Source organism: Ursus arctos, unplaced genomic scaffold (assembly GCF_023065955.2).
Source record: "Ursus arctos isolate Adak ecotype North America unplaced genomic scaffold, UrsArc2.0 scaffold_24, whole genome shotgun sequence".
NCBI lineage: Eukaryota > Metazoa > Chordata > Mammalia > Carnivora > Ursidae > Ursus > Ursus arctos.
In genome coordinates, this window is record NW_026622919.1 from 20683263 (window position 1) to 20814414 (window position 131152).

The 131152-nt window shown below is 45.8% G+C and overlaps 4 protein-coding genes, 2 long non-coding RNA genes and 1 pseudogene across 7 annotated transcripts; 5 read left to right on the forward strand and 2 right to left on the reverse strand.

Annotated features, from left to right (window-relative positions):
* Positions 1 to 1331: 1331 nt before the first annotated feature.
* KRT24 (keratin 24) lies at positions 1332 to 5878 on the forward strand. Its single transcript, XM_026512883.4, has 9 exons — positions 1332 to 1599; positions 1636 to 2006; positions 2815 to 2897; positions 3408 to 3564; positions 3827 to 3988; positions 4087 to 4212; positions 4534 to 4751; positions 5214 to 5344; positions 5528 to 5878. Exons 1-9 carry the CDS (start codon positions 1332 to 1334, stop codon positions 5629 to 5631), a joined length of 1620 nt encoding a protein of 539 aa, XP_026368668.2. The 3' UTR covers positions 5632 to 5878.
* Positions 5879 to 9991: 4113 nt separating this feature from the next.
* On the reverse strand, positions 9992 to 19038 carry LOC130544761 (uncharacterized). The gene is made up of 2 exons (XR_008961308.1): positions 18991 to 19038; positions 9992 to 13606 (listed from the first exon to the last, which is right to left on the reverse strand). It is a non-coding gene; the product is annotated as an uncharacterized LOC130544761 (long non-coding RNA).
* A 7415-nt stretch (positions 19039 to 26453) lies between these two features.
* LOC113265480 (uncharacterized) lies at positions 26454 to 45408 on the reverse strand. Its single transcript, XR_006411053.3, has 4 exons — positions 45268 to 45408; positions 38372 to 38470; positions 30505 to 30581; positions 26454 to 28720 (listed from the first exon to the last, which is right to left on the reverse strand). It is a non-coding gene; the product is annotated as an uncharacterized LOC113265480 (long non-coding RNA).
* Positions 31183 to 38162, forward strand: KRT222 (keratin 222). The gene is made up of 6 exons (XM_026512887.4): positions 31183 to 31300; positions 34411 to 34539; positions 35255 to 35475; positions 37088 to 37164; positions 37337 to 37472; positions 37899 to 38162. Exons 1-6 carry the CDS (start codon positions 31205 to 31207, stop codon positions 38125 to 38127), a joined length of 888 nt encoding a protein of 295 aa, XP_026368672.1. The 5' UTR covers positions 31183 to 31204; the 3' UTR covers positions 38128 to 38162.
* On the forward strand, positions 43289 to 64973 carry SMARCE1 (SWI/SNF related, matrix associated, actin dependent regulator of chromatin, subfamily e, member 1). The gene is made up of 11 exons (XM_026512882.4): positions 43289 to 45694; positions 47668 to 47719; positions 47890 to 47933; positions 50889 to 50993; positions 56019 to 56099; positions 57053 to 57184; positions 57442 to 57613; positions 61063 to 61235; positions 61767 to 61868; positions 62519 to 62729; positions 64699 to 64973. Exons 2-11 carry the CDS (start codon positions 47713 to 47715, stop codon positions 64905 to 64907), a joined length of 1236 nt encoding a protein of 411 aa, XP_026368667.1. The 5' UTR covers positions 43289 to 45694; positions 47668 to 47712; the 3' UTR covers positions 64908 to 64973.
* A 29063-nt stretch (positions 64974 to 94036) lies between these two features.
* On the forward strand, positions 94037 to 94666 carry LOC113265178 (nucleoside diphosphate kinase, mitochondrial-like; annotated as a pseudogene).
* Positions 94667 to 106213: 11547 nt separating this feature from the next.
* On the forward strand, positions 106214 to 119896 carry CCR7 (C-C motif chemokine receptor 7). 2 transcript variants are annotated; one of them, XM_057318212.1, is made up of 3 exons: positions 106214 to 106275; positions 112783 to 112832; positions 115695 to 119896. In XM_057318212.1, the coding sequence occupies exons 1-3, from the start codon at positions 106266 to 106268 to the stop codon at positions 116772 to 116774; spliced, it is 1140 nt and encodes a 379-aa protein (XP_057174195.1). In that variant the 5' UTR covers positions 106214 to 106265; the 3' UTR covers positions 116775 to 119896. The 2 variants fall into 2 exon arrangements, with proteins under 2 accessions (XP_057174195.1, XP_057174194.1); XM_057318211.1 differs by lacking the exon at positions 106214 to 106275 and having other exon boundaries at positions 112596 to 112832.
* Positions 119897 to 131152: the final 11256 nt, after the last annotated feature.

Here is a 131152-nt window from a genome sequence, read left to right on the forward strand (position 1 = left end):
TCCATTAAACAACTCCCCATTTCCCCTCCACCCAGCCACTGGCAACTACCATCCTGTTTTCTGTCTCTGAAACTGACTACGCCAGGTATTTCATGTAAGGGGAATCATACAGAAGTTGTCTTAACAAAAAAAGCAAAACAAAACAAAACTTTTAAACCAGAGAAACTACTAGCAGAGGCAAACGGAAATAATCTAAGATACAAAAGGGACAGAAAAACAGGAAGCAGAAAGTGAACTGGGGAGCATTCTAGATTTTGGTATCTATAAAATGATCCCAATCATAACATTAGTTATCGGAAGTGGATACATATCTTCTCTAAATATCTTTTCAACAAAAACAGAAAAAAACATGAGCAGAAAGTAGACTGGGGGAAGTCCACCATTTAGTATCTGTAAAATGACTCCAGGCATAACATTGGTTAGCAGAAGTGGATTCAGATCCCCTGCTCCAAATACTTAGAAAACAAAGATGAAATCAGCATCATCTTAGTTTCTTAAGATTTGACTCCAAAAAAGGAAGTTGAGTCTCAGGCTCAAATTCAATGAGAAAGAAGAGCATCTTTGTATCATCACACCGGTGACAATTAACCCCCATCTAAAAATGTTTCCAGTCTTTCCAGGACATTCTCTGCTCAAGTAAACATGTTGCTGAGATCTAACAGCACACGCAAGGAAGACTATTGTATTTAACTTTTTCTTCTCAACAGTGAAAATACCTAATCTGATCTCAGAATACAAGGGAAAATTCAACACAAACGTCCCCTTAGAAATATGCTGATTGAAATAATCATCGAGAAGGATAGTTAAGTAAATCTAAAACTAACGCTGGTGCTAAAGCTAATTTCAACTTTAAGCGGATAATATGAACAAAAGTTATGAGTTTGACGGGAAATTTCCATTCTCATCCTATTAAGTATTTTAATTGCATTGGCTAATCTGGGGATGTGTTCTTCAATTGGGAAATCATGAAGCAAAATGAATAGAATTACTCCTTCAGGAAAGAATTATAAGTCATCGAAACCTCTGAAAGATTACAACTATAATTCTGGGGGGAAAAAAGTTTTTGCTTTGCTCCACCTTATTTTTTTTCCTGACAGAGTAAATGCCCCAAGGTTCTGACCTAGCTTCAGAAAAAGAGCCAATAGAGTGGGTTCACCAAAAAGAAATTATCCAGTTCCAGATTAGCAAAACTATCATAGGGATTAAGAAGTGACACAGAAAAGGAACACCCTGCAAGTGTGTATATAAGGGCCAAAAGGCAGCTGGCAAATACGTTCCTCACCGTCACCTCTCCTCTTCACCCGGACAAGCTGAACTTCGGCAGGAGCACCATGTCTTGCTCATCTCGGGTCTCCTCTTCCAGGACTGGAGGCAGTGGCTTGGTTAGGGGGTCTGCTGGGGGGAGCAGCTTCAGCAGTGGAAGCAGATGCGGTCTGGGGGGTGGCTCTACCCGGGGCTTCCGAGGAGGAAGCGGCGGCTGTGGCCTGAGCGGGGGATCAAGCGGTGGCTTTGGGGGCAGCTTTGGAGGAGGTTTTGGTAGCTGCTCAGTAGGGGGTGGTTTGGGAGGAACTCTAGGCTCTGGGGCTGGCTTTGGAGGGGGTTCTGGCTTTGGAGGGGGTTCTGGCTTTGGAGGAGGTTCTGGCTTTGGTGGGGGGTCTGGCTTTGGTGGGGGGTCTGGCTTTGGTGGGGGGTCTGGCTTTGGTGGGGGTGCTAGTGGAGGCTTCTACAGCTATGGTAGTGGTATGGGGGGTGTACTGGGAGGTGGGATGGGAGGTGGTGCTGGTGATGGGGGGCTTTTCTCCGGAGGTGAAAAGCAAACCATGCAAAAGCTCAATGACCGTCTGGCCAGTTACCTAGACAAGGTCAGAGCCCTGGAGGAGGCCAACACTGACCTGGAGAACAAAATCAGGGAGTGGTATGAGAAATTTGGGCCTGGGAGTGGAGATGGTGGATCTGGAAAAGATTACAGCAAATACTATCCAATAATTGAAGATCTCCGGGGTCAGGTGAGACACTATCCATTACTGAGTTTCTATTATTTCTGTGTCTTTTGCTTTTATTCAGATCATATGCCATAATGAAGATTTCAAGTCAAGGAATTATTTAAAGACATATTTACTTGTTGTATATGTACAAAGGGACTTGGTGTGTTTTAACTACGACCGCACTGAATATGACATCCAACCACGCTAATTATCTGTTTGCATCTCAGATTGGAGTATTTCTACATAAGAGCAAAATTGATATAATGGGAGACAGCTAATTAACACATACATATAAGAATGGTGGCAATGAGTCAACACCAGCTTAATCTAATATTTTCATGATTAATTCTGGCAGGTTGACATAGATTGGTGTCTTGGCTAGATTTAAATCATCTTCACAACTGTTTTTCTTCCTAGAAAATTGGGTGCAAATATTGTAGGAGCTTGTGGCAGAATCTGACATGTTTAGCCACTGTTGTATGGAAAGTATTGTTTTAAAGACTTTTTAGAAGTAAAATGCATTTTTTGTACTATTTTCTGAAAGAACTTCTAGAATGACTGATTCTCCAAAGCAGCAGAAATAAGCAGAGGGTTGTACTCTATAAAACAATGTTCCATGCCTACTCCAGTAAATGTGCAAACTGTCACCTTTTTGCAGAAAGATGTAGTCCAGCTATACCCGATTATCAATAAAGATGTCATTACTAAGCAAGTTTTCAAAACAATTTGCCTTGAAAAGCCAACTCGAAGGACATCTAGCCTCAGAGGTGGGCATGCAGACACAGGTAAAAAGCATCCATGATTCATTCACCATTATTGCCTTTTCTAGATCATTACTGCCACTATGGAAAACGCTGGGATCGTTTTGCAGATCGACAATGCCAGATTGGCCGCTGATGACTTCAGACTGAAGTAAGAAAAGCAAAGACTTGCAAACAAATGTTGTGGGGGAAAATAAAATGCAATCTGTCTGTTTCATTTATTCTAAATTTAAAGAAAATACCTTTTAGGGGAGCAAGACCTAAATCTACAAACATTCCAAGGGTAAATTTTAAAATCCATCACTCCACTCTAAAAAAGAAACAAAAAAAGAGGGAAAGTAAGATGAAACTTTTGTTCTAAAAATCTTAGCTGTCAATAGAATTAATCTTTGGTTCATAATTTTCTTTCCAGGGGAAAAGTTCCTAAGAGAAAATTCAGTAGCCTTCGTTTATCAAATAGCTCAGAGGGGGGCACCTGGCTGGCTCAGTCAGAGAGGCAAGGGGCTCTTGATGTTGGCCGGTCAGGGTCGTGAGTTCAAGCCCCATGTTGGGTGTAGAGATTACATAAACAAACAGCTCAGAGGAAAAATCTTTTTCTTGAATATGTAAGAATGGATGGACTCTGAAGTGCTCTATCCTGTCCTACTGCTGTCCTTTCCAGGTATGAGAATGAGCTGTATCTTCGGCAAGCCGTGGAGGCTGACATCAATGGCCTGCGGAAAGTTCTGGATGACCTGACCATGACACGCTCTGACCTGGAGATGCAGATTGAGAGCCTCAGCGAGGAGCTGGCCTACCTGAAGAAGAACCACGAGGAGGTAGGAACACCTTCCACGTCATTAAATGACTTTGGCCTACCTATTTTCCCCCACATCCATTCTGTAAAAATAAAATAAGTTTCATCTAAATGGATTTCCAACTCCTATGATCAAGAGTAGTCATGAGCAAATTACATCTGAATTTAGTGGGAAGCGAGGGTAGCCTTCAGTGTCCTAGTTTCAATTTTTTGTTGGCTGGGCACATTTTAGGAAGACTTTGCTTTTCTGTTGTTATACTGTGGTCCTTTTCTCTTCACGCTAGGAAATGAAGAGTATGCAAGGAAGCTCCGGAGGGGACGTGACCGTGGAAATGAACGCTGCCCCAGGAACTGACCTGACCAAGTTACTGAATGACATGAGGGCACAGTATGAGGAGCTGGCTGAGCAAAATCGCCGCGAGGCCGAGGAGCAGTTCAACAAACAGGTAGATTATCCCTGCTGGATGCCTGAGCCGGCGTTCACACGCAAGCCACGACCTCTCATTTCTTCAGCCTGCAGTGACTGCATTTTCTTTTTCTCTAGAGTGCGTCACTGCAAGCACAAATTTCTACGGACGCTGGGGCAGCCAGTTCTGCCAAGAATGAGATAACAGAATTGAAACGTACCCTGCAAGCCCTGGAAATTGAGCTTCAGTCCCAAATGGCCATGGTAAGTGCAAAGAGGTTTGCAACATCTCTGACAGGGAGTCAAGCAATCCCATTTTCTTTCTTTGCCAAGATGTTCCACTTGGCACATAATAAAAGCAGCATTAGGAGAACTCGCCTGGGGTTGTAGAAAGCATAAAACATTGCAGTTAAAGATAATATACTCCCATAGAAGATTTAGCTTAAAGAAAAACAGTTATGCCAAGAAAAACTAAGGAACCAATGATAGAACAACACAGCTTGTAACTTGAAGGTGTCCTTCTCTTAGCACCTTATAAAAAAATGAATTTTTCATCATGAAGCTTTAATTTGCTTGTTCTCTTAGAAAAGCTCCCTGGAAGCAACCCTGGCTGACACAGAAGGTGGCTACGTGGCTCAGCTGTCAGAAATCCAGATGCAGATCAGCAGCCTGGAGGAACAGATCTGCCAGATCCGGGGCGAGACCGAGTGCCAGAACGCAGAGTATGAGCAACTGTTGGACATCAAGACCCGCCTAGAGATGGAGATCGAGACGTACCGCCGCCTGCTCGATGGAGAGGGAGGGTACGTGAAAGTCGTGAACCCACTCAGTGCGTTCCTTGGTGTACTTACGTTATGAAACCAAAAAGGGGTCTAGGGGCTGGGCTTGGTTTAAAAAGTCTGGGTTTTGGTTAAAGAGTCACAGTGGGGGCGCCTGTGTACTTTTGCTATGAAACCAAAAGGGGTCTAGGGGCTGGGCTTGGTTTAAAAAGTCTTGGACTTGGTTAAAAAGTCACAGCGGGGCACCTGGGTGGCTCAGTTGGTTAAGCGTCCAACTCTTGATTTCAGCTCAGGTCTTGATCTCAGGGGTGTGAATTCAAGCCCTGTGTTGGGCTCCACACCCAACTTAAAATAAGAAGAAGGGCCCTCCTCCGCCTCCTCCACAGACCAATCAAAAGACAATTATTCATCATGGAGAGCCCCCTGAGTGGAGGGTTTCTCCCATCTTGGCAAACAACAAAGGAAAACAATTATTTTTTCCTCTAGTGGTTCTGGTTTTGGAGGATCTGATTGTAGAAGCTCCGGATCCAGAAATTCAGGATCCAGAAACATGGGATCTAGGGATTTGTCCACATCTGGGGACTCAAGATCTGGAAGCTGTTCCGGCCAAGGAAGAGGTAAACGTTTCCCGCATGTTCGTGATCATTTTATAATGTAAAAGCAAAGGCATGCTTCTCTTGTCTAATCAAAAGCGTATACTACTGTTGACAGAATCTTAACCTGGAGAGAACTTACTTAAAGAATGCACTTGGATTTCTGTGATCGTTTCCAGACTGACGCTGTGATTCTGTGATTTTCAGATCCAAACAAGACCAGAGTGACTAAGACCATTGTGGAGGAGGTGGTGGGTGGCAGAGTCATCTCATCTCAAGTCAGCAACGTGTCTGAGGTGAGAGTTAAATAAGCAATTTCCAGATCAGCAAGAGTGTCTTTTGGAGAAAAACCGGAAGGACACAAATGAAGAAATCATGTCAATCTCACCATCTTTCTGGATAACTTCAGGAAAGAGTTTTCATCCAGAAATAGATGACCAAGCAATTTTTCTGCATCCTCTTTTTTTTCTGACTAGAATGCTCTTGAAAAAGTTGAAAAATGACAATCTTGCTCTAATCATTTTCATGCTTCAATAAACTTACTTTTGCAAGTTAACTAAATGCTTCCTGAAATTTTTAAAGAAATTCAATATTGTACCTAGAAATAAAGCTATCAGTCATGATCTCACTTCATTGTTATGTTACTAATATTAATTCGTTATTAACATAGTCCCCTCTTCATAAAAATCAAAACAGTAGCCATTTGGTATGTGGGCATTTCTAGCAACATCTCACTGGAACTCAGTGATAGCTGAAATTAGACCTTAGCATCCCAAAAAAAAGTCGTGGGAAAGAAGATGGGATATGTGATAGAGCACCAGATTTCTGAAAACCTTGAAAGCCCCAAAGAGAAAAGATCTCAGATACTTGTACCCTTACGAAATCTAGCCATAACTCTAGCCGAAAACTGTCACTTTGCCAAGGTGGTGTTTCCTTTTCCCACTCTCCATTGCTGAAGTTTTTACCCCTGAGTCATCCACTTGGCTCCATCTTGTCTTGCGTGGGATAATGAAGCCCGTTAAAGTAGGGTGGGAGGTGGCAGAGGGTCAGTCCCAGGAAGAACTAGACACAGGACAAAGCCAAGCCGGGTAAGGACTTTCCCATTCAAGGAATTTAATAGGACCAGATCACAAATTAGAAAATCAACCCCACAAGCCACTCCTCAAGAAAAGAACTTGAGACTTGGCACAAAAAGCCTAATTTAAAATCACAAAGGATAAACCTGAACATAATTTATGCCAATTGTAACTTCAAATAAAAAATCAATAAGACTTTGCATCAGAAACCAGGGAGGTACTGTATGGTGACTAACATAATATAATAAAAAAACATTTAAAAAAATCAATAAGAACTGTATACGAGTATCAAATTTTAATAATCAAAAACAACCCAGGAAATGTAGTTTTTCATTTGCTAGGCATATTGAATAAAACCTAAACACGAACCTGCGAGCACACTGAGACTTCGGCTGTAACAGATCCCCGCAGAACAGAGGTAATAGCTAAGCACAAAACCAGTACTCAAAAAGAGCAACGTTGTCTTAAGTCAAACATATGTTTCCTATCAAGCCATTACAGTAAATTAAACCTTGGATATTTTTCCTCTACTGAAAAGTTCGGAAATATGAACTAGCTGATCTAGGCTGGATTAATGGTGGGGGGACACAAATGGAAACCAGCTGTGTGCAGGTTCCAGCCCCCTGGGTCATCACGGCCACATCAGGGAAGCCTTGCTCTGTGAGTCTTCCCAGATGTAGTCTTCTAGTCCTGTACCACCTGGCACCTACATTGATGACTGGTATTATCCTCATGTCAAAGCAACAATATGCAGCTACTCTGAAAATCATCTTTAGGTGAAAACCCTCATTCTGGGTTTCCTTGGCATGTGTTAAGATGCTGCATTTGTACTAAATGATCATTTGTGGAAAAAGCCAGAACATACTGAGATGCAGTAGCATATGTTTCAAGCATTTCAATTTTACAGCTGAAATTACTGAACCATTTTGGATCCTGAAATTTACTTAGAGTACTGAATGAAATGTTAAGGATAAGGTGTTCGCACATTATGACCTGCTCTAAGATCACTTCAAAACCACATGCCATGAAACTGCATATGTTTTATTCTGGAACTTGAAAGTTCAGCAACCCATCAACTTTTAAATGAGAGTGGAAGAGCCAGTGCCTACTTGCATATGGATTTTCACCCGTTGACTTCTGATTTAGAGATTCGCGTGGCTGTTCTTGTCATTCTGACCTCAAGGGACAATGGGCAAGAATGGACATGGTACCCATCCTCACAAAGATTAGAAGCAAGAAACAAGGTTTGTAGTAGGCAGAGAAGAGGAACAGCCAAAGGATTTGAGACTCTATGGAAAATAGCCTAAACTTGCTTAATGACTTCATGGAATTAGATGCTGTTCAAAAGACCTATAAGAGAAGACAAAGTGATGAGTATAAATGAGCCAGAATGTAGCTCAAGTAATATTTTCAAGTTACCTCCTCCATTAACCAAATACTACTGCATGTAATTCACTTCAAAAAATTATCAGTGGCTCAAATGGGACACTTGAAAAATATTGGTCAAGTTCTTTTAAAAACAATTTACTCATTGGTAATATCAATGGCAATATGAAATAGTAAGGTGGAAAGGAGCAAACACTGTGATAACACTTCAACCAATTGTTTTTATATTAGCATTTAAATGGCATATAGACGACAAGCCCAGAATGCATCACTGATCTATCATGCATCAAGTACATGGATTCCTGGGGAGTTGGGGGGGGGGGGTTTATTTCATTAACCAAATCACAAGGAACATGAAACCATATAGGAGCTCATTAAAACTGCAATAGGACTGCATCACATGCCCCCAGCTTGCTTCTTACTGACACTGTAGAGGTGGGGAGTGTTTCACAACATCCCAACCTCTGTCAATTCATTCTAACACCCTAACCTTAGAAACATGCACTGCTTTTAGATTGACTCATTGCTTGCAGCCAGCTGTAAAATAAATTACTCCGAATGATTTTATATAAGTTTGCCTAAGACCAAGAAGTCAGGTTCTTAAGTCTCCATGATGGTTTTTATGCAAACAATGGCTTTGTGGCACCGTTACAAGAGAAGGTAACTGTGCTCTCCCCACTGAGTGTTCCATACCCAAAAGTTTCCATGAAGATCCAGTATTCATGCTTGTGATATCTATAATAACAACATTAAAAAAATCACAATTTTTTCAAACTTTTATATTTAAGATTTTATTTTTTTTTAAAGATTTTACTTATTTATTCGACAGAGATAGAGACAGTCAGCGAGAGAGGGAACACAAGCAGGGGGAGTGGGAGAGGAAGAAGCAGGCTCATAGCAGAGGAGCCTGATGTGGGGCTCGATCCCATAACACCAGGATCACGCCCTGAGCCGAAGGCAGACGCTTAACCATTGTGCCACCCAGGCGCCCCTAAGATTTTATTTTTAAGTAATCTCTACACCCAACATGGGACTCGAACTTACAACCCAAGATCAAGCGTCACATGCTCTACCAACTAAGCCAGCCAGGCACCCCTACAGAGTTTTATTTTATTTCATTTTATTTTGCTTTTTTTTTAACTTTATTATTTTAATTCAATTAATGAACATACATTGTAGCATTAGTTTCAGAGGTAGAGTTCAGTGATTCATCAGTTGTATATAACACCCAGGGCTCATTGCATCATGTGCTCTCCTTAATGCCCGTCCCCCAGTTACCCCATCCTCCCGCCCACCCTCCCCTCCAGCAACCCTCAGTTTGTTTCCTATGGTTAAGAGTCTCTTATGGCTTGTCTCCCTCTCTGATTTCATCTTGTTTTATTTTTCCCTCCCTTCTTCTATGCTCCTCTGTTTTGTTTCTTAAAATTCCACATATGAGTGAAATCATATGATAGCTGTCTTTCTCTGATTGACTTATTTTGCTTAGCCTAATACCCTCTAGTTCCATCCATGTTGTTGAAAATGGCAAGATTTCATTTTTTGATGGCTGAGTAATATTCCATTGTGTATATATACCACATCTTCTTTATCCATTCATCTGTCGATGGACTTCTGGGCTCTTTCCATAGTTTGGCTATTGTGGACGTTGCTGCTATAAACATTGGGGTGCAGGTGCCCCTTCAGATCACTATATGTGTATCTTTGGGGTAAATACCTAGTAGTCCAAATGCTGGGTTGTAGGGGAGCTCTATTTTCAACTTTTTGAGGAACCTCCATACTGTTTTCCCGAGTGGCTACACCAGCTTGCATTCCCACCAGCAGTGTAAGAGGGTTCCCCTTTCTCCACATCCTTGCCAATATTTGTTGTTTCCTGCCTTGTTAATTTTAGCCATTCTGACTGGTGTGAGGTGGCATCTCATTGTGGTTTTGATTTCTATTTCCCCGATGCCGAGTGATGTTGAATATTTTTTCATGTGTCTATTGGCCATTTGGATGTCTTCTCTGGAGAAATAACTGTTCATGACTTCTGCCCATTTCTTGACTGGATTTTTTTGTTCTTTGCATGTTGAGTTTGATAAGTTCTTTACAGATTTTGGATACTAGCCCTTTATCTGATAAGACATTGGCAAATATGTTCTCCCATTCTGTCGGCTGTCTTTTGGTTTTGTCGACTGTCTCCTTTGCTGTGCGAAGCTTTTTATCTTGATTCAGTCCCAATAGTTCATTTTTGCCTTTGTTTCCCTTGCCTTTGGAGACATGTCTAGCCAGAAGTCACTGTGGCTGAGGTCACAGAGGTTGTTGCCTGTGTTCTCCTCTAGGATTTTGATGGATTCCTATCTCACATTTAGGTCTTTCATCCATTTTGAGGTTTTTTTGTGTATGGCGTAAGAAAGTGGTCCAGTTTCATTCTTCTGCATGTGGCTGTCCACCCTACACTCGGTTAGGCACCCAACTCTTGGTTTCAGCGAGGGTCGTGTTCTCAGGATCATGAGATCGAGCCCCCCCCTCGGGCTCCATGCTCACTGTGGAGTCTGCTTGAGATTCTCTCTTCTTTTCCCTCTGTTCCTCCCCGCTTGTGTACTCCCTCTCTCTAAAACAAATAAATAAGTAAATCTTTAAAAATAATAATAAATAAGAAGTTGACTGGTGACTTTTATTCTAATCTCCCACCCAGAATAGAAATTCTTCCTGAAAGATTATTCTAAGCCTCCAGTCTCTGGTTGAAGATACCCAGAGCTTGCAAAGTCATGACTTGGGAAGGCAGATCATTCGATGTAAGAACAGGTGTAAAGTTAAAAGTGGCTTCCTTACATGGAGCCCGATCTGTTTCTCTGTTCAGCAATTTGATCCTGGTTCAGGCCTTTGGAGCTATTTTTAAATGGCCATGGGTCTTTTCTTTTCTAAACAAAATTCCCAATTTCTTGAGCCATGCCTCCTCTGACATTGTTTCCATATTCTTCATTAACTAGACCACACATGTTGGATATTACAGACATATTTGCAATTAATTAGTCCTCTTAAACGATGGCACCCAGAATTAAACACAAAGATCAAGAGCAGTGGGAAAATGGCCCCTGGGCTTCTGTAAATCTTTTGATATAGTCTAACTTCAGCGGCCACAGCATGTTCACAATTGTTGGGGTGGAACTTTCACAGAGACACTTTATCCTTCCACTGATGTTTTAGTCCCCCTTTCTTTTTAACTCCTGGAACTTCCTTTTATTATTCTATTTGCTTTACAAACTCTTACCCATTTGGGGTCATCATTTTACCTTGAAAGTTTTTTAAATATATTTTTGATTCTCTCATCCAACATATTCAATATGTTTGTATCACTTAGAAAAAAATGCAACAAAATCGAAAATGCAAGCTGTATCACACCTCAGCCCCCCACCCGCCCATCGCAGATATCAGCTTGACGTAAATGTCTCCTAAATAAGCCATTTGAATATTTTATTCTGTGTTCAATTGTTTCAATGTTAACAAAAGTTTTAAGAAATGTTTACTTGGTGTTTGAAGACATAGGAATAGACTCAGAGTCCCTTTAAGTAAAATGAAGCAAAAGCCATGCGGAGAAAGAACATCAAGTGACATGGAATTTATTTACCAAAAAATATCGTCCTTCTAGTGCAACTGCTTTAGTTAAAGATGATAGACAGATAGATGATAGATTTATTTCACTGCCTCTGACAATACACATAATGAAGAAGAACGTGTTTTATAATATGGACATCATGGGGGGAGGGGCTTCCCATTATAAAAAGGCACCTGGAGAGAGGAAGTAGGGTATGCTATGCTTATAATCTCCAAGGTTAGGTAATCTGCTGTGATTCAAAATCTGCATATGTTGAATTTACCCACAGAAGGAGCAAGGGGCAGCCACAGCTGAGGTTTACAAGAACCTGGAGAAACTTAAACCATTGCTATTTAATAGTAAATCGAAACATTATAGTGTATCAGTTCCTCCTTTTCTCTTTAACTTTCTTGGGGGTCCTGCGCTTTCATAAAATAAGAATATACAGTTAGATATTATTAATCATTTCAAAAACCCAAACCATGGGACGCCGGGGTGGCTCAGTCAGTTAAGCATCTGCCTCTGGCTCCGGTCATGATCCCAGAGTGCTGGGATCGAGCCCCACATCCCCACATCCACCTTCCTGCACAGCAGGGAGTCTGCTTCTCCCTCTCCCTCTGCCTCTTCTCCCAGTTTATGCTCTCTCTCACTCACTCTCTCTCTCAAATAAATAAATAAAATCTTTAAAAAAAAAAAAGCCCAAAGCAGGCTTTGAGAAAAATTTAACACTTAAAATTTTATTTTCTTACAATTGGCAAAAGCAAGAAAAAAATAACAGAAGAATATTAAAAGGAATCTGACCATTTTCTCTTCCTACATTTTATTCTTATTTAAGACAGGATACATAGAGTAAGAATCAACCACTTTCTGTTACTTTACCAGAAATCCCTAAAATTGATTTCAGATATCTTCATCTGAAAAGATGGTATATTTATCATATAATTCCAAAGGAAAATAAATTGTTTTAAGCACAGTCATCAAAATGCATGAGGACAGAAATGCAATAAGTGAAAATACAAGTTGAAGTAGGCTGGTAGCCTGCAAATGTTACCTGCTTCACTTCTCCAGTGTGAGATAATAAATACCTGAAGGCATGTTCTGTGTTTTAAAATAAATAAGACACTCTACGGAGTTTAACAATTAACGAAACGATAATTTAGTGTTACAGATGTCACTGAAAATCTTTCAGGTGATAGTATCAGAGAGGAAACACCCACTTTATCAACTAGAAAAGGAGGTACTAACTGATAACTCCCTAATACTCTCCTGGAGGTTGGTTTTTGCAGGACTGAAACCCTTCCAACCTGTCCCACTTCGCCCAAAAATCTAGCCTATGGCAATTAGATTCTGATCACAGGAAAGGAAGAATCCTAGTTGGCGGGGGATGGGGGGGCATCTCCTCAGGTGGAGCTTTTTGTACCAACTTTGGGGGTGCCAGGCAGGGAGGAGGTGAGAGCGGGCTGCCCTCTGATAATGAGAAGGATACGATGTGAAACCCAATGACCCTCTCGCAGTCAGCCCGGACAAGATGGCGCTCTGGAGCAGGCAAGCCATTCACTTGAACATGAAATCAAAGCACGGTATAAGAAATTTGGACCTGGGGCAATGGTCAAGAAGTAAAACAGGACTAAAGAAGTATCACCAGATAATTGAGGAACTTAGAAACAAGGTAAGACATTTTGCTGCTGCTGGACAAGAGAACGCTATGAAAAGTGACAAAATAGGAAAAGATGGAGACCATCTGACACCATTACCGTATTTTCCTCAATTTAACCAGATGAAGGAATTGAACAAGCAACAGAATATCCTTCTGAGCTATGTTCAATTTTTTTTTCTAATTTTCTTACTTGTCTATACTTCATGTTCTGGAAGGAATTATAGAAATGTTTTGAAAATACTTAAAATTAAACTAAGTAAATAGTCTGCAGTTGTTGTATCCTCAAAAGAAGAGATAAATGCGGGAAAGATATATTTAGACAACTGTTTAATGTGTTTGTCCTTAAAGAACCACATACATATAAAATTTCTGTGAAGACCCTGACACAGGCCTTGCTAAAATATCAGTGTACAGAAGTTCAGAATGTGAGGGCAACAAACGGTTTTTTTGTGTGTCCTGCTTTTCCATATATCACATGCAACCACGAACACCACCAGCTTCACGCTCCAGACTGACATCGTAAAATGAGCAGCTGAAGACTTCAGACAGAAGTCAGGTGTGGCTACCATCAACAGCACAATGGAAAACATCAGCTATGGAAAGAAACAATAGGGGACACCAGGCTTATTTTTATACTGAAATCAAAAGTGACAAGAAGAGTACTGTTCTTTTTAGAAATTAATGAAATCCTAAAGATAGAAAAATTTTTTAGCTGAATACACTAGAGAAGGCCATTATTTACAAAAACATTCCCATGGTTCCATGCTCAAAGAATCATTGCCTAGTTTAGAAGCAAGAACTTTTATGAATTAGGTATGTCTTAAGTAAGGTTCCTAAAAAGTACCATTATGTGTTTCTGAAAATTCCTTAATTCCCTTCTTTACATGTGTGTACAAGGCCCTCACAAGCAAGAGAGAAATAAAGTGTGGCGACTTTGTCCTAAGAAATAAAAATGCTAGAGGGCTTTCCTCAAAGCTTTTGGCATCTCATATGCTGTACCCCCCTTCCCCCCAAAATGTGAAATGTGAATAGCAAATTATATTTACAACAAATATTAAACTGAAACTTGGCATTTCTGGAAACAGTCCTTTAAAAGACTGTTCAGAATAGAGTATTAACACAAACTTAATAACCACTGAGAGCACCTGAAACTGTTCAGGTTTGGCTCTGAACGAGCCCTGTGCCAGAATGCGGCCACTGACAGCCACGGCCAGTGCAGAGTCCAGGATGACCTCACTGCTTCCAACACTGATCTGGAAATGCAGATTGAAACCTGGCAGAGGACTTCGCTGATCTCATGAAGAGCCATGAAGGTGTGTGTGTGTCCAGAGGCTGAAGTATAACTTGCCTCTTTCTTATTTCTTGTCTTCAATTCCAATCTAATGATGAGGTTAAGGAAAATTCTTTTTTTTTAAAGATTTTATTTATTTATTTATTTGTCAGAGAGAGAGAGAGAGGGAGCAAAAGCAGAGGGAACGGAAGGCAGATGGAGAAGCAGCCTCCCTGCCGTGCAAGGAGCTCAATGTGGGACTTGACCCCAGGGCCCCAGGATCATGACCTGAGCTGAAGGCAGACGCTTAACCAACTGAGCCACCCAGGCATCCGGAGGTGAAGGAACATTCTAATAAACGAAGTGAATTCTAATGCCATCATGGTTCAATCCCTTGACGGTTGTTTCCCATTCTGGAAACTGAAGTCCCACCAGAAATTGCAGGCTCTGACGGGCATGTGGAGACGGTCGTCATACCTGGAGCTACTCTAACCGGGCTCCTCAATGACCTGAGATCTCCCCGTGAAGCCCTCACTGAACAGAATCACCAGGATGTTAAAATTAGGTTCAAGGACAAGGTAAACTAAAAATCCAGTCAAGGTCAGAAAATTAGGACGACTTCCGTTCCCTGATAAATGGCCCTGTTTTATAATAGCATTTCAGAGCCGAATACTGCTTCAGCAGATCCCGCATCCAGTCCGGCTAAGGTTCAGACGAATGAGCTAAAGTGGATATTCAGGCCATGGAGCTAGAACCCGTCTGCAGGAGCCCTGGTAGGTAACAGTCTCCTCCTGGGTGTAGACGCCAAATCCAATTTGTCCTCAGGTAATTTCATGATTTCACCTCAACAAAAGGTCCCCAAAATATTCTATTCCCTATGAAATTTATTTTTAAAAGCTCTTAAAATGTTGAGATCTTTGGCTTCTTAAGTGCGAATTCACACCGGAGAGTGTTCATTTAATACATGAAAAATATCTAGAAGCAAAATTAACTGCACCCGTCAACCCCTATTTTGAAAATACTCCAGCTCCTGAATCAGCTAAGACACCGCAAATGTCGACATGAGCTCGCTGTTAGAGAAACACTGGGCTGGCGCTTTTCCAGAATGAGATCACTTGTTTCTGTCTCCAGGTAGGTGGTAAGGCAGGACTCCTGTCTGAAAGCTTAAGAGAATTAATCTAGGTGAAGTGGCTTCTCGAAGATCCAGCTAGGAGTTCCTTCAGTATCAAGGAGTTGTGTTTTAATTAAGAAGATTTTATACATTTTTATTAAGAAAATTTATACATTTAAACTTGAATAACAATGTTTTCCTTTTTAAATCAATGTTCAGGGGCGCTTGGGTGGCTCAGTGAGTGAAGCATCTGCCTTCGGCTCAGGTCATGTTCCCCGAGTCCTGGGATCAATCCTTGCATCGGGCTCCCTGCTCAGCAGAGAGTCTGTTTCTCCCTCTTCCCCTCTGCTTGCATGTGACTCTCTCTCTCTCAAATAAATAAACAAAACCTTTTTTAAATAAATGAATGAATACATAAATAAATTTTCACTTGTACTCCCAAAAGACAAGATTATTTGCAATAAGCGTTTTTCAAGTATCTGATGTTTCAGAAGCTGTGAGATAGGAAACAGGATAGCGGTGGCATTTCTGTCTTTTGGGCACACTTGAACTGTAGGGAAGCTTTTATTAAACTGATAATGCATTAGCCAGTTGCTCTATTTTGCATTAGCCTGGTAGACCGGAGCCCCAGTCCTAGGCTGTCTCTAAACTCAGAGTGTGACCTTAGATAAGTCACTCTTCCAAAAGTATCCATCTCTAGACCTCATTTTTCCTTTATCTATAAAACAGGGGAGTTGGTCATCCGTAAGGTACTTTCCAATTCTCAGATCTATGACTCTATGCAACTCAATTTTAAGAACAATAAAAAAAATATCAAGGTGGTGAAATGAATTATAGTTATAGTGAATTAAAATTAGGTCAGATTTACCCTAATTCAAGGGGTTTGCTGAAACTTTTGTAATACATAACAACCAATGTCAGGTTCTAAGGTAGGATGTATCAACCTTGACACTCTAGACATTTGAGGTTGGATAATTCTTGGGCAGGGGGTGGCTGTCCTGTACAACCTTATCAGTTGTAACGGCATCCATAGGTTTATCCACTAGACACCAGTAGCATCCCCCATCATCCTTTGTGACAACCAAAATGTCTCCAGATGTTGCCATATGCCCGAAAGAGGAGCAAAGACATCCTTTTGAGAACCGATGCTCTCCATATGCAAGCAGCATTTTCATTCTCCACGAAAGCAAGTGCTCACCACAGTTCGAAATGCTTGGCTTGGTACAAGACACAGGGTGAAGTACCCTCCTTCCCTCAAATCTGAAAACTTCACTCCCTTGGGGCCCCTGGGTGGCACAGTTGGTTAAGCGTCTGACTCTTGGTTTCCACTCAGGTCATGATCTCAAGGTCTTGAGAATGAGCCCCTTGTCAGGCTCTGAGCTCAGCGAGGAGTCTGCTGAGGTTTCTCTCTCCCTCTTCCTCTGCCCCTCCCTGCGTGCATGCCCCCCCAAAATAAATAAATAAATCTTAAAAAAAAATTCACCCCCTTAAAACATAGTGTCCAAGTGGAAAAGGTTATCTCTGTTTTACTTGAAAGAGAAAAGGCTAGACTAGAGGAGAGAAGATAGCTATGCATTGTGTCTTCTTTCTTGCAACCTGAAGAGGAACACTTTCTGATACTTATCTGCCTAAATAACTCTTGGTTTCACCTTTTCTCTGGGGAAAACTTCAAACTTCACAATATCCTCAGAAAACATCCACGGAAGTCAGGCCGACAGAATCTGAGGCCAGCTCCCAGACTCAGCTTTCACAGCCCCAAGTGTGCATAGTGACCCTGGAGATCCAGGTCCTCAAGTTCGCAGGGAGGGAGAGAGCCAGGGTGCAGGCTGCCAGCATCTACACCAGGATGCACCCGGAGAATGACATGGGGGCCTACCACCACCTGCTCCAGGGACAGGGCTGGTACGGGGGCAGCTGCGAGTTTGGTGAAGAAGTGGAGCAGGTGGGGCTGGCGGCAAGGATAGGTATCTAGTTGCTCCTGCTGACGTTCTTAACTAAATGCAACAGTATTATACCACAAGGGCCGAACAAACTTCCACAAGGCCCATCCTGGAAGTACCATTTTTAATACCCCCCTTTGCCAGCTCTATAAAGGCCGTGACCGAGGCCTTGATTTACAAACTCCCCCCCCCCCAAGTTCGTCCAACTGAGCTGACGTTTAGGGCACCACCACGGCTCTACTTCTCCTGCTCAGAAAACAAACACATTCTATCCAACATATTATATGCTTAACAGTCATTCGGGGCCATGTAATTCAAAAACAGAAGGAATAAAAATACAAGAAGTTAAAATTCAATGTCTTCAACTCAGAGTCTTTAAAAACAGTCCTGGGTATTACAATTTTTATGACTATCTCAAACAATCAATATAGACTATAAGATGTGCTGTTTTTCTTTTCAGTCATGAGTTTGAAACTGGATCAGAAAGAGGAAATAAAATTAAGGGTAAGTTCGATAAGAAAGATTTTCCATTATCCTATTTCATTTTCTTTGGAGGAACAGTATATTCCTGGTCCAAGAGAGTTGTGTCTTTATATGAATTTATCATTTATATTAAGCAATGAAAGACATATGAAACCAAGGCTCTGATTGCGGAATAGTTTCAACTGAGATATTTGTCAAAATAGTACTGTAACTTTTTCTTTGAAATATACGCCTATGGAAATAATAATAAATGTCCTAGAAGCTTTTACTACATCATACTTATATGCTTTCCTTCCAACATTGTTCAACTCAGAATGTGGGGAGATATTTTATTTTATTTTATTTTATTATTTTATTTTATTTTTGAGAGAGAGAGAGCCTGCAGGGGGTGAGAGCAGAGAGACAGGGAGAGAGAGACTCTTAAGCAGGCTCCATACCCAGCACAGAGCCTGACGTGGGGCTTGATCTTATGACCCTGAGATCATGACCTGAGCTGAAATCAAGTCAGATGCTTAACTGACTGAGCCACCCAGGTGCCCCTGGGGAGCCAGGTTAGTGCACATTTACTTGAAAGGTCAAAGGAAATAAAGAAGGAAAGAAGACAGACTAAATAAATAAAGATGCTTCATGGAAGACAAAATGTGATGAAACAAGGTTTAAGCTAATAGGTGAGTTTAAGACCATTTTTCAAACTGCAGATTCTGACCTGTTAGTAGATCTTTAAAAATATTAGGTCACAGTCAGCATTTTTAAATGGAATGAAATAGAAAACAGTAGAGTACATGTTAGCTATGAATGGTAAATATTATTCTACAAAAGTTTTGTTTTAATTATATATGAGTGTGTGTGTGTTGTGTACCGATGTTACAGCAAAAATGCATTTCTCTTACGGGTTGCAAAAATAAAGTCGGAAAGCTACCGGGTTGTTTTGGTTTTGTGGTTTTGAGGGGTTTTTTTTGCAACCTTTCTCTACCTCTATCAGTTCATCTTCCATACTGCTGCTGGAACCACCTCCTAAATTTGGACCACATCATTCAGGCACTGTTCCAAGCATTTCATATGTGCCAACTAATTCAATTCTCACTATGGCCCTGTGAGGTATCCCCATTTTACAGATGAGGGAACTAAGACACAGAGCAAGTTATTAAGTTGGCTAAGGCAGTCGTAGGTTACCTTTCCAAGTTTCTGGCATAGGTCCCTCTGTGGATGAATCGACAGTCTAGAAAGAGAAAGAATATATGTAAATATGTAAATATATAAATAATAAAGCACTAACCGTAATTCTGATGGGACTTTATCAAAATCACTCCAAATTAGTGAAGCTTTAAAAAGTAAAGACAGGGGGCGTCTGCTTTCGGCTCAGGGCGTGATCCCAGCGTTCTGGGATCGAGTCCCACATCAGGCTCCTCCGCTAGGAGCCTGCTTTTTCCTCTCCCACTCCCCCTGCTTGTGCTCCCTCTCTCGCTGGCTGTCTCTATCTCTGTCGATCTTTAAAAAAAAAATTAAAAAATAACAATAAAAATATTTAAAAAAAAGAAAGAAAAGCTCATGAAGCTCTAAAGCTACAATAATATAACAGTCCACACTCCTCAGTGAGCAAATATTAAAAAGACAATATCAAGTGTTGACAAGGATGTGAAACAACTGGAACATTCTGCAACTGGAACTCAACATCTACTATTGATGGGAGGATAAATCAGTGTGACCACTTTGGAAAACAGTTGCTATTATCTACTACAGTTGAAGAAGATACACTATGAACCAGAAATGCCTTTCATTCATTCATTCATTCATTCATTCATTCACCAAAATGAACCCTAAAAGACTACTACTTAGGATTTCTCAAAGACAGCTGAAAATGTTTCCCTATTTCTCAAACAAGGCTGATTTCAGTGACCATCCCTTCTAAGGCATGAGTCACTAGTTTTCTGGGTACTTGGAGAAGTTTCACAGGTAATGATTTTCGAGGATAACTGAGCTTGTTGTGCCTGCATGTCAACCTATCCCCAAATTTCATTTCAGGAGTCAGCAATGACAGAGGTATTGAGCCACTGGTGAGAGGAGATATTTGGGGGAAAAAAAAAAAGCAATTAAGAAGGAGTTGAAGCTTAATGGATTAGTATAATGAATTTTTCTGAAGGCAACGCTGTGAAAATATTCATAAAAGGTGTGGCAGAATGTGGAATCACTGAAGGGCAACTATTCTGGGCCTACCAACAGTTTTGATTTTCATATAGACTGGACTACATTTCAGAAAGTTCATTAATTTCCAAATGTAATTGTTGAAGATTTAAGCCAAAAGACATCTTAAAATATATTAAACTTAAATTTTTTTTTTTTTTTTTTTTTTTTTTTTTTTTTTACTGAATAGTCCAGTGGTGTAAAAAGCCAAAGAGAAACAAAAGTCAAATTGAGGGGCCAAAAAATTTAGAGGAAACAAAAAACGCTCACTAATTTCAGAACACTTTGTACCACCAAACAGCGTAATACTGCAGAGGACTACAGTCTTCAAGAAATCAGCAACTGTGTTCAGCACTAAATCAGAAACTGAATCATGCACACTTTTATCTTAATACCAGATTATTTTTAATAGATAGCTCCAAACTTATCGATTGCTAAGTATGTGAAGTTATAGTTAAAAGTAAATGGTAGGGGTGCCTGGGTGGCACAGCGGTTAAGCGTCTGCCTTCGGCTCAGGGCGTGATCCCGGCGTTCTGGGATCGAGCCCTGCATCGGGCTCCTTCGCTATGAGCCTGCTTCTCCCTCTCCCACTCCCCCTGCTGTGTTCCCTCTTTTGCTGCCTCTCTCTCTGTCAAATAAATAAATAAAATCTTAAAAAAAAAAAAAAAGTAAATGGTAATATAGCTAAACTATCAAAGGTATATATAGAATCATATAGTCGAAAAGAAGGGGTTTTGATTTATTCAATCTCTAAGATTAACACTAAGAATTTATCAAAGAGAATAGGAAATGTCTCCCTAATTCTCAAACAGTGCTAACTTCAATGAACATATCATTCAGAGCGTGGTGGCTAGTTCTGTGGCTGCTTGGGGAGGTTTCAAAGATAATGATTTTTGAAGGTCAAAACTACTGATCCCAGCATTTTCTCCAAATGCGTAAAATTGTTCACAGAAATAGAAGTACTATTTTCACATAAAATGATATGATCTATAGAGGTAATTATGTTGCATTAAACTGAATAATTGCTGGGTATGCTGGATTAGTGTCTTTAATCTGAACACAGCCCACACCCAAGAGGAAGAGATTCTCATTCTATCCTAAATATACAACAGTAATCCCTAAGAGAGCAACTCTTCTCCTGGTTATACAATGAGAAAGTCAAAACAAACCTGAACCTCCAATGAACATTTCCAGAACCCAAAACATATTTTTGAGAGAAGTTTAACAATCTTCAATTAATTTTTAAGACAAGATATAAAGTCAATAAAAGATTATCTACTCTGATATTCATTTGTTCAAAAGCATTAAATGAACATTAAGGCTAAAGGATTAATGGCAAAACCATTAAATTAGTGGGAGTTGGGGCAGGTTCCAAAGAAATATAAAACATGCACACTGTGCCCTTGAGAATTTCACAATTTAGTTAAGGAAAAAATAATTACCAAGCATTTTGAACCTCACTTAAAGGTTGTGGAGAAATAAAACTTGTATTAATCTATATATTTTAAATGTCATTCATTTCATAGTCAAGGTTAGATAACACCTCCTCCAAGCCAGTGGGGAAATAAATTTTTTAAAATTTTTTTGTAGGCTAAAATTTCTTTTGCAAAATGTCTCTTTGTAAAAAGCCTTGATGTACTTCTTCTGAGACTCCCGTTTTGGGGGGTTTTTTGGTTTTTATTTTTTATTTATTTTATCTTTTTTAATTTAAATCAGTTAATTAACATATAGTGTATTATTAGTTTCAGAGGTAGAGTTCAGTCATTGATCAGTCTTATATAACACCCACTGCTCATTATATCAGTGCCCTCCTTAATGTCCCATCACCCAGTTACCCCATCCCCCCCACCTCCCTCCCCTCCAGAAACCCTCCGTTTCCAATGATTGAGTCTCATGATTTGTCTCCCTCTCTAATTTCATCTTGTTTTATTTTTCCCTCCCTTCCCCTATGATCCTCTGTTTTGTTTCTTAAAATCCCACAGGAGTGAGATCAGATGATAATTGTCTTTCCCCGACTGACTTATTTCGCTTAGCCTGATACCCTCTAGTTCCACCCATGTCATTACAAATGGCAAGATTTCATTTTCTTTTGATGGCTGAGTAGTATTCCATTGTAGGTATATACCACATCTTCTTTATCCATTCATCTGTCGATGAACATCTGGGCTCTTTCCATAGTTTGGCTATTGTGGACATTGTTGCTATAAACATCGGTGAGACTCCGGTTTTTATTTATCAAGCTTACTTAGAAAGAGATCCAAGGTATCTACAAGTATGAATGGGTTACCATGCTCACCGTGTCCTCCAAAGCTGTCCAACCAATCTGAGCAACTGGAAGGTACTCAGATACTTACAGACTGACCGGGAAGGTAGAAGCAAGGGAAGAAGAGAAAGATGGGGAGACAGAAAGAGATACCTCTGAGGGCAACTGTCAGGGAGCAGGGTCTGGCCCAGAGAATGTTGAAGGGCTCTGCAATGGCAGCCGAAAACCAAGGAGACAATGTGCATTATGGAGCAATAAGGCAGAAAGAGACACGGGACTCAGACGTTCCTTCTGGAGCGGGCACGTTCAGCCACAGCCAGTGTGGGCAGTGCAAGAGCATTTAAACCTGCAAATAGAACTCAGTAATTCAGGTCATTATGTGAAGACCAAGAAGCAAAAATAATACCCAAAAATCTACAAACTTGGGTTCCAGATAAGAACTATGTCAGACCTTTGAAGGCGATCCACCCACGTCTCATGCTGCTCACACACTCTGTCCTGGGCAAGCTACTGGAGAGGACAAAGCCTTACAATGCATCCCATTGTGTGGCTATCCCACAGTTAGTTCATGCGTTCATGTGCTGATGGACACCTGGGTTAGTTCCACCGTTTGGGTAGTGTGATCCGTGCTGCTACCCATAACGACAGAAAGTAAACCGATGGTTACATAGGCTGGGGGACGAGGGAAACATGGAGTGATAGGTACAGGCCTTCCTTCGAGGGGACGTAAGGGCTTCGGAACTACACAGATACGCTGGTCACACAACATTGTGAATGTACTAAATGCCAAAGAACTATACATTTTTTTAATTTTATGTTATATACATTTCATCTCCACTGAATTTTTTTTTAATTTCAAGGCAAAGCCTCCACCACCACCTGCCTAAAATGTAGGTTAACTACAAATAGAGAGTCTTATGTATTTTTATATAGGTTGCCTGTAACACGTAGGCCATCCTTCAAAGTCAAGGTTGTAATGACCACATTACACACGTGTTCTCAAGATAAACGAAAGAGATCACAAAGACAGAAAAGAATCTCACTTCCAGCAGATAGAACTCATTACACACACGTTCTCACGCTAAACGAAATCGAGTCCTCAGGTAAAGGACTTGACAGCATCATTTGTCACATGAGCTCATCCTTACTTTCCCCGGCGATCGCGTCACCACCTGTGTTAGCAGGTAGGTTTAGATAAAGGAAAAACGAGCTCCTCTTGACTTTAGGCAGGAGCTGGTTTCGGAGCGAGGCCCCCCCAGAGTTAGGCTCCTAGCCTCCTACAGAAACTGGGAGACAGGACTGTGTACCACCCAAAGATACAGAAGGTTCCCAAGTCCTTGAGAAAGACATTCCAGGGCCATAAAGCTGGCCAAAGGCTAATTTAGCTTTTTAAAAGGTTTACTTACATTTCAAAGAGACAAAGAAAGAATGTACAATTACCAAGTTTTACTGAAGTAAACACCCTAAGAAGAGACAGTGGGAGTGTGTGTGTCTTCCCTTATTTTCATCAGGGAGAATTAAGCCTCTTATTTTTAATTTGTATTTGCCCTTACAAGCCTTCTCTGATCCCCTCAGCAAAAAGTAATTACTCTCTCCTCAGAGGCGCTTTTCTCTGGCGCCTCCCACTTTCCAACCTCGAATTGAAGCAATTTCAGCAGGATCCGTATCTGATGCCTTTCTTCTTCCCTCCCGGTGCCCAGCACGCCACACAGAGCCACCACTCAGGAAAGGCCCCAGACAAACGGAAGGAACTTTGTAGCAATGGAAATATTCCGATTCGATTGTACGATGTCCATATCCTGGCTGCAATATTGTCCTAGAGTTTTCTAAGACAGTATCACTGGGGAATCTATTCTTTCCAACTGAATCTACAATTACCTCAAAATAAAAAAGTTCAATAAAAAAAATTAAAAGGCCCTTGAATACATAAACACACGTGCATTATCAACCATCACACACTAGTCACAGAACACGATAAAAAGAAATACAGGGGCGCCTGGGTGGCGCAGTCGTTAAGCGTCTGCCTTCAGCTCAGGGTGTGATCCCAGCGTTCTGGGATCGAGCCCCACATCAGGCTCCTCCGCTAGGAGCCTGCTTCTTCCTCTCCCACTCCCCCTGCTTGTGTTCCCTCTCTCGCTGGCTGTCTCTATCTCTGTCAAATAAATAAATAAATAAAATCTTTAAAAAGAAAGAAAGAAAGAAATACAGACCAAACTACAGAGAAGAAAATTCACAGCTGCATTCAGGGGAAGAGTGAAGGAGAATTAGGGGATGCCGTCAGGATGCTAGAAACTGCTGGGTGCGGTGGAAAACCTGTGAGATGAGCCTAAGTAAAAAACTGTTAAAATTTAAAAAATGTTAAAGAGAGAGGAAAAGAAGACAACAGAGATAATACCCAAGAAAGGGTGGATCTAAGTGCAAGGGATTCAATGGTCTAGAATAAACCAAGATGAGGAGGAAATAACGAAAAGTAGGCTTATCCAGAACACTAGAAGACCACAGGGCCAATGTCAACAGTGAGAGAAAGGGAGTTTAGAAAAAAATCAGTATTTCAAAGACAGAAAGGGAAGCTAAGGGAACAGGTGTCCAATTGGTGAGAAAGTTGTACTCGGGGCCCAGCAAAGACCTGTGTCCCAGGGATCAGAAAAGAAAGGCAAACATTGTAGCTCAGGTGGGGCCAGCAGACAGGTGCACAGTTTCAGCCCAAGAACTATACCTTCGGGCCACCTGGGTGGCACCGTCGGTTGGGCGTCTGACTCTTGGTTTCAGCTCAGTTTGAGATCTCAGGGTCGTGAGATCGAGCCCCGCATCGGGCTCCACACCCCACGTGGAGTTTGCTTGAGGTTCTCTTTCCCTCTGCCCCTCCTGCTCGTGCTCTCTCTCTCTCTCTCTAAAATAAAAATAAGTAAAGCTTTAGGGGAAAAAAGAGAACTAAACCTTCAAAGGTTGGGATTTAATGAAGGCACCTCCAGAGGAAAAGCGGATGGGGAAAAGGAAATTGAATTTCCTGAATAGTTTTGCTTCGTGCGTAGAGTCTGTAAAGCTCACAGTGTAACAGGAGTTGTGTTTGCAATACATGGAAACTGCATGTAACCGGGACCTTAATTTGCCCTCACCCCCTGGTGGCGCTCATTTTTGAGCGTGAAACTCTGTGTGTTGGGCTGCAAGGGAACCAAGAAGGAAGAGGAAGCACTGTAGGAAGATACGAGAGGAAATAGGATTGAAGGGCAGAGTCCTTGATTGGAGAAATGGCCCTGCTTTTCACTCGTTCCGGTGGCAAAGAATGAATTCAGTAGCTGCCCAGCGCTGGCCTGCACGTGGCCTACTACACCCCGCTTGCACACTCCGTACGAAATGTATGTGCAAGACGTCTTGTACATACACACGCGTTGCCCATGCACCTTGAAGCGTGCTGAAAAAATGCTGACAGATATATTCCAACACAAATCTTTGTCTAATTATATTCTTAACTGACACATGAAACAAGATTAAGTCATATCATGTGGAGGCATGTTCCTATGAGTAGAAAAACCAACAATGTAACAAAAAGGGGACAAACCAGTGAAGGCCTGTCACAAAACATGATTTTTCACAAGTACCCCCCCCCCCCAAAAATACATCTTTATTTGCTGACTAATGATGCATCTATAATCTTATTAAAATGCATGGGGCGCCTGGGTAGCGCAGTCGTGAAGCGTCTGCCTTCGGCTCAGGGCGTGATCCTGGCGTTCTGGGATCGAGCCCCACATCGGGCTCCTCCGCTGTGAGCCTGCTTCTTCCTCTCCCACTCCCCCCGCTGTGTTCCCTCTCTCGCTGGCTGTCTCTCTGTCACATAAATAAATAAAATCTTTTAAAAAAAAATGCATGACTGATTAAAAAAACATGGGATCTTCAGCTGCTGAAGAAATTACACTTAATAAATAATACCCCAGCTCTGTGGGATTATTCCCCGAATTAAAAAATCAGTTGGACTGATATGTCTGCCCAAAGAAAAGAAATTCTTATTGACGACTGCCTGGAGAAGAAATCCATTTAATATAACCTCGTGTTGCTGTCCGCTCTATCTGGCATGCTTGTTAGAATACAACCCGATCGCATCGATGCATAGGACAAAACATTAAATGGACTAAGATTTGTGACTCTTGTATACAACCAAATTAGGTACTTACAGGAGGCCCAAGTGCAGTGCGTAAAAACAAATTCGCCCATTATTTTCTTTTCTGTATTTTTTTTCCTCCTTAAAGCAAAAATCCAATCTTAAGTAAAAACGGGTCAGAAGAGATGTGATTTCCCACCGAGGTGAATGCACATCTCATCATATCACCCAGTAAAAATCCACCAAGATGGTAGGTGGGTGCGTGGATTTACAAACACGAAAAACGTGAGGACTATAAAGTTCTTGAACTATTTACCTGTCTCCTACTGGTTCGTCACTAGCCCGGCTCCCACCTCCTCGGAGCCTGTAAGTGACTCTGCTCAGTGCCTCTGGGGAGAGTGAACAAAGCTCTTTCATCTTAGATTGAAAAGGACTCGGGCCGAGACGAAAGGTACAGAAGAAACATCATTCATTCTACACGCATTTTCTGTCTGCTGTCTCAGTGCCAGGCACAGAGCTAGACCCATTCATGACCAGACAGGCCTTGGAACTTACATTCTAGACTAGAACTCTCAAGAGGAGAAGAGCTTCTCTGGACCAAAGGGAGAGGGGAGAAAGGAGACTGGCGGCCCTGTGGGTCCCTGAGAGAGGAGCCCTGGGCCCTGCTGCTGAGTCTAAGCCCCTGCAAAGCAGCAAAACGGAGGTAAGTTGGGGACCTGACTGCTTAGGAGCATTGTGCCCTGCTTCTCGGACTGTGGCCCCAGGAATGGGGTGAGCGCCAGGTAGGTTTGGGTTGAGCAGTGGGTCTCGGCAGATGGAGTCACAATCTACCTATTTCCATGCCACCCGCACACTGAGGCAGCAGAATGGTCCCCAAGCCCTCAGGCACGGAGGGAAGTCTGCAAGAGCAGCTGAATGCAGTGAGGGCAACTACAAATTAGAAAGGAGAGGCTGAATTCTCCCTGTTGAAAATAAGGGAAGACACACACTGCCACTCTCCCAGAGCCTTTACTTCGGGGACCTTGTGACTGTAAATACTTTATCTGTCTCTTTGAAATGTAAGTAAATCTTTTTCAAAGCAAAATAAGCCCTTGACCTGTTTCTGGCCTGGAATGTCTTTTTCAAGGACCTGGGAACCGTATCTCTGGATGGTAAATATCCAAGAAACATCACAGCCCTCGGTTTTTGTGGGAAGGTAGGAGCCGCTCTCCAAACTACATCCTGTTACAAAGAAGTGTATTTTTCCTTTATATGAAGCCTCTTAGTGAACCCAGGTGGTCACCCCAATAACCAGGTAAAGTCACCAAATTACCAGATGAACTATGTGTGACAAACGGTGCTGTCAAGTGTGGTGTGTCTCCAGGTCCGATGCGGCGCCCAACTGTGAGGCGATGATTAATAGCCTGGGGGCTGGTCGTGCGGCCGTGACAGGGTTCACCTGACAGAACAAAGGAGGCAGAAGTTTGGTGAAACCCTGCAAGGGAGCAGCGGGTAGGGAGACAGTCTGCAGTGAGGCAGTGGGTCGGGGCTGCATTTCGGGGGAAGGTGAGGAGGTAGGGGGACTTATGGACATTTCCCCTTTTCTGGTAACTGTCGCTGGTTGTAGGTAGCCCATTGGTAAGTTAGGGCCTATGGATAGTTTGAGGTGGGTCGCCTGATGGGCCTGTGTTCAGCTCAGTGGTCTGTGGCTGGCCCTTTCTGATTTCCATTGCTCAAGCCTGTTGCCTAAAAGTGGCCTCTACATCAAGTCCTCCTACTTGAGGACTAGTGACTGTCTGTCTTGAGAACAGGGATGTGTGGGCTGTATCTGGTTGGCTGCGTAAACGGGTAAGGTGTCTTCCTGTTTTCGCAATCTCTTAGCGGATTACCTGTGCTGTGCCTCCCATTCTGGTCTAATGTTTATTCAATAATAAAAGTGTTTTCATTCTCTACTATCTTTGTGGAGAGGGTTTCTGGGTTGGGAGATTTCGTTTTTAATTGTTTCCCCATGACAACTTGAATGGGACAAATGGAAAGAACGACGATTGACTTAGTGAACACAGACTTGGACGGACGACATCAAGGACCATCCTGACCCCCTAATCCCAGCTACCGAAGTTCCCCGACGCTTAGATGCGACATTTGGGAGAAGAGACAGGAAACCCAATGGAGGAGATTTAATTACTCATCTTCTACAGAATGGGAGCTCAAAGTAAAGATTAATTTGTTATAGAAAAATAAACCATGCGTACATCTTATCTACCTGGCTCCGATTTGCACCAACCACAGCATGAACAGCGGGACTTGCCACTGTTGAATGTCTGGAGTCTTCATTCGGTAAGACACTCGTACTAACAGCCCACTTCCTTTCGGTGAAGCAGGATCTGGGAATGAGTAGAAGGAAACATCTGTAACACGTATAGCTGTAATTGTCAAACTTTGCCACGGATTAGACTCACCTGGGGAGTTTTAACAAAATGCTGATGCCTGGGAAAACCATCGTGAGCTATTAAGTCAGGCTTTCTGGCAGGGGGATGCCTCATCACTACTTCTTCAAGTTCCCCAAGCGAGTTCATTGTGCAGCAAGTTTGAGAACCAATGGTTTTAAAGCAGTACTTCTCGAGTTTCAGGGTGCACAACAATCAAGTAGAGATCCTGACAAAACACAGATTCCGATCGAGGAGGCGGGGGTGCAGCCTGAGAGCCTACATTTCTAACCAGCTCCCACTCTAAGCAGCAAGGCTTTAAAGATCTCTATTATGTGCCAGTGTTTTACTTCTGATTACCGAGAAGTTAGCAGTTGTGCTCTAACAGTGGCTTTCAAAGAGACTATCAAAAATAAAGAGGGTCAGGTATCTCATTAACATTTTAGATGGATTCCAACTTGAAATAAGTATATCTTGGCTATAGCAGGTTAAAGAAAATATATTAAAGAGCATTTCACTCGTTTCCCCTTATCTCTCTTGATTTGGCTACTAGAAAGTTTAAAATTCCATATGCAGTTTGCATTCGTGGCTCGCCTTATATTTCTATTGGAAAGTCCTGCTTTAGGGTACATAAGAAATATCTGGGGGTCCTGTTTAAAATGCAGATTGCCAGGACCAGCCCTCTGTGGAATCTAGTTCAGCTTTCTGTATGTTCCGCAGAGATTAGCGGGAACTACATAAAGTAATGACTGTAATTCTTTACTTTCTTGCTTCCCTTCCTATTACCAAGTGCCTGATTTTCTTCATATTTCTCAGTTGCAATTACCAAGAGAGAAGATCAGTTTGGTCTGGATAATCATAAGTGACCCTGTTTAGTGAGAGCTTTTGTATCAGGCTACCTCATAGGTGTCTGCCCTATGGATTGGCTATCTTTCGGTCAAGTGTCTAGCTCTAGACCAATCATTTGTGGCTGATGGGAAGGGTGGAGGAGGCATGGGTCAGGTTAAACAGAGGACAGGAATGACCAGAACGTCTCCTCTCAGCAGGGTCAATGGATGGCCAGCTTTGTTTACAGGGGACTGTAGAAATGTCCAGCACAGACCGGCCTGGCCAGCAGTGAGTTAATTCAGAAATTAAAAGAACACAGTGCACATTCAAAGGCCCTGTGAGCACTGGAGCCAAGGATTGATTATTTCCTGAATGACTCTTTGGATACAATTCCAGCCAAGCCACTCCACAAATAAAGATGACAATAGATCTATTCTCGAAAATATTTCAGTCACTTCTAACAGCCAGCTGGCCAGCGTAAACAAGGAATTTAGGTGAGGAGAGAGACAGAATGCAGAGACCGATGGGGCAATATATGGAATACAGTGAGGCAGCCACAGCTCCAGTCCCGAAGATGCCATGACATCGCCTTATGATCTTGGGCAAGATGCCTCAACCCCTCCCACCTCAGGCTTGTCAACTTTTCAGATTACAAAGTGACAGGGATCGTGAAGTTTAGACGGAATGATAGAGACAGAATGATAGATGTAAAGGTGCTTTTTAAAGTTAGAAGAGATGTGCAAATGTTATATTTACAGGCATGAGTTGTCATTAACTGTACGTTCACTAATAAAGGAGTAACCCCTACAATAAGTCTCCCCAGTGAATAAACGCGGGCCATCTGGTTCTATTTCTTCAACTTTGTTAAAATATCGGAAATGTTAACTCTCAGTTCTCAGTTTATTAGCACTTACCTCCAGGTATAGCTTCGCCTGGATATGACTTCAGGAATCCACTTCAAGACATCAAACTCTGCTGTGGGGCCAGGAGCCTGCCATGAACCACACAGTATGCATTTGAGAGCAATACAACCAGTCCCATGGCTAATGACAATTGTCAGCTTCATCTGACGGTAGCTTTTTCCAATACCTGTCAGAATATTCAAGATTTACGACATCTTCTAATGCCCTACCATAACATTCTGTTTAAATAATCCAAATGGCAAGAAAAATGATAAAAGAAAATTTTAGCTATCATGTTTTCAGCCCTGATTAATTGCCATGCAGTACCTTGGGGGTAAAAGCAAAATACAATTTTCTTCACCTTATTCCCCATTTCCTTTATACACAAGATAAGTGGACACCCCTACCCCCACCCCCAAGTGCTCAATTTTACAGAGAACCAATTCAGGAATGCTGAGGATGTTTTCCTTTTTCTGTTCCTTTATGGAGAGTCTGACATGTCTACTATACCAGCAACAGCGGCAGAAAAGGGTTTGCAGATTTGCATAATTGATTAGAAGCACGGGAATTTCGGTGGTTCTGAAAAAGGGAGCTCTGCGTCTTTAAGGCTCCACGGAGCTCCGTCTCTGCTCGACGCAGGCAGACCAGCTCTGCCGCAGCGACTCATCCTATCGATAAGGTTCACTTAGCCAAGGTGGAGGATGGGAAAAGAATGGAGCTGTCCCAGCTACTCAATGAGATCAGGGCAAACTATGAAAAGCTCCTCACGAGAAATCAGATAGAGACCGTGCTCTCAACAAGGATCCAGGTAATGATTTCATACAGACAGGCACCTTCCAGGATAAGGAGACAATCCCTGTCTATCCAATTCCTGTCCCGGCCTCTCTGAGGTACAGTATTTCCTTTTCAATGCAGCGTCTACTGGGGAAGGAATTTAGGTTTTACTGCGATGTGACTGGGACCACAGGGGGAAATGCTCTGATTATACTGTTATGTGGCCATTCGATTAATGTCGATTGATGATTTTTACATCAGTGGTGAGCTTCCTATCAGTAACAAAACATGGGGCCAACATGCAATAAAATGGGGCAGTCTAACCTCTTTTAGACATCCTTCAGGAAGGAATCATTTCAAATACCCTTCGAAGATATTACAGAGTTATTTATAGAGAACGTTTCAATAACGTCTTTAAAACGGCAGGCTTTATGGTAAGATCTATTAGCTTGCACACTTGGTAGAGATAAAACGAAGTAAGATATTTCTGAAAGGTTTCTGGCATCAGTTTTATACCAGATTGTTATAAATAGAAATTATCTAAGTATGTGACGGTGGCATTCAGAAACGGTGATATAAATTGGGACAATCAAAATTCCCCAAATTGATATTGACTCTCCACTTACAGATTTTTGCTTTTGTATGACAAGATGAGAAATGTTTATTTCCAATACAAGTCATGAAATATTTACGTATTAAAAAGAGAGAGAGCCAAGTTGAATAAAGGCTAAATCCTAATTTCATAGACTTACTTTGTTTTAAAGTGACAATCACATTTAGCAATTAATTAAGGTCTCAAACATTTACATAAATGTACAAACAAATATTTTAGAAACAACTTAAAAATTCAGGGTTGTATCTTTGGGTTTGGGGTTTTTTTTAACCTATCATATCTGAGTTCAAATTTTATTCCAGGCACCCAAATACAGCAAAGACTGAACTTAAGAACAATCACCAAAAGGGAAAAAAATATTTCTGGGAAACCATAGGACTTTATTTCATTAGCAATTCATTTTTGGTAACTATAAATTTCACCTGAATGTAATATTTTCAGTCTTCACAAAGAATGATCAGTATCTTAGATCAAGCAGAGTCACTGGGATATTTAAGTGTTGGAATAGTTCACTCACCTTTTGCAAACAGAAGGGAAAAAATTACTAGATGACAATTTCTGAAAATTATAAACCAAATAAATATTTTATTTTGCAATGGTACCAATACAAGTTATTTAGTTTGTAAGTCACAATGCCAAAATTAGCAAATTAAAGAGAAAGGGCAAGGCTATAATAAGTTTTGTTTAGGGTCTTTTTAATGTATATCTACTTTAGAGGATTTTTTTTTCCCCAAAGAATTCAGAAGGTCAGTTGGAATAAATTCAGGGAAGCCTGATTATTACAAAATAAAGAAACATAAGCTTTTTGTGATTTATTGGTGTAGAAAAAACTCCCCCCAAATTCAGGGGATTAGAACAACCACGCCATTCTCTTTCATGATTCTATGGGTTGACTGGGTTCAGTGGGGGTGATTCTTCCGCTGTGCGTGACTTTGGCTGAGACTGTAATCATCTGGAGGCACAGCTAGCCTGGACATCCAAGGTGGCTCACTCCTATGTCTGGCACCTTGACAGGGGATTTTTGGAAGGCCGGCTCAGCTGAGACAATTGGATCTGTTTCTCTCTCTCTGGGTTGCCTCAGGGTCTCTCTCCATCTGGCCTCTATGGGATCTCTCCAGCAGGGTATCCAGACTTCTTAACATGTTGGCCCAAGGCTCCCCAAAACACAGGAGTGCAAGTTGTCAGGGCTCCCTGAGGCTTAGGACTAGAGCTGGCACTTCTGCCACATTCTGCTGGCTTAAGCGAGGCACAAGGTCCGCCCAGATTCGGTACAGGACGGGGCCATGCCAGGACATGAATTTGAGGATGTGTGGGTCATTGGGTGCCGTCTTCGGCATCGAGCTACCACACAAGCCTAGCTCCCAGTTCCAAACACACAACCCAAAAGACCAGCAGATATGAGCATTTTTATGCCTTCCTATTTCCTAAATTCTTGACATTCTCTTTTATAGTTGCTCTGCTAAGGGTTGCTCCTTAACTTTGCCAACTTGACACTAGAACAAGTGGTACAACAAACCAAAAGAGACGTATGCATTTTGCTCTTGAATGCCTTGCCCTAAACTTTGTGAACTTTCATCTGCTGCAATGCTTTCTTTAAAACAAACAAAAAACCTATCATACCCTCAAATTAAAATTTGTTATTTCAAAATGCATTTTTACAAAAGCATTAATAACTTGCCATTTTTGCTACACCAATACTACAATCAATTCCATACATTGCTCCCGCTGCTCTTGGGGCCAAATGTAGAGAATTCTGTCAAAAGATAACTTCATTTGATTTGAACATCAGCATAGGAATATTTAAAGCCAAATATAACATATTCCACTTGTTATTTTAATATGACGACATTTAGAAAACATCCTTTAAAGATGTAATTTTGGCCACTTCCCTAGATACCCAAGATTCACATGCTTTCCCAAAAGATCATTTGCAAAAGGTAAATCAACAGTGGGTTCTCTTTCTACGGAAGTCTATTTTAGAGCCTCCAATGCCTCTGATAACCTAATTCTCTAAATTATTCATAATATAACTTTCCAGTAGTATTTAATCTCTGTCCATATGCCCGGTCCCAGAATTGATCAGTTTCAGATATATAACTGTTCATCTGCTTTTACAAAGCAGCCCACAAGAAAATATAGGGGGAAATAATAGCTGAGTTTCAATCCGTCTTCCTCGTAATGCCATAAATAATAGAAAGTAAAGAATCAGATGTCTCCAGCTTAGATCCTGCAAACTGTTACTTTTCATTTAAATCGGTGTATTTCTCTCTGCATTTCATAGACTGCCATAGTGGAAAGAGACATCTGAGGTTCATTTTATAACTGAGAACGCCGAACCTGAGCACGCAATTCACTTGCTTGCACACCTGACTAAGGAGTAACGAAGCACTGGGACACACTTTTGAAATTTAGCAGTTTAAAGAAAAAATGAGGGGACACCTATGCTGTGTTTCTAGGATGACTTTTAAAGGTCTCATTTTCAAGAGTGCTCTTTGTTTCTGTTCTTCTTGTTGCTGGTGGCTTTCTTAAAGCTAGAAGAAGATATGAGCCAAAAAATGGACAAAGACGAAGAGGCTTTAAAGGCAGCTCAAGCAGAACTCAAGGAAGCTCGACGCCAGTGGCACCACCTGCAAGTGGAAATTGAGTCTCTCCAGGCGGTGGTGAGAATGGGCTCAAAAGCAACTGGCCCACTGAGTCCCCAGACGTTTGTTGATTAAGAGAGAAAGGAATAATGCCCATTACCTTGCAGTGAGAAACGTAAAAAGCAAGGCCACTGAATTCTGTCCCTGGTCCTAGTTCAACTACCCCCCTCCCTCCATCATGGCCGTGGCTATTATCAATTCATTCAAGGTCTAGTTCATGCCTATAAAAAGGAAGTAATTCTTGCTTATCATCCTGGGGTTCTCTAATTGCTGCAATGGGGAAACATAGCCTTTGTCATTATCCAAAGTTATCACGGGGGGAGTCTTCTATCCCCGTGCCTGAGACTTCTTATAGTAAAAAATATTTAAACACCTTCCTAAAATGCCTTTTCTAAGCAGCCCACTCTGCTTTAACATTCGATATTCTCTATTTCCAATTTTTAAAAGCCAAATAAATCAGTGGTAATAAGTCAGTCACACTGCAGATTTTTTTTTTTTTTTGCCGTAAGAATAATCACAGGATTCCTTTGAAATAGTAAGCTCTCTAGCTATCTATATATAAGTTTTTTTCATTTGAGTCATACACGAAGTTGTAGGGAAACATCTTTTGCATAAGTGAGGTACCATTATTGCAAACTTTTAAAGAACACACTAGAATGGAGACGTTGCAAATCAGATTTCAGAAGCACATTTTGTTTCACTGATGTCACTGATGAAGATCTATATAAAACAGGAAAGGGGCCTTGAAAACTCCCTACACGCCAGTGAGCAACATTACCAGATGCAGTTGCAAGATCTAGAGGCCGTGATTGAAGGACTAGAGAAAGAGCTACAGGAAGTAAGGCGCGGCATCGAGAAGCAGCTCCAAGAGCATGAGATGCTTCTCAACACGAAAATGAGGCTGGAGCAAGAAATCGCCACTTACCGCCGCCTTCTAGAAAAGGAAGAAATCAGGTACCTAATTCCATATGCGGTAGTTAATGGCAAGTGACCAGAAATACAGAGCTTCTGTCTTTGTGGAGGGAGTCGGAGAAATTACATCTAGAAAGCCATTATTACCATGGCGTGCTCACCGGGTTCCTACAGCAAAATAGGATTAGTCGGCATTGCAAAGAATATGTGGAACAACTATTTCCAGCCTCCCCAAAGTATGAACAGAATGGCCAAAGTTGGGGGCAGTAGTTACAACAAAGAGTGCTTCAAGCCTAGAGCGAAATGTAAATGATTCTCAATCACTACAAAAGTGACCTTTCTTAACTGTTCACTTTCCTTGCCATTCATCTCTTTCAGAATTAGTCAGTGCCTTCTATGGACCACCCACAAAGAGAGCCTGGAAAATGCACATATTACCCTATCCCCCCACCCAGGGCCACTCCCACCACAGATCAAAAGCCAAAATTAATAATAATAGTAATAATAATAAAAATAATAATACTGTGATTCTATTACTACCACGGAAAGCAATTTAGTTCTGAATACATGATTTAAAAGACTTCCAGATGCCCTGGGAACAAGAGGTATCGAAATATCAAAAGAGGAATTCTTACTAATTCACAGTTTCATAATCTGCAATCACTTAAAAGGTCACATGGCTTTGAGCGCAGGACAACCTCCAATTTTCCATGTTCCCATAGAAAGAAACCTTTATTCTTGCTTGCTTCAGAATTCTGAGTCCTCTACAAAATTAGAAGAAACTACTTTAACTTTATAATAAGTCCTGACATTTACTAAAGCTTTGAAAAACATAAATTCAATGCAAAATCTACCATATACTAGCTGAGTGACACCAGGCAAGTTACCAAACCTCTCTGTGCCTCAGTTTTTTTCATCCATAAAATGGGAATAATATTACTTACCTCATAGGATTGCTGTGAGGATTAAACAAATTGTAAAGTCTTAAGACAGCGAGCGCTCTGTGAATATATATACACACACACATATAATGTATTATTAAATAAAATAACTGGTTGAGGATTTTATTTAATGCCTAATCATTCAAGATGTTGATGAAGTGGTCCTTACTATTCCTTTAATACAATTTTTAAAATGTTTATTATGCTATGTTTAAGATATACAAGAAAGTATCAAGAAAAATGTCCTGAACTTCCTGTACACACTTCCCTCAGCTTGAGAAGTGAAATATTTACAGGGTTGTTGAAATCTCCCCACCCCCACCCCCACCCCAGGCACCTAAACCATATCCCAACCCCCATCTTCCTCCCCTAGTCTAACTTGGCTCCTGAATTTGATGCTTATTAGCCTTAAACATTCTTTTATACTAGTATGTACATATGTATCCCTAAACGAAATATGAAATTGTTTTGCATATTATTTTAACCTTTGTAAAATTAGCTACAAAGTACCTTTCTTTTCCCGCTCAATGTTATACTTGGGAGATTCATCCATAAAGATACAGTGTACCCTTAGTTCATTTATTTTCATTGCTAAATAGTATTTCCATTGTATGAACATACTACATTTTATCCATCCTCTTACGGGTGAGCATTCGTTTCAATTATGTCCTAATACAGTATTGCTTCTATAATATAACTCTTTCCAATTTCAGATATTATGGTTGTATCCAAGGTGAGAAAAAAGAACAAAAACCTACGACAAGTAGAGTTGGTTTTGTTTTACCTTCAGGTGAGTTTCTGATATAAGTAAACGAACTTGAAAAATAAAGTGCCATTTATAGATTATAACTAAATACTGTAAAGTAGCAAAAACAAGCAATATTTGAATAAAGTTTGACATATAAATCAACTGTGACTAGTACAACATTGTAATTTAATGTTTCACGATAACATTTTCACAGCCATTATAAATGAAATATCTTTTTCAACGAAACTCCCACAAAAGTATGAGAACGAAAAAGTGGAAACAGTGACCAAACAGGCAATACTAAATGGAAATATCGTGAAGGAAAGCACTGAGGCTCGTGGCACTATTCAGTAAGTAAAATAACTTTGATTATTAATAATAAACACATGCAAAGAAATTAACTTCAATTGAGTAACCTCCGTAATCTTTGTGTGTTTCCAAACATAATTTTAATACGCGATGATTTTTTTAATCTGACATGAGTAAATATATATAAACAAAACCTCACATGTAGGCGTATTTGATCCTTAATTCGCCATTTTTCCAAAAATATAATCAAAACATGAGAATTCCATAGAATTCCTTGGAAATTATATGTGTGCGATTTTTAAGGTATATAAATTATAAATTGCACAATATAAAATGAGTTATAATTCAAAATGTGTCAGTTATGAATTATACAAATTTCTTGATTTCTTTTTCATATGGAATCCAGATTGCATATTTTTGATAGATCTATACTTCTTCATATGGAAAGGTTTATTGTATCATTTCAGGACAGAGAGAGTGGATGAAGTTATTAAAGAATGGGAAGGCTCCTTCTTTAAAGATAACCCTCGATTAAGGAAAAAATCGGTTTCTCTTCGATTTGATCTTCACTTAGCAGCCACAGATGAAGGGTGTTTACAGACTAAGCAGGATAATCTACCAGATATAGAAGTCAGGCTTATCATGAGAAGGTCATGCAGCATCCCCTCTATCAAACCTCCATCAGCAGCTAATTAATCCAAAGACAGTATTTGACTTGATTTGAAAATGACATTAGGGTGGACCAAGGTGGGCCAGGAGACCGCCTTGTGTCCCAAAATATAAGTTATTAAGTATGTATGTTATGATCAACGTGTGATTCTCTTCAGAGAACAATCAGTAAGAGACAAAATTTCTCTGGATCTAATTATGGATGTATTCTTTGAAGAGGGGGAGCTTCAAGATCAAATCAGAAACTCTGTATGGTTTCTATTTTACTTACTCCAAATAGTCTTCTTTTCCTCTTGAAATGTTATCAGAGGCTGTCAGTGTACATCTGGCTTGGTTAAGTCTTTGAAATGTCACTCAGTGGCTGAATAGTCTAAGGAAAGGGAACAATTTGTTTAAGGATGATTGTATTATATGATGAATCACACTGATTTATTTATCATTACTCCATGACTGGTTATATCTAAAAAGATTTTTCTACTTAAAAAAGAAAAGAACCGTGAACAAATTTTTAAAGAGGACTCACTAGTCACGTAACCAAAAAACAAAATTTTTTTTGAGACATTCATTTGCATACTTAGAAAAATAACAGAACTACTTTCCATGAGCAATTCCAAGCAAACTATAGAACACACCCCTGGCTAATTTGATGGTTAAATAAATTTAAATTAATCTTCAGCCAAAAGCTTTTTGTAATCATGATCTGATTTCCAGAAGAGTTACTTTATTCAAGGAACTTTAAGGTTGTGTCCTCCCCCACAAAAAATCAGAAGGCTAGTGGCACAAACAAAAGATGAAAATCTTGTTGCTGCTGTTACTAGAATAGAGTTCTCTAACCTCACCATCCCAACTTTTCTATCTGTAAAGTTAAATGTGACTAATTTGAATAATCAATGTGAGCATTAGGTAAGATACTACGTAAAGTATTATAAAATTTTCTTGCAATCATTTATGTGAATTAAGATAAAAGTATTGTTATCTAAGCGATGAGTATTTGCAGGATTTCTGTTTTTAAATTGTTCAAACTGTGATAAATATGGACAGAAAATCTATTTGTGAATAAGTCAAGTACTGTTGCAAAGTTTTTTAAACAACTTAATTTGTTTAATACAGGCATATTTATTTATTTTAAGACCTTAAATAACAAATACCTGTTTTAAAACATTAGAAATTTATAGGCTATCACTTTTTTTCTAAGCAGAAAAAAATGATGAGTACAACTCACCATACTTTTTCCCAGCTAAAGTATCATTGAAGGGCTACAGCTCAATTAGCATTTTTATTACCAGCCTTTGCAATCTCTCTCTCTCTCTCCTTTATTTCACACAGAACAAAATGTGTATTTTAACCAGGAGAAAATTATGTTAAATCATCTTTAACATAATACAGGGATATAAAATTTAAAGTTTTCTTTTTCAATTGCTTTAGATTCCTTTTAGCCTCTCTTATTGTATTTAGCAAAAGGGATGATTTTGTTTTGTCAAGGATACGGACAGCATGTTAAATGCTTATTACTGTGTAAGCATCTGACCTAAAATACATCCTGTACATAGTGTTTTCATTCAATATTAGTTAAATGCTATGCTACTAACTGTATTAATGCTTTGAAAAATGCAATCATATAAACGGTTGTACTAAAGTTACTGTACTAAGCAACAGTACTCATAATAAAACAATATATCTAGTGTAATCTACATGCAGTGTTCGGAACAGTACTGGGCATCATGAATGTAACTGCTTCTTATAGTAATTCTGCTATGCAGCTCTTGTGTGTATAACGTGTACATTTTAAAATACAGTACTTGAATTTATTTAAAAAAAACATTTTATTTGCTTTGGGGCATTTTAAATCGGGATATGAATTTACCAAAGTAAATGATACCACTACAATAAAAAAAAAAAACTGAAACATGAACTCCAAAGCTGCATTTTATTTGAGTTTGATACAATGTACAGACTTTAATTGTTCCAATACTGTTAGCTCGCTTGGGGAATAAAGAAAACTGTAACCACGGAGACATAATAGTTTTTACACATTTTTGGAAAAGAAAAGTTAAGAATGGTACAGTCTAATAAATGGTGTATTCTAATTAAGAGAATCAAAACAATCCCATAACCCTGGGGAAAGTATAATAACAGTAGCCATAATTTGCAAAGTGTTTACTCTGCTCCTGGCACTGTCCTCAGCAAACTCATACATGATCTCTAATCCTGACAGCAGTTCTACAAGATTCTATCCTCATTTCGTGGATGAGTAGAAATTAATATTCCTCAATCTCTCTGACTTTTATGTATGTCAAAATACAAATACGAAAGTAAAATACAACTATTTCTATGCCAGTTACTGACAATAACAGGATCCCAGCCAGGGTGCTGTCACTAATTCCCCATGTGAGCAAGAAGGAATCACTTGTGTCCCCTACGCCTCAATTTCACACTTGAAAACAAAGGGAAAGGTGGTGCTTGGTAATATTCCTACCCTACCTACATCACAGAGTTGTTTGAAATCATATACACGTGAAAATATTTGACAAAGCACTATTCAAATATACAGCACCATTTGGATGAAAATTGTCATTGGGAATTTGTGAGGACAATCGTAGCTGACGATGATTAAGTAATAGTTCAAAACACAACAGGTAAAGAAACTTTTCAAATTCTTCAACTGCAGCCAGACAAATTATCCTTTCCCAGTGAGTTGCCTAATTTGAATTGTTCTACCACGATAGTTTTGAAAGTACAAAAACATTCTCTAAAAAAAATGCCTAAATTAATTTGAAAGTTTCAAGTGGAAACGTATTACGGGACATGGGCCAAAATTAAAATTTAGTCAAATAACACGTATGTACACATTAGTCAAATGATCAACACATAAAATCCAAGTGTATGCACAGAGAGTTTGCTTCTGTGACTATAAATTCTGGCCAGCATGGGCCCGCAGGTGGCTAATATTGATGGACATACTACAGGTATAGATTTTGTTTTATTTTAATGTTTTTTTATTATATTATGTTAGTCACCATACAGGACATCCCCGGTTTCCGATGTAAAGTTCGATGGTTCGTTAGTTGCGTATAACACCCAGTGCACCATGCAATACGTGCCCTCCTTACTACCCATCACCGGTCTATCCCATTCCCCCACTCCCCTCCCCTCTGAGGCCCTCAGTTAGTTTCTCATCAGGTATAGATTTTAAAGTAAGGTATAGGTGCGATCAGTACAAGCCTTTTCCAGTTTCCCTCACACACTTAGACCCTAGGCCAAGGTTGGCAACTTGTTCTGTAAAAGCCCCCATAGCAAATATTTTAGGCTTTCCAGGCCATGGGATCCCTGTAAGAACTATACGACTCTGCCCTTGTAGCTGAAAGCAACTATAAATAATATGGAAACAAATAGGCATGGTTGTGTCCTAACAAACCATAAAAACAGGAGGCAGCTTAGAACTGGCCTACAACAATCACTTGCTCACACGTGCTCTAGACCCTCAAATAAGGTCTGTGGATGCTAGACCATACCCCCAGATTCTCCATGACCTCCCTCATCGTGTTTTCATCCTTTCTCACACCATGTGTCAAAGCTCATGTCCCAAATCCTCAAGGTATTTTGTAGGCAACGCGGAAGTTTGTCAAAACAAACCATACTTTGTCAAATTCTACAAAGCACTGTGGATTACTCTGTCCTGAAAATCTACTGGGCTTCAATATTTCACAACTATTTCTAGTGACAGAAACTGAATACCTATCACTTCTACTTTCACAGAAACAGCTGAGAAAATTAACCTATTTCACCATTTTTTGCCTATAACCAGACTTTTATAAGCTATCGGCCCAAGGAGAATGCTGTCATCCCTTTCCCTATTTTAAGGGGAAAAAATTCCATTTAAGGGGCACCTGGGTGGTGTAGTCAGTTAAGCATCCAACTTTTGATTTCAGCTCAGGTCCTGATCTCAGGGTCCTGGGATGGAGGCCAGCCTCGGGCTCTGCACTTAGCACAGAGTCTACTTGAGAGTCTCTCTCCTTCTTCTGCCCCTCCTGCTCATTTTCTCTCTTTCTAAAATAAATAAATAGGGGCACCTGGGTGGCGCAGTTGTTAAGTGTCTGCCTTCGGCTCAGGGCGTGATCCCAGCGTTCTGGGATCGAGCCCCACATCAGGCTCCTCTGCTAGGAGCCTGCTTCTTCCTCTCCCACTCCCCCTGCTTGTGTTCCCTCTCTCACTGGCTGTCTCTGTCAAATAAATAAATAAAATCTTTAAAAATAAATAAATAAAATAAATAAATAAATCTTTAAAAAAAAGAGAGAGAAAAAAAGAAAAAAATCCATTTAAAATAGCTTCATTAAAAATACTGCAGACAAACTACATGGTTCAGTTTAAAATGGTTTAAAATCTTTCTGGAGTCAAGGATCTCTCTGAAAATCTGTTGAACTACTAACTGTCTATCTGGCTGGGGGCGGGGCAGGGAAAGCACAAAAAATTGCATAGAATTTTAAAGGGTTTATAGACCTCCTTAGGGCCTAGTCATGGACTACCCAGGTATCCAAAGACTACAGGGTTTTCCTCATTCTCTCCCATTTCCTCCCTTTTCCTTCTTCCTTCCCATCCATGGTTCTCTTTCTACCCCTCATTCTGTCTCCCTCCCCAGCTTCTTCCCACAGTACTGTGGAAAGAAATCAAAGAAACCTGGGCTTAAATCCAACTTAATCACTTACTAGTTTTGGCTTCCCTGTTTGGAGGGAGGAAGAACCTCAAAAAAGTATAGGTAAGTGTCAGAGAGAAAAGCAGGCCAAGTTCCTGGGTCTTGCTGCCAGAAAGAAAACTAAACTACTGGGCCTAAAACTAGGCTTCTGTGAAGGCTCCTAACAACCTTTATAGTTACAATAGTTTAAATAGTCATAATTAATGATACATCTCATCTTTTCCAGGAACAATCACCATTCCAAAAGTCTGTCCTGTCATTCCCATAAGTACCCCAGTACATACAAGATCATACCTGAGTTTGCTTTGGCGGTGGGGGGGCGGGGGGGACGCAGCTCAGTATAAGTAAAGTCTATCTTGCTGAATATTTTTCTCTTCAGTCTTAATTTCTTCAAGACTAGGGAACAGATTTTTTTCTATTATATTTTGTCTGTATTCTTCCTTTCTTAATTTTACAAATCTCTGGGAGTGGAAAAAGAGCCACACAGAGAAAATGAGATAACCATTTATTCATTCCGCAAATACTGAGCACCTGGATGTACCATATACTGTTCCAGATGTGGAAAGTCCCCACCCTCAAGAAGCCTTCATTCTGATGGGAAGAAAAAGACAACAAATAAATCCATAACAAATACAGTATGTTAGGTGGTGATATGAGCTATAGAAAAAAACAGAGCACAGACCATGGAGAGAGCTGGGAAGTGAGCTGCAATTCTAAACAGGTCTGAGAAGACCCACTGAGAAGACATTTAAGTAAAGACCAGGACATGGTAAAGTCTATCAATGTCACTGCTACACCCAGATCCCCTCCTCCACCCCTTTCTCACTACAATGTAACATCCAGCACCTGCAGAGGACTATCTGGAGATGACAAAATGGAGCACCTGCCCCAGCACTGCACTTGCCCAATCCCCCACCGTCACCCCAAGTGCAGGTTAGAAACCAGGCTGGAGGTGCTGGACAAGACCGGAGAAAGAAGGTACTGGGATCCTTGCTGAGGCTTCCATGTATCTTACATCAATCTTTTATATGTCTCAAATGCTTTTATACTAAAAAGTCAATTTCAAGTTCAGTTGACCCTTGAACAACATGGGTTTGAACTATGCAGGTCCACTCACATGTGGATTTTTCCCCCCAATAAATACACTGGAAAATCTTTTGGAGATTTGCAACGATTTGAAAAAACTTGCACAGGAACTACATAGCTTAGAAATGCCAAACAATTTTAAGACAAAGTTAGGTATTACTGTACGAACACCGTATATAATACATGTAAGGTACAAAATATGTGTTAACCGACCTCTTATGTTATCAGTTAGGTTTCCAATCAAAAGTAGACTATTAGTAGGTAAGTTTGGGGGGCATCAAAAGTTATAGCTGGATTTTCAACTAGGGGAGGTCCCTAACCCACCCCCATACTCCCCCTTGTTCAAAGTCAACTGAACATTAACTCAAGTACCACTCAGACTACCTATTATCCTTTGATGACCTCTCTTTCAGTCTTCCCCTTCAATTTCACTAACCTCTATGAGTATGAAAATATTGGAAGCAGAATTAGACAAAATGTCACTTATGCCTGGCTTTGCAGACTTCTGGAGATGCCCTGGTCCCTGCTGGCATACCCGAAGCACCTAAGAGCAGCCCAAGAATTCAACCAGTCACCAAATGTCAACAGTATTTTCAAGAAATTACAGATCCTTCTCCCTTCACCGCGGCCCAAAGCATCGACCAGGTGTTTATATGGCCAAGGAAGGGGGTAGTAACTGGTAAATCAACGTACTCACACGATTCCGTGCAAAGAACCCTGGACTAGACCAGAAAGCTGCCTCAGTACACATTTACTGAGCATCTAACAATGAATCAAGCCCTAAGCAGGAACTGGCGATAGAAAGATGATCCATGCAGATAACGGAACCTTTGCTGTTAAGGCCCACGTAATGGGCAGGAGACCACAAACGCAGTCTGATACAATGGATCGGGTATGGAGTACAATAAGGTTACCAAAGAACCGCGGGAGTTCAGAGGAAGGACTCTGGGGGGAAAGTTCCAGGAGGGCACCACAGTGACAATCTGAGCAGGATCCGGAAGGACAGATGAGCTCAAGCTGAAAGTGGGGATGAGCCAAGGCAGCGCTGGGCAGAGACCGGTGGCACCCCCCGCGCTGCCAGGGCGCACAACCTTGGCCGAGGGGATTTACATCTCTGGGCCCCGGCTCAGAAACCCGGCCATTATACCACACGCGCGCTTGGAAAAACTGAAAAGGTCCGTGTTGCTTTTGGTCAAGGTGTAATGCCTGGCCCTTAAGGCAGGAAGCCCCGCGCGTGGGAACGGCAACTCCGCGAACCCAGTCGTCCGCGCCTCCATCCTCGGCTTGCTGAAGTACACACTCTCGCTCCGAGAGAAAGAGCAAGGAAGAACCCGGAAAAAACCACCACTGCCACCACCAGCACCCGCGGGCGCGGCGGGAGCCCGGCCCACCGTGATTCCGGGCCTCTCTACCCGGAGAGACCCCACCGTCTTCCGGCCGCGCGTGTGGAAGCCGAGGCCGGCGCCTCCCGCCACGCCACCTGCAGCGGCTCCGGCCCCGCGCGGCGGCCGACCGGGCCTCTCCCGCTGCCGGCCCCTCCGCCCACTTCGCCGTGACGAATCGGCGCCCGGCCTGGAGAGTGCCCACATTCGGGGGTTTTGAAGAACGTCTGGGGCCTGAAAAAAATCCCTGACCGGACGAAGCATCACCGCGTCCTCACCTGAAGGTTTATTTTTTAAAAAGAGTGGGGAGAGGCCTGGAAAGCAATTAAGAAGAGTGTGGAAAGTGCGAGTGCGGACGCTCCGGACGCGAGGGGCGGGGCGTGCGCGGGACAAAGGGAAACGAGGCCGGAGCTGCGGGCGCTTTTTCTGCCCGCGGGTGAGTGTTTCCGACTGGGCCCGAGCGGGTCGGGAGGGTGGCGAGTGGCGGTGTCCCGGCTTGGCTGGACCTCGAGTTCCCGGGGGCTGCTGGGGTTCAGGCTGGGCCGCGGGCCCAGAGCTGGGGGCCGGTTGCGGCCTCCTTGAGGCCTAGCGGAGCGGGGTTCGAGAGGGAGTCCCATCTGGGGCGCCTCCCCGGCGGCAAGATTTGCCCCTTCCTCTAACCCCGTGAAATTGGTCAAGGCACCTATGCATTGCCCTCTTGAGTAGAGTTGTTAGTGAAGTGCATTCTCCACGACAACCTAAAGGAAACGACCTCAGGGGAAGCCCTTGGGGCAAGCCAAGCCCGTGGTCGGTCCATCCCCCCTAGGATGGTGGTTTCCCCTTGTTTCGGCAGCGACCGAGGACTCACGGTGTGGCTTCGAGTGGAGAGCGAAAGCTCTGTAACAGTTTGGCCTGGGTTTGAAACCCAGCTTTGGCACTTCCTGGCTGCGTGGCTTTAGACAAGTTACTTAAACTCGCCGAGGCTCCCGTTTTTCATGCGTATAGTAAGGATGTCAATACCTATCTCGTAGGGTAGTTGTGACCATGAACCAAGATACGTGATAAGCCTGCCCCGTATAAAGTGTTCAACGAATACCTACTATTTTATGCCAGGCATACGTTTGTCGGCCAGTGGCAGACAAATGTGCAAGCCCACTCTTAGAATTTATCGTAGCAGACGGGAGCAGTAATTTTAAAGTATTAACAATAAAGTGTGATGTACCAGGGAGCTTTGGCAGTTATTATCAGGGCTCCCCACAGCGAGGCCCACTTGTTGACAGCCCCCCCCCCCCCACCCCTCATGTGAGCCCGAAGGAGATCTGCACCGGAGTCCATGGTTTCTGCCCGTTCCTTATGGAAGGAGGGAGAAACCCAGTTTGGGCCATTGAAAAAAATTTTTCCACACAGTCCTCTGATTCCTTATGCTCCAGGGAATTCCCTTAAAATGCAGAATAGAAGCAAAAGCGTCATGCTTGTTTCACATGTTTGATGAAAGTACTCCAGTAGTCATAGAAGTTACTTGCTCTTTTTCTAAAATGTTTGTCTCTTTGTCGACATTGTGTGTGATGTATATTGGTGTAAGAAACAAGCTCAGGCCTTTATGTTCTTGTTCTGAGCTGGTAATACTAGGACAAAATGTAAGAATTGAGCTAGGTGCCGGGACTGCAATAATGAACGAGATGGCCTCTGTTCTTCAGTTTAGCCATGTTAACAGGTATAATACGATATAATGAACAAATACTATAGATTATGTGAACTGGATAGGAGTACAGAGGAGGAAGCAGTTAGTCCTCCCCAAGTAATTTATCACAAAATCTCCGTTGAGGAGCTATATTTTGAAATGGGCTGCGAAGGGTTATTAAGTTTTTCAGGTAGACGGTCAAAAGTTATTCCCAGGAGATATAAAACTGTTTACCACTATAAGAGAATGTAAAGCTCATTATCAACCAGTTATGTTGCACTGCCTCCAGAAATAAAATGCTGCCTTGTTTTAATAGAAGTTGTTATTCTAAGAGAAAGGTAGAGCTGCTGTTGATCAGTGAGCTGTTAGTATCTGGTAGGCCTTGTTGGGATGGGCCCTGATAATACATCACATTCTATTGTCATTATATTTTTATCGGTTTGATTAAATGTTTATATGGCATTAGCAAAATGTTTTCCATGCAGGAGGTGGCAAGAAAAAACTTTGAAAGTACACGTCTAATATTACTTTTAATATCCCCAGTAATTTGTTTTAGTTGTTTAATTCTGATGAACCAAATGACCTATAAGGATTAGTAAAATATGCAAAGGATTTGATTAGTTGAAGATAGTGTAATTTTACTAAGAAATACCAATTAAACTACCCTATTCTTTAGGAAAACATCTCTTATGCTTGCTGAGTTTTGATTCTCTTTTTTTTTCTTTTTTTTTTTCTTTTTTTTATTTTAGTGTCTCAGATTCATTCTTAAGGAACTGAGAACTTAATCTTCCAAAATGTCAAGTAAGTTTCATTTTTTATATTTATCTATTAATAAGAGACTAATGCCCTAGCAAATGGGAATTCCAAAATACTCTCATTTTTTTTTCTTCAAAACAGGACCATTGGTAGTTTTGTTGCATAGTATTATATCTCAGTTGTTTACAAGAAGTTATTTATTTTCTTTCAAACAGAAAGACCATCTTATGCCCCACCTCCCACCCCAGCTCCTGCAACAGTAAGTTTTAATTTTCTTGTTAATGTAATAGCCAAGTCTGGCCTTGATACAAAAACCCAGATGTCTTCCAGTGACAGTCACTCAATCATCACAGCAACAGGATGAAAAATTCAGCCAAAAAACAGCACTTCCTACTAAATAAAATAACTCTTTGCATCTTACCTTGAACCAACCCCAACATTTAAAGAAACATATTGCTGAAATTCCAACCTCCTATGCTCAGTTCTTTTTTTTAAATGGGAAATAAATGATACGTATAACACCTCTTTCTAGTTAATCTCTATCAAGAGTCTTAAAAGTTGATATTGAGTGAATGCTCATTCTGGCATTCGTTATTATTTTTAAACCTAACCTTCAACTGGTTACACTTTTCTCTCCTTGTTTATATATAATTTTCATATTAAACAATAAAGCTTCCAGTTCTATAATAACACTCATTGTAAATTTTTATTTTTCAAGCTGTTTAAGTAAGGATTTCATTATCTGTGGGTCAGATCCTGCCTATTGAATATGTTTCCAAGTTTCTAAATAATACTTGTGAACGAGGTTTTTCACCCAGCAAGTTCTGGCCCAGCTTGGACAGCATGTAAAATAATCGTCCAGTCCACAAAACAGATATAACAGGAACTGTTCAGGTCTTGCTGAAACAGATTCCTTGTTGTTGTTTTTTTGTCTTAAAAAAAAAAAAAAAACAAAAAAAAAACCACTGTTAACATTGACCATAGCCTACAAAAGCAGTTCTTTAACAGCTGTTAGCCCTCCTTCCTGACCCCTTATCCCCGAAATCGCAGGCTAGCCTACTAATTAGGTCCTTGTGTAATTTTTTCCTCCACTAGATGACTGCTCTTACTTACTAACCCTCAGATGTATGCTTTAGTTATGTTGGTCAACAATTTGTTTCTCCTTAGTAAGATACTTCTTAAAAGAGATACTGTATCTCATATTCTCATTTCAATTTATGTAACATAGTTTCTAAAGTTACTTCCAGTAACTTAAAAGTCCTGTGTTTGGTTTGTTTTCTTTCTTAAATCAAAGAACATTTCTTATGACCATCTCCTTGGCACTCTGCTAGTGGCTATACAGGTGGAGTTGGACAATTGAGATTCCTGACCTCAAAGAGCTAACCATGTACTTCCGTTTGGGATATGGTATAATTGTAATGTTTTAGTTTTGATTTTTTTTTAAATTCCCTTAATTTTCTTACATTATTGCCTCATAATGTTGAACAGTGATTCTCATTCTTTATGCAACCTTTGAAGATGTCATTTTGACGTACATACTGCCTCTGACAGTGTATAATGTCTGGAAGACAAACTTGATTTTTTTGGATAATAAAAGTAGCTCAAAAACCAAGTGTCCCCTTATGACTTCTCAAATGTAGAGAGGGCTTTTTTTGTGGCCTTTCTTTAGTCCTATTTCTGTACCATTGTAATTTCACATTGACACATAAAATACAGAAGACAAGGGATTAGGACATCCAACAGAATGGATATTAAATGAATTATCCTCCTTCCTTTTTTTTTTTTTTTTTCCCATTACTTCTACCATCACCACCACCACCACCACCCCCACCACCAGCACCACCCAAATGTACCACTCCAAGTAATATACACTTCTCTTGTGCCTTTGGTACTTCATCTGTTTTGCCTACTTAAATATGCCTTATGTGCGTCTTTTTTAACTATACAGACTAGAATTGATCAGTTGTTCTCTTCTCCTAAAGAGTTTCAAATGTAATATCTGCTTGAATATCTTTCTTTTGGACACTAAGGATATGTGCAACGGCATGTTTTAGAAAATTGTGTTTATAACAGCCACAGCTTAGTTGGGATGTGTTAAGTGTATTTTACATTGTGTAGTTGAGGACTAATATTGTTAATTGCATGTTAAAATTAAATTAGTTGTCTTGATTGCGTTTCATTAGGTAAGATACCCTACTTTTGGTTTCTCTGTGCTACATCCTTTTTATGCATTATACCTTGATTCTCATGAACATTGGATGTCATTGTATTAACCATGAGGGCACTGCTATGTAAGAGCCCGTTGGTGATTACATCAACACATAATTCACGAAACCCAAAAATTCCATTGCTGCAGTGAGCAGTTGTGTTTTGAAAGGGTCAGAGCTATCAAGAAACTAGAGGAAAAAAGAAAGTTCAAGTCTGTCAACTAGAAAAGCAGTTCACATTAAAACTAAATGCAGAAAGTGTTCATGATTGACCTGTGGACGATGGATCAAAGAAGAGATGGAAGAGAAAGCCTTAAAAAAAGAGTGACTGGGTTTAAAAGATCAGATAGCACCCCCGAATGAAATCCATGCATTTCTTACAAGTCTTTGTTTTGAAATCATGTATGTGACACCCATTGAATCCCACATATGTTCTTTTCTACTGACAACTCTGGCTTCCTGATTGGAGTATCTTTTCATTTCTCACATTAAATAGAATGATTTAAAATTGTCTCTGAAAACAATCCATTTCTTGTTTTTATTTGTTTTTAGTAGATAAATACATTGGCGGCATCTACATAACTGTCAAGTAAATCACGTTTTGTTTTGCATGTAAAGTGTTTCAGACTGCTAGTTTATCACATTTCAGGCCTTCCTATCTCAGACATCTATTACTAAGTTGTTACATCATATTATTGACCGTCAAGGAATACGGAGTGTCTGAGACACTTCAGTGTATTGCTTATTCCGAAAAAACAAGCACACACCTTCACACTGACAGCAAACACAACTGGCCCCTGCAAAGAGAAAGAAAGGGAAGAAAGAAAAAAAAAAAAAAACACTTGCAGACTGGTTTCTCAATGAAAGAAAAAACAATTGCAACACATCATTGCTTGTTTAAATTCCGGTTGCTTTTGCATGCCATATGCAGATCATTTTTCATTTCTGTGTTTTCCTCGTTTGAGCTCATTTCTCATTCGTGTTTTTGTCTCATTTGTTTCCATCAGCAAATGCCCAGCACACCAGGGTTTGTGGGATACAATCCATACAGTCATCTCGCCTACAACAACTACAGGCTGGGAGGGAACCCGGGCACCAACAGCCGGGTCACGGTAGGAGAATCAACTATTACAGCATCCGGCAGACAACTGGATTTGACCAGAAATGCCTCCAGAGTTAGGTCCTTTTGAATCATCAGCACAGCCATTTAAAAAAAAAATTTTTTTTTTAACCTGGCTTTTTTACTATTTTAAACATTCGTTGTACAATCTTACACTGGAAAGAAAAATATATAGTGAAATCTGGATATGTATGTAGAAGAAAAGAAGAATCCATTCTGTTTGGTGGTTGGTAGAGCTAAAGCCCTGCGCACTTACTGCTTACACTATATGTAGATAAACCTAGAATTTCTTATGGTTAAAATGCCCTTTTTGAGATAAAGAGTATCTTTCATGTAAGGTAATTGGCATCAGGCTCAAGAACTCAGTCTCTTAATAAAAGCCCGGTGTATGGACCTAGGCTTTTTTCGGCTGGCCTACCAGCTTGAGCTGCTACACATAATTATTTGTCTTTTGGATTTAATAGTTGACTTTCTGAGATTCATTTCTCTCCAGTTAAAAAGAAAAAAAAGATTTAATGTAACTTCAGAGAATTGCAGAATGCAAGTTGAATGAAATTAATTTGACATGCCAAACTAGCTACCTACAACTAAAAGTGCTTGTATAATCTATAGGGCAGGGGGTGTGATTTCTGAAACTGAGGCTGTTTCGTTTAAATGATCAACCTAAGATACCCAAAGTTGGGTGATATAGTTCAGATTTTTATTTTAGAATCATCTTAAACTATATTCAAGGAAGCTTAAGTAGCAAAGAAATAAATGTAAAAATGATTTACCAAAAATAAATAAAAATAAATCCAAAAGCCAAATATCTACATACATTGGAATATGGCATTGGTGAGAATTCATACAACCCAGAATGGCTGTAAGCTTTTTAATACTTGGTTTTTGTTTGCTATATTCATAAATAATTCATAAATGATTAATGTGACTTCAAAAGAGCCCTCTCACCCTGTAGTCAAGCTAGAGCAAAAAGCTTGTAACTATCAAACTATATGTCTATCTTGGTAAGCATATTGCTTAGCTTGATAGGTTTTGTTTGTCTAAATTTTTCATTGTTCCTGCATAATTTGTACTTCATAAGCATATCAAGTTTTATGTGCCATGCATATTTCATGGTATCTGAAAAGAATTTTGACAAAGTGTGTGTATGTATGCATTTCACAATGCATACAATTTTTATGTACATCGGTACGTGTTTTTCCCTGGCCTAAATGTGTTTCACAAGCATAATGGGTGGCAAGGTTATCCAGTGATTAAAGAACATTTTCATTTAAACAAGGAGCAGAATCAATTTTGGATCATTCATGTTAACGCAGAAAATTATTCATGAGGCGTGAACAAGAGAATGGTTACCTTTTAATAGCTCTATACAGTCAGCTCTTGATTATCTACGTTAATGGAATAGAAATGGTGATAACTGTATTAGTAGAATCATTTGTATTTCAGTTTGTATAAGCATTTTGTTCCTAACTTGGATGTATCTGTGGGAATTCTCTGTTAATAAAGAGAGATTATTCAGTAGGAAAAGGAAAGGTCACCCACTGTCTCAGGGCTCAATATCTGTTTCTCCTCATTCCCTCTCAGGGATGTTCAAACCTAGCATTTGGAGCGGGCACTAGCTTTGGGGTAGATTAGTACAGGAGGGTTGTTGGGCGTGAAAAATTTGGTGTTTTGGTTCTTTGTGGTGGTTTTCTTGGCATTATGGTCCTCTCAGTACCAGACAGAAGTGTAATCAAACTGCTGTGTAGACTTACCCTGAAGGGTCCTAGAAACTGAAGGCTTTTAGCCTCTGTTAATCCCAGCCCCTTCACGTTTTAGATCACGGAATTGCTGTCTGAGAAAATTACTTATGCCTAAAGTTTTACACAACTTTTTTTTTATATATCTAACTTAAGCTTTGTTAGGACTTAATGGATATGATTTTGACCATTATAAAAGTGTTTTATTTTAAGATGACCCCCATGATGTGTTACCTTTTGTTTTTTTCGTTTTGGCTCCTATTTGGTATTATTGTTTGCAAATAGCCTTAATTAAGTGATTTGAAGGAATGAGTCTGTGAAACCCTCTCGAGTAGCTTCCAGATGGCTCTACAGAACATCTGGTTTCCCTCCTGACTGTAGTACACTTGGATAGTTTTGAGACTCTGTACAGCGTGTTGAAACATTTTGGAGCACCTGCAACAGCTGTGAGGTGGAATTCATTCCTAGTCAGTCCTTTCTGACGGTGCTTAACATTCTCTTAAGTCCATGTGTGAAAACAGTTGGAGACAAAGTGTTAAAAATGGCTTATGTCTGTGCTGTAATGGGAATTCCATTCTAGAAGAAAACTCTACCAGAGAAAGCGGAAAATCAGAAGAAACAACAACAAAATCTCTTGAGTGGCCAAAATAAATTTCACAAAATCATGACCTTTATTCATAGGCGATTCCCAGGAATTACTCTTATATAAGCACAGTTTTAACTTAGCTAAGCATAGTTACTTACGTTGCCCCTACTCATGGCCAGTTAGAAGCAGAAAACTGTAAAGAGGGACAGTTGCTGCTAGAGGTAGCTTTCCTGATAGAAACAAGGAAAGAAACTGCTAAGAAAGGCACCAGTCCCTCCAAAGACATAAACCCTGGGCCAGTTAGTAAAGGCGCCAGCAGCTCTCACTCCTCAAGCCAGAGGAGTACAGGAAAGCAGTTTCTAATGTCTAATGGACTCTTATCAAAACAAGGTTAAAGTGTCTTCAAGTGCAAACTGCTTTTTTTTTTTTTTTTTTTTTTTTTTTGGTAAGGAGTAATGTTTAAGATGTAGAAAGATGTCTGCTGAGATAGTAAAAAATTAGGGGTGTTTAGTGATGTAAATCTTCAGTGTCCTGAAAACCAGCTAGAATTAAACTTTGTGGTTATTCTTTTGGGTTTTTGTTTTGTTTGTATTTGTAAATTGACTAGTCAATGAAAGATAGCCTCATTTCATTCAAATAATGAAAATACAGCCTCAATATGTAGACAATTTGGATACCTGCCTTTGGAAGAAAGGAGGAGGAATAAGCAAATCCATTAATGTTTTCAAATGTGGTTCTTTAAAAAGTAGAGCATATATTACTATGATTTGTTTTTAACGTGTTTTAATGCATTATATTTAAACATAGACATTTTAGAGTTCTTTATCTCTCAAGAAAATTTGTTAGTGGTGATCTACCAACTTCAATTATTGGCACAATTCCAACTTTATTTGTAACCCACTTCATGGGACTCTGAAAGGTTCGTGTTGAATATAAGTTGGAAATGCTTTCTAGTAACTTTACTTATGAAAATCAGACCTTTGTGTATCTTGCTCTGAACCCATGATGGAAGGTCAGCCTCGTAGGAGTTCCCTCACCCCTCCTTGAAAGAGCGGCAGACCTTGAGACAGATCTTCTCTTATTGGCTGTTCATACCATTGCTGTTGACATTATCTGTCCCTTGTGGCTTACTTCACTCCATTGCCCAATGCCTGCTCAAAACAAAACAAAACAAAACAGGGTCTGTCTGCATGGGCACCAGCATGAGGTATGGTATGGGTGAATATATGGGAGGAGTGGAAAGAAGAGAGAAAATACTGCTTCAGAGGTGGTATGCTCCCTAACAATTTCATGTATGAAGAAGCAGAGTTACTGAAAGTATATAGGGATGGAGGAAGACCCTTGTCATAGGAGGAAGCATTGTTTGAAAGCAGTGGAATGGGGCAGACACACTAATCTCTGAGCCCTTGGATGAGGTTATAATTGGTGTCTCAACCCAGAAGGGAGGAGTTTGTCCAGGGTTTTATCACAGCAGCAGCTGAAGGGCAGGGAAACAAAATGTCTCTTAGTCTCCTTAAAAGGATTTGCTGGTCCCTGTCTTTTGATAATTAGAGTGAAGCCAGCACCTCTTCCCCCCCAAGAATCAATATCGTTGTCTCCTAGAAATTGGGGGAAAATAAATGTGATTCAGCCATGATTAATTTGTTCTGGGTCCTTGATGAAATGTAGTCATATATGTTAAGATGAAACTAAGCTCAGAAATGGGCGCCCATGGATTGGAGTTATCTGAGGTGCCCACAGACGCTGTCTGGTATCTCTTACCTAGATCTTAGCCCATCGAAAGAACCAGTCTCATCTTTTTCTTTGCCTTTTTTTTTCCCCTCTATCCCACCTTTTTCTTTACCTTTTAAAAAATACTTTGAGTCTTCCCTCCTTTTGTTTTCATTTTTCTTTCTCCCCACAAAACCAAAAAATTTTAATCAATATAAGGCCTCAGAAATAACCTAACTGGACCCTGTGTCTGCCATTTCTCTGTTCTTGGTAAACTTGTTCACTCCTACATTATTATTAGGACTAAGGACAGGAGATGGCATGACTTTATACTTTTTGATCCCCTTTATCCAAAGCCACTAGATATGGACCTAGAACCTTAAGCAAAATAATATCTCTAGTCCTGATAGAGGAAATAAGATTTTCTGTTTTCTGTTTTGAACCTAGAAGGTAGTTTTTGGAGGGGTCTTGTTTATGTAGGGGTGCCGTGCGTTCCTGAAATAGTACAAGTAGATACAGAGTCCCCCGCAGACAGTGTGAGAGTGGTAAGTGCTGAAGGAGCCCGGACTCGGGCAGATAATCAAGTGTTGACTGTATGTGTAATGGTAAATTAAGCACAATGAAAGGGTGCTAGGTTATGTCCTAAAGGTGGGACATGTGATATGTAACCATATATTTTCAATGTATGGATTATTATGTAATACTTCATTTGTTCTTACAGCCAGGTTGCCAAAGCAGTAGCAAAAAACTGCTGAGTAAAATATTTTAAAAGTATGTACCTGAAGTCGTGTTCTTTATTTTCTTTTGATGTGAACATTTCTGAATTTGCAGTGATAGCTATTTTCAGTGGAGAAAATATAAGAATCTTGTATCCATGGACGAGTAGAAGAAAGGCGCATTAGAATTTTTTAAGGGACTCTCTTTTCATTTTGCTGGTGAGCTACTTGCAATCGAGTAATGAACGTATCTAACTCTTTTGTAGGCATCCTCTGGTATTACGATTCCAAAACCCCCAAAGCCACCAGATAAGCCGCTGATGCCCTACATGAGGTACAGCAGAAAGGTAGGTGCCGGGCGCCGGAGCAGCTGAGCGGCGCTCTCTCGGCTGCTTCGCTTTACGTCCGATTTCATAACGGCGTAGCTGGTGCTTCTGTGCACAGTCAGAGGAAATGATCAGGAATTGCAGTTTTTAAAGAACTTAGTTCTGATTTCAGAATGCCAGAACTAAAATCCAGCAAGAAGCACATGATTTAAATAAATGGTGTAAATCCGTAAGACCGTGTTATGTAGCCCTTTGGAGAAATTCAGTGACATGAGAAAAATGGGAAGTGAAAAAAGGCATCTAGGTCTACGCGTATTAGTATCTTATTTTTTATAAAAACAATAGCAACAGTATGTTAGTTTGAAGAAAGAAAGGCCTAGAAGGCAGTGGTTATCTCTACACAGTAAGCTTATGGTAATTTTCATTTTCTTCACACTTCTTGAATTTTCCGTCATGGTTTGGTTTGGTTTGGTGATGAGCCTGTATTCTCTTAAAGTAACAAATAGAGCGAATATCTTTATTAATAGCTAGAGCGTTTACTGTTTTCACCACTATTTAGAAATTTTTGGTCACAGTTATTATACACGTATTTGATGATGTGGTCTGATGTGTTATGCAGATTAACCACTTTCCTTCTAAATTCTGTGAACTTTTAGAGAGGCAGAGACTATGTTATTGGGTTAGCTCATCTTAACTGTCAACAGTGATTGGAGGTGTCTTGAGATGTGCCATGGATTAATCCAGCAAAGGAAATGAGATTGGCCAGCTATTGATAATTGTTGCAGCAGGCTAATGAGAACATAGGGATTTGATACTATTCCTTCTGCTTTTGCTTATGTTTAAAAGTTTCTATATTAAAAAATATTTTTTTAAATATTTTTTTATTATATTATGTTAGTCACCATACTAAAAAGTATTTTTAAAGGTCTATATTTTTAGGCATCCATACTGAGATTTCCTGTTTCCTTTTTAAGGTCTGGGACCAAGTAAAAGCTTCCAACCCTGACCTAAAGTTGTGGGAGATTGGCAAGATTATTGGTGGCATGTGGCGAGATCTCACTGATGAAGAAAAACAAGAATATTTAAACGAGTACGAAGCAGAAAAGGTAGAGTGGGGACCACAGTGGGATGGAGACGATATAAAGTGCATAAAATTTGCTTGTTGTTGGTGAAAGAAACAAAAGATCTAATCAGCTGAGGCTATACTGTCTCTGTCTAGCTGGGTCAAGTCAATCTCTCTAGGCTTCAGATTCCTTGTCTGTGAAAAGGAGATAATTACGTCTTTAGATATTCAGATGAGATAAAGGTATTTGTATAACCTGCAATATGTTAATCATAAAACTGAAAAACATTTGAATTTCAGATAGAGTACAATGAATCTATGAAGGCCTATCATAATTCCCCCGCATACCTTGCTTACATAAATGCAAAAAGTCGTGCGGAAGCTGCTTTAGAGGAAGAAAGCCGGCAGAGACAGTCTCGCATGGAGAAAGGAGAGCCCTACATGAGCATTCAGCCTGCGGAAGATCCAGATGGTAAAAAAAAAAAAAAAAAAATGGGCTTTTGTTTATGCTTTCTCTGAGAACTAAAATACGAGCAATCTCTTAAGTTTATTTCCTATCCTAAGTGGAAAACAAAGCATACTTAAGTGCCATTTTAATATTTTGATTAATTATCTTAAGGTCTGTATATGAATTTCCCACAAGAAAAAGATATATCCTTGTTAGAGCAAGAAATAGCAAAAACTATGTATTGCTTATCAGAATCTTTATACTCAGAATGCAGGAAAAGTTTTTCAGTCACAATCAGAATTTTGCCTCAACTGCTTTTAAAAAGCTAAAATGCCTTCTAGTTACATCCTGTTTTCCTATTGGTTTCTTAAACTTACTGAATTAAAGGCTCTTAAAGGAGAAAGTTAATGAGTAGATAGAAGCATTATGAAATTGTTTTCCAGTTAATTCAGAAATCCAGCGTAGCTCATGGTAACACGGGGATGCACACAGTACACACTTGATACACACATACAAATATACACACACAAATAGAGCTTCCTGATGGGCATCCGCGGCTAGCTTGCAGGTGTGCAGATTACACGTCTGGTCTCTGCGGCCAGGCAGGGTCTGAAGCTGTAAGGAGCCTCAGCCCGCCCCCTGCATCTGGGAGCATACTCCTCCATGAATCACGTCGCCTGTACAAGTAACATTTCCTCGTGTGCTGCTATGATGTGGGAAAGGCTACAAGCAACAAAAACATCAAGAAAATAATTTAAGATCCCATTTCAGAATATAACAAAGAGGAGGCTTGTGAGAACTTTAAAGACACCATGGAGAGAGGAAGCAATAATGCCACCTAAAAACATGAATAAACATATACCCGAAAGGAGAGGGGGAAAAATGTTTTTAAAAAGAATGGACTGGGATATTGACAAATATTCTCATAAGCATAGAGTAATGTAAATAATAACAATAGAATATGGACTAGAAACCAAACCGAGTGTTAAACAGAATCAGCAGTGCTAAGGACTAGCAAACACAGACCAAAATTACATGATTAATGCAAAAAAAAAAAAAAAAACAAACCATACAGAACTAACAAATAGAAGATCCAGTTTATGAATAATTGGAAGGCTGAGGGATCAGTAGAAGAGTATAAACAAAGACTAGCAACATGGAAGCCACAAGTCGAAGCAGTTAAAGTTTTCTTCAGGTAAAAGGTGACAGTGTGAACATTGAGCAGGACCGTAGAGATCCACTCAGGAGCCGTCTTCAAAAGAAGATCCTCTTCTCCGTTCCTCAGACTTCGGCCCATTGTGTTTTATAAGTTTAATATAGGAGCTTAAAGCTTCTGGTAAGAAAGGACAGGTGAAAATGAAGATGCCAGGGTGAGAGTGACTTCAGACCTTGGACTTTACACCCCAGAACTGAGTAGAAAGAGGAAAGTTTGTGAGGCAGGGTGAGCATCAGTCCAAGAGAAGGGCTGCCCGCCGTGAGTGCGGCAGCTGCCAGCTGCTGTCCTAGAGAAGGCACGCGCAGCTTCCACGCAGGACAGTGAAGGGGTTTTTAAATGGCATTTTAGAGAGTGAGGTAAAGTAAAGAGCTGGTTAATTAGAAAATAACTAGAAAATATAAGCCCACCCCCAAAAAGTCAGACAGCTCTAAGTGTAAGGAAAAACAAGCCCCGATTGCTAAGACTCGATTTCCCTACCAGTGGAAAGAAGAAAGCAAAAAACAAAAAAGTATATACAGTTTAGATAGAGGTAGCATGAATATACCATGTATAATCTTAAGTGTGAATATGAAAAACTTTCTTAAAAAAAGTAGGAGAGGGGCACCTGGGTGGCACAGCGGTTAAGCGCCTGCCTTCCGCTCAGGGCGTGATCCCGCCGTTATGGGATCGAGCCCCACATCAGGCTCTTCCACTGGGAGCCTGCTTCTTCCTCTCCCACTCCCCCTGCTTGTGTTCCTTCTCTCGCTGGCTGTCTCTCTCTCTGTCGAATAAATAAATAAAATCTTTAAAAAAAAAAAAAAAGGAGGGTCACAGAATTTTTTAAATGATATCCTATATTCCAGTAATTTCAATTTCAAAAGTGTATGTCCTAAAGAAATTACTTGAAGGGAGACAAAAAGTAATTTGCTCAACAGTTTGTGTGTTTATGATGATGAGCGTTTTGGGAACTACTTAATTACCAAGTAAGGGAGGTGCTGAACTGTGACATAGCAGTACAATTTGGGCCTCTAGCAAAGTTTCCTAAAGCATGGTCCCTCCACCTCTGGTGGGACACTAAGGTGATTAGGTGGTTCGGAGAGGAACTTTTTTTTTTTTTTTTTAAGATTTTTTAATTTATTTGAGAGAGAAGAGTAAGCGAGAGAGAACACCAGTGGGGGTGGAGGAGCAGAGGGAGAGGGAGAAGCAGACTCCCCATTGAGCAAGGAGTCCAGTGTGGGACTCGATCCCAGGACCCTGGGGTCATGACCGAGCCGAGGGCAGATGCTTAACCGACAGAGCCACCCAGGTGCCCAGGAACTTTTATTTTAATGTGTATTGCTGAAGAGGAAGATTTTTTTAAAAAGTGAGTTAATTTAAGTAACTCTACTAAATAAATGATAGTACAGATTGTTAGCAGGTGTGTCCAGAGCTGTGGAGGTGATAGAGAAACCCTGCTGCATCGCTATTAAACATAAGCATATAAACCAGATCCAGGCTATATGTGTATCAACTTGAGTGAATGAAACAACATAATATCTTTACACACTAACAGCTATGTACATGTGTAGATTGACAAAAATTAAAAGTAAAGTTTGGTAGTGAACATTCTTTTCCAATAAAATTACCTTAAGGCTTTAATGGGTTTTTTTATTAAATAAAATGTCTAGGGTCTGGGACACAGTATTGCTGGAGAAAATGTTTTCTCTGCAGTGGGCATTTTCATTACTTCAGTATTAAAGTAATATAGTGACAAAGACACTGTCCAGTCCCTGTGTTGTCTTCAGGTGTAAATGCCTTAAATTACTACCACGAGAGTGAACCATTCAGCAGCACTGCAGCCTGCCTGTAACAGGCCGCCTTCCTGTTGATGGATTTCCAGGCCAGAAGACACATGGTTTTATCTCATTTGTGTTTCAGCCAAGTCCGTCTCAGACACACATCACTTAAAGATTTCGTGAGAATAGCCAGAACCCTGGCCAATGAACACATTATGTCCTCCCCATGGTTTTTATCAAGTGACTGCCCCCCAGTGCTCCCATGATGCCCTAAGGCCCCCTTGGGTTGGTTTTTGTTATGAAGATTTTAGTTAGTTAGTTAGTTATTTGAGAGAGCGTGGGGGAGAGGGGTCAGAGGGAGAAGCAGACTCCTTGCTGAGCAGGGAAGGGCCCCCTTTGGTAGACCAGTGAGAGCTATGGCTCCTTGGTGTTCAGGTGTTAACGTTACTCTCTCCATTCGTGGTTACTGCTGACTTCATTTCCAGACATCTTGTTTATTCCAGATTATGATGATGGCTTTTCAATGAAGCATACAGCCACCGCCCGTTTCCAGAGAAACCACCGCCTCATCAGTGAAATCCTTAGTGAGAGTGTGGTGCCGGACGTTCGGTCAGTTGTCACAACAGCTAGAATGCAGGTCCTCAAACGACAGGTCCAGTCCTTAATGGTTCATCAGGTAAAGTCACAAAGCATTGTTCTAATAGATTGGGCCTATGTCACCGAGCCCCAGTGGCCGGAATCTGTACCATGCATCAGTGTTCGAGCTAAATATTTCTGTGTTCAATCTAAGCTGTTCCTGATTCAGGGAAGAGGCTTGAAAAAGTGGAGGTTTCCCAGAGATTTAATACGTTCGTCACTAAAACTGTAATACAGATCCTTGCGATGTAAGGCTTGTGCATGAAGAGTTTTAAGACATCTTCTAAACCTTTACTGCTTCAATATTTTTTTCTGAAGAAATTGCTCAGGCCTGAAACAGTATTCTTTAACATATACTTGTTAATTGTAGTCACTCCTCTATGCTGCATTTTATGTTTTTAAAATCTTAGCTAGACATATTGTGCAATGAATGACTTAATTTAAAAATTCAAAACCTTTGTCACGCTGTGAGAAAGCATGGACCATTAGAAAGTGAGATGTATTTTCTGTTTGACATTTGCTTTCAAGAAAATAATTCAGTAATAATAAAGCCTGATCATTCGTCTTTCAGCGAAAACTAGAAGCTGAACTTCTCCAAATAGAGGAACGACACCAGGAAAAGAAGAGGAAATTCCTGGAAAGCACAGATTCATTTAACAATGAACTTAAAAGGGTATCAATTTAATGTGTTCACTGTACTTTTTATCACTGTGACTGTTACTTTTTTCCTCATTCCTTTTTCCAAAGTAGTGTTTTTATTGAATGTTGCTCACTTTGAAACAGGGTGAACTTTGCTCTCTAATGGTAATGTCTTTGCTTTATGAAATTATTCCCATTTTCTGGCAAAACTTCAATAGGTTTAAAATACCATATAGTATCCACACATGTACTAGGCCTTATACCCTAGCCCCCGTGGTGTTTTAATTTAAACTCATGCAGTCACGAGTTGTTTCCATTTTATTGAGATGTATTCATTAAATGTAGCTTATGGTCTAGACTTTGTATTAAAACAAGTAAATCTAGTGTTTGACAGCTTGAAATGGGAACTGGAAGCCTTCTATATAAATCCAGTGCTTTCAGCATTGCCTCGCCAACCGTTCCCGTAGCACTTGCTGTTACGCAGCCACTGGAGCACCTTTCTTTTCCTGTAGACACAAGAGTTTCGGAGAAGACCTAGAACCACGGGGTTTTTTTTTTTTCCCCTCCCATATATATGTATATAGTTCATAGCCAAGAAAACCCACTTTTGAAATAATTCCTCTGGTTCAGAGATCTTAAGAAAAGAACATTACTAAGAGAGTTTTCTTTCTTTCTGATGACTAGTTGTGTGGTTTGAAAGTAGAAGTGGATATGGAAAAAATTGCCGCTGAAATTGCCCAGGCAGAGGAACAGGCTCGTAAAAGGCAGGAGGAAAGAGAGAAGGAGGCAGCAGAGCAAGCTGAACGCAGTCAGAGCAGCATGGTTCCTGAGGAGGAGCAAACTGCTAGTAAGACCGAGGAGAAGAAGGACGACGAGAGCATCCCGATGGAGACAGGTAACCTGCCCGTTGACCGCAAAGTCAATGTCAAGGGCTGTTCTCTGTATGATCCACACATGTCCTTCCACATCACACAACATGTGGATGCCCAAGCAAAACAGCAGTGGGGCAGTGGTCTTTAGTCTGGCTACCTGGGGTCTTGGTTATTTGTCCGGATTGTCATTTTTCGGGTTAGGCATATAAAGTATAAATGCTGGGAATGGTTGAGGATACTGGCCCTGGAGTCAGACAGAGCTGGCTCTAATACTCTCTCACCACTTGCTGCATATGACTGGGTAAATTACTTAATCTGTCTCAAACTCACTCGTAGACACTCTAGTACCGGCCTCCGAGAGTGAGTTCCGGAGGACAAATGAGGAACCGTACATAAAATCACTTAGTATTGGATTTGATGTGGCATTGGCACTCAGTGTTTTGACCTTTATTGCGAAAACGTAATATGTGGTTGTTGCTTTTAGGATCAAGCATCTTTGGTGTCCTAGAACAGGGTTGGGCAAGTAAACCCTGCAGGCCAAGTCTTGTCCTGCCACCTGTTTTTGTGAATAAAGTTTTGTCGGAACATAGCCTTACCTGTGTGTTTACGTATTATCTGTGGCTGCGTTGGGGCTGCCACAGTACAGTTGAGTCGTTGCAAAGACTCCTGGCCCGCAAAATCCAAAATATTTACTGTCTAGCCTTTATGGAATAGGTTTGTTGACCCCATCCAAGAGAAGTTCTTACTTCCAAGCATACTGATTTTCCTGATTAAAATCATTCCTCAAGGCACAAAATAACATGTAAAACTTTCACAAAATACCAATTAAATCGATTACTTGAAATTTTGAGATCACCTTACCTTCTGGCGCTATTTTGAGCCTGCCCAGTGCCCTTTGTAAACAGGAGTAAGTTAAAACTGTTTCAGGAAATGCAGCCAAAGGCTCCCGGGACCATCCTGCAGGAAGGGGCAGGGACAGTAGTCACACTTGGCAGTCAACTGACAACTTCTGAGTTGACATCAGGAAGACATTTAATGGAATATAGATCGCTTCGCCAGATATTACTACAAAATTTCATTCAGCAGATGAGCATTTCAGATAGTCAGATATTAAGTTTCGTTATCTGAGCCTTTTTCTGTTTTGCGTGAACGTATTTTTTATCTTAACAAATTTGGAGCATGAGTACGCTCTTGTGGTTAAAGCAGGAGCTTGAGAATTAGGGTATGGAGTATGATTCTTTGCTCATTGTGCAACTAGACAGAACACTCTGTCCTTCGCCACTGTTCTGTCCTTTGTGAGTAGAGCATGTCTATGGGTCTTTACTCAGATTTTATCCTTTTAGCTGAAGGGAAAAACAAAATTGAGACTATTAGAGCGAAAACCTCATGCTCTTAATTTCTTACAGAAAACAGCCCAGCATGACATTTAACAAAGTACCTAAAATATCGCCCTTACATCATTTCCATACGTGCTTTCTCAGTAATTAAATCCAAAGCACAGAACAGCATTGTCCAATAGAAATAAACTGTCACTATGTAATTGTAAATATTGTAACATTTTTTAAAAGTAAAGAACAAATGAATTAACATTAATAATATATTTATTCATTTAACCCAGTATATCTTAAACAATATCTCAATGTGTAACAACATTTTTAAGTATTAATTTTTTTCCATTCTTTTTCATCCTAAAGCTTCAGAATCTGATGTGTGCTTTATACCTGTGGCACATCTAAATTTAGAAGCTAAATTTTCATCAGCTATACTTGATCTGTGTTTAGCTTTTGTAAATTTACAGCTAAGAAGTAGATTTTCAAACCTGAATTGTTTCAAAGGTGCTAACAGTCCCTCAGTTACACTGGCTCGTTCAGGCGCTTGATACCACGTGCGGCGAGGGGCTGCCGTGTTCAACAGCACAGCTTGAGACAGTCAGCGTAATTAGAAGAATACATCTTTGTCTTGAAACTGACAGTGACACGTGTGTGATTACAGAGGAGACACACCTTGAAGAAGCAACGGAAAGCCAGCAGAATGGTGAAGAAGGCACGTCTACTCCTGAGGACAAGGAGAGCGGGCAGGAGGGGGTGGACAGTCTGGCTGAGGAAGGGACCAGCGATAGTAACACTGGCTCGGAGAGCAACAGCGCCACGGTGGAGGAGCCGCCGACGGACCCCACACCGGAAGACGAGAAGAAAGAATAAATGTTGCCTTGTTTTATGTGTTCTAAATACTTTTTTAAATGAAAAAAAATGTTTTTTGAGTTTTAATGGTGTTATGTGGTTTGTGTATTAATATTTTTCTTGTCCATATCGCACCACCAAAGGCTTTTGGACCATTTAGCATCACAAGCCAAATGGCACAGTCACCTTTCTTATGCCATTGTGAAGATGGGTCTTTTCTTTGGGTCTTATTTGTAGCCCTCAACTACGGAAAGCCTCAGAATTCAAATTAATTGAGAAAACGCCCACCTCTTTTAGAGAGTGGTCCTTTGATGCCGCACGGCCCCTCTTACAAATGCCTTCCCACAGCTCACTGGGGTGCTTACCAAAGCCATAGCTTTAAACCTCCCAGTCCCCATCAACAGCTTCCCGAAAGTCCCCTTTCCTATATACTTCCACAAAGAGCAGCTTCTTGAAAACGTGATCATGTATGAGTATGTATTTGTTCACCTACCCTTTATCTTTAATCAGTGTCGGACACCCAGAGTTGTGTTAAGGAGTTGACCGCATCTGAGCTCGGATCATCGTGATCCAGAAATAGTCTCCATAGTTCGAGTAGTTACCAGCGTATGAAGTAGTCATCAAAACGAATATGGCACATACACATTATGTATACTGCTTTTGTTACAGTTCATACTGTGTGTCTTCGGCAAAATTCATCCTTACTGTACAGAAAAAAAAAAAACCCACTTTTTTACCAAGTTTTCCAAAGACAGGTCACAAAGCTTATGGAATTGAATATTCTTGCAAGGGACTAGACAACTTCAAAACGATTAGCCCATTCCAGGAGGAAAACAGCTGGGAATTCAGTTTGTCCATTTGAAATTGTTCTACAATAATCAAGATTCAAAACCTCAAGGCTCAGGATCCCATAGGTCAGAGTCCACCTTTTTGATTAAACTCAAGTAGAGTCTTGGAGACTAGAAGCAAGATAGTTTGTGACACGTATGCTTCCCAAAAACTAGAATAGATTTTTACTGAATAGTGGTATATCTGATGGTATATGTTTCTTAAAGGTCCAAATGTAATAAATACGTGGAAAAATTTGGCTCTGTGTTTTTATCACTATTTTTCTGCAAAGCTAGTGCATCATTTTGTTACGGTAATGTGGTGGCAGCAGGGCGTGGGCTCCCACGGCCATCACAAATGGGCATCCTCAGGACCCTTGACTCGCCCAACCACGTCCGTAAACTGCTGCAGCATTAAGTTCATTTGTACAAGACATTTGTGAGAATCCGTTTCCTCGTAGTCATGTCACATAACAGGTTGGCCTTCGACTCCAAAAGTAAAAGCAAATATGTTTCTACATTTAAATTACCTTTGAAAAAGTGGGTAAATAAACATAAGCCCTCCACTTACATGCAGAAAACTTCACACAGGCATGACTTAATTTATAGTGACTTTTCTATAATTCACTGCTGTTGAACTTGAGCTGACTGCACACAATGACTATGGCCAACTGCCCTTGTTCAGCCCCCTGAGAATGAGAGGAGGAAAGGAAGCTTGAGACTGGGTGGAAACAACCCTTGATCTCTGTTTTTCTAAATAGCACGTGGGATCTTTCTCCTGTTTGTGAATTGAAGAACTAAAGGGTCAGCTAGATCCGTTTCCGGGTGTCAGACATGGTAGAACTTCAACCAGCTACCCAACAAATTGGAGAGCTTCCTTGGTGCATTCCCTCCGTCCCAACAGGGCAGAGAAGTTGTTAATACGGGCACGGGAAGAGTGCCAGGGCAAGATCGGGTCATTTGCCACGGTATCGAAGTCCCTAAGATGCCAGTAGTGGCGCCTTTGCCAGACTGGAGAAGGCGCTGGAAAACAAGCATGGCATCTACTCAGCCCGCCCGCAGCATGCTAGGGCAATTAGCTGGAGAATGAATTTAATCAGATGCGACTTGACTGCTTTTAACCGCAGGGCAGGGAGATTGAATTAAAATTCCCCCGTGTCAGAGTGATCTGTTTGCAGAAATCACCCATGTTGGAGATGTTTCTTAGTTTCTTTGAGAATGTGGGATATAATTGAGGTCTTTGATTTTTTTTTTCTTTCCATATCCCCGTAGGCATTGGGCAAGTCACTTAAACTCAGAGCCTGTTTCAACTGTAAAATAGATGGAACTACTTTGTCTCAGTGCCCTTACTGCTCCCAAAAGCCATGACTTCTAGTGCATTCGTTTTGAGTATGAATGCATAGAATTTAAGGGCTTGTATTTTCATTAATTTTTAACAAAAAACGAAAGGGGGAATCCCCCACAGTCCCCTAGTTTTCTCACCAGAGTTTCAAATTTCATATCTTTCCCTGTCCGTCAACAAGCATGTATTTTTAACTGGCTCTCCTGCACTACATGAATATTATTCTGTAAGACAGAACATTGAGGGAAAGTTAGTTGGAGCTATCCCATTTTAACATAGTATGAACGTCCTATGGAAAACATAAAACACTCAGTTCCGTATCTTTGAAAAGAGAATCTGACATTTAACTAAGTCGCTCTAAATTTTTAGTTTTGGTACTTCACACTTAGATACCAGTTTGGGGTTTCAGACAGTTGGTGCTGACAGTGTGAAACTCCCACTGCCTGCAGTTAAATTGAAGCTTTGGTTTCTCATGTGAACACGCAAGGAAGCTGGGATTATGCTTTGTTAAATCCTCGTTTCATGAATAGATCTCCTCTCCCCCCAAGTACTACCACACATGGGCTCCCCACCTGGTTTCAGTGTGCGCGGAAGTTTTATCTTGTTTCTCATCACTGGGCAAACCTTGCTGGAACAACTGGCTTCTTAATGATTTGTACAGTAGAGGGCTTAATGTCTTTGCAAATGAAAAATCCACTGTGCAATAACAAGACAAAAGGAACTCAGAGACTTTTTAGAAGAAATCATGCTGAATTAGAATTAGGCTTACTGTGATAATGTTTCTTTGATCAGTATGCGAAGGAAAATTCTGGGTTTAGTAGAAAACGATATCTACAAGTATTGGAAATTATAAAAGTGTTCATAAATATCTTTAGTATTAGGTTGAACTGTATGAAATTGCCAGTGTAGGTTTTTGTCTACAAAATGACAAGTTCACCTGGTTCAACCTAATAATGCTGCATTTTATAGTCCAAGTATAAGCTCTTAATAGCAGCTTTCTGAGTGTAAAATGATGGAATTTTGACATACCAGACTGATCTACATACCTCTCTAATAATTACAGCATATTGTTAAACAAAACCCTGATTAAAGTGCAAATCCCAAACTATCAAGTATTTAACCACCTGATTTTGAAAATACATTGCAGGAAATAGTTAAACCAGAGGGCTTATGTTCACGTGTTTTCTCATTTGGCACCAAAAAGGTTCTTATAATTTTTTTTTTTGCATAATTTTTTAAATCAAAAAAGTGTTATGTGGGGAAGGGAAATTCCCAAATGATTTAATTGCTTTTTACTTAAAACTGAGACAATCGCAGATAATGGTTTCCTATGATAAGCCGTTTGAAAGGAAGGAAAGGCTACGTCACACTCCATGACATTCAAGAGGCAAAGACCTTAGGTCCCATCCGGTCCTTGGATAGAAAGCACCCCCTTCCCCGTGCCCCCTAGGATTGTCACGTGCTGCCTAACAGAAACACCTCTAGCCTTGGGAAGCCCCATCTCTCTGAAGACAGATCATTCCTTGTTCAGTTAAAGTATTTCTCCTCATTGAGCTGAAGTCTGCCTTCACGTCAACGCCCTGGTCCTGCTTCTACACCTTGAAATCAAACAGAATAAAAGACCTTCAAATATTTCAAGACAAGTGCACCCCTAAGATCCAGCCATAGGACACAGTTTCTCTCTTCCTGTGTCTCTTAATGAACTGGGGGTAAAGGACGATGCCTTGTCTACTCTTGAGGTCTGGACTACTAGAAAGCACTAGTGTTTTCTCTAATGGAAAATCATAGTTCCTCCACCATGGACTGCACTTAATCAAGTCACATCCCGAGACCTCAGAAACCACCTGTCTAAAATAAGAAGGGTTGTCCTTTGATGACCTTAAGGTCTTGTCCAGCATGAAATGTTTATAATTATAGTATAGATGCAAACTCCATAAAATGAGTGTTGATTAATAGTTTCATATGGAGCGAAATGGGGAGCAAGTGGGTTCAACTCACTAACACAGTACTTCTCAAAACTCAGTCATTTGCATGCACTGCCACGATTTCTACCACTTCTGGGTACCACCTGTACTATTACTACTTAACAGCTTTCTCTGAATCAACTTACTTATTCCAGTTGAATCATTCATTTTAAAAGGAAACTTTGTATCAGCATAAATGTGAAACCATGGTCTTTTGTCATAAAAAGAAAATACTTTTTTAAAAAAGATTTTATTTATTTATTTGAGATAGGGAGAGAGCATGGGAGGAGGGGCAGAGGGAGAGGGAGAAACAGGCTCCCAACTGAGAAAGGAGCCCGATGTGGGGCTCGATGTGGGGCTCGATGTGGGGCTCGATGGGGGGCTCGATGTGGGGCTCGATGGGGGACTCGATCCCACGACCCTGGGATCATGACCTGAGCTGAAGGCAGGCACTTAACCAACTGAGCCACCCAGGCACCCCAGAAAGAAAATACTCCTAAATAAAGATATTTTACTGGTGTTGTTTATACTTAAGTACTATTCTAAAGAACATTATTTAGAAGATCTGCACATCACCCAAAATGGCCTGAAGGATTCCACAGAACAATCTAGATAAAGGTCTTAGGGGAAAGCTGCAATAAAAGGAAAGTGTATTTCCTGCTATCTGAAGGTTCAGGAACCTTGTCTTCTTAGAAACGATCCCTGGGTCAACAGCAGTTTGTAACTCAAGGACAAATTAGTGAAAGCTGATCCTGTGATCACCTAATATTAAAAGCCAACATTTTTTGAGCAACCTACTATATGCCCATGCACTTTTCATACTTTTGAGTCTTATTTTCTAATTTCCTAAAGTTAATATTAGAGTAGATCACTTTACCAATGAAATCTGTATTTGTAATCTTGGGTCGAAATTAATCAACCCCTACAAACCATTTTTTTTGGAGGAAAAAAAAAAAAGCCTCAGTCTGTAGCCCAAGGTACTAAAATGATAGGGAGATTGCATATGTGTCCTAGGATTTCATCACTGTGGATCAATAATCTGTAAAGACCTAAAGACAAAAGAACCTACTTAGAGATCATTGTTCTTATACTGGGAGATACATGTGTAAAAATTATTCTCTTTTGAATCCTCATTTCCTTTCTCAGAGTTCTCCATACCACCAAAAAAGAGAACAATGCACAGATTTAAAACAAACGACTTCTCAACTTCGATGATACGAGTTACCCTGCTGCGTGGAGAGCGGCCCCCATGTCTGATAGGGCGTGTTCTGTTTGCACTTTACCCCTGTTGTGGTTTCCTGTCAGTCTGTGAGCTTTGAGGGAATCTTTTACAAGACCTGAGTCTCAGAAATTTCAGGAAGTACCAGTATCAGATGGTTGTCATGCACAGGTACTTACTCTCTAAACTTTACCCACCTCTTCCTGTCTGTGCGCTTCGAATGGGTCTTCCTCCTCCTCAAAACACACTCCACAATATCCTGGGACCTTAGCTTCCAAATCAAATGTCAGCCATGGTCCAGGTGGACGATTCTCAAGTTAATTGGGCATCAGAATTTCCCCAGGGAGGCTGCCGGGGCCTGACCCAGCCCTACCAGGGGGAAGCCTAGGAATCTAGCACATCAAAGCTTTGAGAACCACCAATTTGGCTTAATCCTCTCATTTTCCCAAAGGGGAAACTGAGGCCCAAAGAAGGGAACTGAGTGACTCATCTAAGAGCCGACCGTAGGAGCGAGGCCTAGAATTGTTGTTTACAGCTTCTTCTGGGGAGAGCGGACCCTCAGGACACTCAACACCCTGCCGGAGGAGCGCCTGGGTGGCTCGGTCGGTTGAGCCTCCGACTCTTGATCTCAGCTCAGGTCTTGATGTCAGGGTCATGAGTTCAAGCCCCGCATCAGGCTCCACACTGGTCTGGAGGCTACTTAACCCAAGCAAACACCCTGCTCAAGCCTAGTTGAACTGAAACTTGCCAAACGTTTGACGTCCTTCTTGACTGTTTCCCATCATGCCAGTTTATGAGACCAGGATTACTTTCCTTGCAAAGAAATCCTACACATCCACACCCCCCCACCACCACCAAACAGCAGGGGACAGCACCTTGAGTTGTCACCAGAAACCCAAAACTGGTTGTGACCAGTATCCAGGAACGGAGAGTTTGATGGGCTCTCCAAAAGCCAGACTACTGAGATCCAACCTGTAAATTTAGGGTGCGATCGGCCACACGAAGAGGCCGTGAAGAGTGGGGTCAAGAACACAGCCTTAGTGCAGTTCCGGGTTTGGAGTCCAGTGACGCTGTTTCAGTTTTGTCATCTGCACAATGGGGACAAAGTCACTGCAGTATCAATTTCCCAAGATGATTGGGAGAAGAAAATGAGAGGCGGATGAAAGTACCTTGCCCGATGCCGGGTCCATGCGACGCACGCGGTATTAGCTGCCAGTGGTGGCAGGGAGTGAGGACGGTGGCGGTGGTTCGAGAGAGAGCGCCTGCCTGGGAAAGCGTGGGCGATGGCCAAGCCCACTCAATGAGTGTATGAAATACCAAGAAAGCCTTACTTAATCAACCGCCATATAGTTCTAGCTGATGCAGTATTGGTTTGACCCAGTCGGCAGTCAGCTTGGAGGGCAGGTAAAGGGAGCCACTCAATTCTTCAACGAAGTGTTGTTGAACCCCAGCCAGTCACCAGGCTCAGAGCTACGTGCTCTGCGCACATTATCTCACTTAACCCTTACAACAACCTGACGAGGAGATCCTCTGAATATCTCCTCGGCTTTAAAGATGGACAGACTGAGGTTCAGAGAAATGAAATAATGTCCAAGATCGCACAATTTATGGTGGAGACAGGACTCCTACACCCGTCCCAGACCCATCAGAGCCCTGAGCTAGGGGGCAATGGATACCTAGACCGGTGAGATACGAACTCAGACTGCCAGCTGGCCCTGGCCTCCTCTCTTCTGCAGCTCTTTAGAAGTACCACCGCTTTCTCATTACCCCTCCAGTCCTTGAAATGATTTTTTAAGAAGGAGATGGGCTTAAAAACAAACACCTTCTCTTTAGAGAGCATTAACAAAAACTGTATCCTAATTGGCGTTTCCCAGATATTGTGCGGGTGGAAATACCCACACTGATGACATGTCAAGTCATAAATGGCAGCTCTGTGTTTTTAAATCACTGTGTTGGTGTTTTCAGCCAGGCCCTCCTTACAAAGCAGTTCTCACCGAAAACCTGTTGAACTGTAATTATCGCCAGAGTACGAAGCTTAATAACAAAGAGCGAGCAGATACAAGAATCGGTGAAGGACCCCACCACGATAGCATCTGTTTCTAAACACTTCTACGAGTTGAGTGAAGCATCTACGCTTCATCGGTCAGGGTCACGCACCAAAACAGGGGGCTGACACGTGGAGCACCAGGAAATCCGTGCTTATCGGAATAGCCGACTCGCTGTTGGCCCCAGCCGGGTTGACGCCCAAAGCGGGATCAGCTTGAGTCTCCTCCCCCGTAGCAAGATGACCTGACCATTATCGCCCCCTGACTTGTGAAAGTAAGTGTTATGATTTCCCACTTCCCAAGGTAGGTCTATAAAGCAGGGACAGGTGAGTAGTTGATAGACACACTTAGAAAGAAGCAAGCCAATTTCTCCTGCTGTGGCCCGAGTTGTTCTAGGTCAACACAGCTGGGGTGTCCTCTGTCAGGCTAGTCAGAGCTGCCGTCAGCTAGAACACACCGGGTGGTTTGAGAGCCCGAGACAAAGAGCAATATATTTATACATGATTTGCCTTCTTGCGGCCAAGAAACAGAGAGGGCTCCCAGCACCTGGCTTGTCTGACGAGGCAACGCCCTCTTCGGCAACAGGTGTCAGCTTCCTGCCGGAGGGGGAGGAGATGGACTATTTTCTGACCCGCTCTGGCCGGAGACAGAATCCGTAGTCTGATGGTGTCCAGGTGGTATTGCCTCACACCTGGGAGGGCAGACAAATGCTCCGTCCACCTGGGCGCCTGTCTCCCGGGCTGTGCCTCCAGCGCCCTCTACAGGACATTGTGAAGAACTGGATGCAGGGAGCTGGGACAAAACCCTCAGGTTGACACATTTCTCTGGGACTGAGTGGGGACTTTCAGTGCTAAAACTGGGAAAGTCCCGGGCAAGCTGAGACAAGCTGGCCATCCTATTGACTAAAAGGGGGTCTAAAGTTGGATGTAGGGGGTGAAGTGGGGACTCTGCACTTTTTTTTAAGATTTTATTTGAGAGACAGAGTGAGAGAGCGAGAGTGAGAGAGACAGAGAGAGAGAGAGAGCATGAGCGGGGTGAGGGGCAGAGGGAGAAGCAGACTGCCCACTGAACAGGGAACCCAATGCGGGGCTCGACCCCAGAACTCTGGGATCATGACCTGAACAGAAGACAGATGCTTCGCCGACTGAACCACCCAGGTGCCCTGGGACCTTGCATTATTAAACCATCATTACTTTGTGGTGGAAATCAGGGAATGTGGAGGGGAGAGCAGAATTCTGAGAGAGGGGCAGGAGCTACCTAAGCGTCAGAAGTAAGCTATTGAATAAAGAGCCCTTTGCCCTGAGTCACAGCCCCTCGGCCCTATAGCAGAGCCCTGCGTCAGATTCTGCAGCAGGCCGAGGAGAGAGCTGGGGCTGGTGACTTACACGTTTCCTTGTGAGCTGTGAATCATTGTTCAGCTTTCATTCCCTCAACAACTATTGAGCATCTATTAAATGCCAAGAACCCTCCAAGGCACCAGTAATAAAGAGCCAGTATGACCTGGCCCATGACGTTCATCTGGTCAAGCAGATGTCTGTGCACATGGTCAGACTCCAGTGGGTGAACACAGGCATGGATGAAACACTTCGCACAAACGTGCCCTGGAAATGCCCTTTACCCTACTGAGCAGTGAGCAGCTCGGCACAGCAAGAACCACTTGGCAGGAATCAGGCCCAGGACCTGGGGGGAGGGGGGAGCATTGAGGGAGAGCTGGAGTCACTTGAACCCTGCCAGACCCCCGAAGCAAGACCACCTCTTCTGCCTGGCCCCCAGGGATGGACAGAGCCCGGAAAAGACAGCTGAACACCTTGCTTGAGAGCATGAAAGAGGCAGCAATCACATTTCTGACCACGGGAGGTTGATTATTAAATAAATCATGAGACTAGAGTTATTTTGGGGGTTAATGACGATGAGAAAGATGATGTAGCCCATGGGACCGTGCATATGCTCTCCAGTTAGTTTCTTTCAAAAGGTAAACGTCTCTTGGGATCATATCATACATCTGGACAAGGACTGGAAGGGAAACTGGGTCCAATGTGTTCATGGTAAGATTGGGGGGATTCTTTAATTCTTCTCTTTTCAAAACTCAGTTTACATTTATATAAAGTTCACATGTGCTACACATGAATGAAAAATAAAGCTAAAAACAAAAAAACCCACTTCTATGAGTGAGACCTGTTCCAAAACGAAGGACAGTCCTAGACTAACGCACTTGAAGTTACCCAGGAAGAGAAGGAACAAACGTTTGCGCAGGGGAGTGAATTCTCCTTTCAACTCATGAGGCTTAATTATTCCTCTTTCCACCCCTGCTGGTGCCAGAGCTGGCGTCGGAACACCCAGGCCCCGAGTGAAGACACGCTTTGCAGAGCTGCCCACAGGCAGGCTGGGAAATGTAACAAGAGGCGGTGTCTTTCCAACAGGTGATCTTGGAGGGATAACAAATCCGAGCTGCCATCAAAAGGAAGACACTGAGGCTGATTCAACAGCCGGGCCCGGCCGAGCGGCGTCCCCCGGGGCTGGCGTGTGTGCGGAGGGCAAAGGAGGCCCAGAGGCCACCAGGACAGCTTCCCAGCTGCCGAGGGCCCAGCTCTGGGGCTCGGAGGTGGGTCCAGTGCGAACGAGAGGCAGCCACCCAGCGGCCTCTCCCTTCCTCAGCCCCTCACACGCACCCCAGGCTCCCCCGCCCCCTCTCCGTGGGACTTCAGAAAAGGGTTAGGATTGTTTGTGTAAGTTTTAAACAGGATGCTTCCTGTTCATCCAGTTTCAAGGCTCCGGGGAAACCAGCGAGGCCCCATCCCATTATGTTCTCCACCCAGTGCTTATCCCAGGACCCAAGGCCTCCCCCACCCCCGAGGCCTGGCCTGGATTGCGGACGAGGAACTAGGTATTAGCTCGCAGGAAATTTGAATCGCTGTGTCAGCTCTGTACCAGCGCTTTATGCATTTGCAAACACGGTGCTGGGGTCGGAGGTGGCCACCCTGAGAGGATGCCCAGCACCTTCGCTCCTTATCATTCACCCCACTCCCTGTACCCTAGAAAGAAGAAGAAGCTGGAATCTACCTGGCCAGAACCTTCCTGGCCTCATCTGAAAACCAACCGACCCGGCCCAAGCCCAGAGGCCAGGCAAATTCCTGCAATGCCGGGGCCCGGTTCGCAAACATTTCTGCCCTCTTCCTCCTGTCTCACACCAGCAAACTGCTCTGTTATTCCCAGTGGCCCTGGCCGGGTGTCCCCAGAGCCTGGATCCTGACCCTGACAAGATTTCAGCTCTCCTAGATCTGGGGGAGAATTTGCTGGGAATTTTTCTTCCCAGCTCTGTCCCTAGCCTCTTCCTCAGACACAGACAAAAACAAGCTGCCTCTTTCCAGAAAAGAAGATGGTAGGCGGAGGCCGGGGGCTCAGTGACGGATCTTTGTCACGTGTTCGTGCCATACTTCCTGCCAGCTTACTAGACGGCCAGGTGATGGGGCACATTCCGAGGTGAGGGGCACAGGCCCGAGGAGTTGCAATCTTGGGGACAGAGGAGAGAGATGGGCTGAATGCCTCCAGCAGGGGTCACTTGTGTGGTCCCCTGAGCCGGCGGAGCTCAAGAGAGAGATAAGATAGCAAACCGTGGAGGGGGGAGGGGGAAAGGGCCTCCTGCCACTGATCCCAGTGCTTCTCTGTCGGGCACTTTGCTGTGCGGTCCATCGGGGATGCCCCGCAGCCCTACATTTGATACCTGTCAAGCAAAGGAAGGAATAACCCATTCCCTCCCAGCAACCCCGATCCCCAGTCTCTCCCCCAGCACCAAGCTCCCAAACCCCAAACAAGCCAAAACCCACAGGAGGCAGGAGAGGGCTGCCATAACGTGCCCTCCCCAGAAAGTCCCCTGTCCGTCCTCCATGTCCCAGGCCCTTAATCTCAGTTCAACTAAGCCGCACGATGGAGTCTTCCCAAGGGGCCATGGGAATGGGGCCGTTGGAACTGCAAACGCTCCGGCCACCTGGGAACTTCACACTCGCCCTATCACGCACTGCTGGTCTTCAGCACAGAGTACGTGGTCCCCGGAGCAGGGGGCACTGGGCCGGGAGACTCTGCCCTGGCACTTGGTATCGGGATTCCAACACGAGGCTGCCTCAGTCGCCTCTAGCACTCCCTCCCCTCCTCCCAACCCCTCTATTTAGCCCCTGTGTTTTTGTGAACATGTCTGTCTGCATCAGGAGACCAGAGCCTCATCCACTGGCCTCCCTATTCTCCCCACCTTCCCACCGGCCTGTTCCATATACCAAGTCGTCAATGAAGCCTGTTAAAGCAACATGAAAGTTTGGAGACACGCCTACTAGACTCTGGGGAAGTCACCCCTCTCTTGGAGGCAGATATTACAGTTAGGAGCTCTCAAAGTCCCGGGGTTTGGGGTAGGGGATCCCCAGCATCCAGGAGAGTCCCGCAGCTGGTGCCTCGGTGCTGGGGAGCACAGCTGTTCTGTCTTCTGTTGCCAAAGGGCTCCACCCAGAGGACAGATGGCTGGGATCCCTGTTTACACAGACCTTTCTCCACCAGGTATGGATGAGCTGTCCTGAAGAAACTCAGAAGCCCCCACTGCCTCTCCAGAAGAGCTCTGCAGAATTACCTCCTTTTCCCAGAATAGCCCGTGCCCAGCCCTTGCCTCCAACCCCAGGAGTGCCTGCTGTCTGCAAATGCGAAGAAAAGTGGGGCAGCTCAGAATTCCGCCTCCCACCTAGGAGAGCTCTGAGAACCAAATGAGGCTGTCTGTGAATGGGCTTGAGCTACTAAAAAGTACAAGGCTCTGCTCAAACCCAAGGGGGTTTTTGGTTGTTATCTGCAGGGCAAGAGGCGCTGTAAGAAAATTCTCCCCAACTGTTTTCACTTCCTCTTCTCTCTCTTTACCCTGGGAAGGGGAAAATCCTGCAAAGATTTGCAGCTGATGTGTAAAATACCAAAACAAAATTCTAGTTGCATTTTAACCGTATCTTTGGGTGGCAGCCACGTGACTGGGTTCTGACGTTCCAAAGTCAAAGCCCAAAAGACTCATGAGATCAGAACAAACGTGTGGGTGATAATGCCCTCTGGTCCAACGAACCACACCATACTGTCCCCTCAAAGCCCCTCCAGCCTGGACCTGGATAACTCCCAAGGACCCCCACACTTCGGGCAGCCCGTGGAAGACATTGTCTCTGTGCTATGGCAGAGTCCATGGGCCCTACCTCCCACTGGTTCCCAGTGAGGGCCAGGTGGTATTTCAACGACACAGAGAGCCCAGGAATGCCCAATCCCACCCAGCCTGCTCCGCCTCCCACAAGAAGTTCCCAGGAAAGCCAGGCCAAGGAACAGAAGATAAGTGGGAGTCACTGTCCCCTAGCCATTCCAGCACCAGTAACATCACAAAGCGCTGAGAACTGCTCTTACCTTTGCTGGGAAAGGTACATTTACTATGGCGCTGGGCCCTGGGGTGAACAAAGCTGGGAAGGACGAGCCAGAGGAAAGGTCATGTTCAGCGGGTTCAGTAGTGGAGAAGTGCAGAGTGAGGGGGAGTGACTGGTGGGTGGCCCCAGCATGCCTTTGAGGGACTGTAGACCTTGACAGGAGCTGCCCTAATGCTCCCCTCTGCCCCGCCCCTGCCCGGTGAATGCCTACAGAATGTTGTGGTCCCTGCCTGAGTCACCATGGTAACCTCAGAGCCTGGCTCATGTTGGGTTGTATGTTACAGAAGAGGGGCTCGGTATATGTTCCTTGAATGAATGAAGGAATGAATAAATGCCAGCTGGTTATCGGGCTAGCATATGGCCAGACCTTAGGATAGGCACCCTGACTCACACCCCTTTTTCCCCATAGGGCTTCACAGGGAAGGAGCCCCTTCATTGGAAGGACTCCCTCATTCAACATTTCGGAAGCACTCATTGAATAAATATTTCCTGAGCTCCTACAATGCACCAGACTTGGTTCTAGGTGCTGGGGATTCATCAATGAACACAACACAAAACCTTCTGCCCAAAGGAGTTTATATTCAGTGGGAAATGAGACAAACTCTGTTTTCCAGGGGCACCTGGGTGGTTCAGTGTTAAGTGCCTGACTCTTGATTTCGGCTCAGGTCATGATGTCAGGGTCATGGGATCAAGCCCTGCGTCAGGCTCTGCACTCAGCAGGGTGACTGCATGAGATTCTCTCTCTCTCTCTCTCTCCCCTTCCACCCTCTGCTCGCATGCGCGCCCTCTCTCTAAAGCAAAAGACAAAACCCGAAACACCTCTGTCTTCTGTGTCATATACACACTCATCATTTCCCTTCACGCCTTCTCCTTGCTCATCCAAGGCTCTAGACTTTAGCCCTCCGAGCCCGTCAAGTGGTGCCCTGCTTCCTGGCAGGAGAAGCTGTGTTCTTCAAACAGGGTAACAGTCCAGTGACTCGTGAAGGGCGACTACAAGATGCCAGGTCAATCCTCCGGGACAGAGACAAAGGAGGCGACACTCTTGCTTCCTGGACCTCAAACCTCACTCTGCATCCACTGACAGTGTCTTCTGCCTTGGGGTAAAACTGGCCCTCCTATTTTAATTAAAGCGAATTAAATAGAATCAGCTTTCACAATTGAGTGAAGCAGAACTGTCCCAATGGCCACCCTCGCCCTGGGCACCTTGCCGGTGTTGGGCCTCTGGCGCCTCATTGTTCCGACTTTGCTCCCTAGGCTACCTGGCTTCCCGACTTTGCTCCCTAGGCTACCTGGCTTCCGGCAGGGGGTCTGTGAGCTCTGGCACGCGTCATGTTGCCGGCATCTGGAGAGGGGTGGCCAGCCCCCCACATGACTGCTGGGATGTGGGCGCTGTTCTTAGGCAGCATTTCCCACTTTCCTGGGTGGCATGACTATCTCACCAGGCACTGGAGGCGGGTGCTCAAAGACACCAAAAAAACTCACTTGCACAGAATGAGGGGGCATCGTTCGCTTTTGAGATCTGGCCCATGTGGTTTTCTTACAGAGCTAGGCACACAGTGCAGTCTCAAAAAAAAAAAAAAAAAAAAAAAAGCACATTCATTTTTGGGGGGGAGAAAAGATACAAAATGCAGAAGAACTGTCTATTTGAAGTAATCACGTGGTGAGTTGCTGCAAAGTGGTAAATCCTCTTTTACAGCAGAGTCATCTTAATTGGGTTTTCGTGGTGTGGATTTGTTAAAGGTTTGACGTGAACTGCATCCCTCCAGAGTCACTTTTCCTGTGTGCTCCCTGAAGCCAAGGGGCTCATAGCACCTAAAAGTGGCCATAACTCATATCACACTCACAGCCTAGGGAGGGGTGTAAACTTAATCCTCTTATCTAAAGAAAGTCAGAATTTCCGCCATTAAAGGGAATCCAAAGGATGGTGTTCAACGAACAAAAACAATCCATGCTCCCCACTTCACAGTCGGCAAGTCAATTCTCTTCACTCTTTCCGCATTTCTGCTAGTAAAACTGAACTCAGCAGGCCTGCTTTTTTCCTTCTAATGCCAACTGATGGAATTGCCCCCAAAATGCAAGCCATGACCATGAACCTAAGTCCCTTAGAAAGAACTGTGAAAGATGGCCTCTCTCCCCCCGCAGCTAAGGAGGGAGAGGTGCCACTCCCCATCAGAAAATCAATTCAAGGAATCAGATCTGATAAGGTGCTAGGATGAAGATTTTTACAAGAATATAAATCTTGTTCTGCAGGGCAGTGTGTGGACTCCTGTGAGTATCCATCACTGTTCTCGGCTGGGCTTGGTTAGAATAAATCTGTCCCTGGATGCATTCACTCAACAAAATGGTCTGGGAAGGGGGCGCCTGGGTGGCTCCTCTGGTTACTCCTCTGACTCTTGGTTGCCGCTCAGGTCGTGATCTCATGGGTGGTGGGATCCAGCGTCGTGCTCAGCCGGGAGTCTGCTTCAGGATTCTCTCTGCCCCTCCCCGCACCATGTGCACACACGCTCTCTCTGTCTCTAAAATAAATAAATACATCTTTGCTTTCTTTTTTAAAAGGGTCTGGTAAGATTCCTAAGACTATAGAAGTGGTTGCCATGTCCTGTAACAAACAAAAAGTCCCCAAAGACACTGGTAATTCTGACGGATTTGCTCCCCTAAGAATGGGCTGTTATCTAGAAACTGACACCTTTGCGTTTTGATGCTATTCTGTGGGTTTCTCTAGCAAAATCACATACAAAGCCATTCCCATTTCCTCTTCTCCCACTTGCATGACGGAACAGATGAAACCTAAGACTCTGGGCTTTATAACATAATTTGAAAGGCTGAGTTATTGAAATTAACAGGGCTAAGCGTTGTCTCTCTATTGAATGGCCCGTTGGGTTGTTTAAGACCCACCGTGGGTGGGTATCCTGGGGATGTGCTCCCTGCCTCCTCTTTCCCCAGGAAGCCCTCTTCATCTAACCTAAACTTCCCTTTTGGATCCTTCAGCATCATCGGTGTGAAACAAGACAAATCCATCTTTATCATTAAGTCCCTGTCACTTTGCTTTGTGTTACCAAAGACTCCTTCTCATCGGGGATGAACAGTTGGGAGACAAAGAGGGGAAGGAAGGATGGGAAAAACAATTGTCACCAATCACTAAAAATCACTCTTTAAAAAAAAAAAAAAGAGCAGCATCTCAATTAAAACTAGTACGTGTTTAAGTTCCATCTCACCCTGTAGAGTCAAATACTGAATTTCAGTTGCCCTGTGGGGTGTCATTGAGATCCCAATGAGTCAGACATAAATTAGACAACTGGCTCCATTCTCAGGACCCCTCAGGACTTCTCAGAAGAAAGAGCACGGTCACATCCACAGTCTATCCCCACCAAAAAAAAAAAAAAAAAAATTACACACATACATGTAAGCATAATCTACCTAATTCTGGGAACTCTTCTGGCTGATTCTACTTTGCTGAAGTGTAACCAACACTGTGCTCTTGAAACTTGTATCGTTCCTTCCCGAAGAACTACTTCTCCACCCCGACCTTGGCTAATCAAAACCCCACCACCCACTGATTGACTACAGTGAATCCCGCCTTATGACGAACCCATGTGCAGCCAGTTAAAGTGCTGCTGTGGGAGGATCGTTACTTCCAAGGAGGAAAGTTCATGATGTATTCGTCAAGTGAAAATAGCAGGTACAAAACAGCCAGTGCCATATACCCATTTTGAAAGCTCTGTATTCTTTTCTTTTTGAAGAGATTGGACGGATATGGTCATTTCTCTGTGGCTTCTCAACGTTTCATGACATTTTCCTTCTGTAATTGAACAAATGTAAGGGGGAAACATCCTGCTTGTTAGAGGCTGAATTTTCCCCTGCCCCAAATAAATACGTGGAAGTCCCAAACCGTAGTACCTCAGAATGTATTTGGGGACAGGACCTTTACAGAGGTGATTAAGGTCACATTAGGTCACGTGGGTCACACAGGCCCAAATCCAATATGACTTCCATCCTGACACGAGGAGGAGGTCGGAACACGGACAACACAGACAGAGGGAGGACCGTGTGAGGACACAGCGGGAAGGCAGCCATCTGCCAGCCCAAGAGGGAGGTCCTGGAAGCCACTAGCCCTGCCAACACCTTGGTCTCAGACTTCTAGCCTTTGGCACTGCGAGAAAATAAAAACTCTGTTGTGCACCCCACCCCGTCTGTGGTGTTGTGTAATGGCCGCCAAGCAAACCAATACACTGCCCACCTCTCAGAGACCAGCTCAAAGGCCAGCCCAGCCATGAACCTCCCCTCACTCCCAAACTTCCTCTCCTTCCTTCCATCTTTCTGTTGCCTCCACTTTTGGGTCGTCTGGTCTCACGCAGGATAAGGCTTGTTCGCACCGCTCCCCTGCTACGTTGGCAACTCTTGAGGGTGAGGCCCAGCCCAGGAGAGCTTGCTCAGACGGCCTGGAGGGAGGAACAATTTCCCTAGGACACCAGTAGGGGTCAGACAGCCTAGAGGTTCCCTGGTGGCCGTGCCGTGTGCGTGTTGTGGCTGTGTGGCTGTGTGTGTCTGCGCTGGGGGAGGGTGCGGTGGTTCCACAAGGGCTCCGCTTCGTACCAGCTGTGTAATCTTGGGGGCCGTCACCTTCACACCCAAACCTGCAAGGTTCACAAAGCATTTGCGTCTGTATCCTCTCATTCTGTTGTCATGACAATCCCCTAAGATTGCATATTATTTCCTCCGGTTCGCAGGTGAGGTAACCATCCTCAAAGAGGTGGGGAAACAAAACATGTAGTTGTGAAAACTTACAACAATAAGAGCTAGGGTGTCTGAGTGCCTGGCAACGCTCTAAACACTCTGCATGGCTAGTCCCAATTAATCCTCACGACAAGCCTGTAAGGGAGGAATTATTACTTGACCTACTTTACAGATAAGGAAACTGAGGCTCAGAGGAGTTACCTGAGATCACGCGGCTTAGAAAATGGTGGAGTTGGGGCTTAAACACGGGGTTCATATCCACAGCCCACACTTGCAACCCATATGCCACGCTGCCCCCTCCCCACGTAAATTAGTATAGAGAAGGTGTTCAATGACGGGAACAGACAGGAATTGCTCCAAATATCAGAGACGGAGTTCTTCTTAAGTCCTCTTAAAGTCTTCTTAAAAATGGTGAGATTTGAGCCAAGCCTTTAGGACATAGTTGAGTGGAGAGGATGGGAGGGGCCGGGTGGCCTCACTTAATGGTGTTTACAACCAAGAGTTTCACAAGTCAGGGTCAATCACCCGATTCAACCCTCCATATCCCTCTTGAGCTCCCGGTCTGTGCCATCCACTGGGCCTGGAGGTGCAAGGGAGAGGAGGATGAAGAGCTCGCTCCCTGGGGGAAGGCAGACTGCGCCTAACAATGAGGACCCAAGAGCACGGGCATCAGCTCCACTGCCGTGGTTTTAAAGCTCTTTCTCCAAGGCTTTGAGGGGGGAAGCCCTGGTTCCAATTCTGACACAAATTTCCTTTTTTTTTTTTTTCCTTTCGACGTACCTGGTTAATTTCTGATACAGGTGAATCTCAGGACGGTGGCACTGCCACGAATTTTCTATTGAGATTTTAGGCAAATCTAGCCCTTCTCGTGGCCTCAGCTTCTGCACCTGGAAATGGAGTCACTGAATATGTGTTGCAGAGTGACTTCCGTAAGCTAACAGCAATCATTTACATGCAATTTCCATTCTTTGTCTCTTTCTCTCTTTTTTTTTTGTCTTTTGTTAGAAATGTGAGTTTCATGTTAAGGACAGAGGTCAAAACAAAGAAATGGGTTTAAGAGTCAGCACCGTACGGATCAAAGTCATGGGAGCAGGTGGATACTCCAGGAGAGATGTTTGTTAACTGAAAGATTCATTAATCCACTCTCCCGGGCCCACCTCACGGTTCCACGCAATCAGAAGCTCTCACCCCGGCAATTAAAATGAGGAAGAGCAGCTATTTATGGAAGGAGGGTATAGAAATAGCACCAATCACCAGTTTTCATTCCCCTGGACTGGCTGATGCTTTCAGAGGAGATGGTGTAAGTGGATTAACTTCACAGGCCCCCGGGAAAGGCAGAGGAAGAGAGTTGGGTCCACAGCAATCGTGTGACCCCAACCGTGGCACCCATCTGAATCCAGAGGGTCTTGTTTGGGGGCCTCTCCTAACTTCTGCCCTTTTTGCTGGACCCACTCCCACCAGAACACGCACCTCAGAGGTATGAGAAGCCATACCTCTCATTGGCTTATTTCATGTAAGACTCAAGACACAAGACAGAGTCTTAAGGAGTCGGCTCAAGAACACTGTCTTACACAGATTGAATAAATGGGAACATTTCCTTGGCTGGGTGGGACCCCAATGACCAATGCAGTCACTTGAGATTCTGAAGCACATTTAACACCTGTAACAGGCGTAGGTGGGACATATATTTGACTTTTCCTTTTTTTTTTTTTTTTTCTTTCTTTCTTTCTTTCTTTCTTTCTTTCTTTCTTTCTTTCTTAATGATGGGAGAAAAACTACCTGCAGAAGAAATCTCTTCCATGTAGATTGAACCCTCGACCTTTTTCATCCCAACCTCCAAGATTAGATATCCAAACCCAATTTTGAAAGTATGATGGCCTTCCTTCTTGGGAGGTAAAGAAGAGCGGGGTCTCCTCATTCCCACATTCTACAATCCCAGGGCTGCCTAAGTCATGCCAGCCGGGCCTCTCCTGACCTCTCTGGGTCCGCATGCTACAACGTACCCAGCCTGTCAAGGGGCTGGGGCTCTGTAAGGAAACCTCACCCTCCTGAGCTGCTTCAGAACCCGCGCAGATGTGGTGAGAGAGAAAGATTTCCCAGTAACTGTGCCCACAGGGTTCCGGGGACCTTCCAGCTCAGTCTGTGCTGATTCTCCTCTGGCAGGATGAGCTCTCAGTGCTCCTAGTCATTCGCCGCAAGAAGAAAAGCTGCCCTAGTCACCTTCACTCACTCGTCTGACAAACATGGTGCAGCTCTCTGGCCAGCACCATACTCTCTCTGTACTGGGGACACAAAAATGAAAAGGCAAAGTCCTTGCGTTCAGGATCTCAGGATCGAGTAAGGGAATGAGAACATCCTCCTTCTTGCTTCCTTACCCACTTAGCCCCATTCCAGGCCCATATCCCTGATATCAGGAAGCAAGACACGCTGGGTTGAGTCAAGTTGGAAAAACTATGGGGTTGGGCTGTTGACTACCATTCTGGCGAAGAACTCAGGAGAATCTGAGATGTTTAGAGCCTGTAGCAATCTTGGTAGCCTCGGACGAGCTTCTATGTGGCTCTATTTGGGAGGGGGTGGGGGTAAGCCTTACTCTAAGCTCCTAGACAAGCCTACAAAAGGAAGATAAAATAGTCACAGAGCTGGACACATCGTCTGTTCCCCCTGGAGAAAAGAAAATGATACAAGTAGAAAAAGATGCAGGGACGGGTGGCCAAGTGGAGAAAAGTGTGAATCCATGTGCCAAACTCCGTGCAAGAGCCCTGAGGCCTGGCCCCAGCAGCCGGGGGTGGAAAACTGTTACCACCTCCCCTTTTCTGGTTGGGGAGGTATGGAAAGTGAGTGGAGAGGTTGCTTGACCAGATTAAACTCATGCAAACCCCATCCCACCCCTCTCCCTGCCCACAACTTGGTGCCAAGAGGCTGGGTCTGGTTGGATCTGGTCAGGTCTGATTGTGTCTGGTCAGGTCTGTTCTGGTTTGGTCTGGTCAGGTCTGGTTGAGTCTGGTAGAATCTGGTTGGGTCTAGTTGGATCTGATCAGGTCTGGTTGGGTCTGGTTAGGTCTGACCAGGCATATAGCTCAAATACTACCCCTGCTTTACGTGGCCTAGTACTCAAAACAGACACCTGAGTTCAAGTCCCAGACTGCCCTTGCTTGGAAAAGTCTCTGGTTCTCTTCAAGCTGCAGCTTCCTCATGTGTAAACAGGGGCATTACGAGTACTTACCATGCAGCTGTTGTGAGGAATAAATGAGACAACTTGTATAAAACACCTAAACAGTGCCCAGCAGAAATGGGGGTTCGATACCTGTTATTATCAGCTATGTGGAGTCTTTCTACCCCTCCCCCCAGTAAAACAGCCCCCGCTCCACCTGGAACTCACATCACAATTTGGCTTTATCTTTCATTTTCTGCCCTTGAAGGGAAATTTGACTCAAATCTGTCAGAATTCAAATGACAAGTGAGAATTTAAGTGATTCTTGTGAAAGAGGGAGGGAAAAGAAAAAATTCAGAAGTGATGGTGTCTATTGGCAGAAATATGTGACCCATGCCAGTTCCAAAAATAAAACCCAGATTGAGTCGTTGCTGGTAGGAGAGAAGTGGACATTTAAGATAGACTTGCTACTACTCCAAGCACGGCCCGTGCGCACCCCTTGTGAGCTTGTTAGAAACGCTGACTCTCACACGCTGGGCCAGGCCTATAGAATTAGGAGCTGAATTTGAACAAGACGGCTCCTGTGCTCTCCTATGCTATACTTGAGATGCGCTGGATAGACCCGTGGTGCTCAACCTTGCCTACACACTGGAATCATCCAGGGAGCCCTGAAAATTCCTGAGGCCAGGCTATATCCCAGAACAGTTAGAATCTCACTTCTTGTCACAACTCATCCGGTTATTCCAATATGCAGCCCGGCTTGAGAACCATTGATCTATGCCAACACTACGATTTAAAGGTTAAGGAACTAAGGTCCAAGAGGTAAACTGACCCACCCAAGGTCACACAGCAATTGAGTGACAGGGCTGGGACTGAAACCCAAGTCCTCCGATCCCAGGGCCCCCTTCTCCATATACTTCGCTGCCCTACAGCAGTTTGGGAAATGGGGGTGGGGAGGGGAGTGCCAGGTTTCCCTTTCTGGCTTGGCGTCTCTGTGGTTGGCTCCTCATGTCAGGTCCTGAAGGAGGGCTTCCCGGACGTGGGTGGCCTTTGGCCTTGAATTCCACGATGAACTATGCCCACGCAGGTGTCTCCCTCCCAGGTGGTAGGTCTCCAAAGCCCAGGGCCAGGTGGGATTCTACTGTCTAACAGGTGGCCAGTCTCTGGGTTAAAACAGCCTTACCCAGCCAGTCTGGGCCTGCCATTCCCACACACCCCTGTCTTCCCAGAGCCTCAAGCGCTCAGGGACCGTCCCACCTCCCAGGCCACAAGGTTCTCAGAACTCAGGTAAAGTTTCTGAGCCCTCACAGCCTCAGCTCCCGGCCCCTCGCAGAACCATGGGGACAGGCCCATTCTCAAGTCAGCAACCGCGACAGTCTCGAAACCATCAGAGCGACAGGCTCCCCCGTGACTTGTTTTTGCTCTTTTGTCAGGGTTTAGGGGGGGATGTGTGTCTCTCAAACCTCTGATTGTCTCTGCTTTCTGACTTTTTCTGCTGTGTTTTTGAAGTGGCTTTTTGTTATTCTGCCTCGGCTCACTCACCTTTCTCAGCAGCCGTGGAAAACACAGCCCTGTTCTACTCTCCGCTGAGCACTTGGAGTCCACGTAAACAGCCTGCTTGCTGGCCTGACCAGGCTGAACAGATCAGAAGGGCCTGGGCCTGTCGAGCCCTTGAAAATAAACACGCGGCATAAAATTTCCCCACGCTCGAGGCGGAGGATGGCGTAGACACAAGAAAGCAGAAGGAACTTTCTAGGCACACGATCGCTGACGGCCCAGGCAGATCTGTTCTGCAGCCCCCGGAGCAGGCAAGAATGGGACCTTCTCCTTCCATGAGCATTCGGGCCTTGCGAGAAGGAGGACCTTCTGGTCTCCGGTCCTGAATATTAAGGGGTAGCTCTACAGCTGTGCTGTCCAATAGGGTAGCCACTAACCACATGTGGCTCTTGAGCACTGAAAATGTGGCTAGGGTGACTAAGGAACTGATTTTTAACTTTTAGTTAGTTTTACTTAATTTTAATTAAGTGTCAATAGCTAGAGGTGGCTGGTGGCTTCTGTGTGACAAGAGCGACTCCACAGCAGTGGCTCTCGGGGTCGGCTGCACACGGGAATCCCCTGGGCGGATGTAACGCACTCGGATGCCTGGACCCCAGCCTGGAGATCCTGATCTCGTGGCACAGGGTGTGGACTGAGCAGCAGAGTTTTGAAGGCTCCACCGGTAACTCAAACGTGCAACCACATCGGAGAACCTCTTGGCCCAGAGAACGTCCAACAGGGCCTCCAACCTCGACTGCCCACAGTTTGATTTCGTCTCTGTGGTTTTCAGAGTTTGAGGAGCCAGGATTTCACTTAGAGGGTCAACTCGAGACACGTGAAGATGTTTTTCCATGTCCTGAAGGTAATCCATGGTCATTGCAGGAAAATGAAGAAATTCAGAAAAACAAAAAGAAGAAATCCCCTAAAATCCCACCACCCCAAAAAAGGGTTAAAACATTTGGATGTAAACCCTCCCAGACACTTTCTCAGGTCACAGACATCCGTATGTTTTCTTCAAAATTGGGACCGTACCAGGCTTGCTCTTTCGTGATGGGTTTTTGTCACTTCGCAAACTGACTAATACATACTCATGTACCATCGATTGTCATGGCTACATGGTATTGTTTCTTAGATATAAACCACAATTTATTTATCCAAATCCATATTAGCACTGATCCCATTTTTGCTATTGTTTAAAAAACATTGCTAGGACTATAACAATAGCAATATCCTTATGAAAAGCCATTCATTAGCCCCTTAGGAAGACAGGGAAGGAGTCAGGGAGGGAAAGGAAGAGAAAAGAGAAGAAAATTATATGGTCAAAAGGCATACACATTTAAAGTAATTCAAATTACTGTCCAGAAAAGTCGAACCTCTTTACATTCCTACTAACAGAGCACGAGAGTCCTTTTTATAGGCATGCTGGCATTGGGGATCGAGTTTTCAAATTTAATAAAGTTTTTAAAAATTTAAAACCACCAACAGGCAACTCACGGTGAAATTCAGCGTACCTTTGGTGAGTCCTGACTATGTGCCAGGCGCTGCCTTGGATATTGGTGATCAGGATGGGGGGTCCACATCCCTGCCCTCCGAGCACTCAGGACAGGGAGGAATTCAAGGGCTTGGCTTTAAGTCAGGGCGAACAACATGGGTACTAAATAGAAGTACGAGAGTCACGCTGCGGAGCAGGGAAGAAAAGCTCGTAATTCTTGCTGGGGATGCTGAGAAGTCTGGCATGGGGGGGTGGGGGGTGGGGGGTGGGGGCCTTTGAGCTGGCTCCAGAAGGATGAATATAAACACCAGCAAGAGGGAGAGGTGGTGGTATTCAGCAAACACCGAAAGGTGCTGGAGACTCAGAGACCGGAAAGGTGTCACTTCATGCTTCGGTGGCTCTTACTACAATCAGGAAGCTCCCCCTTGGATCTATCCCACAGCCTCTTATTGACCCTTAAATCCCTTCCCTCTGGTTATTTGCAGTGGGTACAGGAGATAACGTGGTTGTCCACTGTCACCTTCAGAGACTTCTAGATTAATGCAGTATCAAGGAGCATGGTATGGTATGTTTTTATTTGGGTTACTCACTCCTTTAAAAAAAAAAAACAACATGGACATAGAATGTCATTTTTTTAAAAAGAGCTGCGGAAGTCAAGGTCATGGGGTAGAAGTCTGGGTGACCCGGATTCCTCAGGTCTCAGGTCCTGAGCCCAACTTGCCCACCATTCTCGGGATGGCCAGGGCCAGTCTGTGTAAAGAAGGAGGAGCCAGTACAAGCCCTGGCTCTCCCTCCTAGGACCGTGGGGGAATTCACTTCATCTCTCTGAGCCTGTAAAACATGGGTTGTAGGAAGAGTGAACATTAGATCTGAGGGATGGGAAGGCATTTTGTTAAAAATAACAATAAGATGAAAACCCGTGGCTCCTGTCAGTGTGGGCCACTGAGTCTCTGTGAGCCAAAAGCTCACACTTTTTCTTTTAAGATTTATTTATTTATTTGTTTATTTATTTATTTATTTATTTGAGAGAGAGAGCATGTGTGAGTGGGGGGAGGGGGGAGAGGAAGAGGGAGAGAGAGAAAGAGACCAGCCCCCCCCCCCCTGCTGAGTGCAGAGCCCAACACCGCAGGGCTTGATCTCACGATCCTGAGATCATGACCTGAGCCAAAACCAAGAGTCGGAACACTCAACCAACTGAGCCACCCAGGCGCCTCCACACCCACCCACTTTAAGTTTCAGACATACTGGCATTTTAGGAATAAGGCAAGTCCCCAAAGATGGCCTTTCTTCAGAAGCTCACTGAAAAAGGAATTAAGAAACTTGCTCAGTCGTGACCTGAAGCCAGAGGTTTATGAAGGGCATGATAGCCACAGGACCTTTGAGCGTGAGATCCCCTTTTCCACCCATTGACCTACACTCCCCCTTGCCCCAATTCTGTCCTATAACGTCAGACAGAATCAAATTTCCCACCTGCCGTGACTTCACCTCCCCCTTCTCCTTATAGCCTGTGACACACATCCCTGGAGAGTCCCACACATCATCACAGAACAAAAACAAAAACAACATGAAAAAATACCAAATCTGCGCCCTTACCACCCCCGTCCCTCCACTATGAGTCGCCCACATGACGAGAGTTCTTTAACTTGGGTTTCAAACACTAGAAATGAAATGGCTTTTTTTTTTTTTTCACTTCTGCTATTTACACAGTCAGAGACCTCAAGGCTAAACCCACCATAATTCAAGTTTATTTTTAGATTTCTCAGCTGTAGAGATCTACAGAATGCCAAAATGGGCTCAGTGATTCAGTCAACAAGAGGAAGGAGAAAGGGGACGGAGCGCCGTGGAGAACTTGCACCAGGCCAGGTGCCTCTCTGGTTCTGCTTCGGCTCGTCCTCCCAGAGACTCAGGGCAAACTCTGAGCGATCGTACCTTCACAGGTATTAACTGAGGTTCCAGGTAGTCACACGACTCTGTCAGAATCAGACAATCAGCTCATCGTGGGGCCTGGATTTGAAATCGGGAACAACTCAAAGCCAAAGGTTTCGTGCAGAACCTTTCCCACCTCCCTTTCTTTCCCTTGCTCCACAGTCAATTCCCAGGTACCTCCTTACCTGAGTGTTTGCGCTCTCCCTGTCCTAGCTACCTGTACCTTGCCCTTCTCTGCTTGGGAACAAAAACAGGGTCAACCCAGAGAAGGTTCTGGAAACATAAGGGTTCCCCCCTAGCCTCCCCTGCAAAGTAGCGGCACCGGCCTCATTCCAACCCATCTAAGCGACTGACTCCTTCCCCCATACAAATCCTGGTGAGGAGGAGGGCAGAAGTGAATTTAACTCCCTGAAGGGGAGGCGGTGGGCTCTGAGGATCTGCAGCTCCACAGATCTGGGTTGGAATCCCAGCTTGGACACTGGAGGCACTTTCACATCACTAAGCCTCCATTTCCTTATCTTAAATTGGCAAAGATAAACCCACCAGTCAGGATAGTTTGGCCCCGGTCAGATTCAAGCACATGGTTCACATCTAAAAATGTTTGCTCATTCTCCTCCTCCTTCACCTCCCCAGGAGAGGCGTACAGGGCTACCATCAGGGAGCCTGGCCTGCAGGGAGCTTTGGTAACTATCTCTGAGGAAGCTCAACGCATTCATTTAGGCCTGCCTCGAACATCTGCAGGGCCCAGGCAAGCGTACCAACCAATAGAGGCCTACACACCGCATGCCCAGAGAGTTATGCCATAAATCAAGCTAATAAACTGTTAAATAAAATAGGTTCTATCGTATTTTGAGAATCTATGTTTCCATAATGCAAAGTATATTTTTTAATGACCTAAAAGGCCATGCTCAAATTTAGAATTCTTAGACTCCATGGAGAGCTTCCCTTCAGCCCCCGAGCCCAGGCCTACAGTTCACTCCCTTCTATCTCCTCCTCCTCTGTCTACACATCAAAGCTATGTCTACACCACCACCCCTACACACTGCCAGCCTTTGGCCTCCTCTTCAACCCAGGGGTTTCTGGACCCTGTGACCTGGAGCACGACGCAGAAGTGGGGACACAGACCCACCATGCACCTGTCATTTGCCTGACAAGGTGTACAGTCCAAAGGTCAGAGATGGGCCTCCCTCTGCCCGGATCTGTGGGAAGCTGTGCATTTGTTCAAGGTGTTGCCTGCCTGGCAAACTAAGCAGGAATTCACGCAGCGAGCCAGAACCACACCAGTTTACCTCACCCACCTTCCTGCATTAAACCCTACACCTGACATTTGAAAGGCAATTACACTTTTGAACATTTTAGTCTTTTTGTGGTAATCTTTGTCTCTGTACCCCTGGGATGGGAGCCAAGGACATGCATATGTCGATATTTTACACATCGAGTCTCTTCAGTTCTCCTTTGGTTCTTCGCTTTAAAAGTCTTTGCTTCAAAAACTATAGGGGGTGATGAAACTGTTGTATACTGTATCTTGCTTGTCGTAGTGGTTACACAACTGTCTGCATTTATAAAAACCCCTAGATACGTACAACAAACTAGGTGAACTTTACTATACGTAAGTGATAGCCCCAAAAATTATGTAATAAAAATTCTTCTTTCAAACCACATTTTGAGAAAGGAGCAGGATTTGAAAGAGAAATTTGTTTGGGCATCTAAAATAACTTCCTACTCTGTAACATTTAGGGTGCGTCAGTGTCGTGAACATCTGTCCTGTTCGTAGATGCCCATCGTCTTACGCTGGCCTTTCTGGAGGAAATTCCCTTACGGTCCTGCCTCCCCCAAGAACTCCAACTCCCAGGCTCCCTTGAAGCTAGGACACGAGCACGTGACCTACCCTCCACCAATCAGAAATGCTCGTGAAGACACGGCTTCAGAAGTGAGTCCCGCCTGGACACGCGGTCCGTCAGGGGATTCCTCTGCTGGCATGTTGGCCTCAGAAGCATTCGACTTTGGGGTTTTCGGTGGTTATGAAGTTGGGTTCCTGGTTACCAACTAGTGTTGCTTAGGGGAAAGAGGATGGATGGGGGAGTTCCATTCCTTGCTCTCTGCTACTAGGTATCAGTCCCCTTTGGGAAAGTCCTTAACTTCTCTGAGTTTCTATTTCCTCATCTGTAGAATGGGCATCAGAGTACTTACCTCATAGGATTGTTGGGAGAGGAAATGCGGTAATGCCGGCCCGGCATGTAGCAGACTCTGAATAAGAGCAGCTCCCTTCCTTCCTCCAACAACAGGTGAGGTCCTTAAAATCGCTGACCTGCCTTATCAGTCTGGGAGCCTTCCCAGAGTACGGACCCCATGAATTTTACTCAGAAGCCAACGCTGACACTAACCTTTGAGGAGCGGGGGCAGGTGGCTGTATAGTTCGGTCGAGACAGGCCCATTAAGCTTCTCTCCTCTGCCCATCTCCTCCCTCGCTCTACCAAAGAGTGGGCACTATCTCCTGAGCTCTAGCTGAATCCTGTTCGAGGTCAAATCAACAGAAAAATGCTTCATTTTGATTTAATATCCACCGGTTTGAGCACCAAGAATATGCCAGGTGCTGTGTTAAGCATCTAAGAAATAAACAAGGTGCCACTTCCTTGTAACCTGACGGAGACAGAAAGACGCATACGTGCCCTGGATACGTGTTAGACTGAGAGGTGCTAACAGAGCAGTGTGAACAGCGTGCTGTGGGCATTGGGTGTGAATGGCATGCTCTGGGCTTGCGGCAGCAGAAATTCTTCAGGAGCTGAGAGCTACAGGAGCTGGTTCTTAAATGACGAGTTGGAGTCTCACAAGGGAAGAAAGAGCCTTCACTCCTTGAGAGAAGAGCATGTGGAAGCACCGAGAAGAAAGAATGTGCACAGTGCTTTGGGGGAACTCATACTTGGCCCGGAATGGTTGAGTGGGAGTCAGAGATCGAGGCCAGAGGTGCTGAATGAGCTGTGTTGAGAAGGGCTTCGCGTGCCGTGGAGAGCGTACAAGAGGAGGAAGCAGACATGGTCTCCTTAAACAACTGTGTGGGAAGGACGGTTTCAAGACTCCTCCCGTGTTTTCCTTCTGACCGAAGCTCTACTAGGATTTCCTAAATGTGCGTTAACTAAGCTTCTCTGAACCTCACCGCCCCTCCTGGAGGTGATCAGTGGAGTCCCCCAATAGTGAGGCCAGAGAGGACTTCCAAGCTCACCTGGTTCAACCCCCAGAGGAGGAAACAAGGGGGGGCTCCTGGAAACTTGGCTGGCCAAGCAGAGCCTGGAACCCGTTCTCTTCTACCACAACAGATGGTCTCGAGCTAAACAAGCATAAAGACACTGGGCTTTCTAATAACCGAAATGTACAAACTCCAGGCGCTCAGCCGGCAGCCCTCGAGTGGGAGATCACGGGCAGCCTCTTGGAACACACCGCGGAGCCTGGCCTGCTGAGTGGCTCTCAGCCCCAGGCCCGAGCCTGCTCACATGCCCCCACTCGGGAGGGTCCTCCGGACCCGGGAGCAGACCCTGGTTGCAATGAAGCCAAATGGGGTGGAGCAGCGGCTTGGTAGGGATGTGACCCAGTGGTTTGAGAGGAGAGACTTGAGGCTGGTGGGGAGAGTCCTTGCCAAGCACTACCATGCCCTGCGGAGGAAGCCCTTCTATCCGGGCCTCATCACCTACAGGAGCTCTGGCCAGTGGCAGCCATGGTCTGGGAAGACCCCCATGTGCTCTGCTCCTCAAGGGCCATGATAGGACTGGGACACACCGGGCCGCCCCCCGCACGATCAGGGGGGACTTCAGCATCGGCATCAGCAAGAACATCATCAGCACCAGCGACTCCGTGGCGGGGCCCAGAGGGAGATCCAGCTCTGGCTCCGGGGCAGTGAGCCGGTGCACTGGGCGGACGAAGGCCACAAGGCAGCATCCACCCAGCCTGAGCGTTTCAGCTGCCCTCAGCCACCCCAGCAGCCACCTAGCGTCGACCACCTCTGTCGACAAGAACTTGAACCCACACCCAGGGTCTGCCCCTCTGTCCCAGACCACCTCCCTATCCACCTTCTGCCCCACCCCAGCCCAGAGGGGTTGAGCAACCAAACTTCATGTGCCTTTTAGTATCTTAAGGCAGCAAGAAATTGAACCAAATCCTTTCTGGACCAAAGTGCCAGACAACCTTTGGGGCGTCTCCAGAAGTGTATAGTGTGACCTCCCTTCCCCCGAAGTGGGGGTGGGGGGACATTAAAATCCACTGTGTCGTGCATGGTGGCGCACTGCTCATTACAGTTCCCGCCATCTCTGAGGTAGCGATGAGGACTTTATGCAAAGTTGTTAAGAGTTTGAGAGTAGAAATAAAGCTTACCCTCTCACACACCTTAATTAATTAATTAATTAAAATTAATTAGGGGCGCCTGGGTGGCTCAGTGGGTTAAGCGTCTGCCTTTGGCTCAGGTCGTGATCATGGGGTCCTGGGATTGAGCCTCCCATCAGGCTCCCTGCTCAGTGGGGAGCCTGCTTCTCCCTCTCCCTCTGTCCCTGCCCCTCCCATTTGTGCATGCTCACTTGCTCACTCAAATAAATAAAATCTTTTAAACATGAATTAATTGATTAAATGTAATTAAAATTAATTAGTTGATTAAACTTAATTAAAATAAAATGTACACACTCCGCTGTGAAATATGTCGGGTTGGCCCGGTGGTGGGCTCCGTCTGGGGGGTGGGGCGCAGGCACACTGGATTTCTCATCCATCACCTGGCCTGAGAGCAGCATCACCTTTTCCGGCCTCTGTTTCACCACAGAGCTATTTCAGTCCGAGTTTCCAGCTGCTCTTGCCACCTCACCAAGATAAAGGTCACTGCAAAAGTCTCTCACTCAGGGACAAAAAAAAAGCCAAGGAGATTCTGGACAACCGTCAGGCACACGCAGGGGCTCTGGCATGGAGCTGCTGGGCTAGGAGGGCAGTGTAGCCATCACTTTCCCTCCACGGGCTGAGACCAGAATGGTACAAGATTTCTCTGAGCAATTCTAGAAGGACAAATGGCTCCTCTGCTTTCCCTTTCACCTTTCCCCAGACCCCCATCCTCACCTGCCCCCACACCTTCCCTCGCAGAGCTTGGCGACGTGAAAAACACAGACCCATAAACTCTTCCTCTCGGCACTGAGCCCAGGTGGCAAAACAGGAAGCATCTTCTTGTTAAGACAAACCCATTGTGTTCTCTGTGCACGCGTGTCCTGACAAGCGGCAGGAAACCGCCACCGGGCCGTGGCAACAGGTGTCAGGGTGACCTGAGGCCTCATGCTAGTCTGTGCCCGTCCCTCCTTCCCTTTTCTTCCTCCTGGAGAGCTGCCTCCTTCCCCCTGCGGCCCAACAGCTCTTCACCTCACCCTGTTGCTCCTTTCCCTCATGGTGGCCCAAGGCCTGAGAAGGACCTTCAAAAGCCCTCCACCCTAGAAGCATGGTAGCCTCTCTCCAAATAGAATTCTTAATACTGAGCAACCAACACAAAATACGCACATACGCTGGAATGAAGAGAGCTGCTTCTTTAGATGTTCAGATTACAAAATTCTAGGTAAGTTCAAAGCAGAACCTTTCTCGAATTTGGGGCGTCCCTGTCTGGCTGGAGCCCTAAATCAATACCGAGCTACCCAGCCCTGATGGAGGCCCACTCTCTTTGGCTTCCACACAGGAAGAGATTGTTCCCAAGTTATAAAAAACCAAAACAGGGATTGGAGGTGGAGGGAGGAATTAGAGGTACCATCTTGGACTTGATCTGCTTGGCCAGAGGGACTGGAAGCTGTAGGACGCTCTGGGTAGAGCCAAGAAATGCGTACTTGGACCAGAGCTCCAGCCGCAAGCAAGGCAGGACTTAGTTTCTGCTGATCTGGCTCCCTCCAGGGGACTCGGGGTGTGCTTCCTTCTGGTAGATCTCTCCAGATCTCTCCTTCCAGAGAAGATCTCTCTTCTTTCTTGCCCTGTTCAACTCGCCCTGTTCTTTCTTATGGTAGCAGAAGGGTGAGTTTATGGTAGGCTAAGTTATTCCCTTTTTTTTTTTTTTTACATTTTTTCCAGTTTTACTGAGATCTAACGGACATACAGCCCTGTATGAAGTTCAAGGTGCACAGCATCGTGACTTGATTTATACATATTTAGAAATGTGAAATGATTACCAGAATTAGTTAACATCTATCATCTCATAGATAGCAAAAAAATTTTTTCTGGTGATAAGAACTCTTAAGATTTGCTCTCTTAGGAACTTTCAAATATACTATCAGCATCACCGACACTGACCACGTCTCCCACCACATTCCTGCTCAGTCTTCCCTGCTCCTGCGCTCTTCCCACCTGATCTTGTGGTCTGATGTCTCAGCTCACGCCTAAGCTTGACCAAGATAAATGCACTTTTATTAACGTTGTTGAGAGATTTCAGCCAGGAGAGAGGGAAAGCCAGACTTTTTTTTTTTTAAGATCTTATTTATTTATTTGACAGAGAGAGACAGCCAGCGAGAGAGGGAACACAAGCAGGGGGAGTGGGAGAGGAAGAAGCAGGCTCCTAGCAGAGGAGCCTGATGTGGGGCTTGATCCCAGGACCCTGGGATCACGCCCTGAGCCAAAGGCAGACGCTTAACGCCTGAGCCACCCAGGAGCCCCAGAAAGCCAGACTTTTTAATACTATTGTCAGACATGCCTTTGGTTTTTTATTTCTTCTGGATTCTGCCTTCAGTCAATATCCTCCATTCTGCATGTCTTATTTAATATACATGATAAGACCGGTTCATTGAATGTAGGCCTTTAGAAGCTTATCTTGAAAAATCAGTATTTTTCCAGTTTGTTGACAGAATTTGCATATGGACCCCATTTCACTTGAGAAGACTGGATGGGTGTCATCAGTAAACAGTACATCGCTCTTTACAAATTCTAGCAGCGTAGGTGCTTAGCTGGTAAACACAGCCCTAGCTAATTGGTTCAGAAAAAGGAGTTCGTTGAAAAGATAGGAGGTGGGCCCAAGAGTTGGTAAGAAACAGTAAGACCACGGTCAGGGCTTTACAGACAGAAAAGTTCAGCTACGTTATTCTTTACCTTCTAGGCCACCAAGTCATCAGTTGGTGGTTGAACTGAATAACTAGGAAGGTTTCTTCCAGATCTTCTTCCCTGCTCCTTCTCAGAAAACTTCGTTCATGGGTAGGACTTCCCCAAAAGCAGAGTGCACATTCTCAGAGAACGGGACAGGGCGCAGGAAGCCTTGTCTGAGGGCATTTTTTCCAGGCAAGGAGGGGACAGCCATGGCCTGTGTCCTTCAGGTCATGCCTAGTGTCAGGCTGGCATGGTGGGAAAAGCCCCTTAGTTTGGAGTCAAAGGTCAAGTCACTTCTTCTCTTTGAAATCTCAGTTTCCTCATTCAGAAAACTGAAACCTAGCGAACAGAGCAACCCTGAAGGTTACATGGGTAAGCTACAAGAATGTGCTTAGAAACATGGAAGCCCTATGCAAATGTGGAGGCTTGTTACTTCCCATTAGTTGGCATGCTCTGTGGTCATGAGTTGACCAACATAGCTTATTGGGTCTTCAAGTCCTAGCACTTGACCCAATCCCTGGCAGAACAGGAGCTCAGTAAACAGATGCTGGATGAGTGGATGGATGGACAAATGGACAAGCAGAGTAGCTGGGAACAGTCAATTCTAGGAAATGCTTTGCACACCATCCTTCGACACGTCACAATGGCAAAGAGAGATTCGCTCTGAAGACATGGCAAAAGCAAAAGATGTCTCATGTGCCAAACACAACCTCCCTCTGGTAACAGGGTGTAAATCTGACCCACAGGCTACATCTCTCCTGCAAGAAGGCCAAGTTCAACAGTGGGGCTCTCCCGGTGTCCTGAACTCCCGAATTGAGCAATTCTGAGAAAGCAAGCAACCTGTTCAAGGTCTGCTGGGCAACACTTCTGGCCTGGGCACTTGCTCCTGACCACTTGCCATTATCCTCCTTTCTTCCCCTGGGTCGATCCTACTGGTCTGAGATGGCATATTTCACACGGCCTCCCCTACATGCTCCTGTGGCATCTTGGGCCTGCCCCACCCCCACCTGTTAGTTCTCACCACATTGTACTATATTCTGTCTTCTATTGCTTGTTTAAATATTATGAAATGTTTAATACCTGTATAAAGAATAATACCATTCTGGGTACCTCTCTATTTGCATCCTCTTCCCTTCCCATATTGAGTTGAATGTATACCTTTTCATGCATGTTTTTATACTTTTAGTGCTTATACTTTTACACTGCCTCTTAATTTTTCCATCTTCCCCACTGTTATGGAATAAATGTTTCTGTCCCTCCAAACTCCATATGCTGAAGCCCTAACCCCCAGGGTGGCAACGTTTGGAGTTGGACCCTATAAAGGCAGTAATTAAGGTTAAATAAGGTCCTAAGAATGGGGCCCTGATCCAACAGGATTAATATCCTTATAAGAAGAGATACCAGAGGGGCACCTGGGTGGCATAGTCGTTAAGCGTCTGCCTTCGGCTCAGGGCGTGATCCCGGCATTATGGGATCGAGCCCCACATCAGGCTCCTCAACTATGAGCCTGCTTCTTCCTCTCCCACTCCCCCTGCTTGTGTTCCCTCTCTCGCTGGCTGTCTCTATCTCTGTCAAATAAATAAATAAAATCTTTAAAAAAAAAAAAAGAAGAGATATCAGAGCCCTCTCTCCCTCTCTCCTCTTCTCTCCTCGCCCCTTTGCACACACTGAGAAAAGGCCATGTGAGGATATAGCAAGAGGGTACCAGGATATAGCAAGAGGGTAGCAGGAAGAGAGGCTGACTCTGTTGGACCCTGATCTGCAGCTCCCAGGCTCCAGAAATGGGACGAAATACATTTCTATTGTTTAAGCTACCCAATCTATGGTATGTTGTCAGCCTGAGCTGACTAATCCACCCACTATGCCCCAAGTGACTTAGGTAAGACCAGGGACCATGGGTGTTCATCCTTGTATTTGTGGAGTCCAGAGCCATGCCTGACACGTAAGTGCTTGTGAAATATATTTGTAAAATGAATGAATGAAGTCACTGCAGAACCAAAACAGAAGTCCTGGGGCCTATTCCCTGTGAGTGAAGTGTTCTCTGCTCCGCCATAATACAGGTCCTATTCAAGCTCCTGCTGAGACCAGCGTCTGCGGTCAATTCCCACCAAAGTCAATTTAAAAGGAAGAAAGGAGCTCCCAAGAAAGAGGTGGAGGGAACGCTGGCATCTCAGGAAAGTCACTTTATTAATCAATTAAGTGTTTATTAGGCACCTGCTTATCAGGTATTCAGCGCTGAGCCGCCTCTGTTTCTGTGGGGCAGTCTTTAAAAAAGTCTCCACTCCCCAGTCTGTGGGGAGTGGAGCCCACTCCCACAAGCCCCTGAGCATCAGTAAGGGGCTTCACTTCTGGAGTCCCTGCTTTGACTTTTAAGATTCTCCAGAAGGAAAAAAGGTGGGGGGGCCTGGTCGGTTAAGCATCCGCCTCTTGATTTCAGCTCAGGTCATGATCTCAGGGTCATGAGATCGAGCCCTGCGTCGGGCTCTGTGCCCATCAGGGAGTCTGCTGGAGATGCCTTCTCTCCCTCTGCCCCTCTTCCTGTTCGTGTTCTCCCCAACCCGCCTCTCTCTCTCTCAAATAAATAAATCAATCTTAAAAAAAAAAAAAAAAAAAAAGATTCTCCAGAAGGAAAGAGGCAGCAGTCTCAAGAAGTCGGCTTCAAGTCTCCTGCTAGACATGCAACACACATTCTATAACAAGTGGGCTGGGGCAGAAACTTCCATGAGAGAGGACATCACCCAGGGGACCCATTATTGAACTATTATTGAACTATACCAAATTATACTAAAAATTGGGGTTTTTTTAAATCACAGCACTTATTTGAGGCAATGCAAAGACATCTCAGAAAAGTACACAGCACAATTTTGTTTTCAAGAAGCGTGAAGTCTACTCCAGAATAGAAAATAGTTCACATGCCAATTTGGGTGTCCCCAGAGTAAAGTGCTAAGGAAGTTCGGGGAAGAAAGGGCAGTGGAAGTGGGCCATCCTGGGCCTCCATGGGCGGGATGGGACTTGGAAAGTCATACTGGGTTCCTCTATACCGTACCTGCCATTAAGAATGTGTTCACAGTGAGTAGTCACTGATTGCATGCTATCATGAAGAAGGAAAGTTCACGATCAGTGTTGAAAAATACTAGGGAATCCCCATGGTCTTGCTCAGAGGCCAGCTAGGAAACTGAAATTGAAGGCTCTCAGGCCACAGCCATGCAATGTCCATATAGCCAGAGTTGGAGGGACCGGGTAGGACAGTGAGAGGAGGGAAAGGGTTTGGAGGGAGCACCACCACTTAGCATCAGGCCGAGGCTGCTAGGGAAACCAGAATCAGCAGCGCTTCTGCACCGACAACGTGCGGCACCTGCCACAAAATTCTCCAGTCCTTCCCGGTATACTTGTGGACCTTCTACGGGGGCCTATGCCAGCTAGAGAACCAAAAAAAATCCCTAAGGATAACAAGAAATATCCTGAAAAGAGAGCCTGAGCCTTATGCGGTCCAATCCCATGATTTTCAGATGGACAGCCAAGAACCAGAGAGTGGAAGTGACTTGCCCAAAGTCATATAGTCAGTTACGGCCGAGGCAAGGCTGGAACACAGGTCTTCTGCCTCTAAGTTTTTATTTCTTAGAAGCATCTGGCACATGGAAAAGGGCTGCAGGAGGAAGCTTCTGGAATAATTCCAAACTGAAGTTGCCCTGCCCTTCCTTACCAACACCCTGCCAGAGATAACGCCTGAGAGTCCTTTTTACTTAGTTCAAGAGATTTCCTATATCCCTAAAAATAAAATGGGCTCCAAATGCCAGTGATGAGAGTAGTTAAAACCTTTGGATTGGAGAGAAGGTTCAGTGAGGGCTTCTTGTGCTTCCACTTGGGGCATGTGGGATAATGGGAGTGGTTAGGCCGTGAGCAGGATGCCACAAGAAAGTTCTGCACTTCAGTCTCAGATGGCAAAGCTTAGGTGTCTTCTAGGCATCCCAGTCTCCCCCCTTTACACTTGAGAAAACTGAGGCCCAGAGGGGGGAAGCAACTTGCCCAAGATCATACAGAGAGCTAAGTTCATTGCACTATACCCCAACAGAATGTTCATCCGTCTGGGGAGAAGAAACCCTATTCTATCTACTTGTTCATCTGCCTTCCTGCCCTGGGCGATCTGGGATTTCTTTCCCTTATTTTAGGTAAAGCATCATGTCATGCTTGGTCTTGGTCATAACTGTAGGGAAAGGGGGTATAATCTAACCTTAAATTCTTCTGTGTCTTAAACTCTTTGGGGACAGGAATCACCATGTATCAGTCAGGGTTGAAGCAAACAAGAGCCACTCTAGGTATTTGAAACAAAAGCAACTCAATATAGGGAGCCAGTTATCCAGGTGATGGAAGAGCTGAGAAGTCAAACGAGGCATGGTGAGGCCACCCAGAGATTAATAACAGCAGGAAGTCGCCAGTATCCCCAGAGCTGGAGAGACATAGGAAGAAGGTAGTATTACCAGAGCCCAGAAACTAGGGCAGGATCTGGAGCCAGGGTGGGGGTACTCATCAGGTGCTGGCCCCACAGAGGCTGATGGATGCTAGGATCACAGACAAGGAGCCACTGCTGGGGGTGCCTCCGGGAGCAGAGAAGGAAGCATCCTAGTGATGGAAAAAGCTAGACTGTGCAGACAACACCCAAAGAGGAGTTTGAAAGGCTATACTATTATCAAACAAAATAGACTTTAAGACAAAAATTGATTATAGAGACAAAGAACATTTTATCATGCTAAAAGAGTCAATCCATCAGAAAGACATAACAAATAAACATATATGCACCCAAAAAACAGAGCTCAAAGACACACGAAGCAGACACTGACAGGACTGAAGGGAGAAATACGCAATTCAACAATCATGGTTGGAGACTTCAATATTCTACTTTCAATAATGGATATAACAACCAGGCAGTCGATCAATAAGGAAACAGAAAACTTAAGCAGCACTATAAATCAACCAGACCTGACGGATACTATGGACTACTTCACCCAACAAGAGCAGAATACATTTTCTTCCCAGGTGCACATGGAACATTCTCCAAGACAGACCTTATGTTCGGATATAAAATGAATCTCGGGGCGCCTGGGTGGCTCAGTCGTTAAGCGTCTGCCTTCGGCTCAGGGCGTGGTCCTGGAGTCCTGGGATCGAGCCCCACATCAGGCTCCTCTGTTGGGAGCCTGCTTCTTCCTCTCCCACTCCCCCTGCCTGTGTTCCCTCTCTCGCTGGCTGTCTCTCTCTCTGTCAAATAAATAAATAAAATCTTTTTAAAAAAAAAAATAATAATAAATAAATAAATAAATAAATAAAATGAATCTCAATAAATTTAAAAGAATTGAGATCATACAAATGATAGTCTCTGACCACAATCAATAACAGAAGGAAATGTTAAGAGTCCACAGACATGTGGAAATAGAACAGCATACTCCTGGGGCGCCTGGGTGGCACAGCGGTTAAAGCGTCTGCCTTTGGCTCAGGGCGTGATCCTGGCGTTATGGGATCGAGCCCCACATCAGGCTCCTCTGCTATGAGCCTGTTTCTTCCTCTCCCACTCCCCCTGCTTGTGTTCCCTCTCTCGCTGGCTGTCTCTATCTCTGTCAAATAAATAAATAAAATCTTAAAAAAAAAAAAAAAAGAACAGCATACTCCTAAATAATCAGTGGGCCTAAGAACTCACAAGGGAAATTAGAAAATACTTTGAGATGAATGAAAATGAAAACACAACATATCAACACCAATGGGATGCAGCTAAGTGAGTGCTTGGAAATGTATAGGTATAAATGCCTCTATTAGGAAAAAAGAAAAGAAGAAGAAGAAGAAGAAAGGTCTCACATAAAGAACCTAACCTTTCACCTTGAGAAATCAGAAAAAAAAAAAAAAGACCAAACTAAACCTGAATCAAGCAGAAGGAAAGAAATGATAAAGACGAGAACAGAACCAAATGAAATAGAGAATAGGAGAAAGTAGGGAAAATCAATAAAACCAAAAATTAGTATGTTGAAGAGATTTACAAAATTGACAGATCTTTAATTACACTTACCCTGATACCCAAACCACACAAAGACATCATAAGAAAACGAAACTACAGGGGCACCTGAGTGGCTCAGTCAGTTAAGTGGCTGCCTTTGGCTCAGGTCATGATCCCAGGGTCCTAGGATTGAGCTTCCCTGCTCAGCAGGGAGTCTGCTTCTCCCTCTGTCTCTCCCTCCATTCATGCACTCTCTTTCCCTCAAATAAATAAATAAAATCTTTTTTAAAAAGTTAAAAAAAAAAAAGGAAAGAAAACTACAGACCATTATCGCTTATAAATTTAGAAGCAAAAATCCTCAACAAATTATTAACACCACAATCCAGCAACATATAAAAAAAGATTATATACCATGACCCAGTGATTTATCCCAGGAATTCAAGGTTGGTTCAACATATAAAAATCAATCCACAAATTTTCCATATTTAATAGAACAAGGGACAAAAAAAACAGAAAAACATTTAACAAAGTCCAACATACTGGGAATAGAAGGGAACACGATATCTAGAAATTAACTCAAAATGGATCAGAGCTAAATGTCAAACTAGAAGCATAAAACTCTCAGAAGAAAACACAGGAATTAATTAAATCTTCTTGAACTTGAATTAGGCAATGGTTTTTTAGATAGAACACCAAAAGCACAAGTGACGAAAGAAAATAAATGAATTGGGCCCCAAAATTTTAAAGTTGTATGCTTCAAAGAACACCATCAAGAAGGTGAAAAGATATTCCACAGAATGGAAGAAAATATTTACAAGTACTGTATCTGATAAAGAACTTGAGGAACTCTTAACAACTCACACTAAAAACAAATAACCCAATTTAAAAATGAGCAAATGATTTATTTATTTTTAAAGATTTTATTTATTTTTATTATTTGAGAGTGAGAGAGAGCACGAGTGGGGTGAAGGGCAGAGGGAGAAGCAGACTCCCCACTGAGCAGGTAGCCTGATCTGGGACTCGATCCCAGGACTCCAGGATCGTGACCTGAGCCAAAGGCAGATGCTTAACCAACTGAGCCACGCAGGCGCCCTGGGCAAATGATTTAAATAGATGTTTCTCCAAAGAAAATATAGAAATGGTCAATAAGCACATGAAGAGGTGCTCAACATCATTAGGGTAATGCAAATCAAAACCACAATGAGATACCATCTCCTAACCACCAGAAGACTAGAATCAAAAAGACAATAACAGGTTTTGTCAAGGATCCTTCCTATATTGAACCATATGTGGAAACGTCGTATATTGCGAACGGGAATGTAAAATCGTAAGGCCACTACGGGAAAGAGTTTGACAGTTCTTCAAAATGTTAAACATGGAGGGCGCCTGGGTGGCACAGTCAGTCAAACATCTAACTCTTGATTTCAGCTCAGGTCATGAGATCCAGCCCCACATCGGGCTCTGCGCTCAGCATGGAGTCTGCCTGAGATTCTCGCTCTCCCACCGCCCCTGCCCCTCCCCCTTTGCACACATGCTCTCTCTCTCTCAAATAAATAAATCTTTTAAAAAAAATGTTAAACATGGAATTGCCATATGACCTTTCATTTCCACTCCTAGGTATGCACCCAAGAGAGATAAAAACATTTATCCGCACAAAAACTGGTACGTGAATGTTCATAGCAGCATTATTCATAAGAGCCAAAAAGTAGAAACCATCCAAACGTTGATAAACCAAATGCGGTATATCCATACGATGGAATATTACTGGGCCATGAAAAGCAGTGAGGGTACGAGACGGGCTGTAACGTGGATGAATCTTGAAAACATGGTGCTACGTGAGAGAAGCCGGACATAAAGGCCACAGATTATATAAATCTACTTATACGAAGAGTCCACAAGAGGCAAATCTATCGAGATGGAAAAATTGGTGGCTACCAGGGGCTGGGGGCAGGGTTGGAGGGGAGATGGGGCGTCATTGCTGATGAATAGGGGGAGGTGATAAAAAATCTAAAGTTGATGGTGGCACAACTCTGTGACTATACAAAATCATTGACTGGTACACTTTAAAAGGGTGGGTTTTATGTATGTGTGTGTGTGTGTGTGTGTGTGAGTTATATCTCAAGAAAGGTGTCAGAAACATTCTGACATAGCCCTTCTCCTCTACCGTCCGTCATCTGCCAGTGCCTCCCATTGGCCAAACCTACCCGAGAAGCTGGAGGGCAAAGTAGTTTGGGAAATGTAGTTTTCTGTGACACTGAGCCGGGCAAGGGAGGGATGGGCATAATCCCTCACTCGCCTCGGACTCCCTGGCCTGTGATATTCAGGCTTAAACGTGTGTCAAATCAATAACTGGCCCCTATTCTCTTGCCTTGGGCTGGGATCCTTGTCTGCTGGGCTACACGGGGGGCTTTTTGAATATAAATAACCTGATGAGTCATGATCCTGTGACCAGTGAGTGGGCTGTCACTGTCACCTTCTCATACCCCTTGATTCTAGAAGGCACTTCGGGGCCATGGTTGAGGTCGGATTGGAGGGAGGAGCTGGGGTAGGAGGGGCAGAGAAGAGGGTGGCTCCTCTCACAACTTAAAAGCACTTCCTCCCCAGACAGTGGGAGCTCAAGACCCGGCACAGCCTTCCTGTGTGGTTTCAGCTGCCCAGAGAGTGTCATGGACCTGGGTGAGTGAGCCTCCCTGTGTGGGGAAGAGCAGCACTGGGTCACTCTGACGCCCAGCCTGACTCTGTGGAATGGAGATGGAGGAGGGGGATGGCAGGCATAGGGGAGACTCGCTGAGAAATCCGGTTCTGCAGTGGTGGCAATTCTCTGGAAGCAGTGTCTGCTTCCAGAGAATGCCACCCTGTTCTCCCAGGCACAATGGATGCACCTTTCAGACCTGGGGGAAGGGGTAACCATTGGCACCAGGAAAGACGGAAGGGGTGGATTGGGGTGGTGAGGTGGTGTCTTTCTAGAACAGTAGGGACTGGAGAAAGCTACAGGGCTGGGGTTGGTGGTGATCTGGTTGGCGCTTGTCTTCATCTCAGCTTGGGGTGATGGGTGAGGCTCTCTGGGACTTGTTTCATCAGGATGAAGTCTTCAGAGGGCTCCAGAACTTCACTCCTCGTCCTCCCTCTGCTTTCCACCTTTCTCGCCTGCTAAGCAGGGATCAGCTCTGTGCTCTGAGGGGCAAATGGAAGGTGCTGTCTTGTGCCGGCGGTACAAGGCAATGCAAACGCAAGCAGGCCCCACGCCCCTCTGGCTTTGCTGCCTTCCCTTGCATGTTAAAGGCTGGGTGGGCAACAGGGAATGGGACAGCCATGGGGCATTCAGCCTGCCGAAGTCATAGCCCAGGCCCCCAGTATGGCCCCTGCCTCACTTCTTTATGTTTTCTGCCCTGGCAGATGACTCTTCCCTTTAAAGAGCCTGTCCTCTGGTCTCACCTCCGTCTTAACTAGCTCTGAGAGGGTTCTGAGGGGTATGTCCAGCTCCAGACAGCCCATGTGTAAATCTCAGCTATGAAGTCAGACCTGGCTGAGGCTACAAAGGCCAAGTTCCTGGATGGTTCATTCTCACTAGCAAGCGAAGCACCACGGCGGCCTCAAAGCCGCAAGAGGTTGCCTTTAAAAAGTGAAGGTTCACTGGTGCGCCCTGTGCTGTCCTCACACTCCTCCCACCACACCACAGCCTCTTGCCTTTACTCTGCCTACCCCGCCGGCCGACCCAGAACCCTGGGCTTTTGCGGACCCAGCGATCCGCCGTAAGGGGGTTAAAGTAGCCACCCAACCCACCACTGGAATGCCTGGAAGGTGGGGCCTGGCCCTTGCATCTCCGTCTCGGATGCTTTGGGGGTGTGAGCAGAAAGTTTGTGGAATGAATGAGTGAATGAATGAATGAATGAATGGCATCAAGAACTCTGAGTTGACTTTCGTTTTTCCAACTTCCTCTCCTCCCAGCAGCCTGCTCCCTAATCCCACTCCCCAGACCCCCATCCCACTTAACCACGATCACAGAATGCAGGCCGTCACCCACTGAGGACTGGTTCCTGACCCTGTGGGACCTCTGTGTCCCGGTGGGGATGCTGGGAAATGTTGGAAAACCTGCTCCGCCAGAGGGGCAAGGGCGCTGATTGGTCGTTCTTGCCAATTTCCATAGCGTAAATTCTCCCCCCACGGTTGATTTCAAGCCTTAGTCTATTTCAAGGCTTGAAACGACTGAACAGAGAATCAGGGAGGGATGTGCACACTGGCTCCACGGGCCTCCGAGAACCAGCTCCAGTCCATCACCACGGGTCTTCCCCCAGACCTAGGTTTGGGGTGCTAGCCTCACTGGCTTTGATGCGGGGAGAGAGGGCAACCTCTGGTTTAGGAGAAAGGGATGTTCTCGCCTGCTTCACTCAACTCGAGAGAGAGCCCCAACGGCCAAGCCTGAAATACTGGTAGGAAGGGAAGCCACTGAGAGAAACTTTGCTCAGAACAGACTCGAGGCCGTTGGTAGGGCGGGTGGGCCACGAACGATCTGTTTTTCTCTCTCATCTGCCCAGCAGGGAGCAAGAGGCGGGTGAGGAGGCAGAATTTCTATTACACAAAATGAAAACACGAAAGCCAAGCCGGGCTGAGCTGGTCTCTTTCATGGTTTGAATGAGCAGCCGGAGGCACCCTCCCCATCTTCGAGAGAGGAGTCTTAAGACCTCAGAATTCTCCAAAACAGAGAAAAGATAAAATGAGCATGTGAGAGACTTATGTCTCATAGCTTGGCCTGAAATGGAGGCAGAGGGTAGCTGAAGGAATACAGGGCCAAAGCCTCCTGGCCTGGGAGCATGGCTGGGGAGAGGGGAACGCTGCAGCCTCAGGGAGCTCTCCTCTCTCCTCTTTGGTACCTTCTTCCAGTCAACTACCACTGATGGGGGAATTTGGGCTTGACTGGTCTTGTGGGGAGAGAGACACGAATGTCAATAAGTCACTGAGACGGAGGGAGACACAGGGCTGATGGGGTAACGGTGAGGCACGTGGGAAGCTCAAAGAAAAGTAGTGAACATGGGCCAGAGGAGCCTTTGCATTGGGTTTTGAAAGGCGTGTACAAGTCTTCAAACCAGACAAGGAGGAGCAAGGGAGGCAGGATGCGGCAGGGAGAGCAGACTCGATTTCCATCGGAGGCCAACAAGCTAAACGAGGGAAGGGGCATAAGGTGTAGTAAGTGGGGGGGAGCAGAGTGAACCAGAGGGTACAAGCCGCACCTAAAAGCATCCAAATCCAGTTTTTTGCAAATCCAGTGTAGCCAAGCAGAACATCCTGGGGGCTCAGCCTGTGGACTCCCCACCAGTCAGCTCCGACAAAAGCTAACAGAAACAAGGTAGGAGCGAGTTGAGGGGGGTGGAAAGAACGTGGCCATGCCAAGGAGGAAGGTAAGAAGGGAGGCAAGAGGCACAGGCAGGACCAGCCTTAAAGATTTCTGTGTGGCATTGCTGAGGGGTTGGTCCTGACAGCAATGGGGAACCAGTGCAGATTTTTCTTTTTCAATCAGGGGAGTTCAGGGATGGGAGTTGCATTTAGAAGGAGCTCTGAATGTCTTATGTCTGGGCAGAGGTGGGGCCGGCTCTGAGATGTTAGGGAATAGAAGCAACAGAGCTGGAGGACCCATGGAATGTGGGAAAGCGAGGCTTCTCGTCACACTCCACAGAGGTCCCTATACACAGAAGACTCATCAAAAATGTAAGGTGACACAGTAGTGAGAGTTCCATTCAAATCTCAGATCCATCTCTTAGCAGCTGTGTGACCCCAGGCAAGTGGCTTGACCTCTCTGGGCCTCTATTTTTTGGAATACAGCTTGAGAATCACGAGGCATGGCTCACAGGATGTTGTGAGGGAGAGATACACAAAGACGAAGAGGCAGCACAAAGGACAGGTTAGGAGTGTGGTTTCTGGAGATGGAAGGATTCAAAGCCCAGCTCCACTATTAGCCAACGGCGTGACTCTGGAAAAGTTGCTGACCTCACTGAGCTTCGGTTTCCTCAGTACTAGATGGGGATTACAGGAGTACCTACCTCAGGGCCTTTGTGATGATTGACAACGATCATACGTGGAACGGTTTGATGCATAGTGAGAGCTCAGGAATTTGAATTATGTCCCTGGGTAAAGCAGTTGGTATCATACGGACTGCAAGTTTCCACCAGCTGTCATCCGTCCCTGCCTGTTGTCTGAAAGGGGGACCCCCGGGCTTCTTACCTTCTCTCCAAATTTCCTTACCGCTTTCCTGTTTCTTCCCTCCCTCTCTCTGCTGCCCCCCGCCAAAAGTTGTGTCGGCAGGTGAGGAATTCCAGAGAGGAAAAAGTTTAGGGTGGCTTTGGGGGCCAACTAATGGCAGCCATGATTCCCTAGAGGGCCTGGAAAATATGGGGATGAAAGTTTGGGATTTGGAAGAGCGACCGACCAACAATCCCCTCCTCCCAGACAGGAAAGCAGTTTCCCTTGCTGGGGGCTCAGGTTGGAGTGCTAGGGAATTTTCTTTTCATTATGATTATTACTAGAAACTCAAGAACTCAGAAAATACCCAACATATAAGTCATCTACTTCTCAGCCCCTGAGATTCCCAACTTCTAAAGCCTGTTGCTTTATGACTTTGTAACAGACAGAAACGATCTGACTCATGGCCGCTGACCGGGCTCCTGCCACACGCCAGAATTCCCCTAAATTCCCATTTGGTTACCTTTCTTGAGAACGGCCTATTTTGGTTCTACAAATCCTTGTTCATCCACCATTTCCGATACACCTGGGATGAGAAATCATCTACACACACACACACACACACACGCACACACACACACACACACCCTAGTCGCACCTCCTTGCCCCTCCCCTCCACCTGTGGCAAAGGAATGGGGCTGGGCCCAGGGGAAGGGGTTGATGGAGTGAAATAGAAACAGTTCTTACTCCTTGTGTCTACCCGTTGTGACTTATCAAAACTTTGAGGTTTCTCAGTTCTCACTGCCAGTCAAAGCGGGCTTTCTCTAGAGTAACGAAAGATTTGTACGTGTTTAAAGAAACCTCGAGCACTTCACACCAAGATGAGTCAGTGGAGAATGGGCGGTGCGTTGGACCCTGACAAGAGCGTGTTGAAGATAGAGATGTGGGCTTGAGTGGGGCCTCCCACGGTAATTCAACGAGGAAGGGGGCTGGGAGAGGGGAGCTAGGATGTTGTGCAATCATCTATTCCCACCCAGGACTGCAGATACTCAGGCGCATGCCGGGGACAATGGGACCGTAGGTGCCTATCCTCAGAAAGAGAAGACACGCCTGGAAGGCAGGTGCAGGTAGACAGTGAAGGGCTTGATGGCCATACTAAGCTTCAGGGCCTTTCCCCTTAGGGCTGGATGGAGAAGTCCTCAGGATTTAGGAGGCCCGGTGGGGATTGGCATCAGAGCGCTGCCTTAGAAAGTCGTGTCTAGCAGTAGTGTGCAGTATAACTTGCTTGAGGTGGAAGAAATACCTATTTGTTTATGTGGCTTGAAGCTCTTTCTCCTTGGCCCAGGAACCCCCAAGCCCAGAATCCCCCCAACCTTAGACGCTCCAGCAGGAGCATGCAGTAAATTGGGTGTCATGCAGAGAGACTTCCAGCAGGTGGCGCTATAGCCAAGGACAGAGAATTCACTGGCACTCTACTTCCTCTCGGAAAGCAGAACCCGTCGCTTGCAGGAGGAGGGCCCCCAGCTTCCAGAAGGTGCCTGAAGCAGAGTCCCAAGCATTTCCCTGTCCCTGTCGAGACTGGAAGTATGACGGGCCTGCCAGTCCTGCCTTGGCATTCATTTGTGGCATCCCAGTTACTGACTGTCCTGTGGGCCAGGCCCTGGCTGGGAGCTGAGGGTCAGGTTACGGGGTGCTCCCAGACGGTTTGGTGAGATAAAACTGCTACATAAATTACCCTGTGCACTGTCTTCCCTGCTCAGCCCTCCGAGGAAGTAAGTTCCCACTCCAGCCCTCAGCTCAGCCACAAAGCAGAACTGAGAGGCCAAATGCCCATCCTCTGTCCGCAGCAGAGCAGGCCTGTGCGAACCTCGGGTCTCAACCTGTTGCTCAGACTCAAGAGAGACTCCTGACTTCCAGAATGTTCCCAGGTTCTGACCCTGCTCTCCGCAGGCCGGGCAGGGTCCCTGCCCATAGCCGAGTGTCTTCCCTTTTCCCGCACCTCGCAAGGCCCCAGATTAGAAACAAGTTCAAGAGCAAACATACACACACACTTCAGTCAAGCAAAAAAGGTAGTTACCTCAGAGAATAGTCTCTATCATACCACACTATCCTAGGACAGTGTCCCCTCAGGCCACCCCGGTGCTCTCTCCCCCAGAAGAAGGGGAAACATGGCATTCATTCACTCATTCATTCATTCATCACAATTCCTGGGTGCCTTCTTGATTCTGGGCCTACACTGGGTAAAAGGGAAGAGGTCCCTGCTCCATAGACAGGCTGAGGGAGTAGGCCAAGTAAATCACCAGTTGGCCTTAATGAATGTCAGTTGAATGAGGGGTTATGGGGAGCAGGTGGGTCCCCAAAGCATTTCCCATCCTTGAGATGCTAGGAAATAACCACACTCCTCCACCTAGTCCTGTGGCATCAGCCCCTCCACTCAGCTGGCCTCCCCCAGAGGACACTTAGGGCTGCAGATGGGGCTGCCCATTCACCCAGATGCAGGAAAAATGCTCCCCAATGGCTACTGGCACAGGAGCAGTGCAGGGGACACACACACACACACACACACACACACACACAGAGTTACCACCACCCTCTCAGGGCCTTGCTTCCCACACAACCTGGAGTGGGAGGGGCCACTCAGACCCAGGAGTCAGGGTCAGTCGAAACTCAGCCTTGAGGGGTGGTATGGGCCAGGGTGGGTTTTCCAACTCCAGAAGATGGCCTGAAGAGCCAAGCAGGGGGTGGGGAGCGGGGGGCTGCCCTGCATTCTGATCCCACTCCTTTCCGGGACGTCGGAGTGGAGGAAGAGGAGGTGAGGGCGAGCATGGCTGGGCAGCAAGCCAGGAGCTTCAAGGCACAATCTGGTTCTGATGTTCCAGACAAACGCGGTGCCTGGGGCTTGTGATGAAAGTTCCCAACAGTGCCCCCACCCCTCCCCGAGGCTTTCTTTCCTAACAAAGAGCTGTCCCTGTCTGCCAAGCAATAACTTTCTCACCTTGTCTCCTGCAGGGAAACCAATGAAAAGCCTGCTGGTGGTGGCTCTCCTTGTCATTTTCCAGGTGAGATCTGTGGCCAAAAAAACTCCCTCCCCCACACTCCCTCCCCAAAGCCCACCCTTTCCCGACCCCAGGGTCCTGGTGGAGGAGGTGGGCACTTGCTGGAAGGAAAGAGACCCGGACACAAACCCACCTGCCATTCCTTAAGAGGACGGCTGCCCCTCTCCATCTGCTGAGGGACCCTGCGAAGCCACACGTGGTCTCTGAACGTCCTGACACCATTTAAGTTAAAACACAGGGGGAAATAAGATACACCCTCTTCCCTACCCCGCTTCCACTATCCCCAACCAGGATGCAGAAATGTGGGGCTCCATCTGAGTGTGCAGAGAAACAGCAAAGGCTGTGAGGTTCCTGGAGTCTGTCCATGTGTGTGCACAGCCATGCGTGCAAAACTTCATACATGAGCTGAGAGAAGAACACGTGGTCTGGTGACCTGGTTACTATTCTATTACCCCAAAGCTGTCTCCCTCCCCCAGTATCCAGCCAAAGCCTCCCCTGGAAGCCGCAGTCCCTCCTGTGAAATAAAGAGGCCCATTTGAGCCCCACTTAGTGGTGAGGGAAGAAACCATGTGGCCCAGGACACTGGGGGTGGGGGGAGAGCACATAGTTTATGGGGGCTCAAACTCTGCGGGAGCAAAGTCCCCCAGTTTACACTGTTCTGCTTCTCAGTCCCAGAAATGGAGACAGGAAAGCTGGCCCCACCGGGTGCTGGAGTTAGAAGAAACTATAACTCAGAGTCTTCTCTCTTCCATTTGTTGGGGGTGGGAGCTCTCTGGAGGGGGAGGAGGAGGGGAGAGGGAGGCCAAGGCCAGAGCTCGAGAGGCAGTCCTTCAGAATTTGGCTCTTCCCCAAGTCTGGAGGCCAGAGGGGCAGCTTTCCAGGAGCTCCGGCCAGAGGCAGGCCCCAAGCTGGGCACTGTTCCCAAATCCCAGAGGTCCCCCGGAGCTTGGGCTGCAGCCCACAGCCTGGCCCCCTTCCCCATCACCACTCCCTCCCCTATTTCTTCATTTCAGGACTCGGGAGGGGCTGTATTGCTAGAAGTGGAAGCTGGAAGGTTGGGGAGGGGATGAGGGACAGCTGGGGCTCATTCGTCTCTTTACTTGGGGGTACGGGGGTGGTTCAGATGGGGCAGGATGTGGTGGGGGTGTGGGCTGCAGAGGCATCAAGCCTAGTGGCCCAGAGTCCGGAAGTAGCAAAGGGTGGAAAAAGAAGGCGGGACAGGGTGGTGGGGAGCACACTTCATAGAGGCTGTGTGTGCCCCCTAAAACCCTGGGACTTACCAAGGATGGCCGAGAGCAGCCAGCCTCTTCAGGACCCTCAGGCTGCAGTCATTCCCAGAGGAGGGAAAATGGGGGTGCCGCTGACTTTTCTCAAGATAGCAGTGCCCAGAGAAAAGGCTCCTGGATATTATTTTGTCCTCGTTCTGCGACTGTGATAAATTCAGGATTTGGAAGTGAGAAAGACAGAGACAGGAGGTGGGGAAGAGACTAGGTTCCACTATGGCTGGGTGACCTTGAGCGAAGTTCTCCAAAAGCCTCCCTTTCCTCATCTCTAAAGTCCCTCCAGCTCCCCTATTGCAGGACAACGAATTATGGTGAGATGCCCAGAGCCCAGTTCCCAGAGGAGGGACCGTGAGCTTCCCGGGCAGCCCAGCTGCCAGCCCACAGAGGCTCAGCCATCACTGTGCTCAGAGGCACAGGGGCGCGTGCCCTCCTTCATTGATAAAATCACAGCAGGCTGCCTGAACCTTCACCCTGCCCTGCAGATGGGCTAAAAAGAAGGCCTCGAGCAGCTGAGCCCGGCTGACTGGGATCTGCCAGAAGAGACTGCGAGGAAGAGAGAGACAGAGAGGTAGGGGGAGAGGGTGGGAGCGCAGGGGCAGAGTAGGAGACAGAGCCCATGCTCTTCCTGAGGTGCAGGGAGGACTCCGTCACGGCTAGGGAGGCTGGGGCCCGGCGGTGCGTCCTCCGCTCCTGTCATAGCTATGCAGTTGAGTGCACTTGGGCACGCGTTGCCAGAGCCCCCGCTGCATGCCGGGCACCGTGCCTCGGGCCCCAGGGATCCACAGAATTCAGCAAGTCACTCACCACGCAGTGTCACGGCAGCTTGCCCCAAACCGGGGTTTCGAGGCTTCTTAACAGAGCGTCTGCTTTCCTCTCTTCTGGCTCTAGGCCCTCCTCAACCTTAACCCCAATGTGGATTTTCCCTCAAAAGCTGAGTATTTTGTAGGCTCCCTGGAAAACTCTTTCTAGCAGATTCTAAAAGGAGGCTCAAGATGAAAGACACACATTCCTACTTTCCTGGAGTTTCCAGGTGCCAGAACCGAGGTTGACTACCTCACCACAGCCATGTGGGGGAGAGAGTAGTCATCTCCATTTCACAGATGAGGAAACTGAGGCTCAGGGATAAAGTGTGTTTATCTGGCCCAAGGCTCAATGCCCAGACGATTTCCAGTCCACCATCAGGGGACATAATGTCGAGCCTTTCTGAGTTGGCAAGAACAGACCCTTGCTACTTACTAGAAGTGCAGAATCTCAGGTCCCAGCCTATTCAATCAGGACATGCGTTTTGACAAGATCTCCAGGTAATTCATGTGAGTGTTAAGATCTGGGAAGCACCGGTTTCAAATCAAAGAACCACCTGGAAAGTTTAGAAAACCAGATTTCAGGGCCCCACCCCCCGTGATTCTGGTTCGTAGGTCTCAGGTGGGGTCCGAGAATTTGCAGGTGATGCCAACGCTGCCCACGGTGGGGACCGCACGTTGAGACCACTGCTCTGGCCATCCCAGTGCAGCAAGATTCGCCGAGCTGAGCTGGGTCCCGCTTCGCTCAGCGGGGTCGTGTCGCCCTGTTCCCTTGCCCTCAGGTGTGCCTGTGCCAAGATGAGGTCACGGATGATTACATCGGAGACAACACCACGGTGGACTACACGCTTTATGAGTCCGTGTGCTTCAAGAAAGACGTGCGCAGCTTCAAAGCCTGGTTCCTGCCAATCGTGTACAGCATCATTTGCTTCATGGGCCTGCTGGGCAACGGGCTGGTTGTGCTGACCTACATCTATTTCAAGAGGCTCAAGACCATGACCGACACCTACCTGCTCAACCTGGCCATGGCGGACATCCTCTTCCTCCTGACCCTTCCCTTCTGGGCATACAGCGCGGCCAAGTCCTGGACCTTCGGCGTGCACGTTTGCAAGGTCATCTTTGGCATCTACAAGATAAGCTTCTTCAGCGGCATGCTGCTGCTTCTTTGCATCAGCATCGACCGCTACGTGGCCATCGTCCAGGCCGTCTCGGCCCACCGCCACCGAGCCCGCGTCCTTTTCATCAGCAAGCTCTCGTGCGCGGGCATCTGGATGCTGGCCATGGTGCTGTCCACCCCAGAGCTCCTGTACAGCGGCCTCCAGAAGAGCAGCAGCGAGCAAACGCTGCGGTGCTCCCTCAACACCGAGCACGTGGCAGACTTGATCACCATCCAGGTGGCCCAGATGGTGGTAGGCTTTCTGATCCCCCTGGGGGCCATGAGCTTCTGCTACCTCGTCATCATCCGCACCCTGCTCCAGGCCCGCAACTTCGAGCGCAACAAGGCCATCAAGGTCATCATCGCCGTGGTCGTGGTCTTCATCGCCTTCCAGCTGCCCTACAACGGGGTGGTCCTGGCCCAGACGGTGGCCAACTTCAACATCACGGGCAGCGGCAGCTGTGAGCTCAGCAAGCAGCTCAACATCGCCTATGACGTCACCTACAGCCTGGCCTGCGTCCGCTGCTGCGTCAACCCTTTCTTATATGCCTTCATTGGCGTCAAGTTCAGGAGCGACCTCTTCAAGCTCTTTAAGGACTTGGGCTGCCTGAGCCAGGAGCGGCTCCGGCAGTGGTCTTCCTGCCGCCACACCCGGCGCTCCTCCATGAGCGTGGAGGCCGAGACCACCACCACCTTCTCCCCGTAGGAGGCTCCTCCACCAGGACTAGAGGGACCTCTCCCGGGGCCCCGGGGCCGGGGACAGGCTCCAAAAGCTGCAGAGGGAAAGGCGGTCCTGGCCTTGAAGCTCGATCTCGTGGGGAGAGCCCGTGGGGCAGCCCGGCCCCCCGCCGCAGCTACCTCCACCCAGGTCACAGAGCATCATGACTGATGTGGTAGGGCAGATCCTGCCACACCCCAAAACCAAGGCTGTTGTCCCCCAGGCCGAAAACCGGAAGTGGAAGTCAGGAAACAGTCCACACTTGGAGTGAAGGGAGAGTTGGTGACAGGTGGACCGGTGGAGGGGGCCTGGCAAGTCCTCTGAATGAAACTCCTTCTGACCTAGCAAGACACCCTCCCTGAGATTCGAGGGCTGAGGCAAGCTCTTCCAGAAAACAAGGCTTTGTCTCCAAGACCAGAGATGGTAGGGAGACTTCTTGGCTTGGCAGGGAAAGGGGACGCCAGCGGGTCAAAGTCTCCGAATTCCTCCCTCCAACTCTTTTTCCACTGTCATCCAAGCCGCTGAGAAACGAGAAACGGCAGCCTCCAGGCCTCCCTGAAAGCGCATTGCCCCTCGCCTGCCACCTCTCATCAGGCTGCTGCCCTCCCAGGCTCTCCGCAGGGAGGGGTGTGGTGTTTCCTGCAGGCCAGGCCAGCTGCCTCTGCCCAGCCAAAGCCGCTCCCGGCCAGGACTCTGGGGCGAGGATGACGTGCGGGGAGCCCTTCTCGGGTCTCAGCTGGGTCTCAGCTCTGCTCGGATGGAGGAGTGGGCAGGAGGAGAGGTTAGGGGCCAGGGGGGTGGCGACAGTCCTGGCTGCCAAAGACCAATGAGCTGCTCTTTGTTCTTAGTCGTGGGGACAAAAAACTCTCATCCTGTCCTGCTTTCAGTTCATTAAGACAGCGCAGTTTACTCCCGTACAAATACAAATTTTCCCTTGCGGAAACAACAGCTTTAAAAGAAAGGGGGGGGGGATATTTTGGTAAATGGCAAATGGGTATGTTCCTGTTTTGCAAGCCTCCACTTCCCACCTGACCACCCCCTCTTTTCTCCTTTCCCTGGCCTTCATTACCCAGAGATGATCAGAGCCCTGAGGTCTGCCAAGCTATGTTCTGAGCCCATCCAGTGACACAGGCCCAGGAGGCTGAAAGAGGTGGGGGGAGGGGAAGTACAGGGTGCCCATCTTGCAGGTGCCCTTCCAGAACTTGTGGGAGAGGACCCAAGCCTGTGCCATCAGCAGTGACCGAGAGACGTGGTGTGAGCAGAGCTTTGGAAAGAACAAAGTTGTCCCTATCCATAACCTCACCTCCAGCAATATCTACTCACTGGTCAGCTCATCTGTTCCCGCTCGGTCTGGAACTAGAACCCATAACCCTTGGTCAGTCCCTTCACACTCCCCACAAGGGTATATAGAGGGAGGGCGTCCCGCTGGGCACACAGACCACAGCATGCTGGGTTAAGGAGGCTTGGGATAGCACCCATGTGACAGGCTGCACCCTTTGCTGGACGCTTGAAAGCCAGGTTCATGCATGACCCACCCTACAGACCCATAGCTGATGTCCAGTGACCCATGATGGAGGGGCAGGGATCGGGGAACAGCCGGTGCCCTCCACATAGATCCATGTCCCTGGGTGTCCTGATGCCCGCCCAGATCCCTGACTCCTCCAAGCCAGAGAGGAGGTTGGCCCAAAGCTGTGATGCATGAGGACGTGTCTGAAGGGCCCAGCACAACAGCAGCTGGGGGCCTGGCAGGGGGAGAGGGGGGAGGCGACACTCAGGCCAAGGTGATTCCATCAATTGTCCAAAGCGAAGAGAGCCTGCGTGGTAATGAAGCCCGTTCTGTAATGTCCTCAGCACATGACACTGCCCTCCTCCGTGGGATGCCCTGGGCACTATCTGTCAGCCAGCAAGCCCTGGGGAGAACGAAGCCGGCCTGGGCGCAGCCTGCGGGGAGCAGCTCGTGAATATTGAAAGGTGCAGCTGCGGATGTGTGTGCACGAGTGTGGGGTGAGAGGGGGGACCCCGGAGCGCCTGTGGGGCCCCCAAGAGGAGCACGGAACCCACTGGTGTGTACAGCCTAATGAGGCTACGGGCAGGAAACGAGCCTCGGGTCCTGAAGGGAGGAATTCGAAGGAACGCTCATGAGCAGGAAGCCAGGCCAACCGCACAAACACGCCATCTCGGCTTCAAATACATTCTTCTAAAATAACTGGACATCTCCGAGTATTTACAGAGACAACAAACACCAGCAATATTAATTCCCCAAACAGCTCTATCTTAGCTCATTGCTGGCCTAGCCCCTGCTCCCTTGCCCAGCGCTCTCATGGGCCTACCCTGAACTTTGGGGGACCCCTAAGGAAGAAGGAACGAACTCACTGGGGAGACCACCAGCACCCAGGTCTTCTCTCTCTCTCCCTCTCCATCTCTCATCTGCTTCATACAACTGCCCCATCTTCCTGGGTTCATGGCCCCCATGGCCCCTCCCCGTCTCCTGCAGCGTCCCCCGTCTTTCCATCCCCAGCCTCCCTGGTTGTAACCCCAGGGCCTAAATCCGCCCTTCCAGCCGGAAGCACCGCACCTCAAGAATCATGGATTCACAGAGCTGCAAGGGACCTCAAAGATCAGCTGGTCCAAACCAGTCATCTTCTGGATGGGGAAACTGAGACCCAGAAGGAGGAACGGACTTGTTTAAAGAGACTTTGCAATATAAGGATACTGGGTAAACTTGCTTTGGGGGCCTGAGGGTCTGGCAGGATTGTGGGAGGTGGATGCGGGAGAGCCGACTCTCTGAAGCCGGCTGACTCGGAACCTCATCTCTGTCCCTTCCCAGCTGCGTGACCTTCAACTGCTGCTCAGCTGCTCTGAGGCTCAGATTTCTCAGCTGCAAAACGGAGAGGATTTGGCAAACATTTCGCACGGTGCCTGGAATGTTGAATGTGGTGATGAGGAGCCCGGGCTCTGCGGCCAGACCTCCTGGTTTGAATCTCAGCTGCGCTCCTTGGGCTCCTTACTTAGTCTCTCCGTGTTTCGGTTTCCTAATCTGTGTGATGGGGAAAATCATAGCACCTACCTCCTAGGACTGTTGTGAGGAGCAAATAAATTCATATTATATAAAATGCTCAGAAATCCTTCTGGGAGGGTTGTTGATGATCGTTAAGAAATGTTTAACACATGGTAGCTAAAAAAAAAAAAAAAAAGTTGCTGACCACAGGGAAACCAAATTCAATTCCTTAGCCCCATTTCCATCCCCCCACAACTTATACATGGAGCTGGAGGACAGCCTGAAGATTAGGCAGTCTGTCCTTCCCACCAACTGTACGGGTAAGTCAACTGAGGCTCAGAGAGGTAAATTACTCACCTGAGGGCTCTTAGGAGCTCTTGGCCATGCTAGAACTTGAACCCAGGTTCCCGAGCTCCATCCAGAGCTCTACCTGCAGACCTTTTGCACTCCCCTGGACTCCCCCATGTGTCCACCCTGGCCTGCGCCACCCTCATCCCAGACCATCTAGCTCTGGTCTGGCAAGCACCGTCCCTCCTGTCCTGTGGGCAGGGCCTTAGGGAGCATCTCCCCTCACCCCCATAAATAGTCCCTGTCCTTGCCACTGAGTCCAGGAAATGAGGTACAAAGAAAAGAAATATGGCAGCAGGCCCAAAGGAATTCAGGCAACTCATCTTTTTAAGAAAGGATCTTCTCTGAGAGTCAGATTTATTTCTGTACTGAAGGTAAAGCGTTGGAGGGAGAAGGAACAGGCCTTTGGGGGCAGGGGTGGAAGTTGAGGCAAATGAGATGGGGAGCAGAGGAGAGCAATTCTGAGTGGGGAGCAGAAGGAGGGGGAAGGTGGGGCAGGGAGGCATTCTGGGGACAACACAGTTAGGGGCCAGACTTGGAGAGTACTGTCAGTGGGGAGAAAGATGCCCCCCCCCACACACAGCTTCCCTGGGCCTCCCAATCACAGGTGGGGAGAAAGAGGCTATATGAGTCTTAGAGACAGGGGGGGCTCACGGCCTTCTTGGCCAGGAGGGGGTTAGAAGTGGCCCAGTTTCCCTGGTCTGAGCCCCTAGAAAAACCCCAGGGAGTAAAAGAAGGGGTGCTTCTCCCCGACATCCAAAGAGTGACCAGGTGAACCTTCCCAGCGTCCGCTCCGTGACAGCAGATGTTTGAGAGGTACTGCAGGGAGTAGAAGCCTCATCTCTCTCTCTCTCTCTCTCTCACACACACACACACACACACGTGCACTCACACACACGTGCACTCACACACACCACCCCCAGCTCAGTCATCTGTCTTATCGGGGGCCTAGAAACAGACACAGACAAGGGTCTGCTGCAGAAAAGGCGACTTGCTTGGCCAAAGCAGCTCTGGACTAACACATCTCAACTGATCTCCTCCAAAATCAGAAATGAGGACACATGAATGCTCCCGCGGACTCCGTGTGTGTGTGTGTGTGTGTGTGCACGTGCGTGTGCGCTCGGGGCCCAGTTCAGACTGCTCTCCCTCCCACATCCACTGTGAGGATGGATATAACCTTATTTTTGTCTATTGTTCCCTAACCCCAGGGAATTCATTTGCTGGGTTGTTCCTTGTGTCATAGTACCCACCGCACAGTGTGGCCTCTGGGCTCTCATCTCCGAGTAAATAAACACGGGCCTGCGCGCAGGGCGGGGTCAGGCTTTGCCCGTGTCTGGCCATCTCCACTCCCTGCTGGGGCCGTAGGTCCTGAGGTCACACGTCCATCCCCTTAGCAAGAGGGCAGGGGAGAAACCCGTCTTGTCCCCCCACCCCGAGCCCTCTCCTGCCTGTGTCGGAGCTTGCTTAGGGCCGCAGAGTTCATGTTTCTGACACCGTGAAGTTCCACGGATGCCACAGATGAAATGCCACAAATCCTTTCCCAGCGTTTAAAAGGAGGCCTGGAAATGCACGCGCATTTATCTTTGATGGTTTATGCAAACTCTCCTCGAGTAACAGAAACAGGAACACGGTCACATGTGAAGGCCGAGTGGTGCATTCTTCCCAGGCCCAGGAGGTGTTTTCTGCGGCCGAGCCAGGGGCCAGGAGTCACCCACGGTGGTACCAGCTCTGTCTCTTGCCCGGAAGCCTGGGCTTCCTCCCGGGTAGTTAACTCCCTGGACACTGCTATCTCGCCTGCACTAAGACCTCCTCCCGCCGCCTGCCTTCAGGGACGCTCAGCTGCCAAGGGTGCTGCTGGCAACCTCTGGCCTTGGGAGTCCAGAGAGAGGGAGCAGGGAGAACAAAGGGAAGCTCTGAGCCTTTGGGGGGGCTCAGGGAGACACCCCTCTGCTTTCACCTTCATCTTCAGATCAGGACACAGCCCTGGACTCTCCTCGAAGCCTTTACTCCCTGTCAAAGGCAGAACTTGGATTTTTACCCAAGAACTACACCTGTCCTGCCTCCTTCTCACTAACCCCACCCCCGGCCACATCTCCCTCCCCCCTAACTCGGGGAGACTGCGGACTGCCTAGAGTTTGTGAGATATTCCTCACCGGGAGAGTCCGAGGCGGGGTGACAGCAGGGTGGGGGGCTGTCACAGAAGCGACTGCAGGAATCAGAGAGCCTCAGGGTAGAAGACACCTAGCCTAGGAGGCGAGACAAGCTCACATTTACCGAGTGCCTATGATGTGCTGGGAACTGTGCCAGGCAGAGCACCTCCCACTGAGTTCTTGTGAAAGCAGGTGAAGAAACCAAGGTTTAGGAAGTTCGTGTGACTTCCCTGAGGTGACACAGCTAGCAAGAATAACTACGACCTTATTACAATTGCATTATGTACCCCATCTTCACTCATTTCATCCTCACACCGACCCTGCTAGAGTCCCGTTTTACAGATGGGAACCTGCGGCTCAGAGACGTTAAGTAGCTTTGCCAAAACACACAGCTACTCCATGAGAAATCTACTAAGTGATTCGGACCTGTTCTAGCTGGCCTCCAAAGCCCGTGCTCTTGCCACTCAACTACACAAGCCAACTCAATAGCTGTCCATTCGTTACCAAATCTGCATGGAGCCCCTACTTTGTGCCAGGCATTGTGCCAACACTCTCAAAATGTACCAGCCAACATTTTGCAAAACCGATTGGACGCAAAGCTCAGACCTGGGAGAAGGGAGAACACAATAACAAAGATACAGCCCCCACCCACCAGGGGGATGGGACCCCACAGCCCCATGGGTCTTTGCTGCTCCTTGAGAGCTTGGTCTCCCTTTCTCTCCTCCAGGCCCTGCTTCCCACCCAGCCTTCCCCCAGAGGCCAGCCCTGCAGGGCTGTAGGCTCTGGGAGGCAAGTGTCTTGGCTCAGCCACAGACATACTGGGCAACACTGGCGAGCGGCTTTCCCTCTCTGGGCTTCCATCACCTTCACTGTGAGGCAGGGGAGTTGGACCGAATGCTTTCTACCATTGCTTCCAGCTCTGCTGTGCTGCAGGTACCTCGTCTGGGTGGGGTCAGCCAGGCAGGCCTCTGGGCACGCTGATGCCTGGAAGGGGTACAGAGTGGGTGGGTAAGGGGCTGAGGAAGCTGCCCCACCCCCAGCTGTGGTTTCTGGTGGGGCCACCCTGGCAGCAGGTGGAGGGAAGTGTTTGTCACCCTTCCAACAAAGCACTAAAACAAAAGCCTCCCAGGGCACCATGGGAGCAGGCGGCAAAGGCGCCAAAAATGCCAAAAATAAAACACACCTTCCCTTTGATAGACCCCAGCAGCTGCCGAGGGGCCTGGCCTGGGGGTGGTGAGGAAAAGGCTCAGATTTCAGGCCCGAGCGCGTGCCCCCACACGCTGACACACACCACACAAGCAGCACACACGTACATATATACAAATTGCAACACTCACATACACAACCGGCTTCACGGGCCGAGACCTGTGCGGTCACACGGAGCCCGCACTCAGCGGGGCCCACGCTCCATTTAATGCTCGGCTGGCTCTGTCTTGAACTTCTTTTTTTTTTTTTTTAGTTTTGTTTTTTTTTTAATGTATTTGACAGAGAGAGAGAGAGAGCACAAGCAGGGGGAACGTGAGAGGGAGAAGCAGACTCCCCGCTGAGCAGGGAGCCCGGTGAGGGGGCTCCATCCCAGGACCCCAGGATCATGACCTGAGCCCAAGGCAGACGCTTAACCCATGGAACCACCCAGGCGCCCCTGTCTTGAACTTCTTAATAATTTTTTGACAAGAGGCTCAGTAGTTTCATTTTGCACCGGACCCTACGAGTTCTGCACATAGCCCCCCCGGCGGACATTCATCAGTACACACGCTCACAATATGCTTAAGACACGCAAGCATTTCCATACAAGACTGTGTAACGTACCCTCACAAGTACAAATACGTGGACCCCCCCATACACAGCAATAGTCCCCTCCTCCCCACACTCACTGCGGCCCACACGACCCAAAGGACCCAAAGGACCGTGAGCCCTCACCAGTACCCCTCAGACACCTGCAGTTCGATTACCTCAACATTGGGGGGCATCAGAACAAAGCTCTGGGGAAAGGGCACAGAGGGAAAGCAGCCTCATTTCCTCCATCCCCTAGAATCCCCAAAGCTACCGCTGGCTTCTCTCAGAGGCCTAAGACCAGCAGCTGGGACCTGAAGAAAGGCTGCGCTTGGGAAGTGGAGGGAGCCGTGGGAAGGGAGCAGAGCATGGGGTGGAGAGGGAGAAAGATAGCTAGAAAGAATGAGAATAGTAATGGAGTCCCCAGGCGAGGGAGCCAGAGCAGTGGTCCCCTAAGAATTTAAAAGGTCTTATACTCAAAAAAGTAATAGCCCTGTCCTCCCCTGAAAGCACCCCCATTCCACCCTGGAGAGGCACCCCCTCTTCTCACTAGCTATGTGGCCCCCCGGGGAATCCTCTCAACTTCCCAGCTTCAGCTTTCTTCTCCTCTAAACGGGAAAAATAACGTCCACATTGGAGGGCTATGAGATACACCCCGATACTGCGGCCTCGCCTCCTGGACTCCCCCCAGGTTCCACATCTTGTCTCCTTGTCAGGCCTTGCAATCCGATCCTTGGTTCGGGAACTCCAGACCCCTCATGAACGGCAGATGTTCAGCATGTTTGTTTCCTGTCTTCTTCTCCCCTCCTTTCCTGGCCAGACACAGACATGACAGGGAGACACGGTCCATCGCCCACCATCCCTTCAAGGGCATTCGGTGTCCTGAGGCCCCTTTGGATCCCGTTGCACACATACCGTCAAACCAAGCAGGACTTCAAGGCCTTGAACCTCTTCTTCCTCCTCTACTTTTTGCCCCCAGTCCTCACCTTCCCTGCTAAAAATTGTTCCAGGCTCTGCCGCTTCCCTAAGGGCCCAACAATCCGTGAGGAGTTAACATTAACATTAAGGAGTTAGCCGGGAAACAAATCCGCTCCAAGCAGGGTCTCTTTTTCCCTGAGAGATGTAGGAACCAGCTCCCTTGACACAGGATAACAGAAGTCACTTGGTTGGGTTGCAGAGTGAGGGCAGCGGCCCTGTCCCCATTATACCCACCCACACGGAGGGAGGAATGGCCCCCTGAGGGCCGCCACCAAGAACCTGGATTTCATTAGAATTCTGACATGGGCAGTAGGTCCCTCGGATCGCCACACACACTCCCTTGGTTTACAGGGAAGGAAACTGAGGCGTTGATGAGTAAAATGATGGGGGAGGGGAGCCTGTGGGCTTTCAGCCACGCAGCCCCCGTGAAACGAAATACAGAGTGTCCTTCCCCGCCCGCCCCGGCCCTCGTGCACACAGCTGGTTCCCATTCCCCAGGCAGTTTGGAGGCCAGCCAGGGAGGGAGGGGGGCGGGGACGGTCTGGTCACCAGGTGCCCCTTGACAGGGAGGAGGGGGCAAAGCGAGGGATCTGGCACCTGATTCCCATTCTGTTTCACCATTTACCGTTCCCGGAACCCCGGCAAGTGCCTGCTCCTCCAGGGCCTCAGTTTCTCCCTCTGAAAGCGGGCGTGATAGTCCAACAAGTCCCCTACAGCTGTTGGGAGAAATACACTCAATGAGAGAGGGGAAGCGGGAGCTCTTTGTACCAGTACAGTGAGGTGAAAGTACAGACTTTTTATTGGCTTGCTTAGTGACATCTAACTGGGATAGGACGGTAGAAGAAGGGCCTTGACTTGGTGGTGATGGACAAAAAGCCCTCCTGCCTCGACAGCACCTTACGGCAGCTCACAAAGAGCCCTTCCCATCACAGAGGCTGGAATGGTCCCGTCTTGGGTGGGTACATGCCTTGACCATTTAGGGGTGATTTTCCCCCCAAGAGATGTAGGAAGCAGCTCCCTCACCCCATGAGAACAGAGGTCACCTGCTTTGGTGGCAGAGCAAGGGCAGCGACATTGGTGAACCTGTGCTGTTCCTGTGTCGTGTGGTCCTCAGTGGGTCCTCGCTGTGCCCCCTTCATGACCACAGCTCCTTCTAGAAAGGGCGCTCCAGCCACCAAACTTAGCGGGTACAGACCACTTCCCCATTGGCTGGCCTAGCCCGGTATCTGGCCCAGAATAGGTCAAAAACGTTTGTGGAAGAAATGTATGAATGGTGAACTTGGGGTCTTCCCACACCCTTGACTCATAAGTTTGAAATCTACCCCAAATCCCCTGCACTGCAGAGGGATGCCCAGCAGGTGGGCCCCTCTGCAGGAAAAGCCATTAGTCAAGGCTAAAGGTAAGGGGGCCCTTTCAGACATGCCATCCTGGAAGAGTTCCAGACAGTAAACAGATGACCTTGCCCTCTAATGCCTGCCCCCACCCCCACCAGCACGGGGTCCAGACTCTGACGCAGGCTCCTCTGCAAATAGATGCCGTTTCCATGGGAACTGAAACCCCAGTTTGTTTTTCCCTCCAAGGCACTCTGTAATTTCCAGCACATTTCTGTGCAACGTCAGCATCGTAAGCTCACGGCAAGCTGCTCCTCTGAGTGCGAGTCCAGAGCAGGGCAGCCGAGCTGACCCAGAGAGATCACAGCGAGGCTCCTCTCCCAGAAGGCTCTCTAGGGGCTGCGGTCGCCAGCCTCTGCCCGCCTCCCCGCTGCACAGCGGTGCCCAGCAGGGGGGTAGAGCCAGAGATGAGTCCTCCGACCTCCCCTGGGAGGCCGGGTGGGGGGCGGGGGTTGGCCGGGGCTCATTTCCAGTAAGAAGTAGGAGGGATGCACAAGGTCTCAGTCTGGCAGCCTGGGCCCCAGCGATGGGTAACATGATTTCTGGCTGCGGGGGGGGGGGGGGGGGGGGGAGGTTGTGCTCTCAGCGGTTGGATCGTCAACCTCTATTGTCTGAGCCTCTGAGGAAGCCGCCAGGAAGCAAAAGCAGAGTGATGGACGTCGGAGCTGGGGGTGTGTGACTGGGGGACAAGGCAGTGGTGATCTTAAAGTCCAGGATGAGAAGTATATGGGGGGGGGCTTGCCAGAAGATGGTCTGCTCTCTGTCCGCTGGCCATTCGGTCTGAGGGCCTGGGTGGCAGGTCCTTCCCAAGTCGGTCCCTGAGATGACCAGAGCCCAGGAAAGACCCAGAGCCATAGGACCCAGCCAAGCCCACCTGGGTTCATGGCCCAGGGTGTCTGCGGCTCTGCTTCCTACCAGCCCCCCCGGACACACACCCAAAAGGGCAACAGGTGCACGGCCCAGGCACGCTCAGGGGCCCCAGAAGGGGAATGTGAGGCCAGGGCAGGAGTTTTTGAATGCCTTTGATGTCTTTGACCCCACTCTCTCTCCAAGCACCCTCAGCAGCAACTCGGGGCATAACAATAACGCCCACTCCGCCGCTTCCAAGGGTGTTGTGGGCGAGGTGAGGAAGCTGGTGTGAAAGTGTTCCGTGCCCTGGTTGCTGCTGTTGTTATTACCTGTGGGGGGAGCTCCACGCCACCCTGCTTCAGTCCCAGAGCTCCCCATGCTACCCGCCCCTCCTGCGGAGCCCTGGCCACAAGACAGGGTGACTGCCTGCCTTCCCCACCGGCCCAGTTCCCCAACACTCAGCAGCAAGGCTTCAGCCCTGGGCAGGAGGCCGAGGCCCCCAGGAAAGGGGTTGGAATGCTGAAGGGGGATCGGGATGTGGCCCGCGGGTCCTCTCCCCAGACTGGCAGCCACGCCGCTGCTTTCTGGGGACCCCGAGGCCTGGAGAGCCAAGCGGTGAAGGCCTGGTGGCCCCAGACCCCGGCCTCACCCTCCTGCCCTTACATGTCAGCACTTGGAGGCCACGGCCTCTCATGCCACCTCCCTACTGCACCGTGTGGTTAACGACAACAGTCAAACCACTGACCTGATTTTCTGCAAAAAAGAAAAGATAATAGGGCACTTCCACGTGGGTGGTGGTGCGCTCACGCTCACACTCGCACACGCACAATGGAAACTTTCTCTGTCTCCTTCACAGGAACCCAACCCTGAGAGAGAAAGGGAGAGACTGAAGTCTGTGTACCCGGAGCTTCCTGGAGTACAAAGCTCAGTGTTTACCTGCGGTAAGAGGGCTGAGCTCCCGGAGCCCTCCTGCAGGAGCACGGCAGGTTTGGCGGGCCGCCCCTGCAGGCGCCGGTGCCTCTAACAGGTCGGAGTCTCTGGGAGGTGTGGGCTGTTCTGCCCCGACACTAAGCTCGGGCAGGGTGGGGTCGGGTACCATGCCCCCATGGGTCCCCCAAAGGGATTAATAAGATCCCCAACCCCCAAGAGGAGATATAAGGCCCCAGAGGGTCCCCATGCACATAGGGCCCAGGGATCCCAGCCCTCCCACCCCAGAGAGGTTCTGGGTGGAAATAGCTGTCAAAGACAATGTTTCCATCCCCGCATTTTCTCTAAACCCAGAGTCCCAAGGACCCGAACAAAAATATCTTGGGGCCAGATTCCGCCACTCAGAAGTGATGAGGTCGCCTCACGGTAAGTTCTCGGGGCTGGGTAACTCATTATTCTGCACCGTCAAAGGGCAGCTGCCTTCCCCTGCCTGCCTGGAATGGCACCTGAGCTGAGCGAGCTCGCTTTGGCCACCCACCACCATGTGGTCTTAGAGACGCCAGTGTCAGAACGGGAAGGGACACCAGAGGTCACCGGCTAGCACTGCAGGGACATCCCTCGGGCCTGGAGAGTCCCCAGCACCCCACCCCCAGTTTTCTACCCTCGCCACTCGAAGGTGGTCTGAACCAGCAACACCAGCAGCACCTGGGGGCTTAAGCAGATGCTCAGAGGCAGACCTTTGGAACCCACGTCTGCATGTTTGACAAGGTCCCTCGCTGACTGCCCGGCCCAGGCCTGGGCCTCCTAGGAGTTGTGTTCTGCCCAAGAGAGCCTGCAACCTGCCCACCTCGGTCACCCCTGCCTTCTTTCCCCAGAGAAAAGAGTCAGCTGAGCTGGATGTAGTCCTGACCTCAGAGGGTCCTAGCTACCTGTGTTGAAGATGGCCAGGGGAAGCTGCCCTTCTGGAAACAGGGAGCGGTGGTGGGTCTCATCTGGTCTGATCAAACCTTTGAAGTGCTTCTGCTCACCCACTCTCTAGCAGTCGATGGTCACGAAGGTGACCCGGTGCTCCAACTGTGCCTACCCCTGCCCTTTGGCGTGTGTCCCCTATTCCAGACCCCCTTGGTTGGCTCCCTGACTCCAGGCGAGAGCCAAAACTCGGTTCTCCACTCCCTGCAGGCGGTCAGCGCTCCTCCTGAGCTCCAGCCAGCTTCGTGGAGGGGAGTTCGGTGGGTAAGAAGGCCGTTTAGCTGAACCGGAATGGCCCTTCACAGCTATGCAGGCCCCGAGGGTGTGAAGATCCCTGATTCCTTCATTGGTATTAACATCTTCGTGTGAATTAGCTACTGCAGAGGTGGGACGGGACATCTGGCCTGTGACTGTTAGGAGGCCTGGTCTCAGGAAGGGGAAAGCACAAGCCTGTTCCCCTCCTCCTGCCCTACTCCAGCCAGCCACTCCTGCTAGGGCAAGGGGTGCACGAGGAGCCTCACCCAGAGGTCTGTGCTGGGGGGTCAAGTCCCCAGTTTCCTGTTTGCTCCTCTCTCCTGACCCAGGATTTCGAGGAGTTCTGAGGAGGGGGGCTGCCTCTGTCTACTCACAGGTCTCCGGCCTCTGTCTACTCACAGGTCTCCGGCCTCTGTGCTCGGCCTTCAAGGCGGCCATCCTATTCCCCAGAACGGAAGGAAGGGAGGAAAATTGATTTTAAGGGGCTGCTGATACGTGTTGGCCACGCCGCTGACCGTATAACCACAAGCTCATTCGGTTCTCACAACACTGTGAGATGGTACTGTTATGGTCTCATTTCACAGTCAAGCAAACTGAGGCTGGAGGCAGTTAATAATGTGCACAAGGTCACCCAGCTGATCAGTGGCAGAGCCGGGATTAGAACCCAATGCCGTCTGATCCCCCCTCTACCTGCCAGGTCTGCGAGGCAGGCTCCTGAGTTCAGTCGCCCTCACTCTGAGACCAGCCAAAGGAGGGGGCAGCTCAAACACATCCCTCCTCACGGACTTCGGACCAAAAACGGCAAATAACCTCCATCCTGAAGCCCCTTGCCCACTCGAACACTCTTCCTGGAGAAAGTTTACAAACGGAAAGAGATGGCAAGGCAGCCGGAGGAGCACCCCTTGGCCCTGGCCCCCAGCGGCTGCGCCAGCATGGGCATAGCGCCCCGAGATCCCGGCGCCCCCACCCCCGTAGTCTTATGCCCAGGACATCACAAGGCCCTGGTGCTGCAGAGCTCCTGCTGGCCTGATGTCACACGGGTCCTGGCCATCCTACCAGGCAGGAGGAGTCAGGCAGGAGGGCCAGGGAAGGAGCCAGCTAGGGCTGGGAAGAGCGCAGGGCCTCCAGCTGCAGGCTTCTTGCCCCCGACCACAGCAGGCACACGGTGAAAAGGAGTAGGGGCAGTTTCGCCAGGCTGACCTGCCAGCCGCACCGAAAGCCGATCCTCCCCCTCCCCCACCATGCCGATCCCAATAGAAGGAAGCTAACATTTACTGAAGTAAGCCAGAGCAGTTGTCTTCTGTTACCAAGGAGCAGTAGGTGCTGTTATGTTCTTGTCACTTTGAGGAAACTGAGGCCCAGAGGAGTTTACCAACGTGCCCAAAGTCCCCTAGCTGAGGGGTGCAGGAGCCAAGAGACAAGCCCAGGCTTCTCTGGCTCTCTCTCCACTCGGGGCTGATACTTCCTCCAGGATCTCAGTCCTTTTTTTTTTTTTTTTAAGATTTTATTTATTTATTTGAGAGAGAGAGAGCACGTGAGAGTGAGCATGCACGAGCAGGGGGAGGGGCAGAGGGAAAGAGACAAGCAGACTCCCCACTGAGCAGGGAGCCGGATGCGGGGCTCGATCCCAGAACCCTGGGATCATGACCTGAGCGGAAGGCAGATACTTAACTGACCGAGCCACCCAGGTGCCCCTCCCGCGGAGCTCAGTCCTTTAAAATGAGCTGG

Excerpts from the sequence above, each read along its gene's own strand:
- KRT24 (XM_026512883.4), top strand. The coding sequence starts at position 1,332 with ATGTCTTGCTCATCTCGGGTCTCCTCTTCCAGGACTGGAGGCAGTGGC. Across the intron at positions 1,600-1,635 it reads TGGGGCTGGCTTTGGAGGGG|GTTCTGGCTTTGGTGGGGGG; the intron begins GTTCTGGCTTTG and ends GCTTTGGAGGAG. Across the intron at positions 3,989-4,086 it reads AGGAGCAGTTCAACAAACAG|AGTGCGTCACTGCAAGCACA; the intron begins GTAGATTATCCC and ends CTTTTTCTCTAG.
- SMARCE1 (XM_026512882.4), top strand. Across the intron at positions 50,994-56,018 it reads GCACCAACAGCCGGGTCACG|GCATCCTCTGGTATTACGAT; the intron begins GTAGGAGAATCA and ends ACTCTTTTGTAG. Across the intron at positions 62,730-64,698 it reads GAGCATCCCGATGGAGACAG|AGGAGACACACCTTGAAGAA; the intron begins GTAACCTGCCCG and ends GTGTGATTACAG.
- KRT222 (XM_026512887.4), top strand. The coding sequence starts at position 31,205 with ATGGAGCTGTCCCAGCTACTCAATGAGATCAGGGCAAACTATGAAAAG. Across the intron at positions 37,165-37,336 it reads TGGTTTTGTTTTACCTTCAG|CCATTATAAATGAAATATCT; the intron begins GTGAGTTTCTGA and ends ACATTTTCACAG. Across the intron at positions 37,473-37,898 it reads GAGGCTCGTGGCACTATTCA|GACAGAGAGAGTGGATGAAG; the intron begins GTAAGTAAAATA and ends GTATCATTTCAG.
- CCR7 (XM_057318211.1), top strand. The coding sequence starts at position 112,644 with ATGTTCCAGACAAACGCGGTGCCTGGGGCTTGTGATGAAAGTTCCCAA. Across the intron at positions 112,833-115,694 it reads CTCTCCTTGTCATTTTCCAG|GTGTGCCTGTGCCAAGATGA; the intron begins GTGAGATCTGTG and ends CCTTGCCCTCAG.